This window comes from Hydractinia symbiolongicarpus, chromosome 9, assembly GCF_029227915.1.
Source record: "Hydractinia symbiolongicarpus strain clone_291-10 chromosome 9, HSymV2.1, whole genome shotgun sequence".
NCBI classification, from domain to species: Eukaryota; Metazoa; Cnidaria; class Hydrozoa; order Anthoathecata; family Hydractiniidae; genus Hydractinia; species Hydractinia symbiolongicarpus.
Window position 1 is genome coordinate 24,029,226 of NC_079883.1, and position 117,633 is coordinate 24,146,858.

The 117,633-nt window shown below is 33.6% G+C and overlaps 10 protein-coding genes across 21 annotated transcripts; 5 read left to right on the forward strand and 5 right to left on the reverse strand.

Moving 5' to 3' along the window:
• The first annotated feature begins 2,036 nt into the window (after window positions 1-2,036).
• LOC130657225 (uncharacterized) lies at window positions 2,037-12,322 on the forward strand. 3 transcript variants are annotated; one of them, XM_057460200.1, is made up of 4 exons: window positions 2,037-2,094; window positions 2,671-2,772; window positions 8,839-9,053; window positions 11,056-12,322. In XM_057460200.1, the coding sequence occupies exons 2-4, from the start codon at window positions 2,684-2,686 to the stop codon at window positions 12,201-12,203; spliced, it is 1,452 nt and encodes a 483-aa protein (XP_057316183.1). In that variant the 5' UTR covers window positions 2,037-2,094; window positions 2,671-2,683; the 3' UTR covers window positions 12,204-12,322. The 3 variants fall into 3 exon arrangements, with proteins under 3 accessions (XP_057316183.1, XP_057316182.1, XP_057316184.1); XM_057460199.1 differs by lacking the exons at window positions 2,037-2,094; window positions 2,671-2,772 and adding an exon at window positions 5,063-5,331; XM_057460201.1 differs by lacking the exons at window positions 2,037-2,094; window positions 2,671-2,772 and adding an exon at window positions 7,994-8,184.
• A 2,056-nt stretch (window positions 12,323-14,378) lies between these two features.
• Window positions 14,379-17,586, reverse strand: LOC130657426 (uncharacterized). Its single transcript, XM_057460409.1, has 4 exons — window positions 17,396-17,586; window positions 15,932-15,971; window positions 14,964-15,004; window positions 14,379-14,781 (listed from the first exon to the last, which is right to left on the reverse strand). The coding sequence occupies exons 1-4, from the start codon at window positions 17,423-17,425 to the stop codon at window positions 14,482-14,484; spliced, it is 411 nt and encodes a 136-aa protein (XP_057316392.1). The 5' UTR covers window positions 17,426-17,586; the 3' UTR covers window positions 14,379-14,481.
• Window positions 17,587-19,239: 1,653 nt separating this feature from the next.
• LOC130657924 (uncharacterized) lies at window positions 19,240-36,076 on the forward strand. 2 transcript variants are annotated; one of them, XM_057460918.1, is made up of 12 exons: window positions 19,240-19,364; window positions 28,254-28,519; window positions 30,380-30,540; window positions 30,870-30,989; window positions 31,302-31,398; window positions 31,688-31,849; window positions 31,940-31,964; window positions 32,040-32,207; window positions 32,589-33,152; window positions 33,449-33,608; window positions 33,768-33,873; window positions 34,434-36,076. In XM_057460918.1, exons 2-12 carry the CDS (start codon window positions 28,280-28,282, stop codon window positions 36,000-36,002), a joined length of 3,372 nt encoding a protein of 1,123 aa, XP_057316901.1. In that variant the 5' UTR covers window positions 19,240-19,364; window positions 28,254-28,279; the 3' UTR covers window positions 36,003-36,076. The 2 variants fall into 2 exon arrangements, with proteins under 2 accessions (XP_057316901.1, XP_057316902.1); XM_057460919.1 differs by lacking the exons at window positions 19,240-19,364; window positions 28,254-28,519; window positions 30,380-30,540; window positions 30,870-30,989 and adding an exon at window positions 30,996-31,218.
• On the reverse strand, window positions 21,083-26,123 carry LOC130657858 (uncharacterized). The gene is made up of 12 exons (XM_057460852.1): window positions 26,081-26,123; window positions 25,458-25,701; window positions 25,117-25,236; window positions 24,884-25,027; window positions 24,418-24,808; window positions 22,908-24,237; window positions 22,667-22,831; window positions 22,348-22,538; window positions 22,194-22,259; window positions 21,664-22,110; window positions 21,565-21,597; window positions 21,083-21,477 (listed from the first exon to the last, which is right to left on the reverse strand). The coding sequence occupies exons 2-12, from the start codon at window positions 25,695-25,697 to the stop codon at window positions 21,083-21,085; spliced, it is 3,522 nt and encodes a 1,173-aa protein (XP_057316835.1). The 5' UTR covers window positions 25,698-25,701; window positions 26,081-26,123.
• Window positions 36,077-38,099: 2,023 nt separating the features above from the next.
• On the reverse strand, window positions 38,100-52,319 carry LOC130657928 (uncharacterized). Its single transcript, XM_057460926.1, has 10 exons — window positions 52,014-52,319; window positions 45,054-45,238; window positions 44,600-44,808; window positions 44,109-44,462; window positions 43,644-43,805; window positions 41,853-41,994; window positions 40,996-41,143; window positions 39,903-40,240; window positions 38,843-38,968; window positions 38,100-38,357 (listed from the first exon to the last, which is right to left on the reverse strand). Exons 1-10 carry the CDS (start codon window positions 52,211-52,213, stop codon window positions 38,305-38,307), a joined length of 1,917 nt encoding a protein of 638 aa, XP_057316909.1. The 5' UTR covers window positions 52,214-52,319; the 3' UTR covers window positions 38,100-38,304.
• Window positions 52,320-52,661: 342 nt separating this feature from the next.
• LOC130657921 (uncharacterized) lies at window positions 52,662-76,131 on the forward strand. 2 transcript variants are annotated; one of them, XM_057460909.1, is made up of 28 exons: window positions 52,662-53,477; window positions 58,261-58,497; window positions 58,865-59,019; window positions 61,193-61,385; window positions 61,583-61,672; window positions 61,865-61,975; window positions 62,152-62,251; window positions 62,763-62,808; window positions 62,907-63,150; window positions 63,438-63,486; window positions 63,857-63,996; window positions 64,118-64,201; window positions 65,452-65,603; window positions 65,989-66,064; window positions 66,142-66,275; window positions 66,364-66,502; window positions 66,716-66,795; window positions 67,817-67,877; window positions 68,022-68,076; window positions 68,191-68,312; window positions 68,737-70,842; window positions 70,976-71,029; window positions 71,587-71,743; window positions 72,432-72,505; window positions 72,599-72,664; window positions 73,532-73,689; window positions 74,139-74,289; window positions 74,570-76,131. In XM_057460909.1, exons 1-28 carry the CDS (start codon window positions 53,277-53,279, stop codon window positions 74,741-74,743), a joined length of 5,409 nt encoding a protein of 1,802 aa, XP_057316892.1. In that variant the 5' UTR covers window positions 52,662-53,276; the 3' UTR covers window positions 74,744-76,131. The 2 variants fall into 2 exon arrangements, with proteins under 2 accessions (XP_057316892.1, XP_057316891.1); XM_057460908.1 differs by having other exon boundaries at window positions 52,664-53,477; window positions 70,976-71,041.
• LOC130657933 (uncharacterized) lies at window positions 75,915-78,494 on the reverse strand. The gene is made up of 2 exons (XM_057460931.1): window positions 78,334-78,494; window positions 75,915-78,000 (listed from the first exon to the last, which is right to left on the reverse strand). The coding sequence occupies exon 2, from the start codon at window positions 77,985-77,987 to the stop codon at window positions 77,295-77,297; it is 693 nt and encodes a 230-aa protein (XP_057316914.1). The 5' UTR covers window positions 77,988-78,000; window positions 78,334-78,494; the 3' UTR covers window positions 75,915-77,294.
• Window positions 78,495-86,887: 8,393 nt separating this feature from the next.
• Window positions 86,888-114,780, forward strand: LOC130657922 (uncharacterized). 8 transcript variants are annotated; one of them, XM_057460912.1, is made up of 31 exons: window positions 86,888-87,126; window positions 91,148-91,228; window positions 91,307-91,393; window positions 91,882-91,929; window positions 96,568-96,609; window positions 96,710-96,769; window positions 97,343-97,425; window positions 98,142-98,195; window positions 98,632-98,713; window positions 99,900-100,270; window positions 100,393-100,429; window positions 100,559-100,698; window positions 101,346-101,510; window positions 101,835-101,870; window positions 102,425-102,580; window positions 102,895-103,299; window positions 104,243-104,771; window positions 105,564-105,830; window positions 106,525-106,665; window positions 107,402-107,413; window positions 107,801-107,827; window positions 107,913-107,933; window positions 108,589-108,609; window positions 108,778-108,903; window positions 109,557-109,754; window positions 110,140-110,991; window positions 111,070-111,120; window positions 111,235-111,380; window positions 112,303-112,390; window positions 113,363-113,554; window positions 114,317-114,780. In XM_057460912.1, the coding sequence occupies exons 1-31, from the start codon at window positions 87,027-87,029 to the stop codon at window positions 114,712-114,714; spliced, it is 5,016 nt and encodes a 1,671-aa protein (XP_057316895.1). In that variant the 5' UTR covers window positions 86,888-87,026; the 3' UTR covers window positions 114,715-114,780. The 8 variants fall into 8 exon arrangements, with proteins under 8 accessions (XP_057316895.1, XP_057316898.1, XP_057316896.1 ...); XM_057460915.1 differs by having other exon boundaries at window positions 100,613-100,698; window positions 114,317-114,779; XM_057460913.1 differs by having other exon boundaries at window positions 100,050-100,270; window positions 100,393-100,698; window positions 114,317-114,777.
• On the forward strand, window positions 88,591-91,227 carry LOC130657934 (homologous-pairing protein 2 homolog). The gene has a single exon (XM_057460932.1). The coding sequence runs from the start codon at window positions 88,806-88,808 to the stop codon at window positions 89,433-89,435; it is 630 nt and encodes a 209-aa protein (XP_057316915.1). The 5' UTR covers window positions 88,591-88,805; the 3' UTR covers window positions 89,436-91,227.
• Window positions 91,998-95,076, reverse strand: LOC130657931 (uncharacterized). The gene is made up of 5 exons (XM_057460929.1): window positions 94,812-95,076; window positions 94,441-94,531; window positions 94,163-94,191; window positions 93,766-93,891; window positions 91,998-93,694 (listed from the first exon to the last, which is right to left on the reverse strand). The coding sequence occupies exons 1-5, from the start codon at window positions 94,948-94,950 to the stop codon at window positions 92,598-92,600; spliced, it is 1,482 nt and encodes a 493-aa protein (XP_057316912.1). The 5' UTR covers window positions 94,951-95,076; the 3' UTR covers window positions 91,998-92,597.
• Window positions 114,781-117,633: the final 2,853 nt, after the last annotated feature.

Below are 117,633 nucleotides of genomic sequence, written 5' to 3' on the forward strand. Positions count from 1 at the left end.
TTGTTGATGAAGTATCACGGCTCAGGGGCCACAAGATCCTTAGGACGAGGTTGTGAGCTGTCCCATTTGACAAGTCTACGGTTATTTATTGAAAATGTTGTTGTTGTTGTTGTTGTTGTTGTTGTTATTGTGAACAATACATATGCAGCTAGTTGTTACTGCCAAAGTAAATGACACAATTTTACCTAACACGTATCTTAGCCCAACAAGGTTTTTAACGGCTAAACAATTGTACAAACTTATATAAAGAACCAATAAAGGAATAGAAAAACAAACTAAAAGCAACAGGGTGGGAACACGCACACTAAGAAAACACTGAAAAGGGGTAGTCACACTAACCACAACTAAATTTGTTCAGCCCATAAAGGGGTATGGCAAAATAGCTCACCAAAACACAAACTATAGCCTAAGTATGACCAGAAGAAATGCAATTAAATGGCACAGACATAAATAATATGATACAAAAATATCTGAAACTTTACAGTACGCAGCAACAAATACTTGATCAAAACCAAGAATAAACAAAATGTAATGACATCAAGCACACAACTAAATATGACAGAGAGCAGAAACCTTTATGCACATAAAAACTTAATACATTGGAAAACTAACATTAAAACAGATGCATGAAAAGACTTGTGTTTATGTTCTTCTTTTCTTCTGAAATTTTTCTTCTTATTATTGCAATAAAAAACACAAGCTTTAACATTTTTTAAAATACAGATTACCGTTTACTCGTCAAATGACACTGGTTGTAAGAATATTACCACTTAATATAGATATTATCATGTCATGAACAAGCGAAATCATTCTAGGCTCCATCTACAGTTGTCATCAACGGGCAATGATCAAAACCTTTGGTTGTTTATTATTTGGAGATATATTAGAGGATCACAGAGGAATAATAATTAGTCAACCAGATCATAGCAATTGAAGTTTTTTTTGCGGACCTAGATGGAAGCAAAAAATTGATTAAAATATTTTTTTCTTTAAAAGTTCGCCTTTTGTTACGTTTTTTAGAAACAATTTGTTTTCTGAAATTCAATTGATAAAACTGTATTCTCTTAGTCTTCATATATATTTTAGCTACTACTTTGTTGAAAAACGTATTTTGATTTGGCTGTCAAATTCTGTGTGTTTAAAATTTCTTAGCTTCATTACCAAGTTGTTCTGTGTCTCATGAAATAAGATTGCTTATTCATTATCTCGCAAGTTTCTGTTACTCCTGCATACTAACCTCGTTCCCAGGGCTCTTATTCGGCTATGACATTTCAACAGGAAGGCTGGCCTGCATACTTGACGGACAACAATGACAAATACCTTTTCATACACTGTTAAGCGCATTGTGATCTTCAACCTTTCGCAGTTTTTCTATGCGCTATAATTTCCTCTTGTGACGTCATTTTTACTACCACTGGCGTGAATAGAGGAAATAAAGTCGTTTTGCATGATGTTATTATTGAAATTACCTGACGATTTCATTGAATTAGAGAATTAGAGAACTCCCAGTGACTTTCACTTCCTCGAACTGGTAAAAGACCAAGATATTTGTTTTAGATAAAGAGTTATATACAACAGAAACTAACAACGTGCATGTTCCAGCTAAGAAAAGATTGTAGATAGACGGTTAGTCAGAATAAGTAGAGCACATTGTATATAAATAATTAGAGATGACATATTAGCGGTTATCGAAAAATATTGACCTAAGCAAGACGAGAAAAACATTTGACGTTTTTTGAAAAGCTCTCGACGAACGATTTCTTGTAGAAATTCAAGGGCAAACTAATCTATTTGGGGAATGAGTTAGTTCCCTGATCTGAAACGTAATACCATGTGGATTTAATAATTATGATCACCCCTGGTATTAATTACACTTCTATCTCAGATAACAAGATACATTATATTTGCTCACTAAATATTTTAATTATAACTACCGGATTAAGAAGATTACATTAACAAGCTTATTTATTGTTCTTGTTTAGTAAATAAAGGAACTCTCTCATTAGTGCTCGATTAATATGAAATTAACACTTGTGTGTGTGTTTTTTTGCTGACAACACTTTGTGTAAGAAAAACCAATTTAAACTTCGTAAGGTGGGTGTTTTTTGGTGTGGTCATATTGTTTTGCCTTGCTTTAGATTTTATCTTTTTTATATACAAGTATTTATATATACTAGATGATATAAAATAAATTATATCGGGTATAAGTCAAGGAAACACGTATTCAGGAGAAACATTCCAGATATACATCTTTGTGTACACACTTTATATGGTGGAGTACATCGAAGATATTAGAGGAATAGTGGATAGGAAATGTGGGAGTTTTTCAACTCCCTTTAATATCAACTTTTTATTTGACATAAGCAAGGGCAAGTATGTTGACTAAAAATTTTGTTGACTAAAAATGATTTTATTGTCATATGTTTAACAAAAGCATTTTGGGTTCGAGACTTAGCAAAAAAATAAAAGCATGCGAATCCAATGTTATAGTATCATATATGAATGTAGAACTAATTAGTAAAAATTTAAATGCTGAAAGACTTCTTACCATTTGCATGTTCTTACCTTCACTAAGAAGGGATGGGAAATAAAAGATATTCAACAGTTTTTTTAATTTCAAAAGCACCAACGTGGAGATGCATAAATTCGTGACCAAATTCATTCTTTTAGATCATATTGAAAAATGTTGTCTGCGCGAAGAATTGGACGAACTGAAGAACAGCAAACATTTCTACAAAATGTCACCCGTAAAAAATCGGGGAATTTCGGAATGTAAGTTTTATTGGGTAACGCTTTTGTTCTCTGTTTTTGAATACAAACATATAACACGGTTTTAATGCGCTCATAAGGATGGGTAATTACTGAAGGGAGAGAAGGATAAGAGTGGTGATGGTTCCTAGGTAAGTCGGTGCTTTTGAATTAGTGCAATAAAAATGTTGCTGACAACAGCATTTTCTATGACGTCATCATAAATTATGGACTTATGAAAACGAAAGTCCTTTTACGTAGCTAATTAATAAAATCTCAATAATTGTATATAATGAAAAAGTGATCTAAACTTAGGTTCGTGTCTTGAGATCGTAAGACATTCTTAATGAATTTGGTTGGTTGGAGCACTGACAAGCTGATATGTTAATAATAATCTGTTACGATGCTACCTAGTATACAGGACACTCTTTTGCCTATTCCGGAATCTTAATGGGATCACAGGCGTGTAAAAGCACTGTGATTGGTTGCCATTGTACCAACCGTCATTGTACCAACTAAATGAATCAAAATCAGTAGCCAACTGTATACGTATACAATTAATTTGACCGTCAAGATATAATGAAACACAGTATTTACTCATACATTATTTTCTAAGCACAGGCTGCCGCGTTTATTATTAAGGATTTTAAGGAAAGCAAGTTACTGATTAGAAAAGTAGGTATCGCTAAATTAAAAGAAAGAAAACTTAACACACATTTTTATCTCTATATTTTATTTCTCGGAAAAAGTCTGGGGACGGGATGGATCGTCACACTTGCGTGTACGATTTTACCATTAAACTCCATTTCTGCCCACCTCTGCCCACGTTTTCCAATCTGTCCTTTTCTCTTCTCACACCTCGTTGTTGGTATACACATAACAACTTTCCAGGATAGTCATGTAGTATATGTAACTGAATATACTGTTTGAAAAGAAGATTGGTAGCACTTCCTTACTATTGCAGTTACTTTTTCATACACATGGTGGAGGGAGATGGTGTCGTGAGCGGAGATGGTGTCGTGGAAGGAGATGGTGTCGTGGGCGGACATGGTGTCGTGGGCGGACATGGTGTCGTGGGCGGACATGGTGTCGTGGGCAGAGATGTTGTTGTGGGCGGAGATGGTGTCGTGAGCGCAGATGGTGTCGTGAGCGCAGATGGTGTCGTGACCGATGATGTCAGCTTGTAATCATAGGCTTTCAGATTCTATTCTCCATTCTGGCGCACTGTAAATGCAGTGTTGCCATTCAAAGACCCCCCCCAAAATGGAACCTACTTGTGTAGCAGACAAGCCAGTTACAGCAATACTATCAGTTAATGTAGCTACGGAGGAGAACAATGGCCAGTAGTTATGATGGAGTCCCCAAGAACGTTTGATTTTACCGTTGCCTATGTAACTGCAGACAAAGTCAGCACACTCAGAGAAATAGTGACATTTTTAAAAAAATACTGGTACTCCACTGGTATCCTCCTTTTGTCTTCGCCAATGTTAAATTCGTGCGGGGCAAATTATTCCTACCGAAGCAACAACTTCCGGATAACTGGAGGCAACAAAAAAAAAAGGAGAAAAATATATGCTGGCGTTTCATAAGTTTTGTTCTCTACTGTAAGTAATTAGTTTGTTCAGCCATGACATATGAAAAGAGATAACTCACGCACATGTACACTCTTTCTTTTATAAGAATATGTTTTATAAGAAAACCAGGCAGGATTTTAGGTATAAAACAATAGGTCATTGTTTAAAATAATGACCAGCCTGATTAGAATTTTGATATTCTTATAAAAAAACGCATAATACATAGCATCGTCACCATTTACATACCTACTTGGATAGTGCAGTTAAATCAACATTAAATCATAAAATAACATTTAACCGCTTTTTCTCAGATACATCGCATTTAAAGTGTGGATTGGGTACTGGATAGATTCAGTGTATTAGTGTGACGACACTTTATAAATAGAGTCATTATTAAATGTCAAGAAGACACCCTCGTCCCCAGGGTTTTTTGTCTCTTTGATATGAGAGAAGACGACGACAAAAATTCATAGTTTCTTGAAAAAAACTTGCGAAAGAGTAGAATTTTCTTAGAGTTCCGTGAATTTTATTTTAATTGTTTCGGCCTTAATGTTCCTTAGAGACTCTTTAAATTTCTTAATAATTCCAAAATGATAAAAATAAAATGTCATGAATAAATTGATAAAAAATTGAATTCTTAAACTATTCAGAAAATACCACATAAAAGATAACAATTATGTAGCGAAACACTATGTCGTTAATAATTTACGCTTTCTTCGACAACAAGAGTTGTAGCCATATAGTGGAAGAAGAAATGGTAAAAGAAAGAAAGTGAGAAATTTAGAGCAGAAATGGATCACGATAGCGAATACGGTAACAAACATAGGTATCGAAATGCGTATAACTACCGAAACAATTACGGTTACGAAACTTTCGGCACAAATTCGAATTTTCTTGGCACGAGTTGCGACAGTTTTTCTCGTTATGACAGTTCTTTCCCTTACGAAAGCGATACATGGACTGCAGAATCTCGGTTGGACGATAGAATAGAAAGCAACACTAACCAAAGGTAAAAGGAATTGATTTTACTCCACGCTTATTGAGTGCTTAGATGTACGTGCAAGTCAATTTTCTGTTTATCGGGGGTAAAGCCGTCAGGTATACAACCACAGAGGTCCGCAGACGTAAGGAATGTCAAGTTTGACTGTAAGCTCGTAAGCAAATATTGAGAAATGGTTTTGCTATTTTTGTAATTTGAATGGAAAAGTAGCTAAAAATAAAGCAATCTAGGATGATCTTAACAAATCTTAAATTCAAAATTTAAATGGGGAGCTCCCCAGAACCCATTTCACGTTTAAGTTTGACACGAGCATTTGACAAAACAGTGTGTCATGTGTCACTTATTTCATACCCATTGTGTTTAAGATGTTGACGTCTAAACTCTCGCAACACTAAATTTTTTTCAACTTGTTGCGCAAAAAATTATTGTCATTTAGCTCGTGCGAGCGTCGTTAAGAGGTAAAAAGATATGAGAAATAGGAAAAAACCCAAACACATTAAGTATCAAAGGAGTGACCTCAAAGTGTGACCAAATTAGTTCTATTAAGATATGTCTGCGTCAGAATAAAAATTCCGCCGTAAGGAAATCCCAGAAAAACAAAAGGGCGCGCTAAGGTAATTATCAGTACATATTATTCATATTTCATTCGTTATCTAATATCCGCCATGTTTTGCCAGGACAACGTTAACACGCAAACCGGATAGTTGTTGCTCCGGAGCGAAATCATTCCGGAACTGGTTATATTATTCGTTCAATTCCGTAGCTGTTAGCAGCAAAAAAAAATGGGCGTTGTTAAAACGTAACGGAACTATTTATTTCAATGTTTATTTGTAAGTTGATATCATCCAATGAGTTTTTTAGGATTTCCTAATATACCAAAACAAATGCGAGTGTTTACTCATTTCTAGATTCTCTCCAGAATAACTTTCCCTCACGGTTTCGAATTGGGATTGTGCCCCAACCTTCATTCTTCTTTTTTTCTCTAAGTCGACAATTTGGGTATAAACCAATCTTTCATGGGAATTTCTGATGACAATTTTTGTCTTTTTCTTTTCTTTTTTTATGTAAGGATGGTCATTTCTGACAAGGAAAACAAGAAAGAAGGTCTTTGGAAGAGCTAAACGTAGATTATAATCTGAAAAGCTACTGATAGCGTAATAAATTCCAACCTCAAAGCAAATCTGACACGAGAATTATTTTAACCTCCTATGGTGAAAGAACCAGAAAAAGGTTCCCAGGGCGCTCTGTGATAATGGACCATGAGCAGAGACCACATGGGGATGAGAATTGGAAAAACAGTGTTAAGGTGGTTTACCACCAAATAATGTCTAAATTTCAAGAATTGTCTTTTACCTGTTTTCTGATAGTAAATTCATTATAAAATACCGTGGCAAGTAGTGCTTATGACAAACTTCGGCTCTTATTGCGCAATCCGGCACTTTTCCAACCAACTGCAAATATAAGTACATAGCAACGCCCATAGCAACCATTTTAGACAGCTTTTTTGCCCCTTCGTCGATGTTTAATGGTAAGACAATATATGACAGTTCTGAATATTAAATGTGATGTTCCACAAACATTTAGAAAGCTGTCTTAACGACACACCCTCCGAAGTGAGCTCGTCAGAGTTTACTCGTCATAAACTGAAGACATAAGGTCTTAGGTATTTGGTGCTTTTTAGGTCGAAATAGTGCTGCCGTAAGCCTTTTGCCGATCCACAAGTCAAGAATGTCCATAAAGTAATCTTCAAACAAGTTTTTGACCGTTTAAGTTCGGAATCCACGCGAATCAGGAATTCTTAAGATCAAAGCACACATGCTTTACAATTTCTTCCGTGGATGCAGGCATTAGTATTACCTAGTGCTTAACTAAATCGAAGTTTTGTCTTTCAGTTATCTTGCGCAGTTTCTCCCTGTTTTTGCCCTTTTTTCGTCCAAGAAATACCGCATTAGTTGTCTGGGAGTCGAGTTAGCCTTACGAAAAGGCGTTTCACTCAATCACTACACGTGACCCTTGAGAAACATGCGCGGTCAAAAAGGCGCTTCAAATACCACATGTTGTTTAGTTATTTGGTTTAGCGTCGTCATATTTTGCTCTATTTTATCTAGCAACGGGTAACCATGGCATGGACTTAATTTTGTCGTACTGTCGCGTACTATGATATCCTCATTAAGTAACTTTGGAAAAGACAATCCTCTGCGATATAGGTTATTTGTTTAATAATTTTGCTGTTCGTATGAATATATGATAATGATAAGCTTCTGTTGTTAGGATTAGCGTTGTATCATAAAATTTTTAGCTATGTTCTGTAAGAATCATCCAATTATTTGCACAGAAATATATCCGTGTTGTTTTTTAAAAAAGCTATAATCTTTATATATATTTGTTGTTTAAAAGTTTCTTAAAACAAGGGGGGGGGGCGGGTTATAAAAATTGAAGTGCTTGGACAAATAAACGTTCAAGAATTTCTCTGACAAATGTTTTTTGAGTAATTTATAAACAACTTTAATGTTACAAAAGCGTGGGAAATTATTATAAGTCTATTCTAGATATGTTTTTGTAAGTTTTTATTCTCACTTTAACTCCCTGCCCCCCTGAATAAGTTTTTTTCACGCTCCCTATGCTCTATACTTGTTAATAATTGTCCCTGTAACTTTTAATAAGTTTTATTAAAAGTAAAAGAACTAAGCATGTTCTAAATTTATACAAGTGTCATTATTTTATTCCTTTGGCTATTACGACTTCAATAGCGGTACATTTACCCTCATTATCCTGAATCAACATACAGGATTTAAATGATAATCTGGTTATTTTGTGAGAACTATGTTGGATCAACAGAGAGTGCTTGATGTGAAAGAATAGGTATAAATTAGGTGTTTTTTATCGGACCTAAATATTAGCCAATCAGAAGTGAAGTTATTTTCATTGTAATTAGAGATCTTAGATTTATTAGGTTGGTTTCCTTATTCTGTTCATTGAGTGTTCCTAGGAAGCAGAGTCTTACGGTTTTCAAAACCTGTAAATAAAATGTGATTTATTATGAAAGTCAGGTAGACTTGATATCTATTAAGAAAAGAAGAAAAAATATTTATCTATTAAAAAATTCATATCAGCATGAACGTATTCTTATTAAAGACTAGTATTTCAACTTAAGAAAAAATGAGAGAAATCTATTTTTAACACGCGCATTACTTACAAATACGTGCGTGTTGTGGCTAGCTACGTCACGTAACGGCGCTAATTAAGCAGTGATATGATTTTCATGGCGTAATAAATACTTTCAAATTAATCAAACTTAATGACAAATAATTACATTCCTTTCATTTTATCTGAAGCTAGTAAATGACGTGACGACAAGCAAATTAATTTAGTTTCGTGTAATAAATGCACGAAATTTAAGCACCTTGGCTTAATTCTTAGTATCAAATCTTGGTTTTATTGGTCATTGTGTAGGGCTAACATTTTTTAAAAAATAGCAACCATTCTGTTTCACCACATCTTCGCCTCCTTCTTTAGTTTTATGGGCATGCTGATGCGTGAACCGTCAAATAGAAATCCAGTGAACAACATGAGACAGCGAAAACAAGGAACCACAGTACGCCATCCACTGGATTTGATCGATACAAACTTCCAACGATCACCTGTTGGGATTGGAGAAAGCGTGTCCAGCATAGCCGACATAGAGAAAGGTTATACGCGGAAATCTAGCTGGTTTGCTTTAAGACGTTCCGGTAAGTACCTTGTTATATATATATCTATCACTTGAAAGGACTTTTGTCTGATTGATTGTTAGATTTTTTTCCATTTTTGTTTTTATTGCTTGATTACTCTTCGATCCTAACACTAATCGCCCCAAGAAGATAAATATTTGCTTCTCTGTGTTTCCGTTATACGAAAGCAAAAACATAAAATGAAGTAACAACCACAAAAGTTAAAATTTTTAAATCACATCATTCTTAAAATATAAAAGTTCATCATACAATTAGGATTAATTCCCCCTGTGTTTTATAAATGTAATAAAGCAATGATGTAATCTAAGTGGTCTGGTAACTAATTAAAGAGCTCTTAGATCATAATCTAACTCAACTGGCTGCCAAGTTTAACAAACACTTACATTTGTGGTGCAAACCACATAATAAGAGTTTATCATATTCCGAAATGTTTGCAAGATTGGAAGTCATTATATAAAGGAAGGGAAAGATCTGTCAAGTCAGCCGTATAAAAAGCATAGCGTAACAAGATTCGTTTTGTAAAAGATATTGATATTCTGTTGTTTGTTGTTTGATACAAACATGACACTGGCTCGAGGCTGGAGTTTTCGTAAGTTTTCACACTATTTTTTTAAAATCAGTAATTAAGATTGGCAGGAAAATTTGCGGTAGAATATTTGAGAACTTTTTGATTGCAGCGGTTTTTGTTGATTTTGTGTTGCAGCTTTGTGGATAATTGAATAGGTGAATGATATTTTATTGGCATATTTATGTTGTTTTTGGTAATTTGAAAAATGGTGTTGTTGTTGTTGTTGTTGTCATCAGGCTTGTTGTTGTTGTTATTGTGTTGCATTTCTAATATTTCAGAATAAGCTCCTCAAAATGCCATATGACAATGAACTCATGGTCTTATTCTGGGATTTGGGGTTGAACATAGTTTTTCAGTCTAAGTTATTTATATTTATGTCCCGATCTTATTATTGTTCAATTTTTGTAGCTCATTTTCTAAACGCAAAGTTTTTATTATTTTTTATCAATATTTTTTTGACAAAAAGGTTTTTCAAGCTAAATGCAAATATAGCGTGTAGAGTGACTTCCTGCAGTTTTCAATATCGAGATTACAATTCATTGAATTAATTCCATTTTGCAAATCTTTATAAATGTTGATTTTGTATTAAAAAGTGTGATTGTTTTGTGAATTGTGATCACAATTAAGGATTAACTAACTCCATCTTGATTGTAATTTACCTGTGTGTTTATAAAAATTCTTTAAAAGCACATTCATGTTTCTCGTACTTGAAACCAAAACAAATGTGTGTTTATTATACATGAAGTCATAACAAACTTTGACGCCGTTGAAGGTTCAGACGTAGAACGTGTCATGAAATAAAAACATTTTTAGTATGACCAAATTGTTTTTCTTTGCGAAAGAAAATACATTTTAGCATACATGGAGGTCGTTAAAAAAACTCAGTAATCCTCGAATGTTTGATTGCATTTATTAGTGTCTTAGAAAATAAATGATGCAATGCAATTTTTATAAGAAACATTTCATAAAAACAACAAGGCTGTCAGAAATTTCTCCGAGATTCTATTCTTTATAGAAAAAAGCCCACACAAAAATTGAGAAATTCATCCTTCATGGCAAAAGTTCTCGCAGAATCAGTTGTTGTATTATTGTTGTAATATTGCGAATAAATAAAAATAAGATATATAATAAATAAAATGAATTGCTGAACATATGAAAAGAAAGAACATGGTTACAAAATATATAAATGATGTCACGGCTTACCCAAAATTATATAACTTAATTTGGTTCAAATAATCAAGTCAACAAAAATGTTTGAAAATCTGGTACGCATGCGCTAGGTCAGCTCCAACAAACAGTAATTGCTAAATGTTTGTTTTTTTGTCAAAAAGGAAAAAGCATCCCTTCCTATCCCAACTTACACAAAGCTAATTTCCCGAAGTATTCAAATATTAGTATGACATCATTCTGTGAATCTGCATTCCTGTTTTTTAGGTTCTATTGCCAGCTCGGTGGCTTCACGGAAATCCAGTACACGCAGTATACGCAGTACAACTACAATTACTTCAACCCGATCAACCGGTAGTTATATCCGAAGAAATACGGGTACGTTTGATGGAGGAAATTCCCGGCAACGTAAAAAAAGTACACAACGTCGCCCGTCAGCGTCAAGCCAAAAAGACAAAATCATTTCAGATTTTTATAAAGAACTTGAACAACTCCAAGAGATGAGTTCTTCGTCATCTTCTTCTGAGGATGAAGAAGAAGATGAAAACAAAAACAAAACAACAAAACAGAAGATAAAAAAGAAAAAAGTAGAAAAAGTAGAAGCCGATGACGAAGCAAATAAAAGACGTATCGAAGAATACGTTAAACAACATAGCGTTTACGATCATACAAAAAACGATAACATCGATGATGACGAAGGTTTTATTCCCGCAACACCGACACCTGATCGAAGTTACGAGAACAAATTACGCGAAAGTCAACCGGTAAAGAAAATAGAATCAACAAAACTTAACTTGCGAAACACAAATAGAATGGAACGAGGAGTGAAAACAGTTTTAAACCATAATAAATACACATGTCATTCTGATGTGACAGCAAAAAAACTAAATAACTTATTTTTCCACACCAGTAGGGGTAGCGTACCAAATAAATTCGATAATCTACCGAAAGCTAGAATTCGAAGGACGCAAAGCGTTCCGTCGAAACCTCGTAATTACAACGCCGTAACTAGTAACATTAAACATTACCAAAAAGACTGTTACCATAAAGTTTCGACCAAAGAAAGTCCAGAAGACTTTGAAAAAGCAATAAGCGAATCTTCTTGTTCAACAGACTCTGCCCATGGTTCAACGAGGAGTATATCTTCGATGTCATCTTGTTCGACACAAGCCAGAGGTTACCCCCTCCACCTCCCAACTGTACCTCATATATCATCACGAACTAATTCCACTGGAAGACCCAAAAATAAGTCGTTACCAGTCTCCTTGAATTATGTTAGAAGGACGTCACTATGTTTTAGGGGGGTCATGTGTCAAGTATATCACAATGCATCACGGGTAAATAAAGCCCTGACACATGCTGGCTGTATTGGACTTGCTGTCCCAGGACCTTCAGCTCATAAATGTCAACATTGAACTTTGATAAGCAAGGTGATAAATTATGACATCATCTTTCAGTTCTGTAAATTATACATGTAAGAAATAAAATTGAGTTTTTCTTAATAAAACATTGACCGTATAAACCCCAAATGTCATTCCCAGAGATTTTTTTTGCTTTTCTGGTTTTGGCTTTTAGCCAGTATAAACAATCCAGGTTACCAATTTTGTCGTAGTACTTCTTACTTTCAAAGACAGAAAAATTGGTGGTAATTTTAGCCAGCAGAAATTGTAGCTCTCTTTCACGAAAAATACCCTAGTATCGTTGAGCGTCTATGGCCAATATATGGCCAGATTATGCAAACGCGTCATACGTAACACGTTAAGTTATGCAACGAACAATGGCGGAACTTTAGCGGCCAGATATTTTACATTCCTGCAACAGAAAAAGTAAAAATATTGTCGCTACTAAAACATGCAAAATATCTTAAAAGTTTTTAAAAAAATATTGTGCTGTTTTATCAGCATGCTACGAAAATACTTAACAGCCTAAAATAGCCAGTCAGGTACTTCCTGAATAGAAATATTTGTTTGCCAAACTGATAATTCAAAAGTTCGTTAAAAAAGTTTTTTCTTTTAATATTGCATTAAATTGGCTAGTTTACTGCGGCTGGTAAAAGCATGAAACTTATAGTGTTTGACTTCTTTAAGAACCAATCGACAATTTCTCTCCCATTGTTGAACAAACTGGACATTGGCAACCGTTGATAATAATGAAATCAGCGACATTAACACATCAGTATCGGCAGAATTTCCAACAACCTTTGCTAATTGAATTTATTTCACCAACATCAATGACATGCATTATAATTATCGTATTTGCTTCTTCGTGACCATTCCTATCTAATTTTTCATATCCCAGGAATGTTTGATCTTGTAATTCTTTTGTACAATACTCGGTTAAAGCATTCGATAAAAACTGACCAAGAATAATAATAAGTTCTTGATTCGCATTGAAATGTGCCAAAAACTTCTTTATAGTCATACCTTCAAGGCTGGTTGATAAAGTTGGCCACACAAGACCCTGGGTACGAAGTTGAAGATACCGATAGACCATTAATTTTGTTGACGTAGCCCAATTGAATTGAAACTTTCTCCAGGATTACACTCAAGCAAAATGAATCAAAATTTGCGATCTCGATAATTCTCAGGCCTCTGGTGCGGGCTTAAGGACAAGAATAAGTAAAAATGATCCTGGTCTGTAAATTACACACCTGTCACGTAAAAAGCTTGAAATATTGCACACATTTTTGTAAATTGAAGAGAAAGTTAAGGTCGACGCGTTAAAGTTGTAAAACGAAGTAAAAGTGGAGTTACAGCGATTTTTCTTATTTATGACCTCGTTTTCGTCTGATCTATATTTTATATACATAAGGTTTAAAAAATTGGTAAGTTTTTTTTTTCGAAAGATTATGACATAAACTGTCTTAAAACGTTTGATGCATCTAATGCGATGATTCCACGGGATTACAAATCTCCCCATACTATTGTAAACACAGTTATCTCTTGCCGCGTGGTAGCCCCCTTGTGCCCACCATTTTGTTTTTTCTAAAGGAGGGAATTCCCAGGAAATCTGCAGGTGGTTGTTGTTGTGATAACACGCATTGTCTTGTGAAGATTTTGTGAACATTGCCTGAAAAAAACAGCTGATTAATATTCTATGCTCGTCCCTATACAATCCCATATTACCTTTACGCGATTGTTATAAATTCGCGTTAATTTTGCGCCTCATTAATTTCCTGGAATAAGACAGTCAAATTTTCAATAATACCTAAAAATAGAAGACGGGAACATAAAAAAAAAAGCCAATAACAGGAAAGACATGTTAAACAACTCCCTTGTGTCGTTCCTAACTGGCGCAGACATTCGGAAAACAAAATTAAAATGCAATTTAGGCTGATATTTCAGGTAAAAATCGGGAAAATTCAGTAAGGGGCCGCAATGTATTAAAAACTTGCTTTAATAACAGTGCATAAAAAAGTTTATCTTATTAACAATCTTTATAATAGGCACAGTACATTGTATTTCGGTTTTGGCAAAACTTACTTGATATCTCTTTGTAAAGTGTATCATTGCACCGCACCCTTATCGAAAACGTAAACATGCGCGTAACTTTGAAACATCGAGCTTATTTAATGTAGTTAAATTCACCGGTCATTTTTTAAAAAAATTGAGATCTTTAAGAGTTAAAGTTGCATTAAAGTTGCTCACTCTAGTAAGTTCATTTTATATTTTGCGAATTCTAACAGTACTGTTCTTAATTCACACTTTTTCTAGTACTTCTGCGACGTCGAACCGGTGTGTACACCCTTGGTGTTACTACCATCGATTTTGAAATCCGTTCACTTTTTGCTACAAGAGGTTGCTTCGGAGAACTTCTTACTGGTGATTGTTTCGTTCTGTGCGGACTTTCAGTAACACTTTTACGTTTTGGTGGTTTCTTGAAATCACGCAATGTTTCCAGCAAGACAACGTTAGTTTCATTTAGGTTTAACTTCTTTTGCATGGACAAAACTTCTTGGTAGTCGTGATATTTCTTTACCAGAGCTTCAGTTTCCTACAAATAAAATAATAGCAAAACGTCGTTCCTGCATCCCCTTTTAATTTAAAAGATGCAATTCATGGGAATAAAGAATAAAACACTAACATACAAATACTCAACGAGACGATAGAATGTCCCTCCAACCACCGTTTGTCTTTTTCATTTAAACTTAATAAATTGTGATTGTAATATCAAACCTTGAATAATTGAATTCTTTCTTGCTTTGATGGAAAAGAAACTAAAATATTGAAAAAATTTGCTATTATTACAGGAATTCACGAATTACTTTTTTAAACAACTCAAAAATGAAGGAACAGAATTACGACGAAAGTTAAAAAATTACTTTTTTCCAACAAATAAATAACATGTTTTGCAAGCAATTAAAAAGGATCAAAAAAGGAAATAAAAGTTTAGGCATATGTTTTTACTGGATTTTCAAATATTCTAGTATGGCACCTTTATTACTCCACAAACCAAGATTTATACTGCGTAAAGCATCGAGACCTCAAGAAAAACATAGAAGAATTTTTCTTTAATTTTGGGCTAAATTTCTTATATGCTTTGATAATAAAGATATAATTTATTCCGACTTATCATAAATTATCTATGGTTAAAAATGGCTTTGTTTGTTTGTTTTAGAATTAAAACTTTTTATATAGTTTGGTATAACTAAGATTTTTATCCAGTCAAGGTACACTATTTTGGACAGCTAATATTTGTTAGAATTGCAATCTAGAAAAACATTGTGTACTTTTTGGTTTAATATACAGTATAAATAATCTGCAAATTTTAAGATTACTTGTGCCAGAACATAGAAGCAGAAATATAAAATACAACTAACTTAAAAAATAGTACAAAGATTAACCCTAAGTTGAAGATAAGAAGTATGTAACTTTAATTGCATTGATGAAATTATGAAAAAAAGTGGAAAAAAAAATATAATTTCTTTTATATAATAATTTCACTTCTTTATTAACAATTAGTAATAGGCCTTATTTCTGCGTTGTAAGGTGGGTCTTATTGTTAACGAGTGCCTGTTTATTTAGTATTATTCACACCAATAAGTTATTTCTACATGGAAAATTGAAATGACATAATGATTGTCAGAGGAAATATTGATTGTCCATATTTCTCACAAAGACAGTTTGTGGGTATTACTACTTACCATCTCTCAGAATAATTGAAGGCTGTTCTTGAGGTTTAGCCTAACAGGAAATAAAACAGAAGCATGTTACCATTTAGGTTACATTGTGATATAAATTTACTGCAAATTTTATTATATAGTTTTGAGATTCCACAAAGAAGTTATATTTATTTTTATCAACACTAGGTATATCAGAGAGTTGGGGCAATGGTGGATAAATTCATATCTCCACCATGAACAAACAAAGAACAGAGAAACTTCATATTTGTTAGCTCTTTGACAACCTAGAACAAAATTGCTTGTTCATGACATGATAAATATTCAAATTATTCAAAAACTTTGTATTATATCTCAAGTATATATAAGCACAAATTTTGTAAAAAGAAAGTTGTATTTTATTAATTTGATTTAGAAAAACTTTTTTGTCATGGGAGGTCAGTATTAGTTACACAAATACTTCCTTTAGAATAAGGAAAAAACCTCTATTTTCGCATTCTACAGATCTCTTTGTGATAAACAAAAACATCTATCTCAATTTCACCCTTTTTTCCAGACTTTTTTTTCACTACAAATATCATTGTGAGGCCTAAAGTGAACAAAATGCCTCTGTACAGCTACAATCTCTTACCTAAATACATAATTAGGTGAGAGATTGAAGCTACAGACTTAGCTACAACTTCTCGTTGAGAGATAAAGTACTAGCAAATTTGTTTTTAGTGTAAAAACCCTAAATGTAAAAATAAGAGTTTTCGTTGGGTCTTGCCTGCAGCGCTTTAAAAAGTTTAAAAAGGGTATTTGCGGATATAGGTCTAACCTGGTCTCCTGCCCAATCGGGCAGTGCCCTAAGGCCGCCATCAAAAATATGTTCTGTACGTGTCCTATGACCGTCTCACTTTGGGTAATAACAACCTGAATCGGTAAGTCGGAAAAAAAAACAGAACAAAATTTTTCGCAAGATGTTTAAAAAGAAAAGAAAAGAATTTTAGCAAGAACTAATTTTCGCAAAATTGACAAAAACTCGCAAAAATTAATTCCTGTAAAAAAATTATTTCGTTTAGGGTACTCCTGTGGCTACTGACAGTTTACCAGGAGGGCGGCGAGAAAGGGTCTGCAAACAATATGGAGTTAGCGCTATACTGTTTTGTGGCCCTGGGAACGAATTTACTTGTTCCAATCTGAAAATCCTGGGAAAAATACCCCAGACCGACTGACTCATTTTTGCAGGGTCTTCAGGACGCGAACATAACATATTTTTGGATGGTGGCCTAAGATTGGGGAGAACAAGGCTACCAGACAGAAGGACCTGAGAAAGATAGCTAGCTATATACTTAGGTGGGCATAAAAAATGTAGCTATGCATATACTGAATAAACAGAAAGAAGGGGTGAACATTACACGTAAAAGTTTACCAAAAATGCATTGAGATGAAAAATGATTAAATCGAGCTAAGCAGTCATGCTAGCTAAATAACCAAAAAAATACTTACTGTATTTCCCGAGTCAAGTAAATCCCCCATAATTTATTATCAATCTTGTTGGATTGTATCAACAAGGTTGTTTTTTAACCTGTGTGCGATTTTGCTTGATTTCAGGGTTGTGTTGTGAGATCAGATTGTTTACATTTTATGATGTCAATGCGCCATCTTACTTTGTATTTCCGCGCATTAATACATCTATTTTCCAGATGACAGGCCCTGCGTATATTACTTTTCACCCTATATATAGTGTACAACTCAGTTTTGTTGTGAGCTCAGTCTTCTTCTTGACTTTGTTATATCTGGAGGTATGTTCAGGCCTCGGTATAATTTTTTATTAACTGATGCGCTTTTTAAAAATCTAAAAGGGACATTTTTTCGAGGTGGTGGCAACGTTAATGATATTTTTTTTAACAAGAAGAGTTACTACAAGTAAAGTGACATTTGGAGCCGAAGTGAAATGCCGTTCAACACGAGAGGTTTTACAACCATCTTTTACAACACCGACCATATGCTAACTGTACACACCTAATAGCATTCATTTCGCCTAATGTTTTTTAGGTGTGTCTACGACGGAAGTGAATTTTAGACCAAAGTTAGTTTCAATGCGCGGAAACAGTCAAAGCTTTTCAACAGGGACGAACCGAAGCTTAAAATGGGTCAAAAGGTTGAAGCATCATATCTTAGAAAGCAACCTCCTCTGGTCAAAATATAATATAATATAAGTAGTCTAAAAATTCTTGAGAAAAATTAATTGGTTCTTAAGTTTATAGTTTTACCAATGCATTTTGGGTAGATAGATAGATAGATGTGCATATTTTACATGGCTAGCCTCACAAATATCGAGGGATATACCCTGACTATTATTTCCAGGAGGGGCCATGATGGAGAGTGAACTTAATGATAACCTTAAATGATGACTATATCCTCGTCTCATGGATGTCAAAGTCGCTAGCGCTTACTTGATGGCTCGAACGTCGAAAAAGCAAGAACCCTGGGACAGGGTTGCAACGATGACCTTAAAATATTTTAAGAAAGAACGAAACTCTTGCCCGGGTAAATAGTAATTTGGGCGAATTCATTGATGCTTACCAATGGATTTGTGCAAAAAGTAAAGGATTACGACCGCGCCGCTGCGTAAAACACGTAGCGTGAAACTTGTAAATAAATTGCGAGGGTGCTATTGTTTAAATTTGAGACTCACTGATAGAAACTAAAGTAGGGTCCAGGTCGACTTTCTAATTAACGGACACGTAAGCTGCTTACACTCAAAGCAACAATTTCCGAATGTTCAGATGTGATTGATAGGCTTAAGTCACCCTCCTCCCCAGAGTTTTTTGTCTTTTTGATATGAGAGAAGACGACGAAAAATCTTTATATCAAGAAGTCTAAAAACCCTGGGGACGAGGGTGAGGTTTAGGTAAGATGTTCATATATGAACTTTCGGTTTCATTACGCCCTTGAAATTTTAAAAAGGACAAAACAACTTTTTGTTTAACTTCCACGATATTCTTTTAAAATATAGTAACTTTTTAAAAAAATATTTGATACAATAGCCTTCGCACGTCGCGCATTTATGCAGCTGGTGACGAGCTCGGAAGATTTTACCGCTCTTTGGTTCCGAGTCCTCGTCACCGCAACGATTAGGAAAGGCGAATAGCTTATATGGTAGCTTAGCGAGGGAAAACCGGTTTTGACCTCCACGACTTATTGTGAAAGTACAGGTGAAACACCCTAAGTGATGAATTCGCTACTTACAAAGGTTTACGTGACGCAAATCGCTACTTATGAATATTTAAGCGTAAAAATTCGCTACTTTTAACTTAACTAAATACGTTGTGTTCGGCAACACATACGACCACTTTTTCGAATCCCGCCAACAAACTGCCCTTTCTCGGATATCGTCGCGCACATCCAACGCTGCTTCCGAAGTTAACTTTCAAAAGATGGCAGACCTTGACACGGTAAACAGGTTAAAAAGGTAAAAAGCGTGGTTTATTTTTTAATTTTAATATATAGCAGACATGCCAATATTAAGAATGTAAAAATAGTCAGATTCTACAATTAATATCTCTTGTGTGCCTCACCTTTGCATATTTTACATTACAGTATCTCACAAATATCGAGGGATGTACCCTGTCTATTATTTCCAGGAGGAGCAATGGCTTAAGATGGAAAGTCCTAGAGTATTTAATGCTCATTTTGAGCTAGGCTAATTTTGAGCTAATTTCCCTTACATGGGAAATTGGGGAGATGGTCACATTTACTCGCCCATGTTGAATCGCCATCAAAAGGAATTGAACCTCCGTCTCTCGCACAGAGTACGAGAGCTATAACCACTAATCTACGGTGGCACAAGCTTAAGATTAGGTAAACTTTGACTATTATTTTATATAAACTACATTTAATGTTCTACTGTTCCGTACGAAATTGACCCGTTGTACGAGGTTGGTCACTTTTCGCGCTTGTACGAAGATGGGCATTTTTGTACGAAAATGGGCATTACAATTGCTGTACAAAAATTAGGCAACGAATAATTTGGTTTAGAAATGAATATCTAAACATTGTTAATTACATTCAGTAAACATGATAATATCTTAAATATTCTCTGAACGTTAATTTTTGACAATTATCTGATGATTGTACCAACATCGTACAACTTAAATAACTGTGTACGAGGTTGGGCCTACTTCACTTCTTCTACTTAACTTGAATTTTTTTTATCCATACCAACTTCGTACAACTTAAATAACTGTGTACGAGATTGGGCCAACGTCACTTCTTCTACTTAACTTGAATTTTTTTTTAACCATACCAACTTCGTACAACTTAAATAACTGTGTACGAGGTTAGGCCTACTCCACTTCTTCTACTTAAACTTGAATTTTTTGATCCATACCAACTTCGTACAACTTAAATAACTGTGTACGAGGTTGGGCCTACTTCACTTCTTCTACTTAACTTGAATTTTTTTTATCCATACCAACTTCGTACAACTTAAATAACTGTGTACGAGATTGGACCAACGTCACTTCTTCTACTTAACTTGAATTTTTTTTATCCATACCAACTTCGTACAACTTAAATAACTGTGTACGAGGTTAGGCCTACTTCACTTCTTCTACTTAAACTTGAATTTCTTGATCCATACCAACTTCGTACAACTTAAAAAACTGTGTACGAGGTTGGGCCTACTTCACTTCTTCTACTTAAACTTGAATTTTTTGATCCATACCAACTTCGTACAACTTAAAAAACTGTGTACGAGGTTGGGCCTACTTCACTTCTTCTACTTAAACTTGAATTTTTTGATCCATACCAACTTCGTACAACTTAAAAAACTGTGTACGAGGTTGGGCCTACTTCACTTCTTCTACTTAAACTTGAATTTTTTGATCCATACCAACTTCGTACAACTTAAAAAACTGTGTAGGAGGTTGGGCCTACTTCACTTCTTCTACTTAAAGTTGAATTTTTTGATCCATACCAACTTCGTACAACTTAAAAAACTGTGTACGAGGTTGGGCCTACTTCACTTCTTCTACTTAAACTTGAATTTTTTGATCCATACCAACTTCGTACAACTTAAAAAACTGTGTACGAGGTTGGGCCTACTTCACTTCTTCTACTTAACTTGAATTTTTTTTTATCCATACCAACTTCGTACAACTTAAAACACCAAGAAACAGATGAAGACTACTATATATTATCATTTATGGTCTTTACATCGCTTTTTTTATTTACTCTATCAATAATTTCCACCAACAAAAACTGAATGCGGTTTAGGGATAATCTCCCTACATCGAATTCGCACGGGTACTTCATCCGAATGTAATTGGTGATGACTCCAGTTGGCTCTGCAATGTTCGAATGACGCATCAGTTTTTGATAAAATTGAGGATGTTTTTTCGCCAGTATTTCGTTATAAAATGCTTGATACTTGCTACCAGAACGTTTAATCAAAAGTAGTGGATTTACTTCAGGCAGCTTCGATTGTTGTACCAGGTAGTCCAGGGTACCGTTTTTGTATAATAATGGCAAAAACTCTCTCCTCCATTGCCTCTCCCTTTCTTCTTCGTCTTCTACTTCTTTCTCTATTAAAGGAAAGTAATCGTTGTATAACTATCTCATTATTATTATGAAATTGTTTGCGATCAGGCTTATAATTAATTTTTAAATACCTGCTTCTCTTTGTTGTTGACGCTGCTGGAAATCTGGAATATAAGTTAAAAAAGAAAACTGATAGTACATGTTAATTATACAATTTAAGCTTTACTGACCTTTTTTTGCAATATGTAAACATAGATCGCAAAACCAGTCCCCTAAGGGTTTTACAGCCAATTTGGAGCATTTAAAATGACACCAGACAAGACAGCGATCGCATGCAATTGATCTTCCTTTTCCAATTTTTCGTCTGCAATGACTGCATTTCCACAAAGGCGCATGTTTTTTTTCCTGTATCGTTGCTGCCATTTTGCTGTATGCTTTTTTGGAGCAGAAATCCCTAACTAGCGTTATATCAACCAACTCATCCACCACAGTTTCTGGCACCTCAGACGGAGATCTCAGATTATCCAATTGGACCGAGCTGTTTCCATACACAGATTCTTTAGCAATTTCAATTTGCGTAAAACAGGATAATATGAAGATAGATTTTTCTTCATCATTCATATCTTTAAACGCAACTGGTTCAGCACCGTCCTCTGATTCGTCGGCCATTACAGTAGCTATTTTTATATAAAAAAAGGATATAATGAAATTGTCGTCTGTTTTTGTAGTTTATCTCTGTTTGCGGAAAAAAATGTCTTACCAGTTTCGGGTAACTGTATGTTATCGTTTTGGCTACTTTCAAGCTCGTCCGTTGGTGCTGTTGGTGCTAAAATTAAAAAAAAGGATATAGTAGGTATAAATTGTACTAAAAATAAATGTAATCCTTTCAAAAATATTGATATTAGGATAGATACCTTTCATATCTGCGAGTTGTTGTGTCGCAAGGAACAAGCAATATGTTGGGGTATAACCCGGAAAACATTCTTTGAGTGAAGTTTTTCCTATAACATCCAACATACCATCATAGAATAACCATACGCCATTGAACCTGATTTTTGCGGTGTAATGCGATCCCTTCCATAGTGTGATTGCAACCAACTCATATCTTAAAAAAAATTACGTGGTTAAAGGATATATCAATATACGTCTCATTCTATAAATGTTCAGAAGGCCTCTTTCAAAGTTAAAAAACATCCAAACCGAACTTAAGATCTTCTTTGGCCTCGATAATACCTATTTCCTTGATTTGTGGAAAACCGAATGTGTAATTGTTCGGGAATGGTAGCCATGTCTATTGGGTCAATATCGCCTGCAACATCAACAACTAATAGTTGAGGAAGCTTTTTAAAAAATCGGGCCTTGTATTTTCTGTTTCCATTACAATATCTGTTCTTTATCCTATGGAAACAATAACATAATTAAAAAAATTAATAACTTTTAACATCGAATACGAACATATTGGCGTACTATTTACCCTGTTGTTATGTTTTCGTCGACGAAAGAAAACTCGTCAGATATGTTCTGATTTACTTTCTTTCCACAAACTGACGTTGTTGCTTCAAGAAACCACTTTTGGACATCATGGACAAATGAACTTTTCACCGTTGCCGAAGGAAATGTGTTGAAGCAGGCTCTCGATTGTTTCATGCTACAATGCGGACTGTTGCAAGCTGACTCCACAATATGTTCCATGAATGGCGCAACGAAGTTTTTTATTATACATTCGTATTCTGCGCCAAAAAATGACAAGCATTGGTTGGTTGGTGTTATTCTTCGATAAATAGCAGTATGAAGTTTAGCAGCTTCATAAGCACCGTTTTTCACAAACGTAAAAAGCTGTTGTATGTTTTTGTCGGTAACTTCATCTGTTATACTTGGTCTCGTTACTATAACTGCTTTTAACACTGCCATCCACGTATCTAAAGCGCAAGTGTTATGGAATGTGATCGTTTCGTTCTCGTATTTAATTGAACCACCAAAGTTAGGTAGAAGTTGACGTAACTTGCTTCCGTCTGAGTGTAGTATCTGGTTTTCCTCAGATATGTTGTCGTTGTGCATGCCGCGATTCACACATGTTGAATAGTCACCTTGATGACAACGTGAAGTGCAATCCAGTGATGCCAAAAAACATTTGCACTGCTTGTTCTTACATTGTCCTTTTCGACATCTGCAAAATACTGTTGGAAATTTGTTGATTTTCCGAACAGCTTCTGACAAAGATATTTCATCAACCGAAGGATACTTACATCTTACTGGTTGAGGGTACAGCTGCAACGCGGATGCCGTGTAACGCCGTTGAATTGTGCCTTCACTACAGAGGAGTTTATATGTTGGTTGGTTACCACCTGATTTGTGTACAATCACACATGGCAATCTTTTTAAATCCGAAGATGTTCTAAGACCTTTTGGAATTGTCAAAGAAACATTATCCCCTTCCAGGAAATCAGCAACTTTAATTCTTTTTCCATTGCTGTACTTTCTACGCATCATTTCTGCGTTTCTTACACCCTCCTCCACAACATTTTGTCTGAGTTTTTGTCTTTTCGGACATGTTGTTTCAAACTCATCTTCCGAACAATCCGATAATTTTCTTGTACTTGGGTGCTTTAAAAAATCCACAGTTTCAGCATTTTCAAAATCTTGTGCACCATTTTCTTCCATTTCTTCTATGATATCTTGAACAATATCCTCTTCCACTGACCGTACACTTGAAGAAATTTGACCCAAACCATTTGGCTTCTGGCCAAAAACAATTTCGTAAGGTGTTTTTTTCACACTCCTCACCATTGAAGCATTCATGATAACTAAAACAGAAGTAATAGCGTGAATAAAATAGCTGCAAGATTCAAGAAAAGTTATTTGGGAACACGGCATAATAAGACTATCGTGACATATAAATATAATTCTTGACCCCAGAGAGAGCTCTTTGAGATGAATTTGAAGATATTTGGGGACGAGAATGATATAGATATAACTACATTTACATTGAATCTCTGGAAGCCACTCTGACCACGTTGAAGTTTGGGACTCTTTTTCTCTTGCACTAATCATCACTTGGATGGTGTTATTTCCTTGTTCAACCAGACCTTGAGATTGCGAGTGGCGCGGTTTCCCATGAACAAATGACACCTCACCCGGCCATATCACGGCTACAGCATCCATTACGTGATTGATAAATTCGGCACCGTTATCAGAGTGCAAAATTTTTGGTAACCCAAAAGTCGCTAAAAAACTTCTAAAAAAGTTTGAAGCAAATTCATTTGCTGATTTCCCTTTCATTGGAAATAATATCCTGAATTTGCTAAAATGGTCCACGACATGGCCAATGTAGTTGTAATCGGCATCTGGTTTGGATAACATAGCAATCAGATCGATCTAAAGAAAGACATGTATAATGTAACAAAAAAACTACTAACTAGCACAAACAAAGTGAAAAAGTATTAAAAATACCTGTACACGCTGTAAGAATCCTGTAGTGATAATCGGCTTCAATGGAGCTTTCTTTATTTGACTGGATTTCAGACAGCAAGTTGTGCAAAGCTTTATATAAGCACCAACAGCGTCTCTAGTAACGTTATCATAGGTGCGTGCTATCTAAAATTGTTAGCAATTAAAAATCAGTGACACACCCATATTCCGTGGACTCTTACTTTCAAACGAGGTTTGTTCGAAGAATCTAATACCTTTTCAAACGTTTTATGAACCCCTTGGTGACCAACTTCTTGGCGGTGTACTCTATTGATAATGTGAAACATCTGTCGGTCTGTTGCTACGCGACGATATTTTCCCAGAGGAGAATCGCCCTAAAATACCGTAAAATTATTTGAGTTGGCAATTTTATAAACCTTCTTTCTTAAGAACTTAAGCTCATAAGAACATCTAGACCGAAGCTATCCAAAAATTGAGAACACCATATGACCATGCCGAGCCTGAAACAAAATTTCTTAAAAGTAGAAATGTTTATAAAAAAAATAATTGTGACTTTAGTTTTTCCAAAATTAGATATATATAAAAATGTTCTTACATCGGGAAATGGAGAGCACAAAACATCCGATATACCAAGTGTAGGATAACTCATCACTTGGAATTTTTTTCTTCGCAATTTTCTTTTCATAGCACGTGGAACGTTGTCTATTCTTCCACATAGAAAATCTACCATTGTTTTATAAGTCTGTTCGGGCATTATTACGGAATTCCGTTTAGTCCTTTCAACTTCCAACCATTCCTGAAATTTTTCTTCCATGTATCTCTTTTCAGTCTCCATTGTGCTGAACATAAAAACACGCGTTAAAAGTTTCAATGTAAATTTAAAATGTGCGTTCGAAAAAGCACTCAAAAAGGATTCGAAATTTACCTACCTTTTCCTTTATCGAAATAACTTAAAAGGTTAGAAAAAATAATATTGAAATTTTTTGTGTTCTTCTCCGTTCTCACTCAATTATTAACAAAACTATGTTTACAAAAACAGTTTCGTACAAGCCACGCAAAGGCACTGGGGACAAGGGTGATTTACAGGTTTTTCGCACGAAAATTCAATATAGCATTAGAATTCAAAGGTCACTACCATAAGGTTAATAAAAGAAATCAATAACAATATCATACCTGATATAACCTTATTTGAATCAAAGAGATCAAATTTATACTTACGAGCACTAGTACCATTTTTCAAAAACATCATTGTTTATTCCCTGTTAATATAAAACAAAGTATAAATATATATATACATATTAGCATTTTTCCAAAGAGGCATCCAAATCGTAAAACAAATGTCTTTTTTGCAAATGACTTAAAAGAAAAAAAGATATTTCAAAAAAGTTATTATTTTATTATAAAAGTTTCATTTTTTGACGATATTCGCCGCTGTACGAAGATGGTCAGTTTTGTACGAGGATGGTCACTCTCAGCGCTACGGCAAAAAAGCCCAACTTCGTACAATGAATGACATCGTACGGAACACTACAGCGTTTTTGCTGTCAGACATAAAGCGACCCTAAAATCCCTTTAAGTAGATTTGGCATCTTAAAACTTTGTGACTAATTCTTCTTCACAATCATTTTTCTGAAAATCTCCCTTTGACCCTTCAATATTAACTTCACCTATCCAAAGAGGGTGTCGATAAGCCACAAACGTCCGCATATATATATACAGGCAATTCAGGCGACTTACCATATATGTATGGTTAACGTACCATATATGTATGGTTGTTATATAATTTTATCACGTACACAACTTACCCATGCCTACAGAGGCAAAATGGTAACCGAACTGCCAAAGAATCGACAAGTTTCTTGGTCTGGATGAATGCAGGAATCTTTTTGGAATTATTTTACATTGATTTTAAAAATTTTTTAAGGCAAATGCTGCTTAATTGGAAAAAAATATTCTTTTAAGCAGGAGTACGAGATGGCATGTTCAAAATCGAAAGTCTCCCGCTCAAAACAGGAGGGTTGGAACATATGGGAATGTCCCGTGTAGTACCACACTTTCAGTTGAGGGAAAACATTTTTCATTCAGAAGGTCATTAATGAAAGTAGTATAGGCTTGGTGCAGCATAGCATCTAGACTTAAAATTCATGCAACCTGATGTTAGGATGAAATGTGTACATGACACAAAAGCACAAATAAACATAAAGTAATAAAAAAAAGACAGAAGAAACCACAACAAGCACGCATTTTATTCTCAATTCCCTGTGATTGAGGTTCAACGAGATAGAGGTTCAGGCACATATGATTTTTTTTTATTTCTGTTGTTAGGGTAAGCATTTTTCATGGTTTTATTAAATCTGTTTTTATTTCATTTTTTATTTCTTCTATAGGGGATATTTTCAAGGGGGGAAAAGTAATTTCTTTTCAGTGTCAGTAACTCATTAGCAAGGCTGTGATCTCATTTTCTAGTAAAGGTGCCTGATCTAAAGTTTGTGAAACATTAAAATTGACGTTTCACACATATATACTGTGTTTATTTCTATCGAGTGGGTAACATTTAAAAAAAGTCAAAAATCTAAAAAAAGAATATCTCATTGTCAATACCTCGGAACGTTATGAAACTATAAAATATATATACTTGGAACTGCGTATGAAAATGCTAAAATCTGACCCCCTGAAAATGATCAAAATTGATAACTAATTTTCACAAAATCTGTAAAGTATCATGAATCTTTTTATTTTATCTTTTATAGTACCTATAAAGTGTACTCTCTAAATCAATTTGCCTTACCTTGTTTAATTCAGGGTGTAATCCAGGAAAGTTACGCAAAATTTGTGCATTTTAAAATTTTTGCTTTTTCTTGTATTTTTAAAGCACTTGTACCCAGATCTCTTCAAATTATTTTATTGAAACAAAGTTTTTTTTCATTATTCCTAAGTTTGTATATTATCGCTGATTTTAAATCATCATCCCCTAGATACTAAAGTTATCCAAAAGATAAGGCTCTAAAGTAATCCAAAAATTTGTTTTATGTTTTCAGCAGCACATATCACTTGTGACTCCATTTTGGTCACATGAATTTTTCCTTTAATTTTAATAAATTTGCAGACATCAAAGTACCTAATTTCAAAGATTATTAAATTGACTATAAATCATTATTAAATTTTGAACCTTAAAATTTTGGAATTTTTTTTGTGTAAAGTGGTAATACCACCTTACACAAAAAAATTCCAAAATTTTGAAACATAACTCAAAACAAAGAGGATACCCTAGCTGACGGCTTTACAGAAATTACTCTGTTTTTGTAAATTTATTTCTTTTTACTTATTTATTCAGAATTCAAAATTATTCTTTTTCATTCAGTTTGTCTTGAACGCACATGCTTTTTTGTAGGTGTAAATAAGAAAAGTAAACGCAGCATGGACACTTTGATTGATGGTATTGTTGCTGCTGTGGTAACAACCAACTTTAGGAAGACTGTGGCATGTGATGAACTAGTTATAACTCAAGTAAAAAAGAGGGTACGCTCAGAAGCTATGACTCTTTTTAAGCAACATAAAAGCCATCTAGACATCATTTTGAATTTAAAGGAGAGATTGCAAGCTATTTACCATGGTGAAAAGCTTTTGTGTGATACTATGCGAAAGAAACCAGCAAAGGTAAGAAAATTATTTGTAAACAATAAAAACCTTTGGAAAAATTAATTTTTTATTAACCTGGAATTTTTTAGAATGTCTTATTTCCATTAGGTTGCAAAAGAAATTGGGAAATTTAGGAAGCAATTATATCATCATTCTCATCATCATTCTCGGCTTAACGTCCGTTTTCCATGCTAGCATGGGTTGGACGGGGTATATTAATGACCCTCTTTCATTCTGATCTAGACTGTGTTAGATCTAAACTCAACCTCCTCTGTATCAAGTCTGTCCTTATACCTCCTGGCAAGTCTTTCCCTGTCTGCCTCTGGGCTTTGCCCCAGGAACTATTAAGTCCCTATCATTATATACAACTTAAAAAAGAATTCAAGCTAATGTTGCTTCAATTGTCATAAGTCTCATATACCTACCATGCCATTGGTATACTTTGTTAAGTAAACAGTAAAGATTTGTCAACTTTGCTAGGCTAAAAGAACTAACCAAAAAAATTACATATATGTTTTTTTGTAATAAAGACATTCTGACATATCCTGAAAACAACATGGCATGAAAACTTTTTTAAATTTTTTATGTCTAAATATTGTCCCCCAAAAAACATTAACTAATTTACGGCCACCGCCATTAGAAAACTGTCTTTTAGGATGTTTTGATATAAAAATACGAGAAAAAAAATCATAATAAACTTAAATACATATAATACTTACTTTTTTCAAGTGTCCAAAACTATATTTATAATAGTGAAACATCATTTTTTTTGCAGAAGATATGTATTTCAAAAAATTTCAAAACTGCAAATTTCCCTGCAAATTTATGTCATACAAGTTAATAGTAATTTTTCAAATAGAATGTCCTTATCCACATTTTCATGGTGGCGACCTTGACCTTAAATATCAAGAATTAAAACTCAAAAATATAAAAAAAATTAAGGCTGTTCATATTAATGTGATATAATGAACATTTTAAGCACAGCGTGTTATCAATCAATTTTTAACACTTTACAGAATTGCACAGATATTCTAAGGGATTGAGATGCATACTTCGCTAGTAGAATATTGTTTATAAACTTCACAAAAATGCACAAACCTATGATGCGTGGGACTTAGCGCACATAAACTAGGCTAGGTACATGTATATAATCACACACACAATATTTCTAGACCTATGGTTTTGAAATTAAAAATGTGCAGCTGTTTTTTGTTCTGTGCCTTTTGTTGTTTTTCAAGACTCTTCAAGTTTTGGGGAGTTTATGACACACATGAAAAGAAAGCACAAGTTTTATTGTAGAAACAAACTTCCTTATTATGTTACTGTGGAAAGTTTATCATTTCTTGAACATGATAGTTTAGTAGGCGATGTTTCGGGAGATCCTTCTCCCATCATCGGGCAAAGTAAAATGATGTTGCACATGTATTATACTTGTCTAATGCTTTTCTTTTTTTCTTTCGCTGCCTATCTTTGAAAAACAAGTATTTGAGCTTGTTCACCTTGGCAGGTATTTCTGTGAGATGGAATTTCTCCCTTCTTGCTCCCAGAACATCCTCCCACCCATCAAAATAGCTGTAAGTTTGTGTGCTCTACAAAGAATTCAATAAATATGGCTACAATTATCCTGAGCTAGACTGTGTTTATTTTAAACTTAAATCCATGTACATAAAATCTGTCCATGGTTCACCTAAATTAAAAAGGTGCAGTTTTTTGAGACCTTGTTGGTTGACAGCCATGAAAGTTCCAGTCTAAGAAGCCCTCATGTAGATTAAATTAATTTCAAAAGACTCAATTTAAGATATACCGTACTACAAGCTGTTTGTGGTTAACATTCAGGTATGTGATATTGTAATGTTTTTGTTTGTTTTTTCACTTTAGGGTCAACTTAACATCCATTATAGTGACAGTGAAGATAATGATGATGATAATGATAACAAGAAGGAAGAAAAAATGAAAAACTTTCTTTCAACATCAAAAAAGGAAAAAAAAGAAGAGTCAATAAAGCAATATTATAACTACCTTTGTGAATATAAGAATGAGTATGTTCTTTAGTAAAACACTGACAACTACTTTGTATGACCTCTCTTAATTATAGAAAATTAACTGTTTGGAAAATTAACGACTTGGAAAATAATGTTCAATGAAATTAATACAAGCATTAATAAGAATAAGAATGCAAAAATTTCAAACATCCGGCACATAATTTTTTTATGGTTCAATTTTAAAGATAATATAAATTATGTTTTTATTTTTCCTGCCAAATGAATTTACAACATTTATTAAAATAAAGAACCGCGATGCATGTTGTGAAAATGTCAACATAAACCAATTTTGTCGTCACATTAATACTTTTTGCTGGTGTTTTTAGTCCAGATGTTTACAATCGCATTCAAGGATTAGAAGTTCGTGGAAAAAACTACAGAGTGTCGAATAATGGAGCATGCCCAAAGTGTTTGTACAAGGAGAATACATTTGTTATCCTCGATTTGTAAGTATACAAAACATCTGTTTATAAACTATTACACCTGGTGTGTATGAGTATTGTACTAAAAAAAATATATATATTTTTAAATTAAATTACAAGTTTGTGTCTCAAAAAGTGACTATTAAAGAAGCCAGGGATTAGCAATTAAAGAGGGTGTTTTGCTTATTTGTATACTGGTTTTAAATGGTCAGTTGATGTGAATCTGATGTCAAATACTTTTGAATATAAAAAGGTAAGTTTCAAAAACAAAGTAATTTATATAAAACTAAATTCAGAAGTTTTCAAAAAAACACTGATCACTTTTTGCTTTTTTAGTTTGTTTCCTGCTGGTGATATGCCAGAGATTTTGCAGTTTTTAATGGCACGTGGAAAAGCTGTACTTTGGTCTAGTAAAGAACATCTGAATTGTAAGGTAAACATTTCAGCCTTTCCAATTCATGTTGACACTTGACAATGTTGCCAAATGCTGACGTGTTAACAATGCATGCAGGAAAATTTCCTTTCATATCGGCATTTTTTCCGATTTGAAAGAAATTGAATTAGAAAGGCTGTAGTTGGGTTTAATGGAATAAATAAATAAGTATAAGATCATGTGCTTCAGAGCAAGGTGAGTTAACTGAGCCAATGATTTTGAATATTTGTTTACTTTTTTACATGTGAACATGGTTTATGTTCTAAGTGATGCCATTGTTGTGTTGCAGGATCCACCAACATTTTTATGCAATGGAAAATGCCCAAATGATGCCAAGAAGTGTGGTTTTAACATCAATTGGTTAACCACAGATCTTGAAAAAATTTTTCTTTTTCCTGAGCAAAACTGCAGTGAAGTAGTTAGTGATGAATTAGGTCAATCACAAGCCATGGTGAGAATTTTGCAATACGTTATTTTCCAAGTTATTTTTTTGTTTTTAATTCTTTTTGAACATATGTTATCATATACATTAATTTTTTAGGATGAAGATGAGCAAATAGAAAATGGTAGGTAACATGAGCAGTATGCTTGAAAATTGTTTCGACCTTTTTTGTTAAACATTATTATTTTTCTGTTTTTAGAATTAGTTTCCGAAGACAAGAAAGAGTGGCAGTATTTATTTGGCGATGAAACTTCAGAACATTCTGACGAGGAGTATGACGAAGGCCGTGTTGATATTGAATACTACCGAAATAAAGTCTCTTGGGTAGTTTTAGATGAGATTATTGAAAATGAAGAATTGATTTCAGGTAAAATGACTTTGCCGAAACAGCATGTTTTGGTCGAGTTTCACAAATTTCTACCATATTCTGCAGTAATATAGAAACATATTGTAAGATAATTATTTTTGAAAGTTTTCTCTAGTTCCTTAAAATATTTTATAACATATAAATATAAAATAAAGTAATAATGTATTGATGTAATATGAAAATAAAATAGCATTTATAAACCATTTTGTGACTGCATGTTACGTAAAAACTCCAAAAATACATTAAACCAACACATTTTATATATTAATTTTGAACGCTGTGTTAAAACAATGGATGGGTGAGTAGCTTATCTGTTATTCTGTGTGTTGTCTCTGCATGGTTTCCTTCAGGAAATTTATATTTTGTTTTTCCTTTTTTTAGTTGAAGAAGAAACCATTATTCGGACAATGCTTGCATTAGAGGAAGCCCGCACTGATTTTATTTATGGTGATATGAAAGCAGTAGAAGTTAATAATCAGACAGATAGTTCTACTAATGATGACATTGAATTGTCAATAACGAATCCAAGCACAGACCTTCCTAAAACGAATGTCGCTAACAACAATGGTGTTGCTACAGATACCACAGATGTGGCCAATGCGGTAGTTTCAGACAGCGTGGTAGACTTAACGAAAACGTCTCCATCTTTAAGTCCCACGCAATCTGATATTGTAAATGCATCTGCTAGTGCTAGGGATGTGACCTTAAATTCTGAACCTGCCCATATTTTAAAGGGTGCACAATATTATAGTGGGAATACACAAGGTGGAAGTTCTCAGCCGGCTTTCACATCTGCGGACTTTCCAGTTTCAACAACAGGCTTGTGTCCATACTGTCATTCAAATAATGTTGTGTACATTATCCTTCAAGAGGATGAAAAGGAGGAGTTGCCAGAACTTCTTGAGAAATTGCGAAAGCTGGGCTATGCCACGCCCATGAAGAAAGGTTTGCCGCTTGCTCTGTTGCTCCAGCAATGACTTTAAGATTTAATAAAGCACAATGTCTGTAGTTTTGTTTGAGTAATCCTAGTGTGAAGTTAAAGTTTTTTTTATTTGAAGGTATTGTTGTGCATAATAAATGCATATTCAGCTTAAAGTAGTGCATATATTGTTTTTGGTGAGATATAGATGGATAAAAACGTATTACTGTTGTGTTAAATATTTCTACCTACATTTCCAGTTTTATATATGTCGCTGCATGTGTTTTGTTGATTAGATAGAAAAGTGTGTGTTTTTGTTCAGGTGATCACGTTTTGCCATCGTTTCAATGTCGGAATTGCACTTACGGGTTTAATCTTGATTGGACTGTTACTAATTTGGAGAAGATCTTTCTTGAAAATCCAGCAACATCATACTCATCTTATCAAGGTTATTATGCTAATGCGTATTACCCTCAACAGATGTAAGTAGCATTACGTCTTTTGTTGTTGTTGTTGTTTTTGTTGTTGTTCGTGCTTTTGCTCTTGCAGTTGTTGTTTTTGTCACTGCTGTAGGGGTTGCTGGTTGTTTTTGTTGTTGTTGCGAAAATTAAACACGGTAATTGTAGGTGATCTTCTTTTAGGTATTCAGCTTATCCAGCAGGCCAGTACCATGGTGCAGCATGGATGGGTTATATGCCAACTGACCCTTACTATGGTTATCGCTGGGAGGCTGCCACTCAACCACAGGTATTAATGTCAAATTTAAGTACGCAGACACAGTGATCCTCTAACATTAGTTTAACCCCATTTCCACCAGGTTTGCATCTTTTGTGTGACAAAATTCATTCAAAACCTTTTGTAATCCCAGCGATAAAGTTGCCATGCCAACAGTGTTTTCAACATGGGACGAGAAAAACAAGTCGCACTAACTAATCGCGATCTGCTGTAATAAGCACATGTTCCCGGACAAAAACTTCATATTTCCGCCAAGTTTTACGGATCCCAAGCCATTAAACGTATTTAAAAAGGACGACAACCATTTTTGCAACTTAATTGTTGTTTACTACCAAAAAATATTCAAATTTTTAAATAACTTTTTCAAGTCTAGAGTATTTAGCATAATAATTTTGTTTAGCGTACGGGGCAGTCGGTCTAAAATGGGAGACTGAGGTTTTCTAGAGGTCCAACCTTCTTATTGGAGGTTGGTATAAAAAATGGCGTTGTAAAGAGGTTGTGGCTAACAGAGGTAAAACATGCCGTACGATTTGCAACTTTCTTTTATTTGTATGCATCATATATTTTTACAGGTTGCTACAACGGGTATACAACCTACTGTCACTGGGCATAGTATATTACCTGCCTCTACTAATGCGAACATTACCCTTACTGATGTGAAACTCACCAGTGATATTGCTGATAATTTGCCAGTATCAGAAGGCGACAATACCACTACGTCTGATCAGAAAGCAGATATAGCCACGGAAGGAGGCAGTAACGTTAAAGTACCCCCGCCAACAAACGATTCTGAAACGATTATAATAGAGGAAGAGTCAGATGTGGAGAATGATAGCAATGTCGTAACGGAAGAAGGCAGTAATTTGCAAATAACTTCACCAACAAACAAACCTGAAACTATTGAAGTAGATTCAGAGTCCGACATGGAGTTGGAGAGTGATAATAATGTGGAAGAAAAAGCTTCCCAATACAAAAACTTACAAGAAAAGGAAGGAAGCACTATCGAGGACTTAAACGCTCAAAACAGCACTTTGCAAAATACAACACTTGAATCAGTGCAAGACATTTCAACAGAAACTAAAGTAGATAAAAAGGTTGTTGATAAAAGTAATACGGAGAGTGATACGAATGGCGTATCGATAATCGATATTTGTGAGGCTGCAAACGTTTCGCCTGAAATTTTGGAGAAGGATACCCTAACAGTCGAAGAAGACGAAAAGATGGATACTCTTATAGCCGGGGAAAAAGAGAAGATGAACACTCTAAGAGGCGAGATAGACGAAATAAGTGACACCCTAAAGGATGGGGAAAACAAAAAGACGGATTCTCCAACAGCCGAGGAAAACGAAAAGATGGACACGCTACCAAGCGAGGAAGACGAAAAAATTGACACCCTAACTAGTGGAGAAAACGAAAAGGCAGATTCTGTAACGGCCGAGGTGGACGAAAGGATGGGCACCCCAACAGGTATCGAGAAAATGGTCAAGGTGAACGGAGAGCCTGACAATAAGCTCAGAAATAAACAAGAGCTAGAAAATCAAACTTCAACAGATGATGCGAATTCAAACACACGCCGAACACGAAACTCAAGAAAACGTAATATAAAAAAAGAAGCAAATCCTTTAAAAGTCATTGCGGAGGAGTGCGATACTTCTCCTCTGTGCGTAAAAAAGCCTTGTATTGAAGAAACTATATTGTCAAATGATAATAAATTGGATGATGTTGGCTCGCCTTTCACAGAATCCTTAGTAAACTTGCTTACCGACACTAATGAAATCAGTACGAAAGCAGACGATATGTCGACAGCAGACGATTCAGATAAATCGGTAGTAACCGAGTCTAATAAATTAAACTTCGCTTTAAATCGTTACGTTGAGTCTATGAGCACTGACTCAATGAGCCCCAAATCTGATTTATTTGACTTGAATTTAGAAGGTTTGGTCTCGATGGAAAAAACTGATGTTACTATTGAAGGACAAAACGATCAACAAGAAGGAAGTAATAAAACAATAACAACTGAGAAGGAGAGCGATGAAACGAACAGTACTACAAAAGCCGTTCAAAAAAATGCGCGACGTGGGGGTCGTGGAAAGAGAGCAAGAGGACGGGGGCGGGGACGTGGTCGAAAAAAGGCGAAATAAACCGCAGTTTAAAGTTTTATGTGAAAGCTTGTATATTTTGTTTACTTTTATAGCGATAGTTTTTATTTGTATCATTTACTGTTGATTTCATACTCTCTTACGGTGGTTATTAGTCTGTCTTAGCCTAGTTGTTACTGTGAATTAAGGTGTTTCGTAAAGTTATTAGTCTAAAAGGAGTCACGTGTTCTTTTAGTCTAGCTGTTCGTGAAAAGTTAAACGCTAGCGTTAACACAAAGACTTTTGTCCGAAACTAACGCGGAAAGAGTTTTAAAAGCTCAGGTAAACTCCTCATTTTTTATAGGAAACAATATTCATTAACTTAAAGCTCAGATTATAGGTTCTTAACCCTAACTGCTAAACTAAGTCTCTTTTTAAAAGGGTCGATTTTTTTGTGCAAAATTGTGAATTCGCGAAAATTAGCCACCACGTAATATCGTTCAATGAAAGAAAAAATTCCAAACCTCCACAAAATTACATTCAGCAAATATTCTTTCAGGAACTTTACGTGATTTACCAGGAGTGGTGGCTATCACAACTATTTTTAAAATTATTTTAAAATGAAGAGATTGAGACAATAGTCAAATCTAAACGAATTTAGAAAAATGGTATTAAAAAGAAAAAAAGGTGGGAACGAGTTTGTCATGCATAAAAGTGCTCTCTGTGATGTAAACAAGAAAAGTGGGAACGAGTATGTCATCCATAATAAGTGTTCTTTGTGTTGTGACAAAAAAAGTGGGAACGAGTTTATCATGCATAATAAGTGCTCTCTGTGTTGTGAGAAAAAAGTGGGAACGAGTTTGTCATGCATAATAAGTGCGCTCTGTGTTGTGAGCAAGAATAAGTGGGAACGATTTTGTCATGCATAATAAATGCTCTCTGTGTTGTAAAGAAAAAAGTGGGAACGAGTTTGTCATGCATAATAAGTTATCTTCGAGTTGTGAGCAAAAAAAGTCAACGAGTTTGTCATGCATAATGGGTGTTCTCTGTGTTGTGAGCAAAAAAAAAGTGAAAACGAGTTTGTTAGGCAAATGTAACCTCAGACGATGTTGCGATTTAACAATATTTTAATTACTGAACTTATTTTTACGATAAATAAACTAGCAAAACTTATTTTTACGACTTGCTCTAAAAGCTGAAGTTGTGCGAATACCGTATTTAAGGCATTTATTTAAAGGCACTTTGCCATAAAAGGCCCAGCCCTGATGAAAGGGAGGGGCGTTAATTAGAAAACCTTTTTGTGCCAAGAAGATGACCTTGTAAATATTGAGAATATATAAAAATACCTCGCACATCAAAAAATATTTATCATAAATAAACGCCCTTTTCTACTGCTGCCCCCATCTTAAAAATTTTATAAACGCCCAGGGCGTTTAATAGAGAAAATACGAAAAGAGTAATTATTTCTTTTCTTAAGGTAAGAGAGAAGCATTAAGTAGACGATGTACTTCACTATAATTTGCTTACAGTGTTTGATAATAACAGAACAAAGAAACGTAGTGGTTGTGCTGTCAAATGGTAACCAAAGCTTTGTTTCGAATGTCTAATCCCGACACACTATAAATGCAGTGATGTTGTTCTGTCCTATATTTTAACGCCGTCCCGACTATCAACACTTGCTCGTACCCTTTGTAAACGGGACGCCCCGTTGAAAGTTAGGACAGAGCGTTGAAAGATATGACAACCTCACCGCACTATCAACGCCAGTGTCCACGGCGCAAAATTTGAATATAACATTTTAGTGTTATAGAACACGGCCTACCTATCCCAACTATTAACGGTTGTTTTATTTAAGTTTTCAAATGAAAAAAATGTGTCGTTTAAAGACTGGCGCGGATCAAACATATGTTTTACTTCAAAAAGAAATTCGAATTATTGTATGCTTTGACACACGTTCGGAAAGTATAGACAAGAACTTTGTTGGAGATAAATACCGTATATCGGGTTAAGGAGATTTTATAAATTCTTATGTGATAAGGCATTGACTGTTTTCATGAAAACCAGGCTTCAACCTTTCAATTTGTAAGGGACAACTTTTAGAAGTTTGGAAGGGTCGTGGGAACTAAGTTCTGCAGAAATACAAGAAACCCACACACAAAATCATTGTTATATTAACTTTTATATTGTATTAAAACATAAAGGTGTACCAAAAAATATTTCTGCCATGCTATAAAAAAAATTATTTACATTTATTTGTACAGACTTGCTAATCACGTGTTTGCAATTCCTAAGACAAGAAAAAAATAAGAGATTAAGACAGACGATCCGAAATGACACAACTGACATTTTGCATAAATTATTTGTATTATCGAGGCAATGCAATACATGCATTTATGACTCTACCAACGTTCACTCCACCTAAAAAAGTGAAAAATAAACATTAGTTAGAACATAGAAATGAAATTACACAAATATAAATATTATTGGACGTTTATTATGTTGCTACTTCTCGTATTTGGGCGTCTATTCTAAATGCAGGCGTCTTTTATAAGGAAACTTTTATTTACATATTACAAGATCGAGTCTTAAAAAGGTTTTATAGTATAATTAAAGGTATATATATTGGTGGATGTTTATCGCTTGATTAGGAAGCACTTTTATTGGGAAGGGGTCTGCGGTTTTTTATAAGTATGAAAAAGGGGTCAGCAAAGTATGTTTGGAAAAGGGTCATAATTTCACCCCCATCTTCCACCAACACCTTTTATCTACAAAAAATGTTGGAATTAGATTAGTTAATTTATAAAGAATCCCCAAAGAAGAGGCTAGTTGTAAAGCGGTTATTTTGATTTTAGAACTCGCTTGGACTTTCATTCACTTTTCACGTTCGTTCAACCATAACCTACCTTGTACGAAAGCGTCGATCTTAAAGCTGTTTGATGCTGCATATATATCGCCGTAAATTTCGTAAATATTTTCATATAGAACCAAAATCTCTTTGCCGACATCAACCAGAAAATGAGAACACTGACCTAAAGGGGAAAAATGATTATTAAAAGGAATTAAGTCAAACCCTTGTTTGTGACCAATGTGGATAATCTTTAAAAATTACCGGAGATGAAATGTGTTTTGTTTGGCCTTTTCTAGGTGTTTCTTTAGTTACCAAAATAAGGAACCATGTTTCCTAGTCTCACTTTGAGCGTTTAATTAGCGTTAAATTAAACATTTTATGTAATATAACACCACCCTGTACACGACACCATGTGGCCTATTTTCCTACCCTTCTCATATGTGAAAAAATGTTGCGGAATTTTTAAAAAAAAGTTGCAGTTTCTTCACACAAAAATTAATGTTAATCATTAATCGAAAGTCTTTTATCCCGCCAGATGTTTAATTATAATTTAATTAAAAATGCCCGCCGAGATTTCACTGCTACAACAAAAATTCATAAAAAACAGGATTAGATAAAAAAAAAAATGTAGAACCGAAAGTTTTTCCCATAAAAACCTTTAATTTTAATTTTATTGAACCGTTTTTTGAGCTGCAAAATAATTTTCTCCAAACAACTTGCATACCGAATTAAAATCAAGATATTTGAACAACATATCAGACCACAAAGCGTTGTAACGTTTGAAAAAAAAAATCTCCCTCGTTCTCCCGCTGCTCTCGTCAAATTTCATTGATTTGAAAGTCCTTGTGTTGTTGTTTATTGTTATTTTCGTTTATTTACGACAGAAAACAAAATGTCAAAAATAATATTGCAAACTCACTTTACTGAATAGACGCAAGTTACCAAAATATGTGCTCAAATTAAAAAAAAAGTTCAAATTCAACAGTAAAACACAAAGGATCGCCTAAACATCCTTCAAATGTTTAAATATGTTTTTGGTATGACGATATAGTTATTCGTGCAAACTTGTGCAAAGAGGAAGCAAACGAATTGATGGCAAATATGAGTGTACTTACTGGCTGAAGCACAACTAACCAAGTCTTTAACAAACACTTCAATACGACGAACGAATTCTTTCTCCAGGTTGCAATCCTTTACAGCTTTCATGACGTCACCAAGTGCCCCGCCCAGTTCTTGCAGCCCTCGAAATATCGCACGGTCTTCAAACGCTACAAATGCGGCTTTAAAAGCCAGCGGAATATCTTCTGCGTCTTTCACACAGGATTTAATATCTAAATCTTTGATGCCCAAACCACTAAAAATTCCTCGGAAAACTTGGACCCATTCTGGCTCAGTGGATCCTTTAGAAATTATCATTGTCGTTCCAATGGCTGCAACATAACGCTTGTTTACCCTGTAACAACAAAAAATTACAAATTCTATATCTATCTACAAGAAAAATTGAAAAATAAAATAAAAATGATTAGACAGTAACCAGTGGATAAATCCATGTGTTCGCTTGTCATACGTCACATTTCATGTGTCCGTAGCATGACTATGAAATCGCGGATAGACAGAATACGGTTAATAATATAAGAAACGACGACGCAGACATTACCCAAACCGATATAATTTAGTTTTTACTTGATGCAGAAAAGACAGATATCTAAGACATTGAATAGTTCCTTCATAGCCTTCTCGATCATTTCCACGTCGTAACAATCACCGAAAGCGGCATTTTAACGTAGTCCTGATTTGACACCACTTTATTCTACTACTGCCTTTAGAAAGTTCGGAATGTCCCCGGTACAGGAACCGTTCTGAAAAGTTCCCAGTATCTAGTCTTGAAAATGTTTTTAATAAAAAATCTGACAAAGACAGTAAAAAAAGGGAAGAAAAGAAAAAATATAAAGATGAAGATGGGTTGTTTAACGTCAGTAGTTCAGGAGACCTTTTTGTCTTGTAAAGACGCTTTATACTGTCATTGGAAATTAAAACTCCAAAACCCTTAAAATTATTTAAAAAAATATTGTATACAGTACGCTTTGTCAGGGTAGAAAAAATAGTATTGTTTCTTTTTAAAACTTTTATAAAGCCGATTACCATTTGTTATACACAACATTCAACGTATACTCACTGCAACAATTCCTAAAGAACAAAAAAACTCACAAGTAGCGCACATCATAATTTCCTTGCGGGAGGAAAGTCGTAAAAGTGACATTTCCAGAAGGTAGCACTTCTGAGGTTGGATTCTGCGTCCCTCCAACGTACATGTAATCCACATACATATGGTTGCTTGCACTGTGAGGGTAGACACCTAAAAACAAATTGGAACAGACTGAAATAAAAACAAGATGTTATAGAAGTGTAGCTTTATGATAATAATTTTCGCGATTGTCTTGGATTTTAGATAAATTCGCAAAATTAGGCACCGCAAAAATGCTCTTTATCGCAATGATTACCCCAAAGTCGGAAAGAACGCTATTTTGTAAAACATATCTTATTTTCATAGAAAACTCAATAACCAACTATTTCCAACGTGGATTAATGTTCGCGAATGCCAACTTTAAAAAAAACGTCGCGTGGGTCAATTTCCGCGTTAATTCAATAATAATTTGATAATTAAACAAATTCGAGAAAACACGTAAATTAATCTACGTCAAGACACAAGAAATTTTAGTTAATTTTTTATTGTTATATTAAACTAAATTTCTTAGTACTTGTAAAAAGAACATTTTTATATTCGCTAAAATAAATATTTCCGAAATTTCTTGCAAATTATTACCGCGAAAAAAAAAATAAGATTGTGATCCTTGACTCAAATAAGGAGTTGAACTATCACAATATCACTTAATTTTTTTAGACTTGCAGGTTATTAAAAACTTTACAAACACAACATTATTTACGAAACTTCTCAACACGCGTTCACTTGCATTCACATACAACACGCAAATTAAAAAATGTTTCAGCACGGCAAATACTAAAATTGAAGCGCATGCGCAACCGAAAGAGCAAACACTTCGTACCTATCCAATCAGTGCTCGATGCTTCGTCCACCGGCATATTCCATTTCACTAAGACTGGCTTTTCCGATGACGACAGAATTGACGGTGAAACTGTGAAAGAACGATTTTGACGGACGATTAGAACGTCACTTGAACTATCCAGCTAAAAAAAACTTCAGAAAATTACATTTAAAGCCGCTTTGCACATGTATAGGAAATCTTTTACCATAGCTCGAATCCATAAAGTATCATGGTTGACCACTATGACAGTGACGAGCACGTGGTCACTTAAGGATAATTTTTAACTCAGAGTAAATTCAAAGAATCTGCAAAAATTACTTGCTCTGGTTTGTTACAATTCCTAGAATACTCTGCGTTAATAAAAATTAAATGACGCGCATGGGTACGAGGCTAACATTTGTCAACATGTAAGGCAAAATATGTGAAGCGTAAAAATCCCCCTTCAAATATAATGTCACTGATATATGGATATCTTCCTTTATTTCGCCGAATATGCAATTAACATAAGTTATAAGACCCATTGGAGACCTATGAAACAAGAGCTGAAGAAACGTTAAATACACGAAGTCTCCCTGGAACCGCCTTAGGGAATTGCAGATGACTTTACAATCCAAGTTTTTAACGCATTAGAACATCCTATAATTAAAGATTCTTTCGTTTAGAACATTGTTTTTAAATCTCAACATACTACATACTAATATTAAATATGATCATTTTGTGATATTACGTGTTAAATCTCCAATAAAACTCTTATATTTTATAATATTTAGTACGGGTTCAATTCAGCGAATACAAAACTTAGCTGTATTTTGCCTTAATCTAAATTTGACGGGTGATGGGAAAGTATTATCTTGGAATGGAAGTTTTGAAAAGAAATTTTAAATGCATGTCCACTTAATGTGGAGTAAACTTCGCGAACGTGGATTTAAATTAGAATTTTTTACATCAGTTTTTTCACATTTTTTCTACACCAAATTTTTTCACATTTTTCTACACCACATTTTTTACATTTTTTCTACATCAAATTTTTCACATTTTTTACATCAAATTTTATACATTTTTTACATCAAATTTTATACATTTTTTCCGATTTAAATTTCTCCATCGACTATAGTTTCGAAACAACAATGGAAACTGACGTTTTTATAAATACTTCCGAGAAATTCAATACACAAACAATAAAAATATTTCTTAGAAGATTTAAAATAATTCTAAGAATACTATATTATTTATAACTATATTTCAAAATTCTAAGAAATTGTATAATTCTACATGCATTATGTTATATCAATACTTATTCAACATTTCAAGCTAACTGATTGGTTATTTATAAAATGTAAAAATGATAACAAATTTATCAAAGAGTCAAATGACTCGTGTGTTTTTTTATACTATTTATTTTATTTATTTCTAAAGAAACCTTCAACAAAGATTGAGTTAAAGCTTGCATTTTCCAACTTTTAACCACACTTTACCACATAATAAAACCTGTGGTGGAGATCTTAAAATCCAGTAGAACAATATATCTTCATATAAAAAAGAGACATATTTTTAACTTTATATACAGGTGTGTTTTCACTAACGCAGGCATACCTTAAAAACTCAAAAAGTTACTAGTTAAACTATATATTTCAAGTCTGTAAGTCAATCAAATTCCCTAGCATTGGGTCCTTGTGTAAATACACTACTAAATAAAAACATTTAAAGATTGCTCTTAATATACCGATCTACATTGAAAATTGCAAAAAAATTAACCTATACAAACCAACGTTTGCTCAAAAACCTACTCACACAATAAGCAGACCACCATCCAGTTCCATCATTAACAATAGCAGGAAGGGAAGCAATTTGATAACCTGTTGTGCCTTCCACCAACTGCCATGTGCTCCAAGATCCATGACGTTTGCTTTGCCACATTTTGTAGAGGACTCCCTTTGTGTCAACCACGAAAACCTGTGATGAAGATTAGAAGTATTAACATTTCTAGCTACATTATATGTTAAGAAAATAGAACTTGGCACAAACATGGCGGTGTAATTAGCAAACAAACAGGAAGTCATACTATAAAATCTGAGCAATTACTATGAAAGATTAAAAAAACGCCATTTAATCAATAAGTGACTATACCGTCACATCGTAAAAAAGTACAGGAATGTAAAACGACATGTAAAATTCCGTAAATGTAAATATCTTTTTAGTGGTTATAATCATAAAGAATAACAAAAATGCATTATTAACTTCAAAAAGAAGTCTTACCTCGATGCCAAGATGTATGTTATTACCAATGCTAATGGTATTTGCAATCTTACTGTCAGTAGCTGGCACATCATTTCCAATTGTGTTCCACGTACTCCATGTACACCAACCCCATGGGTTCGGCACCTTGTCACATGTTGTCTGCCAGATATGATGAAGCTTACCTTCATCGCCATGAATAAAAACATTCAATCTACCATTAAAAATGTTAGTATCCATTTGGTGTACAACAGGGGCATGGGAAGTCTTCGGTGCACTATAACCAGTCTTGTCCCATGCTGACCATTTCACTGAACTTGTCTGCCAAGATCGATATAAAAAACCATTTGTTGAAACCATAAATGCCTCTAACAACTACAAGACAATAAAAGGAAGATTATAAAATCAAGAAAACTTTCGATTATGTTTTTCACATTCTAAATAAAAATTAAAATTTTCAACAACCCCCATTCGCATAACTGCAGTGACTCATAATTACATTTCTTAGTTACCTTCGTAAAGTCATTGTATACAATGGCCGCATCAGTCAATAACTTGGCAGAACTGCCACCAATCATCTGCCAACTTGATGACACTAAATTTTCCTTGTTTAGGCTAGACCAATATAAATGGGACGCATTTGTGTAAGATCTTGCCACAACATACAACTTTTCACTAACATTCTGCAGAGATACACTATCCAAGCCTCTGACTGTACTTCCTAAAATACAGGTGTTCAACAGTTTTTAAATAAGGTGGTTTGTCACGTTTTGAATACTTCATATTACACTATGTATTATTTTTAAAGAATACACAAATCACTGTTGGTGGAAAAGGCCTCATTAAAAAACCATCCTTACACATTCATTCTTCTACTTACTTGGATATTCCGTTAAGTGCAGCAAAATGTTACTGATAAGCATGGTAATGCACAAAGATATAAAAAGGACAAGATATATACAGCACCTTCATCATAAGGTAAGTTTCCACCAACTTGTACCCATTTACCAAACTGTGGTCCTGGCAATATTCGATTTGCAAAGACTTGACCATTAGTTGATTGAAAGAGCAAAAAGGTAACATTACCAGATTGGCGAAGACTTATAGGATTCGAATACACATCTGTTCCTTCAGGTAGAATTATTTTGTTCCTGTTAAAGGAATTTTAAACTGATTAAAACCATAGTATATACTAACCAAAAAACTAAATATCTGTGAAAATATAAACAAAAAATGCTTTCTTCCCAGTTGTATTATAAAAAAAAATTGTATCTCAATCAAAAAACATAAATGCTGCCAGGGGCTGATCCAGAAATTTATTTTAGGCGTCGATAGCGCTGCTGATAAATTTTTTTTAAGGCAACATGAATACATGGCTTTAGCATATGGATCGTCTTCTTTTTTAGTAAAGACGTAGTTTCTTTATGAAAATATATCTCCTCTGTGATTAAAGGTATAAATATAATAGAAGATATAAAATATCCAGAAAAAAAGAAATAATGCAATTCTCAAGCATTTTAAACTATGAGTATCTAATTTGGGCGCCCAAATTAGATGTCCCCAAAATCAGTATACTGATGTCGAAATTAACCTGGATCAGCCCTTGGCTGCAAATATGTTATCCAACCATAATATTTTACAACCTCCCCTAAACCAACTGGCTGGTCCTACGATATAACATTCAGTTCCATGTAAGTCAGGCAGCTATATATCAGCATAAAGGCCTCTTAAGTTTTTGTCCAATGACCCAATATATTTTAAAGTTAAAAATAATGTTTGGCATTAATGTTATTAACCTGGAGTATGTAAAAATAATTGTAACAAAAAATTGGAAAAACTACATATATACAGAAGTGTTTTTTAATACGCTGATCAGCGAAAACATGTATAAAGTATTGTTAACAGATAAAAAAATTGTGGAATTTAAGTTTGTGCACAGGAGTTTGAGAAATACAAGGGCAATTGAATCCCACACAACAAATAATCAAGAAACAGTATTATAAGACATACACACATATATATATATAAGAGCTTGTATATATTGATACAGAATGGTTTATTTAAATCATTGACAAAGATACAGCAATTTCCGATGTGACAGATGACTATGGTATCATCATAGCTGAAGTCCACAAATACCTCAAAGGCTACTTCATGGCGAAAATTTGTTTTATGTTGAACAGAACGGTTTGCAGTCTATTTATTAAAATATGTTTTTTTGTTGCTCAAATCTTTGTTCATGATAAGATAATAATGTAACCCTAATTTTTTTCACATTTTTACAGTGATTTTCTTTCACCTGAGTAAAAATGTATATTTTTATATAATCTGGGAATAGTCTGGACTGTCTGTCGGGGTTATGAAGTTGTGCTCAGAAATAACATGAGAAATTTCCCCATGCACTAACTTGTCGAAAATTTTCATAGAAATTGGCAAACTTGATAATCCAATCCTGTATCTTTATTAAGTTTTATTAAACTAAATATTTTTCAATACTTTTGGTCTCAATAGGAGAGACCACCAAAAATCATGTCTGCTAACAGGTGGATTAACATAAGTAGTGCCAGAAAACATTTTTGCTAGTTTCGCACCAACACTGACAAAGTTCATCATCATCATCATCATCATTCTCGGCTTAACGTCCGTTTTCCATGCTAGCATGGGTTGGACGGGGTATATTAATGACCCTCTTCCAATCTGATCTAGACTGTGTTAGATCTAAACTCAACTTCCTCTCTATCAAGTCTGTCCTTATAACCTCCTGCCAAGTCTTTCTCGGTCTGCCTCTGGGCTTTGTCCCAGGAACTATCAAGTCTCTACACTTTCTTACCCAATTATCCTCCTCCATTCTTTCCAAGTGCCCCAGCCAATTCAATCTTCTTATCTGGATAACATCTTTAATTCTACAGAGACTTAGCCTGCTTCTTAGCTCATCTGAACTCTTTCTGTCTCTCAGACTGGCCTTACACATCCACCTAACCATTCTCATATCATTCCTTTCTAAACGGCCAAGATCTTCCTGCTTCACTGCCCATGTCTCACTACCGTACAACATAACACTTCTTACACAGGCCTCATACAACCTACCTTTTACCTCAATTGACAGGACTCTGCTAGTCAATAAAGGAAGTAACTCTCTAAACTTTTTCCAAGCAGAACCTATCCTGCAAGTAACACTTCTTCCAACACCCCCTTCACTGCCCAACATATCACCTAAGTAACAGAAGTTCTTGACTATCTCTAACGAGCCACTGTTGTACATCATTAAAGCTGGAAATACTTCATTCTCTATAATCTCACCTTTGCAACGCTTGCATACAAACTGTATGCCAGCTCTTAACCTTCCACTAATACTACTGCACTTCTTATGTACCCAATGCTTGCAAGTCTGACAAAAAATTGAGTTACTACCAACCCCTTTCCTGCAAACTCCACAAGGCCACTTTCCAACTACAAGGTCACACTTGGCTGCAATGCTACTTATCATGACTTTAGACTTTGCTGTGTTTACCTTCAGCCCTTTCTCTTCTAGTCCTTTCTTCCACTTCTCAAACTTTTCAACTAATTCTTCCATCGACTCTGCTATGAGAACCAAATCATCTGCATACAATAACTCCCATGGGCAACCTGTTCTGAACTCCATCGACAGCGCTTCTAAGACTAGAATAAACAACAAAGGACTAAGTACAGAACCCTGATGTACACCAACATTTACACTAAATTCATCACTAAGTGAATCGTTAATCCTGACACGACTTCTAGCATTGCTGTACATAGACTGAACCATCGTAACTAGCCACTCATCCACACCTAATTTTCTCATAGCCCACCAAATAACTTTACGTGGCACTCTATCAAAAGCTTTCTCTAAATCTACAAAGGCAAAATAGAGATTCTTTCTCTTTCCTAAATACTTTTCCTGAAGCTGTCTGAGTAAAAATATTGCATCTGTAGTGCCACGCCCTGGAACAAAACCAAATTGCATCTTATCTATATCAATTCTTTCTCTAAGTAACTTATCAATCACTCTTTCAATAACTTTCATTACTTGATCAACCAACTTCAAACCTCTATAGTTACCCCTTTCTAATGCATCACCCTTGCCCTTGAAACAATTCACTATTACACTCGACTGCCACTCACTCGGAATAGCACCATCCTTTATAATCTGGTTAGCAAGACTTGTAATAAGCTCAACTCCAATATATCCAGATGCTTTTACCATCTCTGCAACAATACCTGATACTCCTGCAGCCTTGCCAATCTTCATTTTCCTAATAGCCTCCACTACCCATTCTGTCTTGATCTGCATGGCTGGCCCTTCTACGACATCATCATCAGACAAATTATCCTCGTCCCAATCAAACTCAGTGTTAAGCAACCTCTGATAATGATTCTTCCAAGCTACCCTTTTCTCCTCCTCTGTGCTAGCCAAAACACCTTCATCATTACGTATACACTTCTCACCTACAATATCTTGATTAGTCTTCTTCATTTGCTTTGCTATCTTGAATACCTCATTGCGCTGGTCTTCCCTTCTTAACACATCTGCAAATCTGTTTCTCTCTGCTTCTGATTTTGCCTTATACACTGCTGTACGAGCCCGACGCTTAGCTTCTAAGTAAATATTTTTACTACCACCTGACTTCCACTCTTTCCAAAGTTTCCTCTTTTCCTTTATACACTGGTCAACCTCATTATTCCACCACCAGGTCTGTCTATGTCTAGCTGGTCCTTTCGTCCACCCACAGGTATCATCAGAAGCTTCTAGAAGACAATTCTTCAAGGTAGTCCAAGTACTTTCAACATTGTCACTATCACATTGACTATTGTAGGCTAACTGCTGAACTTTCGCACTAAATTGTCTTGCTACAATCTCTTCCTTCAGCTTCCAGACTTTTCGACGGGGCCTGTACTTTCTCTTGGCTTCTCTGACACTCTTCAAGATAATATCACAAACCAGCAACCTATGCTGGGAAACACACTCTTCCCCCGATATAACTTTCACGTCCTTCACCACTTTCTTGTCTGACTTTCTAACCAAAAAGTAATCTATCTGTGTCTTACAACCACCTGACTCATATGTTATCAGCCTACTCTGTCTCTTACTGAATGATGTGTTGCAAACCACCATGTCCGTTGCCATTCCAAACTCAAGCAATCTCTCCCCTTCCTTATTTCTGCTCCCAAATCCATAGCCTCCATGCACACCTCTATAACCTTCAGATGACTTCCCAACATGACCATTAAAGTCGCCGCCCACCATGACAAGTTCAGTGTCTCCAAACTTTGATGTGACTGCTATTAACTCATCATAAAACTTATCTTTATCTTCCTCACTGAGTCCACACTGTGGAGCATAAACTGACAGAAAAGTGACAATCCTATTACCTATCAAAAACTTTATCACTATAATACGACTATTAACACGCATAACATCTATTACTTTTTCTACCCACTTTTCTGCAACGAATATGCCAACTCCTCCATATCCATCACTATTACCAATCCAAAAAAGCTTATACCTTGCCCTCCTACCTTCCACAAATCTCACTGAAGCTTCTCTCCACCTAACTTCCTGAACACAACACATATCAACAGATCTACGTTCTATCATTTCAACTACTTCACCTGCTCTACCTCTCAGAGTACCAACATTTACGCTAAAGTTATGAATTGAATGTGTTTAAAATTTCTTTTGGGTGAGATGTTTCTGTAACATTGTTTTGGACTACTCGATTCATTGAGGTAGTATTGCCTGACCTATCAGAAACCAGTTTTTTTAAGGTTTTGCCAAGTTGTTTTGGCTTTTTTGAAAGTCATACAAAACGTCATTATAGTACTCGTTTTTGAGTCAATTTTTGATTCCTAATACCTGGTTTTCCTTTTTTGTTTGAAAGCTTCCCAGTCTATGATAGATTTTGTTTTTGATGCTTTTAGGGCATGTTTGTCAGACACTGTTTTAACAATTTTATTCAGTTTCTCACATGCTTCATCCAGGTCATTATAAGTATTAAAATATGACTAAAGTTATTGTAGATTAGGATGGGTGACAGTAGGGGAAGAATATGAAAGAATATGAAATGACAACTCTACATGAACAGGTATTTTATTCTGCTGTTTTTAGAAGCTTTAAGAATGCTTACTGTTTCCACTGGTAACTTTTATTTTATTTTCATGCATCATTTTGTATTTCTTAAGGAATGCTGGTGTCAAGGAATATAAAAGGAATATATTCTGATATGTGGTTAGTCCAGGGATAAAACCCATATCAGAAAGTGAAAAAGGAGCTGTGGAAACAAAATAAAGGATTTAAATAAATTGTGCATTATCATTTACAATTTTTTTAGCAAAGTTAAGTACACAAATATTGGCTCCAACAGTCTCTCAATGGTACAAATTTTACGTTTTTTGCATAACTTGTAGTACTTGTATTAACACTGGGAGCGATATGCTCTCTATTAAGCAATCAGGGCCTTACCTAATAATTTTGCTACAAACCAGACATAACGTTTACAGCAAGTTTTAAAAAATGGCTTCTTTCTGCATGTATCGATATGCCATGCTGGACACCACTCCTCCATAATAGGAGTAGGAAAAGTCTACAAAAAATGTGAAGATCACATACAATTTTGCAATTTTAAAAATGCCCGGGGAATGAGTTTGTCAATAAAGGCTTGCATTATCTACAAAATAAGGAAATACATTTGTTGTGTACGAATTAAAAATTTATAGCTAGCATATCAGGCTTTTCAGGAATATTTGAGTAGGTGTGTGATGATTCGCATGTGTAAATTAAGTAATGCATGCGATGTAAAACGCATGTGCTAAGGATGTTACCCGTGCGATACGGGCTCCAAGGTTAGATTTTAATGCGCATTCATTTTGCGGTAGAAAAATGGGGGATGTTTTAAATCGTGAGTCCCAAACACGCTGATCGGGCGTCTACTGGTATAGCGACTCTCTCAATCTTAACTTCTTTTCTACATGTCCGAAAAATAGCATGCATGACTATACTGTCATTTTTATTTTTGTTTATTTTTCAGGTCATCACAAGTAAATAGGCAAAAATATGCTTTGTTTTCAAATTAAAAAATCTTTATCCACGTGGCTTAAATGTGTATATTCCGCCTGTAAGTGCAGTTTTGCAGACTTGCTTCATCCTTACGTTTAGGATGTACCATATTACTATTTTCACCAACACCGAAACATGTGCACTTTACAGAACAAACAGACTAAACATTGCTGCGGTAGATCACAGATGAGAAAATTTTTGCGCGGTGGGGGTATGACATTTCAATTTTTGTAATCATTTTTATTAATACCAAACATACCTATATTATTATGAAAGTGGACAGGCAGAGAAATATTTTAAACTTTTTATTAGCATGTGTGCTCTCCTCTAAAGATCACCTTTGAGCATCAGAAAAATATACATGTTGATGTCTGAAGCAGCTACCACTAAGTATTGCAATAATTTTAGTCATAGATTAGACTACAGAAAAAATTACGTGTGAATCACTGAAATCGGCAATTTTAGTTGCTTTTTTTTCGCTCAAAAGCCTGCCCAAACGCACTTTGTGCACCAGCATTTTTGCAAAATTATTTTTAAAGATGGTTTATAGCTGAAACCATGAAGTTATGTGGCTGCGGAGTTGCCAGATAGTCCCTCTAGCTAGAGCTGTTTTTGTTTAGACAATCATGTGATTAGGACGAACGCTAGCTAGCTATATAGATGAATTCCGTTGTTAACATTTTCAGCAAGAAGCTCTTTGACTCTGTCATTTGCGTGGCAGGAAAAAATATGGGGATACTGCCGAAAACAAATAAACAAATACTGTTGCTAAGGAATTCATCATGTCACAATCATACAAAGCTGATAGCCACTGGTAAATATTTAATAAAAGGCTGACAAAATTTCCTTACCATGAACCCTTTTCTTGATCAAGTGAAGCTGCCTTTTTATGGGCTGTTACACACCAGTACAAAACACTACTAGCAGAGCGAAATACGAGTGCATTATCGTTCCAGTCACCATCGCCTAAAAACACCACACTTGGTCTTGAATTCAACTGGTTAGCAGATGACCAAGGCAATATAAACAATGAAAGAATAAGGACAATCATTATTTCCAAAGGAAAACCTATTAGCCAGCTGGCCAGTTAAGTTTTTTTTTTAAAAAAAAACAGACGATCACTGATTTATCATATGACTTTTACCGCACAATGGACATTCATTCATGTAAGACTACATAGATGGCAAAATACATGAAATAAAAAACAGACCATCGTGACCCCGGGCCGAGCCTGCCCCATGGTGAAGAATGTAAGAACAATAATAATATCAGGTAACTTTTTTGCATTTAGTATTTATAAAAACTTATAAATTTTTGCTTATAAATAATAAAAATCTATTGTTATCAAAAACAATCTGATGAAAATTTGGCAGCAATATATTTTAACTCGTAACATTATCTTCCAGTTCACTTTTGTAACAAACACGATACTAAACAACATTAACCGATGCGTAAAGTTTAGATTGAGATTGAAAAAACAGAAATGAAACCTTTAGTTCGGTATATGCAGCCTCGTCTTTATGCTTCTGTCTTAACATAAAAAAGCACTGGGGACAAGTTAAGCAATATTCCACTCTATGACATTATAAAGACTGAGTTTCTTATTATTACTTTACCTTTATACTATAATCTTAGCATAATAAAAGACTATTTTTTTTAATTTCTCCATTTCCCCCCCTGGAATCAAGCATTGCAACTGCCCGTGGGTTTTTTTATTTCTTGTGTTTTATTTCTCGTGTTATTATTCGGTATGGTCCTTTATTTTAACCATGGGCATATCCCATAATGCACAGCATTCTAGGAATGCAGCTCTGCCGTATTCTTGGAAAAATGTTGTCTATGTATGTACCGCTTAACCAAATTGTTATGATTTGAAGAAAGGCTTGCCAGTTTGTCATTTATTAACTTCTAATATCGTAACTTGCTTTTGGAATACAATACATGATATTTTATAAAAGGAAGACAAGTTACTTTATTTATATTAACTGTTGTTTACTACTCCAGATTCTGACATTCAGCAATGTGGGTGACGACAAGTTGAACTTATCTAAACCCTAAATCTCACGTAAGAACTTCAGTAGTGTCGATTTTGTGGTAACCACATCTTATGAACGATGAGTGCCACCAACTCCTCATTTGCATCACATGGTTGGGGTGGACGTTTAAAAAAGATGGTAAAATTAAAAACAAGCAACACTGAACCATCATCAGAATCACCGCGAGTTTTTGAAGTAAATTTAATAGATGGAAAAACTATAACTGTAGACTTAGTTGAGCTTAAGAAGAACATAAAAGATGGAGAGCTTCTTGTTAAGGTAAAAATCAAATTATTTGTTAGTTTATTCTAATTTCATTCATTTGTGATTATTCTCGGATCCAGGTTAACATGGTTAAAATTTTCTTATCATTTTCAACAAAAATGCCCAAGGTATTTAATTTCGGCGTCAAAACTTATGGAAACATGCAAATTTTGAACTTTATACACTTAATAGAACTGCTTCCATCAGTAGTCAAACATTTGATGTTTTATAAAGAAATGACCACGCAAATCAATAGCAGTGAAAGTGAAATCAGGTATTTTAGTCCAAAAAAAATTTAGGAATATCAGAAAAGAAAAAGTTGATATTGCATATTATTAAGGAAGGCAGCTAAAAAATGTATATCAGTCAGCTGAATTTTTTCCCAAATAGTCTTAGATGTGGTGGTAGAATATACCCAATCATAAAAATGATGCTGAATCCTTAATAATTATTCCTGTATAGAGCCTGTGTATAGAGCCAGTTGTAATGCAATATTCTGAAAAATAAAAGTGTTAAAAAAATTTTAGTACCACCTGCACCACTTATATAGCATCATTCACCAACTCTAGGAACATATGTGCCATTCCGTAGAAAAAGAAGTTTTAAAAACTAGGTATTGATTATAGGCCAAAACCAAGCTATTTAAACAATGATTCATTAATATACTTTTGTTGATTTATCTTAAGTTTTGTATACTGTTAAAAAAATGAGTATTATCTTGTTGTTGTTATTATTTTGCAGTGTCATATAGAGCCATTAAATTGCAATAGAAACGTCTGGATATTTTATTCTAAGAAATCCTTTATTATAAATAAATGCAATGACCAGAGTGTAGAGTAAAGAAGGTCATTTTGTTTAAAGTGAAAGTACTTTAACATGTTTATATTTAAGAAGCGAAATAGGGAAATTTATCATGTTTCATTTCATTTTCGTTGTATGAACATGTTGATATTTGTTATTGTTTTGCTCACCTCTATTTTAATATGCTTTGTTTTCCTAACCTCTATTTCAATATGCTTCTTTGTTACATTATTGGAAAAATTCGTACAATTATGTAACTTATAAAGTTTGGCCATTTTTGATTGCTGCTTACAGTTAAACCTGATCAACAGTCACGTCTCCATAAACGGTACCTCCTAAAACACGATTTTAAAATACCTTTCTGGTTTAAGAGTTGAACCTGGCTATTGCAACCACATCTTTAATAACCACAGCAACAACAACCACAACCACAAAATTTGGCTCTTTTGTTGTATCACAACATGTATATCAAAAATGTGGTCTGCTGCTGAAGCACAGATTTTTTGAGCTAACTTCAATTTTTTTATAGTAATATTATTACTGTGAACTTTGTATAATATTCTACAAGCCATTATGTAAAATAGTTAAAAGAGATTATAAGTTTTACATTAACCTATATACATTGGCAGCTGAAATAGAAATGTTCTTTCTGTGATATGTCCCTTGTTCTTAAACATCCAATATTTATATATTTAATTAGACAAATTTGACCGTATACGTCTCTAAAAGGTCAAAGTTTTATAATTATTACACATTTTCAAGTTTTAGACATGTCATAACAAACATTAGTTCTGAAATTCAAAAAAATTGACATCAGCAGTAATTTTAATGCTGACATGACATAAAGATTTGATTCCATGTCAGCAGTTTCTAAAATTCCTTGTAAAAATGAAGGAAAACCAACTTTATCACATTAAGAATTTGCAAACATGATTCTGCTTTTAAGCAATGCTATAAGGAACCATTGGAAAGTTAACATTACAAGTAGCATTTCATTGTTAAAAATATAGTGCTCCTTTTTACTAGACTGTAGTACAAAAACAAAAAAAGATGCCATTTATTGGGATGTTGCTGTTGTATTTGTAATTTTCCTGATTCTCACGGAGGATTAAGATTGGGCTCAACTAAACTTGTGACATTTCGCAGCTGAAGTCTGTCCTTATTACCTCCTGTAAAAATTTTTCCAATGTACCTCTGCACCTTGCCCTGGAAACTATTAAGTCTCTACACTTTCTTACCCAATTTTTTTGTAGTGCATCATGTCTTTGAATGTAATAAAAAAAACTGTATCATTTAAATCTATATAATAATACAGTGAGTGTGTCTGTCTGTATCAGGCTAAGTGGATGTGTTCATTTTCCTTTGATGTGGCCGAAAAAAGCGTTTAAACACGCCGAAAAAAGCGTGTCTCAAATGCTAATCAACAAACGGACGTCAATAACACTACTTTACATACTAATTTACATCAATATCTTAATTTGAATTAAAGAAGCCATTACAATGAACATTTGAGGGCAAACAACTTGAAAACAAGCTGTTAATGTCAGTCAGTTTTGAAAGTGGGGGTAATTAGGACAACCTGGGACCAATTTGGGTAAATATCCCATACCTGGGTCCCCGAAGCCATTTCAGAAATATTGGGTTGAAGTTATCCTCCAATATTTCTCTAACCTTCTTGATCAGCATTTCATTATCTATAAGATGAAGGCAACGGGTATGCGGTTTTTATACTTTGGGGTACATTGCTGACGTCAGTTTTCATATCTCCTTAACCACATGATCCAATAATTTTCTTCATCAAAATTTCAATCTCTACACAAAATGGTAACATCAACAAGTTTCTAATTTTTTTTCATGTATGAAATTTCTTCGTATATGGATGGATCATTGCTGATACTATCAAAATTCTAATGGTGTTGTTACCTTGCCTAAGTGGATTTTCCATGGGCTTTTTTGCATAGTTAAATAAATATTGTCAGAGGATACTAACAGGGTAGCTCAGTTAATGCTAACGAAACCAATAAAGAAATGTATTTTCTGTTGGATAAAAAAAAATTTTTTCTGGGTACCTTCCACAAATTTTAAAAAAGTCGAATCAAACCTCCTGGGAGTTTTGCAGCATCAAGTTCTGCAAATTTTGTCAAAATTTGTAAACTAAAACTATGACAGCTGTCAACTTTTGGTATAGTTATTTTATTTCACACTTAATGATTTTTTGGAATGTATATTCCACTTTGGTGCACGATGAAGCAAAAAAACTAGAAATAATTGGATTATTTTTATAAACTAGTCAGTGGCCTGTGGCATATTTTGGGTGACAAACAGCCAGACAGACAGATGTAACAGGTATTATAATATAGATGATTTTCTGAAAAAAGAGTTTTGTTTGCAGACCCAATCAGAATAATTTGCCCCTATCAGTGCTGAACCATACGTAATCTAATCTGTATGGGTGATTTTTGTAAGAAAAGCTAAAATTAATTTGTGTGAGTGGTCAAAATTGGAAAATGTGTACATATTTGTATGGCTTTGGCATTGATTATAATTTTGTGGAGCAAAATTTGCATTACACAAAACATGTTGTTTTGGTATGGCAAATACACATAAAATCAAGTTCCAGGCTTGTACACAACTAGGATCCTCAATCTACATATGCATACAAGTGGGACAAACAAACTGAAATTTAAATGCTACCAAAATCACATTTTTATGGATTATAAGTAACTTTATCAATAAGCAATCCTACAACATAAATTACAAATTCAATGGTGAATTGCACTCTTAAAATTAATTGCACACATGTGGGTGTATATTATTGCATGTGTCTCTCTTTACTGGGCTGGGTTTGTATTTATAAATTGGGAGCATGGGTGGTAGTTTTTAAACTCTTGATCCAGAAAATAGAAAAAGGATTGCTTCCTAGCTATGGTGGTGTGGTGCTGATGTCTTTTCTGTGACATTTCTAAAGAAGTAGAAACACCCAACATATCTGCACTTGCAATAAAAATTCAATAGCGCTACCACTATACAGTCCCCTTACACAAACTCCCCGGAGAGGTAATGGTGATAAACAAATTTAAATATTTCTCAGAAAAAGAAATTGATCTAATGTATTACATGGAACTGTCTACCATACAATACAATATTTCTAAACAATTTTTTTACCTTCAAATTAAAATCTGGTTGTGGCACAGCTTGCTAAAGGAAAATCACCACACAATCTTCTTTTACGTTTTTCAATTCTTCACCATGATAGAACACATTTAAAGCAATTAAATTTCAAAAATTTGGGTGCTTATTTTGGGTGCTTAAATTATGTGTACCAAAAATCAGTATATGATTGTCCAACTTAGTCAGTGAGTCAACCTTATTCAGTCAATTTGAAACACAAAGACTTGAAACTCGTTTTGCAGTTAAAGAGTATTTTGTCACATTTTTCTTGTGGTCATTCCTTTATGTAATTGAAAAATAAATTTAAAACTATATTGGAACTGTTGTAGTGAGATCCCTTCCAGGTTCTAAATAAGTAAAAGTAAATGTTGCTAGAAAGAGAATTTAGATAAAATGGTCTTTTAACCAAAATAAACCCTGCTCTCAACACTGCAAAATTAAAAGTAACTAATTGTTTTTTTTACAATCAGGTTACAAAATCAAATAAAATCCTTGAAGTTTATTTCTTGGTTTAGTTACATATTTGTATTAAAGGAATAAATAGTTTTTGTCACACATTTTTTGTCACTTTCCAAAAATTCTTTCACTCATTCGTTCAGGGGTCTGTTTTAACTTTAGAAATAATGCAAAAGACATTTCTATGTAATATTTTAGTTGATGCAATCGCATTCATAGGTCAAACATTGCTAAACTTTAATTACAATATTTGCAACTTTAACTATATAAATTAAATTAATGGTAAAGGTTGTTCCATGAGATATGTGTTGTAAATAATCGTTTCCTGCAGTGCAGATATAATATTTAATTAAATTATATATATTTTTAGGATGTTGTAAAAGAAATCTGTCGTAAAATGGATATCATGCCGAAATCTGCAGCATTTTTTGGCATTAAATGTGACAATCCGAATGGCAGCTCCATGTGGATTGTTCAGACCAGAACAATGGAAAATTTAAAAGTTGATAAAAAACAGAAGTGCTATTTTAAACTGCAGTTCAAAGTGCTTCCAAGTTTTGAATTACGAAAAAGAGATTTAAATGCGTATTATTATTACGTGAAACAGGTGTGATGTTTTGTTTTGTTTACATTTTTTTATTAGCAAAAACTTCTAGTAAAACTTTATTTTTGTCACTAATCGCTCTTTTAATAAGTAAATTAGTCTAAGAAAATGTTACTGCTTTTAAATACTTTTCAAATGACTATTCGCTTATTAGGGGGTTATATGAAGAAAATCATGAAGGAGGAGGGACATTTAATCAATAAGGGCATTTCATAAAGGGACGGCATATATTTAATGCATAAGGGGGAGAGAAAAGCAACCTATATCAAGATTGAACTTGATTGGATAAACTTCTTAAATTTACTTTTTATGAAATTTCATAATCGGTAATGTGCAATTTGCATAGTATAAAAAAACTTTTTTTTGGTAGTGTCGCAGCGAATTTCGAAGTGGTTGTTACTCAAAGCTTTTAGAAGGGAAAGATAATGAAAAAATTCTTCTACGAATGGTTATCCTTGAAATGATGATGGTAGCTAAAGAAGAAAACATCAATTCACTGAAAGATATGTTAAAAAGCAAGCATAAGTAAGTTATTATAAATGAGAGGTATTTATATTTTTACATATATTAAATAAGGATGCCAGGATCAAGCATTTCTATAACTGATCTAAAAAAGAAAGCTTATGTTAGGAATACGTAAATTAAAGTAAATCCATTTTAATTTAGAAAATAAGATTGACGTAATTCGATGTAACCTAAATGTACTCTTTGCAACAAGCCAATTTTATTAATAAGAAGCATAAATAGCCAATTAACCTATGCTCCAGAGTTATGGCTTGTGTAGCCTTCATTAAAAGTTTCGTTAATCAGATCAAAACTTAATCCTTTATTTCTCAGAAATAACATAGTTATTACGTTTCCAAGGTACTCTTTGAAAAATGTTTTGTTCTCCATTTTACTAACATCACCTTCAAATAGAATTTTCATAATTAGTTGTAATTAATACAAAAATATTTATGCAATTTCATAACAACGGATGGTTCTCTATGACTTTATTTCCATTTATTTATAAAGCTTGCAAAAAATGTTTTTTATCCGCCTGCTGACCAGGGAACACAAGTTTTTTTAGGATCTCCTGAATATGTTTCAACATCTTTCATTAAAGGAGATGATAGCTATTTCTTTGGTGTATACCTTAGATTTGAATCTGAATTCTCCAGCTGTTTAACTATCCTTCTTAATTTGAGTAGCCAGAATTGAATCTTGTTAAACTCATCAAGAAGTTCACTTAAACTAAATAGAACAATCAGAAATAAAAAATCTGAATTACAATGGTCAAGACCTTCTTGCTTTGATTTTTATGTATTGGTGAAGGCCTTGCAGTAAGCACCATTTTCAGTACACTATTACAGAAACATAAACAAAACTAGTTGTATGCCTGTTGAAGAATCCACTGTGTTTTTCAATCCATGTAACACGTTACAAGCATCAACAAACTAACAACACAGAATTTTAGGATTTCACAATATGCATAATTTCTTGATGACAACCTATGAATAATGCATATCAAAAATAAAAATAAAAAACTTTAAAAGTATCCAACAGAAATAAAGTTGTCTGAAAACTACAGTAGATGTATGACATGTAAAAGTTGAATCTACTAAAATTACTTGCCCTGACAATGTATATACAGAAATTTGTTGTTACCCAATTATTATTATTTATTTATTTATTTTATTGTTGTTCTTGTTCATTCATGCAATTTATTTTATGAGCATGCCTTTTCAATGGTGCAAAATGCACAATAATTTTCAAAGAGTTGTTTTAAAAAACAAAAAGAAAATCTTGTTTGTTATCAATGATCGTTTCCAGAAGAGAAGAGTTTTAATCTTTACAAGTGTGCTTAATGGTGAATATTAGCAATAGAAAGGTCAACAGAAACCTGGTCAACAGGCAGTGATAGAATATTTGTGTAATGGTAGTCAGGCAATTGTTAGAGCCACTATTTATTTGGACTCATAAAATGAGTTTTTCTTTTTCTATTGATACTGCTATCAACAAATGTTTTAGGGGGGGGGGAGGTCCTAGTGCATTTAAACCTCCCATTTGAGCTAATCACTCAACCAGGCAACCACCTGATATATCAACCTTATTCCCGTGCTGATCACTAAGCAGAAAGGATAGATTCACACTTTGTTGGAGTTTGAACCCAAGACCTGCCACACTGGAAGCTACCACTCTACCGCAAAACTGCCAGTTTGTATGCCCTTACCCTACCGTTACCCTACGACAACATCGGGACAACAAAAAATTGTTTATAACATAAAAAAAATTTGTTTAATATTGGGGTAAATAAAGCTCCGTTCACCTCAAATCACAAAATTTAGTGGCTTGCAGGTAATCAAGAAAAAAATGATCAAATCCTTCTAAATTTTCCAAAATATCCTAAATAAAAATAAGTATTTAACATTTTGCATGATGTTTATTAAAAGTTACAACCTCCAGAACATCAAATGCATATGGTATAGAAAACCCAAGCATGGTAACAAGGAGCGTAATCCTGATAAGGAGTTAATGAAATTGACTTTACTTTGACTTTACAAAATAATTTGGACTATTTCTTTATTTGCTGTATCTTTGTAATGATTTAACTTTAACAAGAAATGAAATGCATCATTAGACCAAATCTAAAAAAAAACAGACAGTGCAAGAGTAAAAGCTGATGGATGGTTTAAAATTTTTTTGTTATCTTTTGTAGAAAGATGTTTAATATGGATGAAATACTGAGAAAGCACAGTGATAAAGAAATTCCCAGAGACATATCTAAATGCAAACAGAAGGTAGAAAAATCCTTGAGGTGTTTTGAGAAAGTGCAAGAGCCAGACCGCGATTTTACAACTGAAGTTGAGCTACTTCGTCACTTTAGAGAAGAAACATATCTTTTGCAGAAGGTATGTTGGTTGTTGTTTTGTTTCGACTGAATTAATCACAAGAAATTTTAGATCAAAACATTCCCCAAATTATGTGTTGTAAAGAATTGCTGTTTAACACAACTTAAGTTCTCTAAAATGTAGGTTTATATTATTTCAAAGTCTGAAGGAAGGAAGATGATTAACCATTGCTTGAACACTTGTTTTTTCATCTTTAGTATGAACGTGGTGGAAACAAAGCTAACAATGTTGAACTGTGGATATCGCCATCTGGAATTTCTAAAAAAGTGCTAATGTCAAATGTAAAGGTATAATATTTAGTGGTTATTTGCAAAAAAAAAAATTTCCACCTCTTTTAACAAAAAACCAGCTCCTTGGGTAAATTAAATAATGAAATCCAAACGTTTCATGCAATGTGCTAAACAAATGCAATAATGTTTCATTCTTCAGACTTCCCTTTCGGATATTGACTTTTTCTTACACACTGTTTCTTTATTTAGTCAAGTCTCTGGGATTCCCAATACAATATGCTTCATCAGTTTAAAGTTTGTGAAACAGACCCTGACAAGGGCATTAAAACCATGATTTTTAGAGGTGATGAACCACCTGAGGTAAGTTAAGATGTTTATTGTTTAATGTTCTGGCTATTGATTAGTGCTTTTATAATTTCACAAAATAACATTCAAGTGTAAAAAATAGTTGGTAAATAAGTTTTCTTTCTGCATACCTAAAGCTTGGTTTTACCGTTAGGTATGTTTCTAAAGATGCACAACAATCTTTTTTTCAGATCGTATACTGTGCTTCCGAAGAAATTTGTGAATCGATTTCTAGTTTTTTGGATGGATATTATCGACTTCTTGTTGATCAGTACAACTCGATATTACATGGTATATATTAAGTTGTTTATCTTCTTTGCACAGTCTAAAACAAAATAGATGTTTACTAAATATTGTCCCTTACGCTGTTAAAAATAGACTTCTGATGGAACACATATGCATGCTAAATTTGTCAAAGTTAACTTGTATATATTCACATTAATTGTTGTTAATGTTAGCATGATACTCTTTTCTCCAATTTTCCTAAATGTGCAACTTGTTGGTTTTTAGTTCTGTTTACTAGGTTTTAATTGCTGTTGTCTATGTAGCTACAAGAGTGTTGCTTTTTTTGTAGAATTTGAGCCCATTAATGATATATGGCTATTTTGAAAAATAGTTCAGACTGAATTGTCCATATATATATTTGTTCAATGTTAAAAATGTGGAAATTGGTTTTATAGAGGGCAATGCAGTTGATTTTGTACACTGCAGTCATGCTTAAAAAAGCAATATTTAAAAGTTGAAGATTTTGTACAATGAGTATATTAAGGTTTTATTTCTCCAAATTATTTATTTCTTTTAGATTTTTCTGAATACCTTCAATGTAGTCGATATCATGGTCCTATAGAGTAAGTCTACCATTTTGTGTCAATTTGAATATTTGTTGTATGGTACATATACTTTGAAGTTAAAGGTAGACGAAAGCATGTACTTTAAATTTTTTTAGAAGAGAGATTGTTCCCAGAATATTGACAGTAAAAGGAAGGCAACAAGGGAACTTTTTAATTCGTGAACACTCGAAAAAATATGGATCCTATGTTCTTTCTGTGATTTCGGAGGATGACGAATTTTGTCATTTACAAATACTTAAAAGTGAAGTAGATGGGAGAGTTATTTATTTACTTGACGAGTCTCGCAAGTTTGATTCATTGGAACAGCTCATTGAGCACTACAGTAACGAAGAAAACGGGGTGAGTATCCATCCTATCTGATGTGATGCTTAATGCATAGTGATAGCGCCACAACGTACTTTGACTATAATGTTAAAAAAAATGTTTGCATCGTTCAGCTAACTGTCAACCATGATTTGCAGTAGACAAACGAGCTAATTCTAATAGCTATTAATGTCAATTTTAATCAGGCCTCGTGTGTTATTTGCTTTTTTATAAAAATAAGATTGTCATAATGCCATAAGTGAGTAAGCTTGCACCGTTGAATCTCCATTTTATCTTGTTTTTTTTTTCTTTTTACTTTTCAGAAAGAAATAAAGAGTTGCTTACGAAAAATTATTCTACCAAAACATTCAGGTAGGTTGCTTATGTTTTATTTCGTTTTAATTTTAGCTGGTTTAGTATTGTCAACGTGAACTAAAGGCGATTTCTGTTGTTACTTGTCAGGTTTAACCAAATAAACACCCAGAAAATTTGTGTTAAATTCTCTTCTTGACCATGTTAACTCGTTTGACATTTTAAGGAAACACAACAGTTTTAACAAAGGGAAGTTATGACATAAACGTAGAAGGAAGCGATAATTTTTTATTTCAAATCAAGACATCAGGGCACCTCAAATTAAAAAATTTCAAAAGCTTTCCAAATTTTTGACCATATAGCCATAAGAATGTACACTCTGTCGATCTGAACTTTATTGTGCTTATGTGGTATGCAATTATTCCCATAGGAAATGTTCCATTATACAGTGATCCTTCAACATTTCGACCAGCCTTACCTGGACGTAAAGTCATTCATACGCAACCAAACGTGATGGGACCAAGCTTGCTAGATCCTAATCAAATGACAATGGAAAGACACATAAAACAGGTAAGCAGGCAAAGACATGTGTCTTGATATTCTCTTTTTGTGATGCAACGATAGAACTTTGTTTAATATGATTGTAGATCACCATAAATGCCTGCTTAGTAATTATTTATTCTTTTTCCAGGGTACTTTTGGAGAAGTTATGAAGTCCCTCACATATGATGGTCGAGAATTAATTGTGAAACGATTTCCTAATCTTTCATCCGAAGTATGCTTCTTTTCTTGAATTTTATTTTCTAAACACAATTCTGGTCAGTATTTTCACAAATTTCATTTTGGTCTCCTTAGTCAAAGATGAAATTTTGTTATTAAACATTTAGGTCCCATGCCTAATTACAAAATGAAAAATGAAAAATGGCATTCAGATCTCACGCTATTGCTCTGCCACCAAAAATTGAAGAGGCCCAGGATAAACAACCCAGCACCATCAGAAAATTTCTAATTTTGAGAAAAAAATGTTTAAAAAATTTAAAAATTAAACCTTAAGGTGGCAGTAACCCTTTTAAAAAACGGAATTTTTTTTTACATAATTAGTTACGAAAGGTTTTTTTAGACTATATATCCATATTTTTTCTGTTATAACACACTTGTCACGATTGATGCAGCAGGGGATGCTAACAAAGAATCTTTTGAAAAAAACAAAAGGCTATTGTTAAAAAAATAAGAATGAACAAAAAAAATCTGCACACCTTTTTAACAGGGTTAACCCAAGGTTCATTTAAAAACAGAAGCTGATAAAAAATAACGAGATTGTAAAAAGCTGGAGCTCGTAGAAGCCGATTTTTTTCTTGTTTATGATACATTTTTAAATAGAGATTTCTGCTGACTCAGTAATTGTAGTGTTAAGTTAAAATCATTTTATTATGTATTAAGGCCTATATTTATAGGAATTAGTAAAAAAAATGGTGTAAATAAAACACTGAGTAAATAATTCAGTTATTTGGACAGCTAAAAAGGGTTACTGCCGCCGTAAATTTATGTTTGGTATAAATACCATTGCAGTTTTGAAAGATCTCTGATTGTTAGATATCATATGGTAACTCTCAATTCTTATTTCTAGCTAAATTTAGAGTGCAAAAAGACATAAAATCTTATGTGGATCTTATGTGCTTTTTTTGTCGAAAAATGACGCAGTTTTAATCTTTAGACCAATTTAGGCCTAAAACGATATTCATGCAACAAGAAAATCACCGTTTTGATGTCACAATCCTGTTGGCATGAACTACTTGTTAACTGTCACCACGTCTGTCAGAAATGCACCGTTGTGTTTACTGTCTATTATATATAACAATGTCTATTATATATATTATAATATTATACAACAAATTTATATTTTGATGTTATTGACATAACAACAATTTTCGCAATTGTCAGTTAATAGAAAATGATAATTAGAAGGAACGACCGTTTAAACAAGAGTTTTTTTAAAAGGTCTTAATCAAATGATTTCTTTCGTAGATGCTTCACACAGTATCACAGACACTAACATCTTTACAACAACACGAATCTATTGTCCAATTTCTTGGCTTATCCTTGTCAAGCAACGATATGTTTCTTGCATTTGAGTATTTACCAATTGGTACACTGGAATCATACTTAAACGAAAACAGGTATATAGTTTTCAAGTAGCGAATACAGAATTATTATATATGCTGCAAGTAAGGCAGGTTGGAGTTTATAAAAAAATTAATTCATTTTAATTTTCAATTCGATCTTAACCAGTTAACTTAGCTCTGAGCTGCTGTAAAGAACCTTTGTTCACCTATCACCTTTGTTTGTATACCTACAAAACAACGATAAATAGCTATCCTCGCTGACGAGAACTAAAAAATATAGAAATTAAGATTGCATCCACTGAATTAGGCCCCATTTCGGGAAACTATTCCTAGTGGCTGCAGGATCTCCGAGATGGTCTATAGAATCACAAACTATGCTGAATTTGTTTCAGTTTAACCTGCTTCTTTGTTAGCCAAGTTATTTATTTATTTTTCGCAGGAAAGAAATTACGTATGGCACACTGCTGAAATTTCTGATGCAATTAACAGACGCTCTAGCTTTCCTGCATTCAGAGGTAGGCTGTTTGTGTACAGATTTTGTCAAAAATTATATTAAAAGGAGGTATCGCAATTACAATGTTTCCTTTTGTAGAAACTTGTGCATGCAGACGTGCGCTTCAATAATATATACATAAAAGATGAAAACACGATAAAGCTTGGAAATTGTTGTATAACCTGGAAGTTAGCTGGTTTCAAAATGTTGGATGAAAAAATATTCCAAAAAAGGTAACAAAAAAGAGTTGGTTGTATTTTTTTTTTTTTTTTTTTTAATTTCAGTTATTCATAGACTTGTAATTCAATGCATCCTCTTTAGGTTTACTCATCTCGCGCCTGAAATCTTTTTATGCGATAATGCTGAATTCTCTCAAAAAACAGATGTTTGGTCATACGGTTTAACAGTATGGCAATTATTCACCTTAGAGAAACCATTCCGAAATTGCTCTTCACATCAGGTAATGTTACTTTTTCCGTCAGTTCGTTCGTTCGTTATTTTGCTCGTTTCTTTGCTCGTTCGTTCGCTCGTTTCTTCGTTCGTTCGTTTGTTCGCTCGCTCGCTCTTTCGTTTGTTTGCTCGTTCGGTCGTTCGTTCGGCCTGTTCTTTAGTCCATCGGTCAATTATTTGCTTGTTGGTTTGTTGTTGTGTGATATCGATATTTCCCTTATAGTTAATGACATTTTTCAAGAAACAAATGGAACCGCAGTTTTTAGATGAAGCTCCTCTTATACAATTAAACATGAACATTTTGTAAGTTTTTTTTCTACATACTACTCGCGACTTGAAGAATGAAGTTGTCTATCTGAGTTTACCAGTTTGGCGACTGTTTTTCGGTTTATAATTAAAACAGAATTATTCGATTTAAAAATAGAAAAAGCAATAACTGTGTTCGCAGTATTGGATTTAAAAATCGAAATTTTTTATAACCTGTACAAGTGCGTTTTCATAAAGCTTGGTTTCCATCTGGCGTTAATTCGCGTTAATTCGCGTTAAGCAGGTGCGCTAATTGGAGTTAATTTTTTGACGCCTAACGAAAACGTCTATGATTCATTAGCGTGCGGGCTAAATATTAACGTTTTTTTATATTTTAGCGCGAATTGGCGCAAACACACTTTTGTATAAAAAAATTAAGCATATCATGTGTGCAAAAGTCGTTTGTACAAATATTTTTTTCACATTGGTGTACAAAAAAAGTTTATATTTTTGAAAGAATATATTAATTCTTCTAGAGAATGGTTATATTCTCCATATTACCCTCGTTTTACAAGAAATTCACGGTTCTAAAATTTCGATCGTTTTCCTTTTTGTTTTTTTCTTCTTCTTTTAGTTTTCCCCATAAAAGTACACAGTATAATAATGTCCTCCTCGATGTTGTTGGAGGCATTTCATCAACGAAATAAATTAAATCAGCGTTAATTTACTTGGAAACGTCCTCGCGCTAAATATTCAATACTAGTCGCTAGCCCGTGAAAAAATCCACGGGTTCGCCCTTCCTTTTTATACCGCATTGCGTGTGTCTCGCTACTTGCGCAGCTAAGCTACCATTTTGCGTGACGGACAGATGTATACGGGTATTTTAATATGGATGATTGACTTTAAGGTCAGAAATTAGCGCCAAAATATTACCGCGATTTAACGCCAGATGGAAACCAATCCTAATCAGCCATGGATTATACAGTTGTTTGATTTTGAGGTTTTGTCTACTGCGCTGCACATGGCCAAATTGTATTTTGTTTAATTGTGCTAACGATGTGTTGTTGTTTGTGTTTAGGCGGCATTGTAACGAACTTTTGTTTGATTTATTTACACTAAGTTTACACATGAAATCTGAGGTAGGAAGAAATTTATTTTAATGCACCGCTACCATGTAAGATTGACGAAAGTAGCAATCGTTCGTAACTCTTACGGCCCTGTTGCCGTTGAAAGCTCGTAAGATTTTTATAGGTCCTAACTACAACCCTTTCTTTCATTTTTAGAAGCGAGGAACCATGCAAGAAATCTTCCATAAAGTTCAAGAAATTTTAGACAAAGGTCTGTATAGCATGTTTGGACTTTCAAACGAGTAAAGTTGAACGAAAGTGATCTTTTTGTTCAACTCGCTTTCTTTGTTTTTTTTGTGGTAAGACTATCTTCGTTTTTTTTTAGCTCCGAGTAAAGACAAGCAGAAATGTTATTTCTCTTATGATTGGCAAACCCGCAACCAAGAGATAGAAGCAAATTTGCGACTACAGGGCATGGGACAGCGAACAAAGTTTCAACTTTCCGGCGTGAGTTTTAACTTTCTTGGGTAAATTTGAAATGAACACGGTCCCTAAACATCCTGAACTATTATGAAAACCAAAAAAGTGTATAAGATTTAAGAGGTTGGAGTGTCAAAATGTTGCTTTCGAAGTAAAGAGAAATATATGTTTGACGAAAACTCAAACCTAATGATTTCTTTCAAATCTGTATAGCCACAGACTAAAATTTTCGTTGACAGGTTCCTGTTACCTACTTTCTTTCAAAAATAACGCCATAAGGAGACGCCATTAAAAGCTAAGCTGTTACTTTCAAAATCTGAATCTTAAAAATTTTTAGCCAATATAATGATGTTGCTTCTGTTCGGGAAAAAAGGCCGACTATTTGGCTGATTCGCAAAAGTTCGTACTTTGATCCTGAATTAGGCATCTACCTTTCGTCATTGTCTTTTAGGATTCTGGTTATGCCACCGTTGGAACGTACAGTTGTGAATCGCTTCCATTAAAGAACGGCTCCGCGTTTGTTGAAAGTAACAATAACACCTCAGGTGGAGATTCAGTCATGGAAGTAGTTGTAAACGAGAAAGAATCCGTGAAAGCCACGCCAAAGGAGAGCGAAGTAGTGCAAAAATGTTTGTTTCAACAGGGAGACGATGCTGAAACAAAGAAAATGGAAGATGAACCCATAGAAAAACTTGACACAATTAAAAAAGAGAATGGTTCAGAAGAAGAGATGTCGCAAGATAGCTCCTCTCCTCCCGAGAAGCTGGATGAAAGCATGGAAGTTGAACGACTAAATCGCAAAACATCGCAGTCGGCACCGTCGTCTCCCACGCGACCCAAAATGTTTCGATCGATGTCTGTAAACGAGCCTAGTAAGCGAGACGAGCAGGAATTCGAGACTGCCTCTATTTTGGTTGGCTTATCTCAAGCCAAAGGTCCACGTCCCGAGCAACCTGTCAGACCACCTCCTAATTCGAATATGGCACCTGTTTTTTATGTTCCACAGGGCTATTCCTTGCTTGGAACCCCTGTGCGCCCGAATTCAACGCCTCATAATGGCAAGCCAGTTAAACTTGCGCCAAGACCTGCTAGTCAGGAGTATGTGCAAAATTTTCAAATGCAGCAACAAGCAGTCACAAGAAACTCCAATAACATCAATGTTCCTGCAAAAGAGACGCCCCCGCCCTCTCCTCGCCCTGTACCACCAGATTCACCTGACGCTTCTAGACGAGACTATGCTACGGAGCAACCTAGAAGAGAAATTGTAAAAGATGATAAGACAAGAAAATTCTTACAGGAACGTATAAATAGGGAACGAGATCGATCACGCGGAAAAAGAAGCTTATCCTTTACTGAAGAATTCGATGAATATAAAAACAACACTAAAAGAGCCGCTAAGCGAGCCTTGATGGGCCCTAATCCGTTTAACATCGGAATAAAACTACCGGAAGATTTTTTATTAAGAACTAATAATCGTAGTTACCCGGTTGTTCAAACATTACCGAGAGATGTAACCCGTTTTTTTAGTAATGACAAGGACACGATTAAACCCGTCCCTGCTGTCAAACCGAAGGACCTGTACGTGGACAGTAGTGCCTTGAATCCGTACATAGAGAGTAGCGCATTGAATCCGTATAAAACGGAGCGAGACATAAAACAATATCGTGACAACATCTTGAGAAATAAATTTGAAACAATGAGCAGTCCAGTTGAGTCTCACTATGTGAATCCAGATGACATGCAGACTGTATTGGACGGAATCCAAGGAATAAAAGCGCACAGTCCTATATCTGTTGGCTATGAAGAACCGAAGAGTGTTTTTAATAAAACTAACAATTCGATCGCTGTATCGTCCACTATAGGTGTTTTTGAGAAATTTTCTGGAAAAACCTCAATACAAGGATCCATACGATTTCCATATGGACACACTATGCCATCGGATCCAACTCTTAGTCCGTATATAATGCATCCACGAGTGACAGTTGCTACATCTAGTACGAAGCCGGTTGGAACACGCAATGAAATGAAAGTTCAATTCTCCTCTCACGTTGTTTCGCCAATGTACGCGCCTCCACAAATTGCGTTGGCGACTGACTTTCCAACTGGTCGTGTTGTAGGGGGTCCTTATTTTCCTATTAACAGCGCTTTAAACCAGTTTCCGAATCCCAGAGTGATTGCGATTAACTCGGGTCCATATACCAACCCACCGACGCTTCAACGACAAGGAGGTCAGCCGGCTTTTGTTGTTCCTTTACACGGAATCTCGCCATCACCTCGCGCACGATGTTCAAACCCATTCAACCCACCAAACCCTGTTAGCATAACGGATATGAAACCTGACGTTAAAGTAAAATCTGAGCCACAGGAACAGAAACCTTTGGTGTGCTCAGTCTATGAACCTGCGATGACCCGTTTACCAGCAGGTGGTTATGAACCCATTAAAACACCGAACGTTCCTGGTCCTTTTACTGACTCGAGCAACTGCAAGGAGACATCGGATACTTTGTTTCGTTACATTCCTAGTAGAGACTTAAAACTGGAAGAGCCTCTTGGAAAGGTATACATGCTTGAAAGAAGAGTAGTGTAACACAGCTTCGTCAAAATCTTTTTCGATTATTTTAAATGTTTGAGAAGATATTTTTGTTTTTCTGATTTCTCCATGTAACGGTTATTTTATTTTGTTTTGTTAGGGACAATTTGGTGATGTGTTTAAAGGGAAATGGATGTTTAAAGATCGCAACAAGGTAACTCACCAGGTAACATTGCTTTCTTACACGTACTGCACAAGTACTGCACAAACAAAGGGGATAGTGAACATTTAGTTAAAGGGTCTTACAAGTAAAAAATGAGGAAAGCTAGACCGCCTTTACTAACTATATTTTCTATCTTTTTTCTTGTGTTTGTTTTGTGATATCTTTTTAAATATTTTGAGAGCAATTTTTAACAGCCAGCGACGATTGGTGCGTTCAATGTGGATGTTTGTTAAAAGGAGTCTGGAACTATTCAAGGCCTTTTTCAGCAATAGAGCTGTCAATCTGTTCATTTTTTCAATTCTCTTACTAGTTGAAAATACAATTTAGGTCTCCCGTCTCTTGCTCTCGGCCTGTGATATATTTTAAAAAAAAACAAATTTATTCACTTTAAATGGAGCTGTGAAAACTGAATTTACTTTTCTTTTTTGTTGTTGAAAAAACCCGTGACCGTAGAATGTCAAATTTACTATGCCATTTGCATAGACGTAGAAGAGTTTTACTTTGCGTATCTATTATACGTAATCCACCATTTGCGCTTTCCACCACAGATTCCTGTTGCAGTAAAGAGATTAAAGCGAACGGATGAACCGGTAACCCAGGAGGCTTTGTTAGACTTCAAAAGGGAAGCAGAAAAAATGGCTGAATTGAACAACGACAAAAACCAGGCCGTGAAGTATATCATCAAGCTGTACGGAGTGTGTACAGGTAGTGTTTTTATTACTAAATTTGTATAAATAGAAATATCGTCATTCGTTTTTTCACTCTCATGCTCTGGGATACCGAATAAACGTTGAGGGGCAGAGGAGTGGTGAAAATTAATACATGTTTGTTATCGGGGAAAGTTTTTTTATCAGCTAAATGACCAGTCTTTGCAGTGAGGCATTGTTCTTGGGTCTTCTTTTCAAAGTTCTGGCCTTTAATATGCTGTTTCAATTTGATTACAAAAGTAAATTGGCTGGTAAAATAAATAAAATAAAATCTATAGTAAATGGTACCTTATAAGTTAACAGCTTTTAAATTTCGATGCCGCAATGCACCAAAGACGTTTTTGTGCTGGCAAGGTGTTCAATTTCTCAAAAATGTCAGGAATTCTGAATATATTTTTATGAAATGTCAGAAAAAAGTCAGGAACGTCTGCCATTTCTTTGCTATGTCAGGGAAGTTAGGAGAATTTTTAAATGATCAATCAGAACTATTTTCATTTTTCGAAATATTGAAAAGAATTGGATTTCAGATCTAAAGTTAGTGTAGAGGATTTTCTAAATATAAGGTTTTTAGATCTACATAAGGATTTATGGTCATTTATTCGCTTTCAACTTCATTGTACCTAAAACTTGTACAAAGTGTGATGACTACGTGTACTCAGTTTCAATTACCAACTTGGTTTTTTTAGACGACGAACATGTATTCTCTATTGTAACCGAGTTGGCGTTAGCACCGCTAGATATTTTTATCTCGTCACGCAAGGTAGGCCGGGTGTGAAACGAAATATATATTTTTAGATGTTTTTATGCTATTTTCAGTTTGTTTGTTTTTAATGAATTCTATTTTTTAATTTAGAGAGAACTTAGTATTGGAGATATATTTCACTACTGTAAACAAATCGCCTGTGGGATGGAATACTTGGTAAGTCCAAAGCAATTCTACTTTACAGTTTTAGACATCTATTACTACGGGTTAGCTCAGTCATTAGCACATTGCGCTCGAAAGCAAAACATCCCCCCTTTTTAGCGCTATCAAAGGCAGGGGCTGTCGATAGTCAGTTCATATCGATACAGGCTGATTGGCATGGCTGAAAAAAAATTTGTCTTAACTTTAGTGTTGAAACAGATTGCCTTTTCCCTTGTTTTTGAAGGGAAAGCTCAGGGAAACTCTTAAACATTGTTTTTAATATTTATTTTTTTAGTGGTAATCCGTCTCTCTTATGGTACATTTGGTCTCTAAACTTTGAGTTCTCATTCAAGTTTGGGATTATTTCCCAGCTAAATTTTTTTTGTATGAAGTTTCTTTCAAAAGTTCAAGAAATGTTAAACTAGTATGCGTTTTGTCAATTACTCCAACCAACTTATTTAATTATACAGTACACGTATAAAAGAAACAAGTGAAAGGCTTTAGTACTTGTAGTTTCTTATTTGAAAGTTACTTACTGGGTTTCTTAATCTTATATATCTAATCTTGTATCTGTACGTTATTCTATCACACAAGCGTGTGTACAAAGAGTTCATAAAAAAATATTTTTTATGAAGCTTTACTTTGATTAGTTTCTTGGTTTTTTGAAGCCTACAAAGTCCAGCACTGAAAGTTTCTTATTTTTTTCGAAGCTCTAGCCTCTAGTTTCTTAAAAACGGGTTTCTTTTAAACAAACACATGTGCTGTAAATTGTTGAGCATTGTAGAATAAAGGGGAGGAGGAGATCGTTATAGGCAAATAAGAACCCGCTTGTTTTTTAGCATTAAAATTATCGAGCTTGATATGTTTTTTGTCTTGTTTCAGCATTCCAAGAAAGTTTTGCACCGTGATCTGGCCTGTCGGAATATTCTAGCTAGACATAAACATCTTGTTAAAATTTCCGACTTCGGATTAAGTCGACTGCTGCACGACAAAGGTTACTATCGTATCAAATCGGAGAATACAAAACTTCCTTTGCAATGGTGAGTACTTGACATTACTTTCTGCATCGAAGTAATTGGAATTAACTTTTTTTACCGATTTTCCCTTTGAAGTTATTATATCGTATGGTGTGTACTACATCGTATGGTGTGTACTACATTGTATGGTGTGTACTACATTGTATGGTGTGTACTACATCGTATGTTGTGTACTACATCGCATGGTGTGTACTACATTGTATGCTGTGTACTACATTGTATGACTACATATCCACTATTGTTTATAGCATTATTTCCTCGTCTTTCTACAAAGTTACCTTTAAACATTTTAATGAAAATGTCCTCATGAGTATTTTTCTACAATTTTGTATTTCTTGTAAGAGATATTTCCTTGTTGAGCATCCTTTCCACCCTCAACTTTACTTGACGCGTGGTTTTTAAAAACGGGATGATTTGTTTTAACGTCGGTATTTATTATGTGTTTGTTTCAGGTTATCTTTAGAAGCCATCGAGAAGAAACGATTCACCCAGGAATCCGATTACTGGAGTTTCGGAGTGACAATGTGGGAAATGTTTACTTTGTTCGATCCCAAATACACGGCGGACCGAGCCTATCCTTATAAGGAGATAGAGCCAAAAGACGTGAGTGGTATTTCTAGTAAATGTTGTGTTAAACACTTTTTCCCAAAAAAATGTTATACAAAATTGTATGGCTGAAAGGTGATTCCCTGAAAATTGATGAACGCAAGTATCTGAAAGAAAAAATACTGTGTAGGCGATGAAACAACACTACAGTTTCATTGCGCGAAATTTCGCTTATATTTGGGCGCTCATAAAAACTCTTACACGCGAAATCAAATTGAATCACGGTAACTTGTGTTATATTATTAATTAAATATTTTACAATATCATCTCATTTTAGTTATATAACCATTTACGCGATGGAAACCGTTTGCAGAAACCAGAACAATGCCCAGACAAGCTGTGGGAGCATATCGCAAAATGTTGGAACGTGAAAACGAACACGAGGCCGTCATTTTATATTTTTAAACAAGTTTTAAAGAAACTGCTACATGAAATGAAGTATACAACGTGATAGCACATCAGTGAACTTGCGTGCTCTGGAACTGGAATTTATTAGGAGTGTGCGACTAATTATATGAAATATACATGAAGTGTTTGCCGTATTTTTTAAAGTCGGAAAAAAAATACCTTACTTTTATTATAACAATGTGTCGTTTAGCGCGTTTTCCGATATAAATGAGTTCGTAAAATTTTCAAACTTTAGTTCTTAGGTTTTTTTATCGTATATTCTTTTATATATTTATGCTTATTATTAAAATTTATGAAAATGTACAAGATTATTTGAAGGACAATAATAATTTCTCCAGACCCTATTTTCTCGCGACACCTTTTGTCTATCGGATTCGCAAAAATAGACGGACAAAAACATATTAGAGAATTCTGGGTGTACGTAATAAATGAGATTTTTGCCAAAGAATTGTTATTAAATAAGACGTAGGTACCACCAAGGTTCAACAGCGACCTCCGAGCTCTTTATCTCTTTTTCATAACGAAAAGGAGAAAAAACCCTGGGATCGAGGTTGACCATGTTGGTTTATTGTGCTAAGTCTACTGTACTTCGACAGAAACTCGTTTCCCGCTTGACACATAATTCTTCAGTTAACCAAAGTTCAACCTCGACCTCCGACTCTTTGTCTCTCAAAAAAAGCCCTGGGATGGATATTGACCATGGTTGAGTTCATTGTGATACGCCTACTATAATTCGACAGAAACTCGTTCCCGCTTGACACAAATCTAATTCTTCAGTTAACTGTTTGTAAGAATTTAAAATTACTAGGGGTTAATCAATCAACCCTGACGTTTTGAAGGTGACGAAAATTAGGGGTTGCGCGATATCCTTTTGGACAGACAAAATACAGTTATTTTACGTACATAATACGTCTGGTTAAGGAAGATTTGCGTGGTGACTGGTATTCACAAGTTCTTGAAACTTTTTTCCTGAGCGTTTATTTTCGCAAAAGTTTTATGAAAATACTTCGCGGGTACGTATCTGTGTGATTGGCCAAATCCACGAAATGGATTAATGCCCGCAAAATAATTTAACATCAGACCAGGGTCGTTTATTTAGAAACAGAACGGTCCCTTGCTACAACGTTTTAGATCACAACTCACACCAGGAGTTTTTGAGGACTTACATACCCATGATGGAATACACAAAATTTAAGCATAGACTAACAAACGTATGTAATAAGCTGTTTTATATTTTACTAAGTATGTACAAGTAGATTTCAACCAAAATAGGATCAATATGATCGTGTTTTTATAATATCAACCGTTTAAAAATATTACCAACCGTAGGTTATATGCACAATTTTTTTTATAAAATATTACTACGCAATAAATTTAAAGAATTACTTAAAAAGAACGAAACATTATTTTGTTCGTTCCAACAAAGAAAGATAGTTACATATTTTACAGTTATAACAACCATTATTGTTAATAAGGTGTAAAGCTATCTCCACTCGTCAGGTTATTTTGCCTGGAATGTCAGAAAATACTGCAATTTTAAAAGTAAAAATCAATTCCCATTTTAATCAGTGGATTTTATTCAAAATTATTGTTCATTTAGTGGAGATGAGCCTTAATGAATAGTATCTTTTTTAATATCGCAATATGATCATTTTTTTTAAATATGTAATAGGCAGCTACAAATGCCACTAACTATAGATAATTACATGCGTTTATTTATTGATGACGTCATGATGACCTTGCACATTTTTAATGTCTTACTCATTTAAAAATTACTTGCACATAAACAGTTCATGCATATAGTGGCATCTTCGCAGCCTGATTAAAATATATAAGTTTTTAAAAAATTAATGCCTCTACATAAATTGTACAATAATGAACTCTTGTTCAACAGAAAATATAAACCATATATATAATAAATAATTACCAAAATATTAAATTCTAATCAATTAGTGCATGTAACTAAAATCAACGTTATCCAACAAAAAGCATGTTTAAAGCAAGACAAAAACCATCTCAATGTATTTCTTGTTGTTTTACTTGTAAACCATAGTTTTTGTGACCCGTTTGAGTGACTAAAAACAGTTCAAGCTTGCTTCCACTCAAGTGGACACTTTTACAATAACAAGATACTTAACACAAGTTAATATAAATGTTTTTCAAAGAATTTCCACCTTGTGGAGATGTATATAATATATATGTAAATATAAACTATCTAAAACTTTAAACACAAGATGTACTTAAATACAATATAAATTTTAATGGTATTATAAAATACAACGTACTAAGAAATATATATTCACATATTATTGGAACACTAAACAAGCAAGCTAAATTTGCTAAAAAACAAAATTTGATACATTCATATACGTATGTATATAGTCTACCCATATTTGGTTTGTCGATTTTGGAAGATATATTTACAAGTAGATATCAGTGTAAATAAACTAAGATTTTTTTAATAACTTTCTTTAAAAAAAAAACGTTAAGCATGGTTCATGACTTCTGACAGAGCACTGCTCCAACAGAAATTAACACGCTTAACATCTTTGTTTGGAAAAAAACACAAATTCACGTCATTGAATTAAAAAAAACTACATTCCAACCAGAACCTGCATTATTTGATCTAATTCTTCAAAAAATGAGTCTGGTTTTCGAGCTTCGTACTCCATAGCACAACTTGATGGGAATACACGCCAGTCATTGGAAATTTGCATTTGTAGGGAGGATAAGTTGTTATCGTAATCATAAAGTGTTATGTCTACATCTGGGAAATTTGCATCAAAATCCATTGATTCAAAAGCAGGTGATGTTACTGTAGTAAGAGATGGTAAAGTCATACCATCCCATAAAAAACCATTTAATATACTTGTGTCTGTAACTGGTGCTGCGGAGTTGTTGGTAGACTTTCTATGATCGCCAATAGCACCATACTTACTTTGATGCTCCTTTTCTAATGACCGTTCCACCATTTGAATATCATCTTTAGCACTACCATTATTGAAACATTCGGCAAAGCTATTAGGACTTGTAAAACTTATTGACTCTTCATGATCGTACGATGGATAATCATTGTCAAAATTTAACATTTCTTCATCCATTTCATTTTCAATGTATCTTACAGTGTTTGTGATGGCAACAGATCGGAGTAATGATGGTTCTTTTCTTCCCTGGTCTTTTTGCAGTTTACATATTGACATGTTTAATATCATTTGTCTAAGAGTTATTCTCTCGTTTTCATCTGTATCAGAAAGGCGTCTCTTAGATCCACTAGTTAATTCAATCATATTTGAAGCTCTTCTAAACAGAATATATTTTTAGTAAGAAAACTGAAAACCATGTGCATTTATATTGGACCATGCTTTTAAGAATTTTTTCCAGGGAAAGTACACAGACACAACACAATGCTTAGTGAAGCACAAAACCATTGATATACCACGTTATTTAATTATGACAAACAAAATGGTATTAGTACCTCACATTTTTTGCAATATAATCAATATTTTTGTATTAAATTTGACCCATAACCTAACCAGCTAAATGTCAAGTTAACTTAACTAACATATTTTTGTGTGGAAAGAAATAGGATAATACACAATTCTTTCTCATAAAGTAAAAAATAGAGTAACTTACCAATTATTCTACTTGTAAATTTTAAGTTTTTGTAGGTTGGTGTAAAAATATGAGTGAAAGTTAGGTATAATTTCAATGTGTAGATGTACAATAAAGTTCTGTTTCTCGTCAACGAAAGACGAAAATGGACACACCAAAGTTAGTTATTTTCTATCTCGGATATTGTTACTAACATGCTTGAATAAAAGTAACGAAATTTACAATAATCTTTCAAGGTAGGTGTGAGCACGACTCTAAAAACAGTCTTTTGAAAAATAATTTCTGGTTCAATGATTTTATTGCGAAATGCATTATGGTTGAACATAAACCTCGGCACCAGTACCTCAATAGTTACGCCACAAACCTTGTTTTTAGGAACTTCGTTCGGGGATCTCTCTTCTTGTATCCTCGCACGCACAAGACCTACCACGAACTACCACTACATCTTATTGTAATGGTGTTTCCTTCGATATTTTTTCACGCACTTATTAACAAATTTTTGTGAATTTTTATGTGATGGGGGATAATAAAAAGTTTCATGCATGACTATAGAAAAACTCTCCCTTCTAGCCTTTTTTAATAAAGGGACTGTCCTGGGGACAACACGTCGGGTCATAGCTACCGCCTCGGTCCATTACAATAAGAAAGATCATATACATTATCGGACAAAACAAAGTCGGACAAAAGTCACTAAATTTTAAAAGGTGACTTAAATAAGTCCGGCTAATAATTTTATCCGATCAATAATTTTTGCCCTATTGATTGCAGTATTTTGGTGATAGGTCTCAATAATGGATGATTTGCGGCGGGTTGCATGCTGCAGGACATTTTACAAGTCGCTATACTATAAATGCAAAAACTCTCCTCCTCCCTATGATAATAATGATCTGTTCTGCAAAATGGTGACAAATAAGATCTTGCATTGGGGGACTATTATGACATGGTAATTAAATAATCATGGTTGTTTTCCCTTGAATATTGTTAGTTTGTATACCGCATAGTCCCTTGTACTTGAATTTAAATAAGTTAAAAAAATTCAAAAAGAAAAATAGAAAGAATTAATCAAAATAGAATAAAAAATGACCATATTTTTTAGAAGTGACTAAAATTATGTCTGACAATTTTGTCCGGCTTTGTTTTTCTCGATAAGGTAATTTTTTGTGCGAACAAAAACGGCTATTTAGCAGATTGCAATCAAATTACCGTATAACTTTTGTTCCGTCACGTTCTTAGTGAAAATCTGCAAATGCGATTGATATGCATGTAAAAGTCATTTCGTACATACTAATTGTTAATGAACTAAGAAACAGTTAATTTATGATGTGCGTAACTGTGACGATTATTTACGCGTTGTATCGTGTCGTTGTATGTCCTTTGTGTATCGTACTATTTGTTATACATACAGTAGTTTTAGTACTCAGATAACCTTAGACATCTAAAAGAACTAAAAGTGGTCTGTCATAAAACAATTTTAGAAATTTTCCAGCTTTCCTGTTTTCTTTTATCTTTGTTCTTAGTTCAAGCCGAATTTTTGTTTCGTCGGAAAAGTCTTTGTTTATACAAATGCCAGTGTCTTTTAACTTATTTGAGTTTTTAAAATATGCTCTTTGTCCTTGTAATTTAAAAGTTTAAATATAATTCTTTTTGTTTTTCCACCATTTTCTCCTTCTGTGTTCCCTTTTTTCCCATACGATGTGCACGTTTTATCACAATTGAATCTTGTAAATGAAGTTTATCCCTAAGCAAGCTCTGCACTTTTTCTTCGGTTTCTTCCCAAGTTTCATTCTCATTTTCTTTTAACCCTAATCGGTCCGGGGTTTTTAGAACATACTATGACCTTTTCATAGGATTGTTCAATCTGAATCAAACTTGGCACACTTATAGTACGTCATAAAAGGAACAAAATGGCGGCAATAAATTTTTGCTTGCGTCAGCACATTTTCTGTGACGTCATCAGAAGCTTGAAAATTGTTAAAAATGCCACTATTTGCTTAAAATATAATTACTTTTGTTCTAGAGCGAATTTTTACATTCTGTTTGAAGTTTCTGAAAGTTTCTAAATAAAATTTTTTTAGCATATCTTCCGGTTTTTACATGGATCGGATAAAAAATTGCCCGAAAATCCGTTTTTTCCGATTTTCGGGTAAAATCCGACAAAATCGGGAAATCGGATTAGTCACGTGTCAAAATTATTCAAAATGATTCTTCTTGATGAAACAAAGTTGTGTTGCAAGTTTCAAGTTATAAGGATAATCCTAACAGGAGTTATTATATTTTCCCCATTATAAGGATTTCATAGAGATTTTAGGGGTAGTTTCGAGGAATGGCAATATCAAAGCCTCTGAAAGGTATGGGACCTAAAAATTTACCATGCAGGTGTCTAATAGATAAATGTTGAAACTCAGTAAATATCATAGCCATATAAGAAAGCAATCAGGAGTTATTAAAAAAAACCGTCAGGGGGGGGCGGATTCCGCCCCCCCGGACCGAATAGGGTTAAACCATCTACACGTAAATTATTCCTTTGGTTTCTGTCCTTCAAAACACGTAGCTTCTCCTTAAGCAGACTTTTTTCTTGCGTTTGTTTGGCTAATTCACCTTCATAGGTGGCAAAACTTCCTTTAAATTCCTCATTAACAACTTTTTTATTTTCATTTACGTTCTTTGCAATGTTATTTATTTTCTTGTCTATCAAATTGCCCTGCATGAACTTGAAACTCTGTCGTAGCTCTTCTACTTCTTGGTGGAGACCTTTATACTTTTGTTCCGTGCTTTTGATTTTCTCTATCCTGTCCATTTTTTCATTTTGCAACTTTGTTGATCCAGTAATAAAATCTATAATGGATTTTTCAAATTTTACTATCATCTCTTCATCTAATAGACGTATTTCTTCCTTTGTAACAGCCATAAAGCGTAATATATATGTTATAAAAAAAATTTTTATTATAAATATATAAGGTCAAGTTTTTGTTAAAAATTTTATTAAAATTAAAATGTTTGTTAACGTCGAAAATACGCGTGCTCTCAATGCGAGAGGTAAGCTTTAAGCTGGGTCTGATGATAAGACAAAATATGTCTTCTACTTGCTCCAGCCATTATTTGATTGCAAAAACAAACAAACATGTAAAAAAAGAATTATTCTGACGAAATAGATACATACATAGAAAAACTGATTGTAGAATGGTGTTTTAAACGCCAATTTCCTTTCTGTTTTTTTTTTTTTTTTCATCTGTTTTGCAACAAAAACAACATTTGTAATTTTATAGAAACCCTACCTTAAAAAAAGACTTAAAAAAGCGGACGAGGTTGTAGAAAATTTGGACCAGTTTTATGAAATATCGCTCATTAAAAATCACCTGGTTGTTGTTGTATCCAACTTGAAAGGAAATTATTGCCCCAGTAACCATACTAGCTTTGGCATCTTTGTTGTTGTTACTAAAATAGGCATTCTCGTCCCCAGGGCATTTTGTCTTGTTGATGAAGTTGATAAACGGCTCAGGGGCCGAAAAAGGAGTCGGATTCACAATCCTGTATGCTACTTTATCGCGCAACGATGAAGGGAGATTATGGAGATTTATCACCCTATTTCTTCCCTACTTAGTTTTCTGTCAAGATATATAAACAGACACGGTCGTATCATAAAATGCATCCGTGACAGTAGTCATGCAACCAGCTCGCAAGACAACAAAATAGAAGCTTTACCAACCTTATCACCAAGTCTTGTTAGTTGTTTTTATATTTGAACAAAACCGTTAAAAAAACGTAAGAAAAAGGGCCTGGACACAAAGTTTAACGATATTTTCTACACAGAATTTAACTCTTCACCGGACAATGTTGCTATATCACAGCCGAAGGATTGTAGGGGTCGTAGCCACCTGCCGTGTTCCCACGTAAATGAAACACTAAATAAAAGAAAAGCGAAGTACCGCCTTGAGAGTGGGTTATCTATTGCTTTCAAATCGATTTCTTTTTCAAATTGTTGTCAAAAATGTCTTTTTCCTGTTGAGTATAAACCTCGTTCCTAGAACATTTTTACTTATTGATAAATGTGATAGCCGCTCCGTAATAACGGTTTAGTCCCTGTCGACGAGGTTGACAGAGAATATATATAACGCAGTCTTGTGGGGGTGTCAAAAGTATATCTTAAACTTTCATTCGAAAGACGTGTTTGATTTGTCCCTTTGTCGAAAAAACAAAAAACACATTAAAACGTAAAAATTTCAATTTTTTTTAATTTTTTTAAATCGTATTTTAACTTAGTTTGTAAGCATCTTTGAAATTGACTCCATTTTTATTGCATCGGACATTTTCATAGGGTCTATCATACAAAGCATGTCTATTTAAAGAAAATGCCTCCTAGTGCTTAGTCTTCTATTAAATATTAATATTGCAAAAGATTAAACGTTAGGCGGTATATTATATAGGGCGAAATGAAAGTACTGGGAGCTAAATTGTTTTGATAAAAAAACAGAATTTGTATTCCCTTACATCCGATGAAGTTCTTTAGAAACAAGTGCAGTTGGGCGAACATGAATCGTCAACTAGAAAGAAATTATAAAATGCTCTTAACGCTAGCGCTTGTAGTATTCAAATTATACAAGACTGAAAAAACAGGAAATCATTTATGTATTTTGAATCGTTACAAAGTGGGTTTTATTCTTGAACCCTATCGAAATCCTAAACCTAAGTATCAAGTATTGTGTAAGAAACACATCCGAAACTCATCTTCAACTACTTGCATTAATTTTTTTTGTTCTAATGGCTATAAGAAGAACGACACGAAATGTAGCAAATATAAAATGGCGAAAGTGTTTGTAACTAAAAATCAAGAAAAAAATGTGACTTTTGATGCCTGTTTGCTGAGCCGAAATTATGCAATGTATGTGGAATTAAATGTCGATAATATTATGAGCTGTGGTGGAACCTATTTTAACAAATTAGGAGAGAGTTATAACATTACAAAAACAAAAGCGATCAACTTCGCCGAAGTTTATACAGAAAAGTTTAATATGAGAAAAGTTATGACAGACGTTGAAAAGTTGGTTTCCGATGCTCAAACGAAGGCCTTTTTCCTCGTTTCGACACGCACACTATACACGAAAAGTCACGGTTTTGACGTTACAAGAACTTTTCCTAATACGAGTATATGTGCTCAACCCGTGGAATTAATATATGACCCTAACAGTATGATGTTCAACTTGAATTGCACTGCTGTTACTATCAACAAAACTGAATACACTTTTGTTGCATTTATTGTTCAACAGGGTGAGTCTATAATGCAAAAAATAAGTATATGTAAAAAATTTTATCACACAGTGCAGCAAAATTGTCCTCTCCAACTTCTAACAAATAATTTCTCTATACAAAACGACGGTTCTATGTATTATTTAACTAAACTTTTCCAACTGGAGGAGTATTTACCTGTCCAAAACGGAGTGGGAGTTTGTATCAATCTGTCAAAATTTGTCAAAATCCAGTACAAATGGCGCATTATTATGGAGAGCATGGAGCATTACATCACACTGTTTGGATTGCCACTTGGTATATGTTGCTATGTCTGGTTATTGTTCGTATTCATTTCATGTAGGACATTGCATAACATGTCAGGTTTTAATACTTCAGCTCTATGTTTTTCACTTTTAATAGCAGATACGTCCTTCCTCCTTGTACATGTGCAGCAAAGTAAACAACTTTGCCAAACAACCGCCATTGTCCTGCATTGGAGTCTTATACTAAGTTACGTTTGGACCGTACTAATAACGTTTGAAATAGCATTAAGTTTACGGTCACCGATCGCCATTTTACAATTCGGAAGAAGAGGGAAAAGGCGTTTTTTTATATATTGCATCATAGCTGTTTGTCTTTCGGCTACTGCAATTTTCGTTCCGCTCTTACTGTCTAAACTTAAAATTGTTGATTTCAACTACGGAGGAGAGACGGGAGTGTGTTGGATTCAATCCTATGATGCGACTGTATATGGATTTATTATCCCAGTAGCCGTACTTGCTTTGACATCTGTGTTGTTATTTACGTATACAATCTGCGCTATACGGCAAGAAACAAAGAGAAATAGAATTGCGCAAAGTAATAGAAAGATAGACGTTGCAAAATTAGCAACAAAACTAATTTTGACACTTGGTATTGTTGAATGTTTAGGATTCATAAAGATAACAAAAAGAAATCTATCTGAACCTGAAGAAATTTTTAACGCGATTTTCCATTTCATCTTTACAACTACTCGATCGATGCGAGGGTTGTGCTTGTGGGGAGTTCTTATTCGTAGCAAGAACATCAACAAAGTACACAGGGAGTGGTTTTGTAGCAAAATTTCTTCCCGGGTAACGAGACAGGGTTTGGAGTTGCAAGACATCAGTACTATTAGTGTTAGTAGGAGTGTTGCGGTGACGAAAAGATAACCTTGTTTCCCTTTTGACTTTATAATGTGCCTGTGATAAGGGATCTAGGTAAGACCCCTGAAAAAGAAGATTAGGAAAGAAGGAATAAAAGATAACTTGCAAGGTGAAATATATCACGGTTGAATTGTCCAGAATTAAATATGGTCACATCCTTATCAAATACTGGTCAAACTGTCGGAAGGTGAATACAGCCTCGACAAAAAATTACTTTTTTCTGTATAAATTTCTTTATTGATCGAACAGAGGTACAGTTGATAGAATAGACCTTTTCCTCGACAGCGACACCATTTTGAATTTTCCGCTTTCGCAATGCATCTATCTTAGTGTCAACAGAAGAATTTGTTGGATTGCGTTGGATTGTATTTGTTTTAATCTATAGAATAACACGTGATGATACGTGCATCTGTAACACGGAGCTACGGCTGAAATTTTGCGGTCACTAAATGTGCAAGAGACTCAACGAATGTATACATATGGCCGTGTGTGAAAGGATAAGAGTTGTTTCCAATGTTGGGAAAACTGCAACCTCGTCCCCAATGCTTACTAGACTTTTTTATATTCAGCCGTCTAAATATAAAAAGCCTAACAAGTCCTGGGGACGACGTTGGAAGAAACTGTACTAATAATTATAGTCTTTTTGACTTTTATTGTAAAGCACAGCATATAATCCTCTCAAGAGAGGATTACATAATACATTCACATATTAACTGGTCACGCAAAGTTTTTTTTAGAACATCAACCATTAAATTCTATTCTTTTGTTCCCAGACCTTTTTTTTCTTTCCATTTAACTGGTAACAGCGTCAAGATGACCTAAGAACAAGGTTGTATTAAAAACACTATGGAGAGATAAATGAAAAGGTTTTGATTTACCTAGTCTTACCTCGATTGGAAATAACAGAATTTCTAACTAACAAAAGCCTTTGATGGCATTGCACGGTCAAGAAAGACTTTTCCAAAACATAGCCGATTTATACTTGCAGCTTCATTGAGATAACCCCCTTATGTTCAAGAGGTCTGCAGGTAAAAATCCTAACCACGTAACTTAAGCCCTATATGTTGGATAGCTAGACCTATCCTGGTCTATTCAGTCTCAAGATATGATCACTCTAAAATGTTTAACTTGGAAAAATTAAATAAATTTTCGCGAACGGAAAAGAGCTAACAATCACACTAGAATGTCCATGTCTGTGGAATAAACTATATAATGGAACTTTCTGACATAAATAACAGTTTGTTTTTTCTTTGATATCAATCTTAATGCTCCATATTTGGGCACATCAAGGCAACATTTTTAACTTAAAAACAAACACAATAATCAGCTAGCTTCCAAGAAAATTGTTTATTTACGAAGGATATATTCCTATCCCAACAACTATTAGTTTTTGAAGAAAAACAACAATAAAGTTGATTATTTACTGTGACTTTCAGTCAGACACTAAAAGCATATTTTAACACCCTAGTCAAGTGGCAGTTTTTCTTACATTACACATTTTTTTATAGGAACACTCGTTTTAAAGGAAGCTTTCTAATATTCTTAACTTTGCCAATTTGAAGACTCGAAATGTTCAATTGTTCTTAATTTTCTCAAAAATTTTTAAGAGTTTAAACGAAGCATTTCACTAAATTTTAGATCTCTGAAGCCTCATATTCTTGTAACTAGTTTTTAATAAAAAAACGTGTACTTTGCATGTACCAGAACACTATATGGAGAATACAGAATATGAGAGGTTGCCATAACTGGCCTGGGTAAAACAGTAACGTTGATGTAACAGCTGATGCTTTTGACTTAAACAAACAGATAGATGTCGAGGCATGTGTGCCATGGTTGTTAGATAGCCCTCTTTGCCTGCCCCTATCTTATCTAACAATTTCAACCACAATTTTCTTGCAAAGATTCTGACATGTTAACATAAACTAAAGTCTTCCTCTTCCCTCAAACGTTTTGTTTATGTTTGGTAATAGGTGTCAATCATGTGAAGTATCAAACTTCAGTAAACAATTAGAACAAACCGACAGACCAATTATAATTAAGTTCTCTATAGATATGCACCAATAAGAAGGCGATTTAACCGGTAACTTGCTAATTCAAATCGAGATTTAATAAGTGAAGAAGTGACGTTATTTGCGCGGGCGAAATGAATACCATGCTTGAGTGATTCTACGATACGCTTGATCGAACAAATAGTTGCTGCTCCGAATCTGCAGAAAGCTGCTCGAGCTTGCAAAAATATAAAATAGAAGAATAACAATTAAAAAGTTAGACTGGTTTTAATATAAACGAAAAAAATAGTAGTATATGGTCGAATTTGAGTCGAATGGAATGAAATTTTTTGTGGTGCTAATTGCAGTAGTGTTTGCTATTCTGCATCAGACATATGCAGAGAGTTTAAACGAAGGTAAATATAGTTCACAATTGTTTTACAGCGTCACGAAGCTTAGTAAGGGTCCTATTTCGAAATAAACAAACTATCTGTTCTGATAAAATGCTAAAGAGACCACCACCACCGAAAACCAATTAGCTCAGATTGCGCAGGAAATTCGAATAGCTACTAGTTTGAATTGAATTTTAGCTAGAAATTAAATTCGTACATAATGTACAGTCGCGTGAATTAAACTTATCTTGCAGAGATAGGCGTAACACGTGGGAACGGTGCAGAAGTACCGCATTCGACTTGTAATCGTAAAGTTTTCATGTTCGAGACCGCAATGTAGTGTATCAGTCCATTTAGCACCATTCGCAAAACGGTTTGTATGACAGGCAAGCAATTTAGAGCAATACGTTTTTCTGGTTATAGTCAAAGGGAAGGTAGATCTAGCATTTTTTATTTTTAGAATGTTAGGTTAAAATTATTTATGAATCCCCATCATTTACCCACGCAAAAGCATTGTTTACATCGTGCGAAACAAATTAAATTAAAAACTTTAAGTTGGAGTGTTTTCTTATGAGCCTTTGTAAAGCAAAGTAGTTTAATCTTTAAGGCGGTCGAATCGATCGAATTGATCGAATCGATGCTACTAAAAATAGAACATTGCATAATCTTCGTCGATCGACGTAGACCTGGCGGTTGAATTCCATCGAATTCAAAAGTAGAGGAATGCTTTTACTTTTTGTCGAGCGATTAAAGTTTATCCAATGAGATTGATTTATACCCACGTGACGAAACAAATCGACGAAGAAATAAACATTTATTGAGAAGCAGGAAAAGAGAAAAAGGGCTGAAAACATTATAAACAAACGAAAATTTAATTGCATATTTTATGCAGCCACAGCAAACACTATTTAACTTGATTATTCTCAGATGAATGTTAAGGGACTGAGATATATTTTTAGAATAAGTTCGCGGATTTCAGTGTCTTGGGACAGTTCATGAAAAAAGTTTTTAAGACAGTCTCACTAAACAAAGAGTTTGTAGGGAAATGGCTAAGAAATTTTAGAAGAATATTTAGAAATATTTTTGTTTATCGTATTTATATGTCATAAAATTCTAAGCACATTCTTAATATCATTATTTCATATAAAATTTGTGTTATTGTTTGAAATAATTTTGAATAAGTCGCCATCATCGAGGCATGGTCGAATGTAAGTGGAAAACATGCAGACCTCCATGGTGGAAACCAATTTTCTATTTTTTATTTAAACCGCCATCGATCGATTCGACCGGATTCCTTTGAGTGGAAACCCGCCTTTATCCTCCAATAGTTAATACGAAGCCCAATACGATCATAGAAAACATGGTGTGTTACTATATCCAAAGAGCAGTCGGCAACACAGAGTTTAAAGTCGTAGGGGTGGGGGAGGGAGAGGGGGGACAAACAAAGTCGTTTTGTTGTATCGAAAGAATGGTACTTAGGTGCTCGTCCCTAGAGATATTTGTCTTATATATATGTCTCATATCAAAAAGGCAAAACTCCCTGGGGATGAGGGTGACTTATAAGTGGTCATGTATTCTAAAAGATTATCGAGACAAAAAATATTACACGGGGTAATCAAGTCTCCGCGGCAAAATAAAAACAAATCCATGCGGTACAGCGAAAAGGAAAGAACCTTATCTCCTAACATTTAACAGCATACGTTATGTCAAAGAAACGAGATCCAGAAGTGGGAATTTTACAGTACTTGAATCAGCAGAACAGACCATATAGTGCTGTAGATATTTTTAACAATTTACACAAAGAATTTGGAAAAACAGCAGTGGTCAAGGCATTGGAATCTTTGACCGAGAAAAATAAAATAATTGAAAAGACATATGGAAAACAAAAAGTATACTCTCCGTTACAGGATCAGTATGGGGATTATAACGAAACAGAAATTAAAGCTCTTGATTTAAAGTTAAGTTCTTTGCAGGAAGAGGTAAATATTTTGCAGCAGGAGTCTAAAAAATATGAAGCAGAAATAAACAAATATTCAAGTCAAATGTCAACAAAGAACATGGTTAAAAAAGCAAAAGAATTAAAGAATAATAATGAAATATTACAACAAAGAATTAGTAAATTGAGGTCTGGAACTACATTAATGACAAAGGAAGACCGTTTAAAGCTGTATAACAAAAAAGATAAAATGTTAGGGCAGTGGAAAAAAAGAAAAAGAATGACCTCCGATGTTTTGAATGCTATTTTAGAAGGATACCCAAAATCAAAAAAGCAGTTGTTAGAAGAGGTTGGTGTTGAGACTGACGAAGACGTTGGGGTGCAAATCCCAAAGTAACACAAAACTTGTAGCTGGATATTTATATACATCTCTTGATATTAAGCTACCAAATGCATGTTGTTTTCCTGGAAATAAATTCATGACTTACTGGCTAACTGATCTGGCTTACTGCTTCTATTTTAGTATGCTTGTTTTTATAACTCTGGACTTTAAGATTTCCAAATTTGTTCAACATATATAATGTTTAATATGTTTTGTTAATATATAGCTAATATAGTGTTTATTATATTTCATGATCAAAATGTGTGCTAAAAATTAGCTTAAAGATACGGTATAATATACCTTTTGTGCATAATTTTATCAGCAGTATATAGTTAATTAAGTTTATTCGTTCATACATTATTACTAAAAAGCTTTTTTAATTTCTATCAAATGGTATAAAAATAATTTTGAAATTTTCAACCTGTAAATAAAAAAGGTAATTTTTTTCAAAACTTCTTTGTTCCCAACTCTCATTCCATGCTCTTTAGAATCAGGATGGATGATGGATGTATTTAAAAAAAATTTTTAATTTCCACAAAATTACCATTTTTGATTTATTTACCTTTTTTTAAAAACAAGTGCTATTCAATTTAAACTTTTGTCTTTGGGATGTGGAGAACAGTTCACCTTTGGCAATAATAAAGAAATCGGTTTTAGATAAACAAGTTGGCTTGAGAATGTTGTTCTTTTAAATTTTACTTTTTAAAGACAATTTTTACTCAAGAGAATAAAAAAATGCACTTGTAACTCCTATTCTACTTCAAGGTGTGTATAAGTCTGATCAGAGAAAAACCTTTAGATAAAGTTAAAAGTTTCAAAAAACAAATCAATAGCCGCACTATCAAAAAGTCATTGTTAAATTAAATGGCTGATAAAGAATAAATCGATTTTTTGTTACAAAAAGGTTATACCACATCCTTAAAATATGCCAGAATGAAACTCTGCCTTTTGGTCAAGTTAGTTGTTTTGGCAAGTTTGTAAGCAATCAGTAATCACTTTTATTAATCAATTGAAGCTACTCAAGGCTAAGTTAATGGAGAGAATTAGTACAAATAGCATCAATATTTTGTCCCTCATGAGAAACAAATGAACATTAATTTTTTCAGCGCTAGAAACAGTTTTTAACATTGTGATTGGTGTACATAGATTATTTAAAATGTATTATTGCTGGGAAAGTTTTCTTTTATTGTTAAAATGTGAATTAAATGATATTGTCAGATTATTGTATTATATTTTATTATATAAATGGTAACAGCCTTTCACATCAGCATTTGAATATGACCTATGCAAATGTTAATAAAAACTCTTCATTGAAATAAATGAAATAGAAAAATTGGGTAAACACCTCAAATCTATTTGCATTTTAATCTCCCAATTAAAACAGTACAGTCTGGATGTAAACTTGCTTGAATGGTTAAACAGAAGCCTTTGATTTTCACTGATAAACAACACCTAAGCACAATCCATTACTTAAATCACAATAAATTGCAAGATCAATTTTAGTTATCTCTTTTGTAAGAATTCTTTTAAAATTATTAATTGCAGTAGTTAATATAAAAGTTATTTGCACTACCAGAAAAGTTATTTGTGGGTATGAATTAGAAAAAAATCCTTGCTGTTTAATTTTCCTAACCATATTCTAGTTTTGATAAACTTGTTAATACAGCATTTTTCTTAATGTAAGAATTTAGATGCTTATTAAACTTATTTTAAAATTTACGTATTAGATGATGGTTTCCGACGACTTCTGCGTAGAGCGAGTGCTGAGGCTGATCGTCCACTAATTCGTGAACAAAGAAGAAACAAAGGTATTGAAAAAAACAAATCCACAACGTTTTTTAACAACAATGAACCTATTAACCGTATTTGAAATCAACTTTGTTTAGATGAAGATGATGAAGATGGATTTAGTGATATTATGGAGCAAAATCCTTCACCCAATGATATCATTCGAAAAAGAAGGGCTGATGAAGGTAAATAAACAATCTGTCTGTTCAGCCTTTCTAATTCACACTTGACTTATCCTCACATAAATACTGATGTGGTAGAAAGCTGGCAGTCAGATAGTATTATTATCAATTTTTAACCCTTAATTTTGTAAACAATCATTTGTTTAATTTATATTTAAAGTTTCGAAATTTGCTCCCTTGATTTTTATTAGTTTTGGAGTTAAAGTTTTTAAGCACTTTTTACAATTGCTTTTTCAACAATTTAATACATTTTTTTTGAAAAGCACAAAAAGTTAGCATGTTTTAGCTTCAAAATATATTTATATCTTCACACAGATGATCTGTTTAAAAATAATATTTACTTAAAATAAGCATAGACTTTTGAGATAAAATCACTATTAGTGCTATATGTAAGAATCTCAGGTAGCTAGTTTAATTACCAACATTACATGGATCAAAGTGAATACAGCATTTAATATACAAATAATTTACTGTAATGTTTTCTCCTCTAGATGAATTTTATCACACCCTGTTAAGTCGATCAGAGCCAAAACATAAAGGTAACTCAATATATCTATGTCCATTTTAGTTGCATATTTACAGTAATGAAATATTTCTGTAAACACCAAAGAAAAAACTTTTGTGGATTTTATTTCTTCTATAATGAAATTTACATTTTTAAAACTTCTGAATACAGTGTTGTGCTTCATTAAAAATTTTCTTTTAAAAGTACCGTGTTTATAAGGCTTGAACACTCATCTTCAGTGGAATCAGGATCAATCTTGTCTCCAAGGTATTTTACTTTTGTGATGAATGCGCCATTATGTACCATTTTGTAAAAGCGCTCAGGAACCAAGAGACCCGCTGATAAGGATTCCGAATATTATAAGCAATTTAAGGCAAATCTTTTCGAGTTTTTTTCCTAAATTTGCAAATTTAATGTAAATATTTATTATGTGTTTGTAATTTATTCCTTTATTTTATTCCCATGAAAATCTAGCCATTGAAACACAACAGGCTGGATCTGTCTATTTTTTAAATCCTGACCAAATTATTTGAGCTATTACATGCATTGTTGTGAGGGATGTAGGAAAGTTGAAAATCAAATCCAGCTTGTAAAATCTGTTCTGAGTTATTTTTAGCTTCAGTAAGGTGTATTAGCAGACAAACCACTGCACTGTAAAAACATATCAAATTTCCTACATCTTTTTTCATAATACAATTGAATTTATTTAAATTTGTACCCAGGTCTCACATCAACTTTAACTACTTGTATACATGTTTTATTATCAATAATTTCTGGAATCTTTGCATACTGATTACTTCCATTTGAAGATATGCTTCGAAATGATGCAAATTGTTCAGCGAGACTGCTTCCTCTTTTATTATTGTTTTCTGTCTGGATAATTGAAGCTCTTTGGTAAATGTGATCTTTTGATAAAGTTATTTTTAATGGAGAATGTTGATGTTCAGGTGGGATGGGGATTGGTCGCTGCTGCAAGTTAAGTGATTCACTAGTAATAAACAAGTCTGGTATTTGCGCATATGTGTTTTCATCTTCCTTTATTTCTTTACTTTTGGTTTTTATTTTGCTATCTGTGATATGTTCTTGCTCTTCATATGCATTTATGGAGGGTGGGGCTTCGCATGGCAACTTTATATATCCCTGACTTTCACAAATGCTTGGGGCTGAAGAGTAGTTTATTTCTGAATTAAGTTTATCAGTTGTAAGAGATTCTTCAAGTATGTCTAAACTTTTTGAGCATCTAATAATCTTTCTTTTGCAGCTTGTTTTATTGTTATAAGATATGTACTGGTCATCAAAGAACTTTGATTGGAGAGGCAAAGGAGAGCAATTTTCATTTTCTGTTAACCTGGGATTTGCGTGGTTATGATTTTGGAATGCCTTTACCCTAATCTGTTCTTGTGACTTATTTAAAAGTTGGTTGCTATTTTTGTCGAAATTCATACTGGTTTTTACATCCTCAAAACTTTTCATGTATGACTCGAATGACATATGGCTGCGGTAAAATGGGTTTTTGTGTTTGTCTTTAAGAAGGTCAGAAAGGGTTGGTGGTGGAGGCAGTGGACGTCCATGAAAAGGTCTGATAATTTCTGCCATTTTTTCTTGTTGTTTTGACTTGGCAGGTGTGTTCAATTTCTTAAGATGAGAACAGTGTAAAAATCTTTTAAGCTTTTTCTTTGGTTTTTCATTTTCTATTTCTTTCAAAACAAGGACATCGCTTTCCATTGTCAGATCAACTGAATGTTGCATTCTATCATCGCATAAACTTTGAGACCTTGTTTTATCAAAAGCAAGAGATTCTAAAGAAAAGGAAAACCCTTTAGCAACCTTGTTTATTTTTATGGTTTTTCTGTGTAGGTGTAAAACAAACCATTTTCACAGTCATTTGCTTTTAGAGAGGATCTGACAGCACTAGAGACTCTTCTTCCTTTCTCATATACATGAACCTCCTCCAATTGAATGTCAACTGGTGCTTCATAATAAGGGCTAGCATAATCTAAAATTACAAATAGAAATGAAAATTAAAATAAAATTTTTCATTAAAGTATATTTTATGTGCACAAAATGTCTTGCATGTCACATTTTAGAGACCTTTTTCATCATTTTTATTTAGCATAAATTTTCCTATTTAAGATTACAAAATTATGAAGCTGTAGTATCAAAATGTAGAAAAGCCTATGATATGGTTGAGTAAAAAAAATGTTTATCCCAAAAAGGGAAATACACAAAAAATAATCAAATTTAATTAAAAGATATTGTCACAATACCTTTGGCATATATTTTTCCTTTGGACGACCTAAAAAATTTGAAATTAAATTTATTGGTTATATGTTTTTAAAGCATCTTAGTTTTCTGTTAGAACCTACCCACCCAAAAGCTTTAATGTGTTAAACTCCTTTTCATGTATCTTTTTGTTTTGTGTTATTCCTTGCCACAAATAGCCAATGTATATAATATACTCTTAAGGTCAAGTCAGCCACTATCATATTCTAAATTTACCTATCATAAAGGAATTGAATTGTTGTTTTAATTACGCATTACTTACTTTTTCCCAATTTTTCTCCAACCGATGAAAAAAACAGCCATGATGCATATTAATGTAAAACTCATACTTCCAACGATCCATACCCATAAGTCTGAAATTAAAAACGAAGTATTTAGCGGCGGTGGTTTTTATTTGCTCTGATGTGTTTCCAACATGGTATCTTATTCATGTTTGATAGAGCAGTTTTGCTGTTTTTATGTTGTTAGCTGCGCATGTAAAATTTAATTGCTAATAGATTCTTTTTTTCAGCTCAAAATTTGGGCATATAAACTTGATTTCTAGTTCTCAAGAATTTGAGCCAAAACAACAAAACAAAAACAAGAATTTCTTTGTAAAAAAGCACTACAGCAACAAGAAAAAAATTAACTTGCCTGGAGAATTCTGCTTGTTGTCATTGGCATACAGCTCTCTTACTGGATCAGAATAATTTGAATTGGGTAAACGCCAATGATCCATTAATGGTTTTGTTGTTGTGAGTTTTGACAGCCATGTATAAACATCATCAGACATTTTTTGTCATAAATTATTTGTGTGAGACAACTTATACTAAAAATAAAAAACAGATTACACTATATAAGAATTAGATAGGGAGTGGCACTTCAGTGTTTACGTCTTAGTAAACAATGTAGCTTCCAATCCCAACTGTTCTGTAAAATTTTTTAAAAGCAATAAAAAAAATTTTTTTGTGAAGAGAGTGTCAAATGTATTAAGCATTGATGTCCTACATAAAAATGTTTTTTACCTTGATCCAACCAACTCATGTCAAACTGTAAGATCACACAGGAAAGACAAGAGTATATTCACTCAGCAACATTTGAATGAACTCTAATATTACTCACTTGTTTTTTTCCTGATGCATTTTTTTTATCATATTGTAACATATATCTGATATGAAAGATTCTTTTTATTACAATAAGAATCAATTTTTGTTACTGTTGAAAACAAAATTAATTAAAAGGTATTTAAGATGGTTATCAAATTAAAGTTTGTTTCCACTTCCTTTGATAAGTTATATTTAGTTGTTTATGTTTATCTAATTAATTATTACTCTAATGCTTTCTTTTTATACCAAATGAATTAAATTTGAACTGCAAAGATGCAACTGATAAATGTTTTACATGAAAATGACATCATGTTTGTAGTGATGTCTTGCTTACTTTCTTTTAATCTATTATTTTTTTGGTTCAGTTCAAGTGATCTTTGTTATGTCAGGTTGTACTCCAGCGCTCTCAGTAGCCGTTAAACGGCTATTTTTCAATTGCAATTTATCCCAAATTTCCCAGTTTATTAGCTTATTATATTCACTACAAAATATAGGACTTGTGAAGTGTTTTTAGTGTATTTTAACGTTTCTGAATTACACCCTGTATGTGAGAATTTCTTTAAAGGATAAGCTGTTGGTTCTTGAGCACAACATTAAAATCATCTATAACTGAATCTAGAAGTTCTAATTTTTATAAATTTTTCTTAGATTTACTTAGCTATATATCATCAATTTATTTGTTCATATATCTTTAAAATTACACGGCATGTTTTTTTTTGAAATGAAAAGTAAAGAACCCTGCATTATTTTTGGGAAAAAATTTCAAATTGGTAAAGTTTGCTAAATGTTGGGGATAAGCATCTGTGCATTCTATTATTGATTTTATACATAATCAATCAGCACACAAACCATTGCTGCCATAAGGAAACTAACTCAATCTATTTTGTTCTTGCTGTTTTCCATGTTATTAGTATCACAAAAATAAAACATAGTATACATAAAATTATTACCTGATGAAAAGTTCAAAAAAATTTACAATTAAATTATCCGGTCTGTCTGGTTATCAAACAACCCAAAATTAAATACGGTAATTTTGAATGTAAATTAAACCAAGCAGAGAAAAAATCACACATAAGAAATGTGTCACCTCGTAAGAATAAATTAAGTATATTTATAAAGTATATAGACGTCTCACTTAAAGTTGACTGCAATTATTTGTCATCTTATGTATGTGTCATCTAATTTCATTATATATTACCACACCCTCCTATCTTTATTGTAAGGAAAACGAAAATAGCATGTTGTATTGTTTAACATTAGCTTAATGACATTAAAAACACATTAAACATGCAACTTTTCTTTAGAAAAACGCTCTTTTGATACGAATGATGTTGACAATAAAGCAGGTAAATAGATCTTTTTGTAAACTTATGTCTACAATTAGCTTTTTTCCGAAATTGTTATGAAAAGATAAATGTATTGTATAAAAATTCATGCCATTTTTAGGATACATTGTCCGAGAGGATTGGACGGGTGATTCTAAAATATCCGATGCTGATAGACAAGGTTATTGAACTTATCATAATCATTTGCCATCTTTTTAAGGAATTAATAAATTTTGTTTTAAAATGTATGTCTAAAATGCACAGTAAGAAAAAAAATTAAATTAAATTTACGAAGGAATTTTGTATTTTCACAAACTTTAAAAAAAATTGCTCAAGTACAAATTTTTTTAAAAAAGAAATCTTCTTGATAACAAATAAATTTTCACAGGTACAACATTTAACAGATGCAAGATGTATACTTTTGATTCAATTGCTATTTTTCACTTTTACAAAGATATGCAGCATTAATTGGAAAGTAAAAAATGGACACTGTTCATATAATCCTTTTAGCAAAACTAATTGAAATGGCAAATTAATCAGAATTTTAAAATCTTTCTTTTTTGTTGAAAGCATTATCTGATTTGTTTTTTAACAGCTGTCTCACTGGGAAATGTTTTTTGTTACTCTCTGTTTTATTTTGACAGCTAAGTTTGGTGCCAAAGTTGTTACATTTTTTTCACTTCTTTCAAAATATAATTCTAACTGATTACCCAAGTTATTGACCCTTGTATTATTATTATTTTTGACATCTTAGAACTAGAAAATCTTTTCCAAAAATTAAATGCAGATGATGGTCCAGCAAAAACTGATATTGCTCGTTCAACATCTGATGACGAGGTAAGTCTTTATCTCTTAATTAAGAGAAAAATCAAACATTCCTGTGTTTTTTTTATTTTCTTGATTAATTTCCAAACTACATCAATGTAAGCATTTAAATGTTTAAATTTTATGTGGACTAGTTTTTGGAAACGCTGTATTCACTCTATTTTGCATGGATTTAATTTTCACCCGATGGCACATCCACAGTATGTTTCACGTGGACTAATTTTCTTGGATCAGCTTCTTTTTGCATTACTGCCTGTAATGGCAAATGCTTTTTAACATTTGCGGATATTTATTTTCGTGGGTACAATGGGCAAAAAATAAAATAAAATTTAACTAACGAACAGGAAATGTAGAACGTTTTCTAAAGCATGAAAAACAAAGTCTTTAATATAAGAAATTGTCGTTGCCATTTTTGACATGTAGTTCATATTGTTTTCAGCACTTGTTACCCCAATGAAAAAGGGAGTAAAAAACCATAAGGATGGGGTTGTTTTTACAAATTTTTATTAAATTTGCTTTGATTGGTTTAGTCTGTCACACATACAAACTTTATGTCAAATATTTCGCATAGGCCTAATTTAGCAAATTCTTTGCAAAAGCCACAAAATTTATTTCATCTAGAACATTAAACACTTAAGGTAAACCAAATAAAACGTTTATTTTTGAGCATTTCCTTTTAGATTCACCCTTCTTATTAGTGAGTTTGTTATGTTAAAATGTTTTTTTAGAGTTCTGCTGAGGATGCTGCAAAAGATTATGCAACATGGTTGATGAAGCAACCTGTGAGTTCTACCATTTACTTCAAAGCACTATAACAGTTTTGAAATTTGTTTTAAATTACTCCTATTGTATTTGACATGGAAGTTTTGGTTCAAAGTCTAAAATCAATGACTTCTTTTTTGTGCTTAAAGTAAGAAGGAATGACCTTATCGTTTGCCTTATTTTTTTAGAAACCAAATTAATTTTTGGCTTTATTTTATACTTTTTCACTTAAAATTTCAAGTCATTTAATCTTTATAAGTTTTAATCTTTATACTAATGTTGGCATAATTTTGGGGTGGAAAATAAAAAACATAATTTTTAGTCAAACAACATTGTTCTTGATTCTTTCCTTCTGACTACTTATAGGCTGATTCTGTCAAATAAATTAAGAACTAATTTCAATAAGCTAAGAATTTGGGATTTGATTTAGTAATTTAAGTTATACTGTCTTTGTAGGCTGACAAGATGGGAGCTGCTTTAAGTCACAAAGCAGAAGTTGATCACAAACTTACCAAACTGTTTTTCCATAACAAAAGAGGTATGTCTTTTCTAAAATTTCCAAATGAATAATGTATTAGGGTTCAATAATGTATTAGGGTTCAATTTAGTTATTTGTAGATCTTCTTGTTTGGTTATGTTTCGATACTGAATACTTCAGAGCCTTTTTTGCAGTTTTTTGCATAGGTATAACCTAACTCTTCAAAATTTCATTATTAAAAACATGTAAGTGATCAGAGCTGTAGTAATACAACTCTTTTTATATATGCAATTATAATACCTGGAACTTATCTTAGTATCTCAAAAGGTTACCTTTCTCTTTATCCACAAAAATTCATAATACAATTGAATTTTTAATAGTTTTAATTATATGGTATTTCTAAAGTGGCCATTCAATGACAATTTTTTTCACTTTTTTTTATTTTGTTTGTTTACATTTGACTATTTCTGTGGACTAAGTGGAGTTTAGAGTCAAAATTTGTGAAATTTTGTCAATTGGAACAACCTTAATCTAAGTCATTCATTAAAATATGTGCATGCAGAGTTAAAAAAAAAGGATTGCCACAAAATTTATATTTATTATAAACACCCATCCCGATTAAATGCCTCTTTTCAAATTAGCACTCATGTTTATTCAGTAAAGCATGAGTATTGATGAAATTTTATATAACTGAGAATGATGATGATGATCATGAAATAACTGGAAATGATAAATAATGTGCATTATATTTCCAGTCTTTTTTAAATTTAAGTTATTTATCTCAGAACTTAAAATTCATGATATGAAATTATATATGTTTTGTAGTGATAATGTAATTAAGTTGGGAGGTGTGTATGAATAGACAAGCAGAGAGAAGGAGAATTAAAATTAGTGAAGAATTGAGCGAATGCACCTGTTAAATGATTTAGGAAAAAAATTACTGAGAATCCATTTTTTGTACCAACACTGTGAAAAATATATTAAAATCACAATCTTTTGTTATATGAATGTTGATAGTACTGTTACTCTTAAATAAATCAATAAAGAAGCTGCTAAAAATAAGATTTGGAATTAAATGAGACTAAACAAAAAAGTGTGTGTGTAATTAAGGAGTTTAAATTGCTTCTGTTATTTATATTATGGTATTATACTATCTTGCTTACCCAAACACACCTTCACCAATACACACAAATTACACACAACTTCAAAGGTACCTATTTTCATAGGTAGCACCTTTTTTGTTTAGCCTCATTTCCACCACCAAACTGCAATGAAAAATCATCCCACTGCAAATGTAGACGTACTTGTCACCCTTACACAGTAGCTAAATACTCGCCTTGTCGATGTTCTACGAACAACCCTGCAAGAGCTAGTATTGCTAAAACTCCCCTTTCAGATTCATTATCCTCAAAGCAGCATACTCCCATGAAACGGCACAAACACACAGATGATAAACCGTCAAATGTTAAATACCCTGAACCAATTCACTGGATGACTGCGAAGAAGAGTGAAGCACCAAAGAATTCAACTGTTCAAAAGTCTAACTCAACTTCTGAGAATTGCACAACTGCAGAATGTCTGTGTGAGAGGACCTGCCATCCAAAGCCAGTTGCATCGGTAATTTTTACATCATAGTTTGCTTCCATTCCATATCAGCATGCTTTTACTTTTATTAATCCGAATAGTTAATCAATAATTTATCGCTATGTTCTTATGTGTTTGTATTATATCTTCTTTAGTCAGCTCCTTGTGAATGTCAAGAAAAACCAAACGAAGGTAAACCGCCTGGTAAAACTGTTTTGACCCCTGGTTCGAAGTTATGTACAGATGATAGTCCTAAATGTCTTTGTACTCGTGCTTGTTATCCTAAAACTATTTTATCCTATTCCCCTTGTAATTGCGAAGGTGATGGAGATCCACCACCAAAAAATGCAACCACGCCTCCTTCTCCTCCACTAGAACTTACAAACACGACCAACAATGCAACAGCATCCAAAGAAGAATTTATGAAAGCAGCACCCTCTCAAGCTGATGCAGTTAAAAAGGTATGATATTTTGCACAAAAGTGAAACAGCATTTGTCTTGCAAGCTTTTGTAAAGTACTTTATATCTTCATTATAACGTTTTCCATTGCGTCCTTATTTATGTAATAATTTTTGTATAATGTTGACAAAAAATGCTTTGCCATATGCTTCTGCTTTTATATATGTTTTTATATATGCTTTTGTAAATGCTTTTATATATGGTTTTGTAAATGCTTTTATATATGCTTTTATATATGCTTTTGTGTATGGTTTTATATATGCTTTTGTAAGTGCAATAGTAAAGAAATCAAAACATTTGAGAAACCTAACTAAAACATTAAAAAAGTAAAGAACGAATTCATAACATATATATTAGAAACAAACATATATATTATATATCAAAAAAAATTATGAATGCCAGACTCAAAAGGCTTAAAACTGGTATGCTTATAAAAGAAAGTTTATTATAAAAGGAGGCCTTGGAAATTTATCATTTTTATTTACAAATTTAAAGATATAAAAAAGTGTAAATAAGAAAACTGCATCTCTTTATATGTGACGATATCTTGATATTGAGTCTATTTATATCTGACGATATCTTCATAACCAATGACCATGTGTAACAAAATAATATTCTGTTTTCTTCATTCATGAGTTTTATAATCTAGCCTGCACTACAAAACACTACACAACCAGAACAAACTGCACAAGCACCGGTAGTGCCAAAAACTGAGCCAGCACCAGCTGCAACGGTGGAGCAGGTTCCACAAACGCAAACACAAACACCTCAGGCTCAACAACCTCAAGCTGCGTTAATACAAACACCTCAAGAGGTATGCAAACACATTAAATTTTTTCACATACATTTTATATACACCACATGGGTCATTCAATGGGATTGCCCCAATACATAATTTTGATATTTAATACCTCCTTGGAAAATATAAACCCCAAAAGTAAAATAATAATTCTTTAAAAAGTATATGGTTTTTTAATTACCCTTTAAATTTAACCCCCACAAGTTTAAATACAGTAGTCAGCTACTTAAATCTAATGCAGATAGTTAGAAATAAAGTCTTATCAAACCTTCTGTAAATAGAATACATTTCAACGCTGTATATATTATTTTATAATACATATACCGTGAATAATTTTAGGCTGGAAGTGTTTCAATGAATATTCAAAAAGCCCAGGTATACATATACACAAGTTGTTATTGCATGAAAAAAAAAAGAAATTATATTTTCTACATCGCAGTGCTTCAACGAGTTCATTAAAATGATTTCAAATACACAATGTAGAATAGGGTAAAAGAGAAGCAGACTTGGCTAGAATCATATAAGAAATAAGTCAGAGAAATAAAATGAAAAGAATATAGAAGTTGTGCTGCACTACTACACAGTTGTTTTAATTCAAATACGTTTAAATCAAAGTTTATTGATCTATTGTAGAAAGTTATTTATTGTTAAAAGGTTTTTGGATATGCAGTTTCTTAAAGGGGCCAAGAATTTAGCTGGCATCCCCTCCATCCATGTACATGTAGTGCTAAAATGATTTAATTTACTGCGTTAGAAAACATTCTTATGATCAATTTTTGTGGAGGTCACTAAATCAGAAAATCTACTACCCATTTTGTTGCCCCTTTAAGAAATTGTCCTACTAACATTACAAAACTGCTCATCTTATATCCTATATCCCCTTTTAAGAAATTGTTCTACTAACATTTTGAAATACTAATCTTTTCCAGCTTTGTTCTGATAACTCAGCCGAGTGCGTCTGCAAGAAAAAATGCTATCCAAATTATGTGAAAAGGGTATCACCTTGTGCTTGTCTTAGTGTGGAAAAGCCTAAACAAACTCCAACTGAAACAGAGTCTTCTTCGCTTATTACAGAGTCTTCAAAGGTACTAACAACCGCCTTCTTAACCCGTTATATGATTTTAAAAAACTTACCGGTTCTAATAAACTAACAGTAGCTGTAAAGAAGTCTTTTTATTTTTGCATGCAATAAAACGTTAGCATTATTGCATAAAATGCTGTTGTAGTGGTCATGTTTTCTAGTCTGTTTTGTAAGTTTAAGATAATGAAACTTAGTTGTCTTTTTTTTTCTTTGTATACATACCTTTTTTACTTGAGATAGAGTTGCGTTCAATTTAGCAAGTCGGCTTATCCTAGCACAATGTCTTTGTTCATCTAAGTAGGTTTTACATTTTATTAGGCATGCACAGACAACACCCCTGAGTGTAATTGCAAAAACATGTGCCATCCAACACCCATTGCGTCCGTCAACCCCTGTTATTGTCAACCATCGCAAGGAGCTGGCATATTACCATTAGTTCCTGCAGCACAAAACACACAAACTACAGATGCAACAACAAACATTCAGAATACTACACAAATCCACAACACCACTACAGCCACCGCAGTAACACCTTCAAATAAAACTGAAGCTGCACCAGTCCCAACTAATAACACACAAGGTTTGGTGAACGCAGCGAATGTTCAGTCATATACATATACACCTTACAACGCACCTGCAGCGAGCAGAACACAAACATCCATTGCACAAGCATCTTTGTTACATCCAGCAGCACCTGTTGCTGCACAAGCTGCTGTGGCTAAGGTAAAAACATTAGGGTTAATCAATGGTAATATTAGGAAAATATATTTTTGCATTAAAGAAAACATCATTAAGTAATCTATTCAGGGAATGTATTAAATATTTTTTTTTTGATTTTTTAATTTTACAGAAAGCGAGACTTGTAGATTATAACCTTTTCAACATCTCAGGAAGACATTTTCCTAAAATTTTACAAGTAAACTTTGTTGCGTTAATGGTACGTAGAAAAAAGGTTTTGCTGGAGATTACAGTCAACGTATGAAAAGCTTCAAACATTTTTTTAAAATTAACTTGGAATGTTGATGGTATTTTTTTGTTGTAAAATGAGTGAACGTACTGTACCGTGGGTTGAATAGCCCAGTTATTTTATTATAAAATTCCCCACATCCTTACCTTGTCAAAAAAGGTGAAAAATTCTGCAGATTCGTCACATTTTTGGGCAAGCACCCTTGTTTCAACATGAATACCTTGTTCGTTAACAAGTCATAAAGTAGAACACGAGATCATTCTTAAAATAGTTTTCCTTCCTCTGTCAAGTGTATTTTATATAACATTTTATATAACATTTGACAAAAAAATGAGAGGCAGAAAGTAAATTTGGCAAACTTGCTTACCTCTATTTAGTGCTAGAAGCGTTTTTTGATAGAGTGACTACAAATTTCAATTGTGCCAGTGAGAGTACATGAAGTTACTTTGGTCAGCAAAAGATGTTTAAAATTGTTTTGCTCAAGAGCTATGAATGGGAGGTCTGGTGTGTTTACATATTATTTCAAGCGGATTTTTTCATGATAAGTAAATGACTTTACTTCAAATTGCAGTTACTTTTAGTGTCTATAACCATGTCTGTAAATCTTTGTAACATTCACAAAATGTAAGAATGAAATAAAAATATGAATCATTTCCTTAATTATCAATTAAATTGAAACTTTCAAACTTTTTTTTGTAGTTTGAAGTCAGCTCAACAAAAGGTGAACAACGCAGTGCTGATCCATACGCTTATGGTTGGTGCACAAGAGCTTGCCATCCTTTAAGTGTTGCTGCTGAGAAGCCATGCAAGTGTGCTTCTGGTTCAAATACTGCAAACTTCTTCCCACCAAGATCACCAGAGAATAAAATAATCAAAGCTCCTGTTTCTTCTCATATAAAAGCACCTATCAGTAACCATGTTAATCCGGTTCCTGCTAAACAAACTTCCCCCATAGCACCTGCAGTGCCTAATGTCCATGTACCTGCCACTAGGCCTGTAGAAGGTGCTGCCATTACAGCAAATGCAGGATCAGTGGTACCACAAACAGATGCGAGTGCGCAAACTCGTAATGCAGTCTCTGCTAGTGAAAGTGTATGTGCAAGAAGTTGCTCCCCTCTTTCTGTTGCTAGTCAGGACCCATGCAGTTGCCAAAACACAACAGGTGCTTTGCCGGCTACAGCTCCATTGACTAAAGATACAATCAAACCAGTTGACACCACCCATCATAGTAAGTGTTGCTTTACAATAGTTGGGAACTTAGCTAGGGGAATTTCTGTTATTCTATGCAACTGCTTAGACATAAATCTGTAAAGTTTGTAGCTACAAAGGTTTGAGAAGTTTTATTTTCATATACTGACTTTCTACAGCGGTCTAAATTCCACTTTCTTTAACGGAACTAATTTTCGCTAGAATTAGTTTTCGCGAGTCAAAAAAATTGAGCGGGTATTAATTTTTGCAATTATTGATTCTCAAAAAAAATATTTTTGCTTTATCATTGAAACCACGAAAGTCGTTCATCAGCAAATATGGCTTTAGTTAATATATAGCAGTATAAATTAAAACCAAAAATAAGATGTAAAAAATGCGATTATATATCCTTCGCGGGTAAATTCGTAAAAAGCATTTATTAAAAAATTAATAGCTTTAAGGATATACAGTTGATTTGCTGTTGTATTCACTTTAGTCACAATTACTTTTCTTTTGTTCTTGTATTAAAATTTGAGATAATGAATAAGCAATGGATTAATCTTTTAATTAATAATTAATCTTTCTTGATCAAAACAGACTTGCTATACCTCGGGTCAAATTTCTTAAAGGTAAAAACATTGTGGCGTAATGATTTATTCGGGAAATTTTAATGACTAACAACGTAATTTCATTGAATAATATATTTGGAGTTTTTGTAACTCATCATTAGATTCATTTTTTAACTCATTTTATTTCTATTAAAAAAAGAAACCCTTAATATATTTACTGATATTGGAATCAAGTTTAAATTTCTAAACACACTTGTGTTTAGGCTATCAAGGATGTTACAAGGACAGAAAACCAATTCGAGATTTACCCAAGAGATTCAACCGTTTTGATACCACTCCTGAAGCTTGCATCAGCGAGTGCAAATACCAAAATTACAAATTTGCTGGCGTCCAATATGGCTACCTTTGTTTCTGTGGTAACGCATTTGGTCGCTATGGTAAAGTAGCGGACTCAGATTGTAATTCTTTGTGCAGTGGAGACAGTAAACGTTCGTGTGGTGCTTTTTGGCACAACTCTGTATATGCAGTTGGTAGGTTCTTTTGATATGTTTTGCATAATTTTGATATGCTATTTTACTTTCACAAATCTGCAGGTTTTTAATGCCATATGTAATAATTTTTAATTGATCAGGTTGTTGCTAGAGCCTTAAGAATCGTTAAATATCGCAGAGATTATAGCGAAAAACCTTGAAAAACATCCAAAAATGGTCGAGATTTCTGGGTTTTTTATTTCGCTATTACGCAATTTTTGAATTGTCCTAATTTGAAAATGATTTACTCTAGCTACAAAAATCTTTCTTTGTCATTATGTAAACTAATAATTTTTTGGAAAATAAAATTCAGTTTGTGACTAAATTGAAGATTTTTAACATTTTTCGAAATTTTCAACAATTTTCAACAATTGACAACAATTTTCGAAAAATGTTAAGCCTTAAAGCAGGACTCGACAAAAAAATATTAAATTCTTTTCTAACGACATAGTGGTCACACTCTTCCTGTTAACCTTTTCTAACGACATAGTGGTCACACTCTTCATGTTAACCTTTTCTAACGACATAGTGGTCACACTCTTCATGCTAACCTTTTTTTATCTGGCAATCTTTTGTGATGCCTATTTATGATAAAAATTTCTTTCAATATTTCTTTCAATATATATAGCAATTTGAGGAATAATTTGGAGTAATGTTCCCTACCTTACACAGTTTTACGTATTTTATACTTCAGATGACAGTAAAGAGTACGACCCTTCAGATTTCGACTTTGCTAAGATTGACGCTGCTGAGCGATTGAGAGATACTTTACCAGCACCTGCTATTCGAACAGTCAACAAACCAGCACCAGCTGCATCCACCAACGAATATTCTGGTACGTTTCCATGTTTTTTTTTGTTTTTTTTTAAATCTGACGTTTTAAGAATTAGAATTCTCACCCAATATGAGCAAAACAATATCGTATTAAAACACATGGTATAAGAGAATGGGCGGGGTGTAAAATTAAAAAAAATTGGAATATTCCAATAACAATTAGTTTTAACCCTTATTATTTGACATTATATTTATAGCAAGTGTAGACATGATGTTTTACATCGGTTGAATTTTCGGAGTGGCACACAGACAGTCAATTTTTTTTCTTTGTGACTTTTAAGGATATGCACTGATCAACAACCGCAATTCAGTCACAAGTAAAGCGTTTACTTGGAAATCTTACCACTTTGAAATTTCACTACGCATAATATCGGCGCGTGGCCTTTTGGTTATGGAGTTCGTTTCGTAATCACGAGGTCCGTGGTTCGGTCCACAGCGCGGGCATGTTGCCTATGCCACAGCTGTGGATCAACCCATGCCATCTGAGGGAAATTGGGTAGGCAATGCTGGTGTATGCTTAATGTATACATTCTGAACACAGGACCCACATTGATAAAAGTGTTTCAAACAGTGAGGTGGCTATATCCTGTATAAATATCGAGAATAATAATAATAATAATATAAAAACTCATGTGAACAATCCTAAGAAACACACAAGTCCTATGTAAGTTGCATCTGAAAATTTTTTATCCCTCTGAGATATTTTATATTTATATTCGTTTATTTTTATTTTCTAGATTCACAAGGAGGTAAGATGGAGATTCTCACTAATTTTTTATTTTTTATTTTTTATTTTATTTTAACGTAACATCTTGTGTCAGGTTGGTCACTACACCTGAAAAACTTATTGAACCTCCTGGAAATAGAATATACTCCAAAAAACCCAGAAAGTTTCAAAAATGGAAAAAACAATGAAATTTTTTTTTCTTTTGTTTTTTATGTTTATTTAGTGCATTTATTTATTCATCAGGTTTTAAATGCCGTTTTTTTTAATTGAAAAGTTTCTTTTGTTGAACCAAATTATTCCTGAAAGGAAGTTAGAAAAGTTCCTGAATTTTAAAGTGGTCACCATGCGTGTTTTATCGCGCGTTTTCACATTTTATCGTTAAAACTAAAATTTATTATTTCTTTTTTAGCAAATGTTGCAACTCATTTGATGAAAGGTAACTTTTCTTCCTTTTATTTTCGATATTATTTTATCCTTAATTTTGCTCTCTACACTACTATGCTATTTTTCTTTTATTTTAGCTGCACAGGCTGCACTTAAAGGTGAGTTTATAATTAAATTATATAAGTCGACAAAGCCCGTGGAAAAATCCTCTTAGGCAGAGGAAAAATTTCAAAGAGCCGTCATTTAAATTTTGATGACGTCAGCACTGTCAAGTTCATATATATATATAAAAAAATGTTTAAGAATTCCCGCGTAGCATCTATTTTGAAGAGCTTGAAACTCAGATCAAAATAACGTATATGAACATGTATATTTTAGGAAAAGTTAAGGAGATATATACGTTAAAAAATTTTGTTGACGTTAGCAAGGACCCGTGAATACACAATTTCTTTTTTCGGTTGCGTAGAGCTCCAAACACTATAATTAAAGATTTATAATTATTTAATGTGTATAATATTTCAAATCAAATTCGTGAACATTTTACTCATTTCGTTCCTTTTTATTTTTATGGCGGCCTAAAAACCTGGAAAATTTGCAAATGTTAAACTCTGACTACTATAAAATCAGTAGCCCCATGGTTGATTAACTCCCTGAATCACTCTAAAAAATTATTAATCTTCGATTTTCACTTAAAATTTTGATTTGTAAATATTTATTACTGTCAGAGTTAAAGTTAAAAAATCACTTCCGTATTTTATATAACGACTTCTATAATATGATTTGTTTTGTAATTCAATTTTTTTTTCATTTTAGCTGCTAAGAAGTTATTACCAAGTAAGTACAAAAAAGTTTGCATATATGCAAACTTTTCTGTCCAATAGAAAGCAGTTAGGATTAAGTACTACTTTCAGAATTTAAAATCACTGCAATTTTTAGTAAAGGAAATGTGATTTTTTAAAGAGAATTCGAATCATGCAGAAGTATTGTTTTTCATCTTCTTAGGTGTAAGCAAGAAGCACAAAGTTCATAAAAAGGGTGGAAAACAAGGAAGAAAAGATAAACGTGAGGACGATGAAGAAGATGCAGAATTAATGCAAGAAAAGATGGCCGCCATGGCTTCGTTAGGAGGTAAGGACAACTCGAGAATAATAATTTCAATAGGTTTGTTTATGGAACATTTTTAAGTTTTCGTTATCGATCAAGAAAATACCAAAAAAGTTAACAAAAAGATAACAAATAAAAAGAAGACAACACATGTTAAAACATCTACAATATTTAAAATTCGAAGTAGATCACATGTTAGGTACAACGAATAATTATACGACGAAAAATTTGGCTGACATTTCAGACGACTTGATTTGCTAATTTTACGAAATATTTGCTTTATTTTTAAATTATAACGATAAACAAGTGTATTTCTTTTAATTTTTTATAGAAACAAACAGATTTTGCGGAGTTTAGCGAGTTTCGTAATAATTTCCGCAATAACTAATTTTCGCGAAATTGAAAAAAACTCGCAAAATTCACGAACATTAATTGCTGCGAAATTTAATTCCCTTACGGTATAATTTATAATTGAAGACCATAAAGTAAAAATACTGTAGTTCAGCAGATCAATTGATTTCACTTATCAATATTTATTATCGGGAATCCAACGTTAAAGCTAATGATCCTTTCACGAAAATATAAAATCTTTTTTCAGCACCGTGCATTTCACTTTTTTTTTTCTGTCACCCCAGCACCTCTTATATTTTGCTAAAAAGCTATTAATCCTTTTCTAGCTGCCCATGAAATTTTACAAAAAACTAACTTTGGCTTGGATAAGCGAGACGCAGAACGTGAAAAACGTTCCATTGATGAAGACAGTGATCCTTACGATCCAGATAATGGAAAAGATCTGTTAGCTGCTTATTTAGCAAATGTTGATGCTTACAAACGTCAAGTCCGAAGTGTCGACGACGACGAAGAAGATGAAGATCGTAAGTCAATTATATGTTGTCATGACTACGAGTTTTTTTCTCTTTTCAACACATTTGTGTGGGCCAATTTACTAAAATTAAAATCTGAAGAAAAAGATACATAAATAACCCAATGTTAATAATGTCGTGTACTCGAGTAATAAAAATCGGAAAAGTAACCAATTTTAATTACATGGTTTGTCGTCAACCGTAAAATTATTTCGGTGCCCACCCACCTACGTTGCAACACATATACGGAAATCAGAAAACAAGTCAGCTCTTTTAAGCCGGAAAAAGTCAGAGAGTTAATGTGTGAATAAGCTAACCACCAATACCAAGTATTAATCACTGAATAATACCAGTGTTTTTTTTTGTTGCTGTTATGTAAAAATGATTTTTTATGTAGCAAATGAAAAACCAAAATTTGATTATCGAAGAATGGTTATCGGAGAAACTGACGAAGGAGAATTCGTAGAGAGGTATAATGATGAGAATGTAGAAAAAAAGAAGAAAAAGCGAGCAACAGATGGTAAGAAAAAACGTTCTACAGCAGAGGGTAGTGGAGCTGGAGAAAAAAGAAAACGATCCGTGACAAAGGGTAGTGGTGCTGGAGAAAAGAAATCCGTGACGGAGGGTAGCGGAACTGGAGAAAAGAGAAAACGTTCTGTTTCTGAAGGCAGTGGTGCAGGGGGAAAAAGAAAAAGATCTATGACGGAGGGTAGCGGCGCTGGAGAGAAGAAGAAACGAACTGTGTCAGAGGGCAGTGGTGTAGGAGAAAAAAGAAGAAGATCTATGATGGAGGGAAGTGCGTCATTTCAACATAAAAAGCTTATTCATAAACGAAAACGACGTGCAGTACTGGAAAATAGCGGTTCCAACAAGAAGCGTTTTGTTATCGAAGGTAACGGTTCCAACAAAAAGCGTTCTATAGTTGAGGGCAGCGGTTCCAACAAGAAACGTTCTGTCATCGAAGGCAGCGGTTCCAACAAGAAACGTTCTACCATCGAAGGCAGTGGCTCCAACAAAAAGCGTTCTATAGTTGAAGGCAGCGGTTCTAACAAAAAACGAGCTATCGTTGAAGGTAGCGGTGCCAACAAGCGCAAAAGAAGGTCGTTGGAAGGAAGTGCAGATTACCAAAGAAAAAGGAGGGGTATGTCTGATGAAATGCAGCGAGTAGAGGGCGATAAGCTCAGTGAAATCGAAGCTAAATTACGTTCACTAGAATATGTTGAGAAAAGAGATCAAATTCCAGAAGAAGGTAATTCTATTTTATTTCTTTTTTAATTTATAAGAAGAACAAAAATAACAGAAATAACAAAACTTTTTCGTTGTTTAGCTCTAACAGCAGACGATGAAAGCGAAGAAGAGGAAGAGGAAACACAGGGAGGTAGGAATTTCTAAACGACATCGATACTTTTTTTGTTCTGTGCAATGCTTTCCCTATTTTTTATCAACAACGAACACAATATCTTCTCCGCTGACACAAGAATGAACTCTTTAGAAGATGAATCTGGCTCTGGAGAATCAGACAATGAAGAGGAAAGTACGGAGGAGAGTGAAGAATCCGGTAGTGAGTCCGGTGAATCGGATGACCGTGATATGAGTAGAAGATCAGCTGAAGAAGATATGGAGAGTCTGTTCTCAAAGGTGGGAGATACGACCTGGTTGTTAATTATTTTCACAGGCACTTTCTCGCGCCTTATTATAAAATATCACAATTTTTAAGGGAAGAAATTATTTGTGGAAAAAATGTTTTCGGTTTTCGCGGTTTTTGAAAAATTCGCGAAAGTTCCCGCAAATATAATAAGGTCAATCGTAAACCGTAAATTACCCCACTGAAATGTGCCAGTTGGTCTCTAAAAATTTTTGCTGCTAGAAGACAAACTTTATAAAAATTAGTCGGAAATAAATAGCTCAAATTTTTGTAGAACTGCGAAAGTTTCAACTTTCCACTAAAGTGAGTACAATTTCTACTATTTATGTTGATAATGCAAATAGCCTTAGTGCATCAATGAATAAATTTATTAAAGACATATATAACCAGGTATGCCAAGATAATGGTAAAGTACACCTTGCTTTGTCACGTGACCAAGAAAATAAGTGGACGGAATAAGCGAGAAAATATCACACATGGTTAGTTAGTTTTGCAGACACAACCACCCGCCCTCAGTGAGAGCATAAAATAATTATATTATTTCATTAGAACTTTATAGTTAACAGTTAACTATATAGTTGTCTTAAATTTTATCGTATTCCGGCTGCATGTATATATTTACCTTGTCTGATTTACTACACTTGTATCGCATATACGAAGGTTATATAAAGTTAATAAATCAAGTTATTTTCGATTGAATGCATTAAATTAGAAAATAACGCATATTATCTCCAAATTCAAGACACGCAGATATTTTGTACACATGCCGGCAAATCTGTATTGTACATACATGTAAATAAAATGTACATTTACAACCCGAAATCAGAATTAAAAGAATACGATACTTTTTTCTATATCGATTTTTTACTGAAGGACATCCCATAGCTGTCTACATTGTCTTCTTTTTTTCTTTAGCGATCTGTTGAAGCTGGCAAACCTGACAATTCATCCGAAGTGGGTAACTCAACTGAGAACGCTCATTTGAAGAGTGATGTTGAGAAAGGTATGAATTTGTGTGTTTGTTTCTGCTGCCTGTGCCTAAAAAAAGATCAACAATGCAAACCCGATTTTCCATATCCATTTTGCCGTAAATCAAAACGAGGCCGTATTTTTTAAAACGAGGCAAGTGTTAAGTATTTTATTTGGGATGCACGAAAATAAAGGAAGGTAGGTTTTTTACAGCGTTTATAGCTTTATCATTGTAATTTAACTTCTTTTTTAATAAATTGCATTGATAAAAAAGGATAGTACAAAGTTTTGTTGATTTTAAAGCAGTAATATGAATGGAGGTGTAGTGACAGAAACCGGCAAATGTTTGTTTTAAAAAAGCTATAAATAGCTAGCTAGTAACTAGTTAACAAGCACTATGGGTATTATCTACTATCTGATTACTTTAAAGAAAGAAACTAAATAAAAATTCAGGTGATATTATTGGGAAATCTTGGAATAGCGTATAAAGTTACAATAAAATGCCCACAATGATAATGCCACATGAATACCCCATGAACTTAATAGATAAAATATTATCGGGGGTCCTTTAAAATACTTTTTGGTAACTCAATCGTCATAGTTAGTGGAATGGGACACAGCTGTTATAAGGCTGTATGTAACTCCCCAGCCGGCACAAAGAGCTATAAATGACGTCATTTTGACATCTTTCGAATTTCTAAAAGACGTCTTTTTAGCGCTGATTTGTTCGTCTATAATGCATCTTTTTAAGCGTCTAAGACGTCTTTTCAAACATGCATTTCAAAAGATCTCTTTTCGACATCTTTTGCAAAACACATCTTTTCCAAAGCCGTCCTTTAGACGTTGTTATGAAATTACTTTTTAGCTGGTTTGCTTGTTTGTGTCCAGGGAACTAAAAAGCAAAGCACAGTGATCTTCTTAATCATAGTGTGAATTAACATCAATTCATCAAAACAAAAACCCTGGAGAAAAGTTTTAATTTCATCATAAGTTTCTGTTTTTACAGGTGTAGATAGCTTGCTTAATCTTGTCGTCGAACTGTATAAACAACAGAAAACGATCAAGGCGTTCGAATCTTCCGTTCGATCCTTACGTCACGATATTTTACATGAACTCAATGTTCCACAAGTTAAGAAAAACACAGCCACGAAAAAAGTGCGAGAAGAAATTGAGAAGACTGCGAGGGAGAGGCTGCATGGTGAGTTTGCAACAAACTCCGTTATTTTATGCGAAATTTTGAAGTTTAAAAATCCTAAAATTTACGAATACGTATTCGTAATTTTTGTTTTTCTTATGAGAAACAGGTAAATCTAATCCAGCCTTAACTTTTTTACCATTTACTCTTCAACTTTTATTTTTTTTTAACTTTCTTTAAAGGAATAAATTTTTACGACAACTGATAATCGCAATTTCGCGAATAAAAGATTCTTTTTAGATTTCGCGATAAATAGATTTGAACAAAATTTGATTTATGGTATATTTATTTCCATTTGAGCATTCAATTTGCAAGAAATTAATTTTGTGATATTCGAAATGATAAAACTATAAGAAGCCTTTCGCGAAATTTAAAGAATTATAATTGGTTGACGGAAATCTACCAGTCAATTAAAATGTTTAAATTGATTTCGTTCGGCATTCATTTCGTTTCGTTCAAGTTAAGCCTTGTATAAGTATTATTTTTTTTCTATTTTAACGTGTTTAAATTACGTAGCCATTTTGATTCTCGCACACTGTCTATTTAAAAAACAACAACTCAGATATATGTCGGCAACTCATTACCGACGGCAAATTACCGACCCGTCTTTTTATTTAATTGGATGTAACGTGGACTTACAAAGTTTTGTTTTTATTTTCGTCCTCAATTCAACTGTTCAAATTATCGACTTAATATACAAGATGATCGAATTTCTAGGATGGTTTTATTTTATTTTAACTGGCAACATGTTTAATGTTTATTTAGTTCTGACGAGTTCAATTGAACACAAAATAACTGAATTTGCAAAATCGCACCCAGAAGCATCTAAGCAAGCCAACTTAGCCACCAGCCTTCTTCCAAAACTTCCATTAAGTGACGAAAAACTTGCGGAATCAAAGAAGGAAATCTCTCGCCGTGCTGCAGAATTCGACGATATTGAAGACGCATTCAGCCAAAACGTCCAAACAGAACAAACTGATCTACCAGATATCTTGAAAGAACATTTTCGACGAAATTCAGAACCCGATATCGAATTTGTTAAACAAAAACCCGAAGTTGTAAATGGAGAACAGAAATTATCTAGAATGCACCGCGAAGTACAACAATCTGAAATGGAGACTGGGAACGAAGATGATGATGAATTTGAAAAACTATTCCAGTAAACTATAAAATCTTACGTTAAATTTTAGTTGAAAAGCTATTTTAGTGGTTGCGCAATATAGCAACATAGTTACTAGAATTTCTTATCTTCTCTGAAAAAAGAATAAGAAAAAGGTTGGTAACTACTTTGATCAGTAAAATAAAAAAATATTCTTGAATTTTTCCGTCTGTTATTTATGGAGAAAAGTTAGTTTCTTTTTTTTTTTCAAGAAACAGATTTAGTATATATTGTATGAAATATGTTTTTTATATAACTTTACTTCGAGAGTATATTTTTGTCTCTATTGTAAAAAATGTATGCAGAGAGAAGATATTTAAACAGTTTTTATAAATTTGAAGTTTTTAGGTTTCTCGTCAAGGTCGAATGACCCAACTTTTTCTAACAATTTTTATCTGAAGAACATGTCTGGTTATAATTATACTCGTCTTCGACATTGAAGGTCAATTTGGCAAATATAAATTGAAATGATGAAAAAATACGAAAAAGTAAAAATTGATGACGTCAACAAGGAATAACAAAATACTTTGATTAGGTAAAAACGCTAGATTCTATAAACCCAAATAAGCGGCAATCCAGCCAATACACATTATTTGTTTTCAAAAAAAATATATATAAATAAAATGCACAGCCAAAATAAAGTTAAAGCAAGAAACACGCCTCCAAAACGAACATAGGAAAAAATTGTAATTAATTTTCTCTTCTCGTTTACCAAATTTTCTATTTTAGGTGCGCATCATCAATTTTATTTATAGTGCCCTGATTATTGATTTTGATGATCCTGGCAATACTGTTTGTACTTAAATTAAAACAGCACCAGTGTCCACTTTAGGTCTCCCTTAACAAATTTATTGAAAATACTTGGATTTTTTTCTGTAGGAAAACTTTTAGGTAAAATTTCAGGTAAAACTTAGGCAAATTAGAAATTTTTCCCATTGTTTTTCTTTTATGTCTAGTAAATCTAAGTTTGTCACAAATAGCGAAACTTAAATAAACGCGATAACTTATGTTTATAAAGTGTGGCCAGGATCTGTTTGCCCATCCTAGCTATTCCGATTTCCTGATGGTAAGAAAAATTATGCTGGGTCCCCTGGCTAATCATTGTACAGAACACACCATAACATGATGGCCAAAGTAAATTATAAATAAATCCAGTGCTCCATTCAGTACAAGCGGTGTGAGCAGATAAAAATTCTAAAGAGATAGACGAATAATAAGTAGGATACCAAGTACTCGAATATCTGATGTCTCGTTGTAATTGTTGTTGTTGTTTTTATATCCATTGTTTTCTCGGTCCTTTTAACATTTGAACAAGAAAAGTATACGTTAACAGCTGATACTGTGAACGCATTAGCAGAATCTTAAGACAAGAACTTGTTAAATGATGAGTTAGTACGTTGGTACCTACATCATCCAAATATAGAGTCGGACTGTTTTTTTTTCACCTCATAGACATTAGAGTTACCAACATGTCGTGCATGCAAATAGTTGTCTTTAAAATTTCCGGGGTACGTCTCACGCAAACAGAAAAAGTTTAAACATTTTAAAAACTTGGCTGGGGCAATTTTTTTGTGCAATCAGAATTGAATAGAAATGCAAGTCGCTAATCAATACTTTTTCGAACTTACAAATCAAACCCACAACTGAATCGCTATTTCGTCTGTCGTCATGGTTACCAAATACGAAAGGTGGAAATTGGACTCTTCGCGTACGACGTAAACTTCTTGTGACTTTGAAACGTGGAAACAAGCCGGAAACGCACAGAGCCCGTCAGTACTTAGATTTTGGTATCCAGACTAAATAATTTGATCAGAAAAATTTCAATTTTTCCAAAAGCCAATAAAATTGTCTTGTTTCATTCTCTACCAACGCATTGACTTATCTGAACACAGATCGCAAACAGTTTGATGACCTCACGGCCGCTAACGAACAGATTGTATTCTTCAAGTGAACCAAATGTTGCGGCCAAATTGCAGACATGTCCAAAATCCAAGTATTTTTCACCCATCATGCAATAATTATTTTTCCTACATAGCTAATTAGCTACTAAAAAGTGAGAAAAGAATGGTGCCTAGTTAGCACAAAATTTTGTACTGACCTGCCCCTTCTAGGTTAGTGGTTTAGTCGGAGCTAGGATAGCCACAGCTAGCTATATAGTAGCAGCAATAAAAAAATTAAAAGCGGCATAAGATTTTCTGTGTGATGGTTGACCCACTGAACTCACCCCGATCAAATATTTATTTACAAAATATTTTTCCAAGATTTATTAGGAAAAATACACAAGGGTGCCAACTTTGTGAAAACCGCAAAAACCATGCCTCTTTTCCAATTTCCCCCCAAAAAACCGCATCTATTTTAATAAAATTTAAGAAGGATATACTTTTCGGTTGTAGTAAGCATAAATCTTAGAACTCTACGTAAAATTACTAACGCAGAAAAAAAAACAAAGTAACTTTAATGAAGAACATAATGCTGCAGAATGTTATAGCAAACAAATGGCGCCGTAGTTCAGTGGTTATTACTCTCGTACATTGTGCGGAAGACCGGGGTTCGATTCCCCTTGCAATTCAATTTGGGCAATTGAATATTACTATGAGCCCGGGTTAACCCAAGCCATGTGAGGGAAATTGGGGAGATGGCGCACTGTGTGGGCCGTTGGATGTTGCAGGGAGTTGCTGGAAGAGCACTGACCTTGAGTTTGCGTATCTTTACAACATTTATAGTGCAACATCTTTTGTTTTTGTTGTACAAGATATGTTTTCAAAAACTATATATTCCCTCAGTTAGCGGGGATATATTTCAACATATATTTTTTACTTTCTGTTCATATGGCATGGACGAGAAAACTTTTCCTCTAGTGATAAAATACCATGTGATGTTTCTATTGTTTATTGTGATAAGAATCTATTGTGTATTTCTAAAA

Coding starts and splice junctions, on each gene's coding strand:
- LOC130657928 (XM_057460926.1), bottom strand. CDS start 52,213: ATGATTGTCCTTATTCTTTCATTGTTTATATTGCCTTGGTCATCTGCT. Junction 41,995..43,643: donor GATGGTGGTCTGCTTATTGT/GTGAGTAGGTTT, acceptor AGTTTTTTTTAG/CTGGATAGTTCAAGTGACGT. Junction 41,144..41,852: donor ATCGAGCACTGATTGGATAG/GTACGAAGTGTT, acceptor ATTTGTTTTTAG/GTGTCTACCCTCACAGTGCA.
- LOC130657931 (XM_057460929.1), bottom strand. CDS start 94,950: ATGTCTGATGATGTTTATACATGGCTGTCAAAACTCACAACAACAAAA. Junction 94,192..94,440: donor TGGAGAAAAATTGGGAAAAA/GTAAGTAATGCG, acceptor CAAATTTTTTAG/GTCGTCCAAAGGAAAAATAT. Junction 93,695..93,765: donor AGCAAATGACTGTGAAAATG/GTTTGTTTTACA, acceptor CCTTTTCTTTAG/AATCTCTTGCTTTTGATAAA.
- LOC130657858 (XM_057460852.1), bottom strand. CDS start 25,697: ATGGAGACTGAAAAGAGATACATGGAAGAAAAATTTCAGGAATGGTTG. Junction 22,260..22,347: donor ACAACTCGCAGATATGAAAG/GTATCTATCCTA, acceptor TTTTAATTTTAG/CACCAACAGCACCAACGGAC. Junction 22,111..22,193: donor CATACAGTTACCCGAAACTG/GTAAGACATTTT, acceptor ATATAAAAATAG/CTACTGTAATGGCCGACGAA.
- LOC130657426 (XM_057460409.1), bottom strand. CDS start 17,425: ATGGGGGATTTACTTGACTCGGGAAATACA. Junction 15,972..17,395: donor TACTTGACTCGGGAAATACA/GTAAGTATTTTT, acceptor ATTTCCTGTTAG/GCTAAACCTCAAGAACAGCC. Junction 15,005..15,931: donor TTCAATTATTCTGAGAGATG/GTAAGTAGTAAT, acceptor TCAATATTTTAG/TTTCTTTTCCATCAAAGCAA.
- LOC130657225 (XM_057460199.1), top strand. CDS start 5,114: ATGGATCACGATAGCGAATACGGTAACAAACATAGGTATCGAAATGCG. Junction 5,332..8,838: donor GAAAGCAACACTAACCAAAG/GTAAAAGGAATT, acceptor CTCCTTCTTTAG/TTTTATGGGCATGCTGATGC. Junction 9,054..11,055: donor GTTTGCTTTAAGACGTTCCG/GTAAGTACCTTG, acceptor CCTGTTTTTTAG/GTTCTATTGCCAGCTCGGTG.
- LOC130657922 (XM_057460910.1), top strand. CDS start 87,027: ATGGTCGAATTTGAGTCGAATGGAATGAAATTTTTTGTGGTGCTAATT. Junction 97,426..98,141: donor GTTCAACATCTGATGACGAG/GTAAGTCTTTAT, acceptor ATGTTTTTTTAG/AGTTCTGCTGAGGATGCTGC. Junction 100,271..100,392: donor ATCCAAAGCCAGTTGCATCG/GTAATTTTTACA, acceptor TATCTTCTTTAG/TCAGCTCCTTGTGAATGTCA.
- LOC130657933 (XM_057460931.1), bottom strand. CDS start 77,987: ATGATTGAATTAACTAGTGGATCTAAGAGACGCCTTTCTGATACAGAT.
- LOC130657934 (XM_057460932.1), top strand. CDS start 88,806: ATGTCAAAGAAACGAGATCCAGAAGTGGGAATTTTACAGTACTTGAAT.
- LOC130657921 (XM_057460908.1), top strand. CDS start 53,277: ATGAGTGCCACCAACTCCTCATTTGCATCACATGGTTGGGGTGGACGT. Junction 61,386..61,582: donor AAACATATCTTTTGCAGAAG/GTATGTTGGTTG, acceptor TTTCATCTTTAG/TATGAACGTGGTGGAAACAA. Junction 65,604..65,988: donor TCATACTTAAACGAAAACAG/GTATATAGTTTT, acceptor TATTTTTCGCAG/GAAAGAAATTACGTATGGCA.
- LOC130657924 (XM_057460918.1), top strand. CDS start 28,280: ATGGACACTTTGATTGATGGTATTGTTGCTGCTGTGGTAACAACCAAC. Junction 31,850..31,939: donor TAGGTCAATCACAAGCCATG/GTGAGAATTTTG, acceptor TTAATTTTTTAG/GATGAAGATGAGCAAATAGA. Junction 33,874..34,433: donor AGGCTGCCACTCAACCACAG/GTATTAATGTCA, acceptor ATATTTTTACAG/GTTGCTACAACGGGTATACA.